The 144,179-nt window shown below is 35.5% G+C and overlaps 3 protein-coding genes across 8 annotated transcripts; 1 reads left to right on the forward strand and 2 right to left on the reverse strand.

Moving 5' to 3' along the window:
- Positions 1-16,981: 16,981 nt before the first annotated feature.
- On the reverse strand, positions 16,982-93,524 carry LOC134852808 (frizzled-9-like). Of its 6 annotated transcripts, none has more exons than XM_063868604.1 (4): positions 93,505-93,524; positions 23,326-24,603; positions 19,773-19,899; positions 16,982-19,081 (listed from the first exon to the last, which is right to left on the reverse strand). In XM_063868604.1, the coding sequence occupies exons 2-4, from the start codon at positions 23,511-23,513 to the stop codon at positions 17,408-17,410; spliced, it is 1,989 nt and encodes a 662-aa protein (XP_063724674.1). In that variant the 5' UTR covers positions 23,514-24,603; positions 93,505-93,524; the 3' UTR covers positions 16,982-17,407. The 6 variants fall into 6 exon arrangements, with proteins under 6 accessions (XP_063724674.1, XP_063724672.1, XP_063724673.1 ...); XM_063868602.1 differs by lacking the exon at positions 93,505-93,524 and adding an exon at positions 60,241-60,590; XM_063868603.1 differs by lacking the exon at positions 93,505-93,524 and adding an exon at positions 58,338-58,407.
- LOC134852809 (acid phosphatase type 7-like) lies at positions 91,717-116,467 on the forward strand. The gene is made up of 8 exons (XM_063868605.1): positions 91,717-91,938; positions 92,519-92,737; positions 94,117-94,314; positions 95,088-95,213; positions 102,815-102,945; positions 103,824-103,991; positions 104,426-104,591; positions 116,215-116,467. Exons 1-8 carry the CDS (start codon positions 91,809-91,811, stop codon positions 116,427-116,429), a joined length of 1,353 nt encoding a protein of 450 aa, XP_063724675.1. The 5' UTR covers positions 91,717-91,808; the 3' UTR covers positions 116,430-116,467.
- On the reverse strand, positions 96,518-99,310 carry LOC134852810 (uncharacterized). The gene is made up of 3 exons (XM_063868606.1): positions 98,881-99,310; positions 97,321-97,427; positions 96,518-96,759 (listed from the first exon to the last, which is right to left on the reverse strand). Exons 1-3 carry the CDS (start codon positions 99,081-99,083, stop codon positions 96,674-96,676), a joined length of 396 nt encoding a protein of 131 aa, XP_063724676.1. The 5' UTR covers positions 99,084-99,310; the 3' UTR covers positions 96,518-96,673.
- Positions 116,468-144,179: the final 27,712 nt, after the last annotated feature.

The following is a 144,179-nucleotide window of genomic DNA, read 5'->3' on the forward strand; positions in this document are numbered from 1 at the left end:
TTAATGATAATTAATGATAATGTTAATTAATATACGTTTTTTAGGCTTTTTCGGACACTTAGGTCTCATTTTAAGGATAAGAACATATGTAAAACATTAACACAAGGCATTCCACATTTATGAGAAGCTTTTTCGATTTTTAAGGCTTTTCTGGATGCCTACTTTGGACTAACTTTAACTACAGGTTCCTCTCGCCAGCAAATTCTAGCAAGCTCCATAATACAAAACGTCCCGTCTATTGGGGCTACATGTTTTTGTTATACAGTTGGAGAGTCTGCAATGCATAAAAGTTTTTTCTGGCCTAAAACAAAATTGTTACATGGCAAAAATTTATGCATGACATCGAGTCTGCATATAGTGTACACATCTCTCCGCTTAACGTTTCTCCTGTTAATTGATTTTTTTTCTTCGGAAAATACATTCCCAATTTCAAGTACCTGTATATATATATCCTAAGAGTTCCCACAATTTATTGAAAAATTGGCTCGCTTGAATCTAATACGGACTAAATGGATTTAGTTTGCGGCATTTGGAAGTGAAAACTTGAAAACTGAAGTTTTGAGCGTTTTTTAATCAGAAATGGGCTAAACTATTCTTTTAGCGCACTACGCTACTATTCTTTTTACCGCGCAATAGTCTTTTATTAAACTTTCCACCTCAATAAAACAATTGACCACTCCATTGGCCTTTTTTTTCAAGAACGCCTAAGTAGCGCTCATTTTAATTGCTGTTTATTGGGTTTCAATGCAGGCTGTTAATTTTTGTAAACATAAGAGTTAGATAGATATATCCCCATAAAAACAAGCATGAAAGTTTATTCCTTAAGACTACAAACAAAATGATGCTATTCCCCGTCCAAAAACTTCAAGGTCCTGCTACTTTTTGGGATCCATCTGAAGTTTGGGAACACATCCAGGGGCAGATCTCGGTTTTTCTCGAGGGGAGAGAAGAATTCCTTTTTGGGCACTTTTTGGATCGTTTGGACCAAAAAAAATTTTTATCGGCGCGCATTGCCACTCAAAATACTTATATATTGGCGCCAAAGGCGCTTTTTAGAAACAAGTTTCAGGGTCGGAAGGCTGCAAAATATGTTGTTAAATTATTATTTTTTCAGTATCACGCAACCAGTGTTGATTTCTTGAATATAGTTTAAAAAAGCGTGCAGAAAATTCTGAATTTATACAGATCTGAATTGAAAGTCTACAAAAATTTGCGAAAGTGCCCCTAGATGGAACTTATCTATTAGGGTGCAGCTTTCATACAATTATCCACTATAGATCGAATAGATATTTTATAAAACTTCTTCTTGGGTTATTTGATTGACATTTTGAAAGGTAGATTGTAAGCATGAATTAAGAGTAAAATTGAAACCTATCTTTTCGCTCAAACAAAGCTTAGGCTTAGATAGAGCGACTTATTGCGCATAAAATTCAATATGAATAGTTATCTCTTGGTTAAATCATTTAATTTTTGCCATTCTGTATTTTAATATACCTTTTTCATTTTTGCTAACCAACTAGCTGGTTTAACTCGTTCAACAAGCAAGTTCATCCTAATTAGTGCGATAAAGCAGTTTTGAAAGATGTTTTTTTTGCTCAATTTACAAATGCAATTTTTCGCGCAAAATTTGACATTGAGAACATTTTTTGCTACAATTTGTTTGGTTGTTGCCGTCACATGTTTTGAGACATTTTTTATTCTTACTTCTCTTAATATTTTTACACGTTGAGTTTTTTGAAGTTTTACTTATTTTACCTAAGGACAAAACAAAAACGAATCATCAAATTTTCTACAAAAAAAAACTTAAATTTCAGGGGTGTTTTGGACCACATGAGGGAAAAAAAGTGTAAGGCGAGACTGTTCGGCATTTTTGTTGCCAAACTGACTGTGGGTGCAGTTTTTATTGCGGGGTCAATTTTTAGCCAATTTTGAGTGCACGTACATAGCTAATTCTCTTTTCCAGAAGAGCCCAAATTCTAACAATTTTTTAATCTGAATTTCATCATTAATGGTTCAGTTACAGCTTGATTTTTATAAAGATTTTTTTTGCAATCTGATGTCTAGTCAGAAAATTTCTAAGGATAGGCTAAATCTTGCCAAGACTAAATCTCCAACTGAAATTATCAATCTCGTTTATCTTCATAAGTAAGTTTGCTAGCTAGCCGCTAAGCCACAAAACCCCGTAATGCGACAACTCGCAACAAAAAAACAACTTTGACATTAATTGACAACTTAGTTACGAGTTTGATTAGTTAAATAACGAGTTTGCCAACAGAGGGTAGGTTTTTATACGAAATCTAGGACCGGTTATTTCCACGAAGCGACTTTAAACTGAAAATTTCAGAGTAAAACAGTTGACGCAATGTAATTTTAATTAAAAACAAGTTAGATTCAAAAGTAAACTAGAATAGATCAAATAAAATAGTTGAGTGGGGAAATGAAAAACAGTTTTTGATGTTTATCTACCCCAGCTCATTTGAGTATTAACTTTATAATGCAAAGAGTGGTTTTACCAGGTTATTTTTGCAGAAAAAAAGGTTTTTTGTTGGCTATTAAGATAGCCTGCCAATTTGTAAAACAATCGCACTGAGTGAACAAAAAATTTAGTTTAAAGTGTGAAAGAAATTGAACGAGGGAAAAATTGCCAGTTTAATTAAATTTTTTTTTTAGTGTTAGATATAAAAATACAGGAGAAAAAAATAACGCAACGAAACACGTCTATATTCAAGTGATTTTTTTTCCAATACAGTTTTCCAACGTAGTGAAATGTTTTCCCACAGCTTATGAAATTTCGACACATTTACAAAAAATTATATTGAGCAGTTGCAAAATGAAACGAAATTGTATCTCAAATTGCAACCAAGCAATTGATATGATAGGTTGTGACGTTTAAATGAGAATAATTTTTAAGTTAATTCTGCCTTATCTAATTCAAGACATTCGAAGAGATATCTAGCTACGGTACAAGCTGAGGATTCAAATCGATCATACAGACGACGGGCATTGAACTTGAGATCGGTTCAGAGAATTAGACAACACAATGCCGAACTTTTTCAGAATGTTGTTACAACAGTAAGGTAGTTTGCTCCTAGATATAGAGTTACATCTCCTACTTTTAGATAAATTTTTTTTTGGGTGGGTCCTCGATGTACACGACCTGTTCGAGGCCCAATTCTCCTGCATAGACTTCGTCAAAGACTTCTTGCTTGGGCATTGTCCTGTGCAAATTGGAGATATCGAGATTCGGAAAAGTCTTTTTCAATAAAAAAGTTCGTTTCTCAAATCTCAGACAAAAAGTATTATATCATTTACAAACTGAAAAATTGTCAAATTGCGAATGAAAAATATCGACAATTCGACAAAACAACCAGTGAAAGTTTGATAATATGGCGATCACTTTTTGAGTGCAGAACTACCACCTTTTTTGCTTTACACGCCAAGATTTATGTCATTTTAGCAAGATAATGCCCCATGCCACTCAGCCCGATATACATCGCAATTTCTAGCGACTATGGCTGTTCCGGTGTTGCCTGGGCTCTCTTGTAGTACTGACTTAAACCCAATTGAACATGGCCAAAAAAATCCGCAATGCTTGGTATCTTTGGCTCAGGGAATTTTTGCGGTATGGAGCACTTTCAACCCCGAAGTAAAAAAAACTTTTTGAAAAATTTGCAGCGAAAGTTGATTTTATGCGTCCAAATAGGGAAGACCTTACTGGCTAATAAATGGCAAGTTTTTTCGAATTCTCATTTTAACAAACTTTTAATATCTCTAGTTGCGTTACTTTTTTCTGCAGTATACATTCTGTACAGTGTTTAGAAAAACTGGTCTGAAAAACTTTTTGTTAAACTAAATTAATGAAAATTGTTAAGACGTTGACCTTGCAAGTTAAAAGCTGCTACATCTGTAAAGTGTTTTCAAATACACTAACGGATAAATTTAAGCGCACACTGACGATTCTAAATGTCTGTTTTCAATGCCATTTTGGACAACATTTCCTTCCATCTTCAGTAAAACTCTTACATAGACAAATAATTAGAGCTACCCTCCATGAAACTATCACTGTATGCTTTCAAGAACCTACCAATGTAAACCGGCTCTGAAAACGCCAGGTTTCCTCATCTGCACTAAGTGTTTCACTTTGCGTGAAAAACTAAGAAACAGCCGATTTAGTAAAATTTTCACAATGATTGTTTTAATTTTCTCGCTGACAAAGTTTCACGTCGCATGAAAAGTTTTTTTTACTCTGCTTACTCAAGAAAAAATTCAATACGATACAAAATTTAGTACAGAAGAAAAAATCTGGCAATTTTAGACCCAGGTTGCATCGGTAACTTATTGAAACCAAGCACTGATAGTTTCATAGAAGGTAGCTCTGATCATTTGCACTTTGTCTAATCTTGGCACTAACTGAAGTTTGAAGTAAATTTGGTTCAAAATGGACATTAAAAAAGGCATTTTAGAGAGTAAAATTCTGAACTTGGGCTTAATTTTTTCCACCAGTGTATAATCATTTTTAACCTACTCTGTTTTGTATTTTTAACCTAGATCAATCGCCCTGTCTAGAAATTAAATTTTTTTTTGATTTTTGAAGATTTGTTTTTAGTCGCAACTTTCTGGGCTACTTGTACAGCAACTGGCCATACCTGTTTTGATTTACTTTGTTTCAGTTTTAACTCTCCAATTGAAATAGATTTTGTTTGGGTAGAATTACATCATAAAAGACCATTCATTACCTTTACCATTTCTTTAACCATTGGTGTACAAGAAAAATGAATCAGTATCAAAAGATTTCAACTGCTATTGGGTCAACGTTTGTGGCTAGTATACTCAGTTCAATTTCTGGCGCTGTGAGTAAATACAGCAAATTAACTGGCCGGGAAATTGGCTTATGTTTGGGATCAGTAACCCTTCTATATTCCATTTGTCTTGTTTTGCTTCAATGCAAAAAAGGAAGCACGGACCAATTTCAGATACGAAAGTTTGAGTTCTCGGCGTTGAATGGGTTCGTTTTTATTGGATGCTCAAACTTCTTTTTCTACCGAGCCTTTGATCTTCTAACTTATGGTGATCTAATTGCAGTTACCTACAGCACAATTTTTGTTACGACCATAACTGCAGAAAAAGTGAAACTGCGCCAAAAACCAAATTTTATAACTTGTCTGGCTGCTTTTATTAGCTTTTTTGGCCTCGTAGTTTTCTCACAACCAGTTAACTTATTTCATTCTCTTGCAGCTGGTAAATTAGAAACATTGGAAGGAGTTATATCTGCAGTTATTTCAGGAATAACAACAGGTTTCTATTTTTTTAATCTGCAGTTCATGAAGAATTATCCCACCTCTTTTCATTGGTTTGCTTACGGCCTCGGAGTGTTTAGTGGAGCTATACCGAGCATAGTAATCAAAGCTGGCAGTGTTTCGCGATGTCTAGTCACAGCCCGACTAACGGCTATCATTGCATGCGCTCTATGGTCGTTTCAATCTGTGACGTCAATTATTGGCTCTCAGCTTTCTCTGCCATCTATAATGTTACTCTTGCGGTTGGTGACGATAGTTTTGAGTTATGTTTTGCAGATTTCACTTTTGGGGGAAGCTATAACAGTTTCATCGGCAATTGGAGCTTCTGCTATCGGATGCGGCGTTGTGATTCAAGTGTTTTCAATGTACTGTCGTAAATGAAAACCACTTTTCTAAAATTGTTGTTCAGTTTTTTCACCTAGAATAATATTTTCGCCAGTTATAATATCAGCACTATTATATCAGGGGCGGATTTAGAGGGAGGGGGCGGACGCCTTTTCCTCCTCAGATATTTGACCCCTTCGCCAACCAAAGAATCACCTTTTGATATTTTTTGACATCCATTTATGGCCAACAAACCCTAAAATTTCTCTAAAGGCGACTTTTGCGCCAATTTATACTAGTTTTTAAGGGTTGCGCATGCCAAAACAAAAATCATTTTTTTGTCAAATTTCCCAAAAAATGCCCAAAAGCGGCATTTTTGATCTGTTTTTTTTTGTTCTTTTTAAATTCGCATGCCGTTAAAAAAATCAGAGTATTTATAGTGCTCTGAGAGCGCTTGGTAAATCAATTTGGTCAAACGACGAAAAGTCGACAAAGTTTTCGAATCTCGAGAGAATCCTAGATCCGCCCCTGCTCAGTAAAAGGAAAAAGTAATTTAGATTCTTATTTTAATCCATTGTTTTTATAGTGAGATTTGATTTAAGGGTATTTTAAAAATTTTTGACAACCAGGGTCGGCCTCAAATGTATAATAGCATATCTTCTGTCCTAAAATGAAGCCGAAAAAGATTAATTGTTTCGTAATAGTTATGTTAGAATTTTGTAACAGTTACGCAAATTTCAATCAAATGAACTTTTGGCTGGCTTATTTACTCTGCGCATTCAGGACTGGTTTATTCACGGGTGGACCGGTATTCAAACCGATGAGACTTCAAGTCGAATCGTAAAACTAGGGACATCAAGCCGAATATTTTGTCAAAAAATCACGCAATATGAGCAATTTGTAAACTGTTTTGAAGAATCGGATCAACCGTGTAATCTCCCCCTCCCCTCAGCGATCTAATGTAGAATGCCCTCCCCAAGTATTTCCCCTCCCTAGAATGCCCTCCCCAAAATTCTGTAAAAAATATGCATTTTTATACAAACGCGCTTGTGTAATTGATTTTTAAGTATTTTATTCGTGATTGCATTTGTGTGCTGTTAATCAGACAAACTTATGTTTCAGTTAAATTGTCTTAAATAATACGGTTGATGTTGAACAAACCTTGGCTATATTCAAAGTTATCTTTATTAAAAATCATTTCCGCGGAAATCACTTTGGGGGGAATTGTAAAGTTGATCTGAAGAATTTCTCAATTTCATGAGCTTCTTTTACAAGTTATTGGCTTTTTCATAAGTTTTGAGCCTCCAAATGATGTTAACGTATATTAAAAATTAAAACGATTAGAAGGGTTTTTTCATGTGTACAAATTATGCATTTCAAAACCCAGCTAATCTTACTGCCTGAATACGAAGAACGCTTATTATGAACTAAACTTGCATAAATTTTGAATATAAACACTTCATTGATAAAATTTAGCGTTTTGAGGTGGCGGTAAAGTTCCAACTTTGGCTTGAGGTCATTTCGGCTAGAAGTCCCGTCGGTTCGTTTTCCTAGGCCTTTTTCACGCTCTTAACAATAGGTAGTATCGCTATAGCAATTTTCAGTTCTAACTTAGCGATGTATTATCGTTCTAATATTGACATTTAACTAAGCAAAAATATCACAAATTTAGCCAACGAACATTTCTATGAAAAATACCTGTGAAATTAATCGAAAGTAGCAGTCACTGAGATAAGTAAGTCACTGAATAACTCCAATGATGACAAAAATACCCGCAATTAAGTTTCATGGAAAATAATTGATTATAGTGGATTTTTATGGTCTGTCTCCATAAAATACTAAAAAAAAATCGATTATAATGGATTAATAATTGATTATACAACAGATAAAGTAGAAATCAATTCAATCCATTATGATTGACTATATCGGATTATAATGGATCATATTGGATTATAAGGGATTATAAAAAATTACAATGAATTATAAAAGGTTTTTATGACTAAGCGATTGGATTTTATAAATGTGTGAACGCCTGCATCCTACCTTCTAAAACGCACCCATACACACATATTTAACACCCCACTACCCAACCTACATTATTTAGGCCCCTCCCCCCCCCCCCCCCCCCAAAAAAAAAGTACGGGAGGGGAAAATGTGTGTGCGTGTGTGTGTGTGTGTGTGTGTGGGGGGGGGGGGGGTAGTGTAGGCGAGCGGTAGCTGGGGGTAGGGTAAGTGGGGTTAGGATAGGTATGGGTGGGTAGGTGGGGTGAAGGTAGGTGGGATGGCGTACGTGGCGGTTGGAGTAGGTGGGCGGATAAATGTGGGGTGATGGTTAAAATAGAGAAGACCTGGGTTTAAAAGAATATGGTTTTGCAAAAGTTTATCAAAAACGAATAAGTTTATAAATTGAGTAGGCTGCGAGTAATGCAGAAGAAGCTGCAATTTCTGCCGAGCTTTTGGAAAAAAAATATAGAGTTTATAGTCCAATACATTTCATTATAAAGTACTTTAAATGGGTTATAAACGATAAATTTTCGCTAAAAATTATAGATTATAAAGGATTAAAATGGATTGCATGTTCCAAAAGTATAATTAGAATCAATTACAATGGTCACATTTGTGACCACAAATCTCGATTATAATACAAAACATGCTGAAAATAAAACAATAATTGTCAGAATATACTCTAAATGAATTTTATTTTTCAACTGGCACGAGATTAATTAATTTTTTAAAATAAGTTTTGAAGCATGGAAAATAGCTGTGATTTGTTTGCTTACAAGACGCTGAAAAATGTTTCAAATCACTTCAGTTGTTTTGAAAGTTAGTCATAACCAGTTTGTGGCAAAAACACTTAATGCAAAAACAAAATGGTGTTTATGCGAAAACAAAAGCGAAATTTCCGGGTAGTAAAAATAAAAGTTTTGTCCTCGGGTAGCTAAAATTGTTTCTAAAACTAGGAACCACTGTTTCATGTGCATCATACTTCTTGTGACAGATTTAAGCGAAGCGGAGTACGAGGAGTAAGAGGCCACTACTTGTCAATGCCGTATACTTTAAGGTTTTTAACTTTTCCACCTTTTTAAGTCGTTCACAGCTATCAGGGACCATTTTTCTTCGGCTATTTGAGTAGTTGTCGTTGTGACACGTCACTAAAAAAAACAGGCGTGTTTTTATTTTATCCAGGTCGTTGGATTTTGAAAAATCGAACCAAAAAGGGATCTACGCAAGCTTGAAAAATCGAAACTAATTAAATTGAAGAGACTTAATTTGAAGAACTCTTTTGACTAGGAACTAGTGAGGCGATATGTCTTTAACACCTTTTGGGTGAATATTTAAAGACAACCATAAACTGGTATGGACTTATTTGAAAAAGTCAAGCTAGATGGTCCAATTTTTATGTTAATCGACGCAAAGCTTGTGAATTTTTGCTTGACTTAATGGGTAAGGAAACTAGTTTTTTTTCAGCCAATCAGTTGACTATAAAAATTATTAACATTTTGTCTATTAGCATGTATAGTTTGAAAGAAATTTGGCTCTTTCTCTTTTTTCTAAAATTTCATTAAAAAGTTAATTTATTAGTGTTATGCAATTTGGCATGATAAGTGATCAATCGTTATCAACAATCGTGTTTTCTATGGTACTAACTCGCAACTAGCCATGAAGCTGTAAGTTTCTCAAGCCATCACGCAACAGCGATTTTATAGAGATATCAGCTGACGACGTCGAAATCTCGAATCTTCGCGCTGCATTCTGCCGAATAGAAACATGCGCCATATCGCCTCAAAAAAACAAAGTCATCTTACAAAAGGTCATCGATTCAGTACGCCAACGACATGGAAACAGTAAAAGATCTCCGACATGTCCTACAACAAGAAGCTTCAATCTGACAAAATATTGATCAGAGAAGTTTGCAATCAGTACAAGATAAACACAGATGTACCACAGCTGACGAAATCAAGGAGCTCAAACTCTTCAAGCGAACTCTCGGAATACAATGGAGAGTAAATAACGATTCACTTACGTTCAACGCTGACAAACTACACGACTTCGCCCAGCAGAAACCGGCACAACGGAGCCTACTTTGGGCAGCCTCTTCAATCTGTGACCCAATTGGATTAGCAGCACCGATTAGTATCCGACTTTACTGCCTTTATAGCTCAAACTTGTATTAAATGAATTTATAGTTCTTAATTTTGGAGTTTTTAAAGCTGCATTGTTGGAACCAAAAATTTCAAATATTCAAAACGTTTCTGCAAAAAATGTTGAAAAAACTTTTCTTATTTTTTTTTAGTTTTTACAAAATTTTTGTTTAATTATCTTTTCTATAAAACTACACTTAATTGGAAAAAAAATTGCGGAACCGCAGTTTTCTAAAGACTATGATCGGAAGATTCTGTGCTACATGCACAGTAGCCGGCTATCCTTGTTTTTTTTTTAAATTAGTGTAGTTGTTTCTGCGTGAGAAAAATGTCTGATGTGAAACTCGAATCACAACTGAAAGAGCTTTAATATGATATATCACTCAACCCTGTCCGATGATTATTGTGGTACCTGATTTTGCATGGAAACAAGAAAAACTAAAACACCCGCATACAAAGTTCTTCTACATTTTAAATGGTCGGAAGAACTAGTACCAGGTAGCCCAGTACCCAGTAGAGCCTTGAACTCAAAAAAAAATTGAGGAGAAAGAAGCGAACCCAACGCTGCGTATTAATTTCTCTGTGAGCTACTGTATCTAACAAAAAAAATCAATCCAATATTTGTCTCAAAACAATTTAATGATTTTTGATTTTTTCATTGGTTTCATCAACTTTATCTTCCAGTTTTTTCTGTGTTTCGCTAATTTGTTTTGCCAATTTCTTTTTGTTTTCTTCAAAATTGTTCTGCAAGTTTTCTTTTGCAACTCCATATCCATCTTTCACTTTTTCTTGTGCAACTTCTAACTGATCTTCAACTTTTTCTTGAGTTTCTTCCAACTTGTCCTCAATTTTATCACGTGTTTCTTCCAACTGCTTTCCTAAATTCTCTCCACCTTTTTCAGCCTGTTCTTTTATTTGTTCACATGTATCTTCGACTTGATCCTGCAGTTTTTCCAAGTTTTCCTCGACCTTTTCCTCAGTCTTATCCCAAATTTCTTCCAGCCGTTTTTCTGCGTTTTTACGCGCTTCATCGTATTTTTCTTCCATTTTCTTTTTTGTTTCAGCTACTTTGTTTTCGAATTCTTCGCGTCGTTTTGCGAACTCATCTGCGGCATCATCGTACCGCTCACCTAAGTTGCTGCGAGCTTCTTTGAATTTTTCTTCCATGATATTCAGCTTCAGCTCGAAAAAGAGTACGTGTCATTAACAGTATTTTCCAAACGCTCAATTTAATCAAAAAATGTTTTCCTTACTAATTTTTAAAAAACTATTTCAAATTAAGGAACAATTATTTTGCTAAAATTAGTCCAGAAAAAGTAAAAATAAAATAGGATCGTTTCTGTGACTGCAGCAGGTAATGCTGACTTAAATTATCCATGAAACTTATAAAATTTTTAAAACGCATAAAATTGAAAATTGAAAAGCATTTCTCACAAAATGAGTTGACTCTAGATGAAAAATGATGAAAATTTGCTTAAAGATTTAATTAATAAATAGCGTTTTTAACGAAACTCGGCTCAAAAATTTTATTTCAAAAACGCATCGTTTTTGGCTTTTTGTAGATAACCAAAAATTACGCTAAAACTACGCAGTCAATCACTGACATAATTATATCAAAGGGAGCCTTATACGTAGCCCAACAAGTTTTGAGCATAATAATTCTTCAAAAAAAATGTTTAAATTAAATTTACTTTATTTGATAGACAAAAAAGTCGTTTTTACTCTATAAGTCACCCTTTTTTGCGCAAGATTTTTAGACAGTTGACACTTCTTAAAATTTAATGGGCTACGGAAGTGACTCACTTTGATATAGTTATGTCGGTGATTGAAAGCCAAAAAAAATCATTTTTTGCGTTCAATTTTGAGCCCGAACTACGCATTAAAAATTCACCATAATAGTTTTGCTGAATTTTTAAGCATGTTTTGTTTGTAATGATTGTCACATAAAGTCAAACCAAGTTGAAAACAAGCGTTTGGAACTTCAGGTTAAATTTGTCTGGCTATCTTAAATCAGCACTCTACACTAGTGGAGCACTCTACACTCTGCACTCTACACTCCGTAAAATGCATTTTTTCAAGGATCTTTTAAAGTAAAATTAACGTCGAATCTTAACAATAGTTGTACATCGACCGACAGCAAATTATCTAAACTACCATTCCAGTTTTTTAAATCCCAGTCTCTGCAAAATCAAGATTTATCCGTTTGTAATAAATTATTTAAACGATGAAAGTTAAACGAAACAATAAAAGTGAGAAAAAACCAAACAATGTTTTCTTCACGTTTTGAGTATTTCATATCGCATGTTCCAGTTTTTTGAACCCGCTCATTCGGAAACAATTTCACTTCCCAATAAAACTAATTATGATTGGTCAAAACTTGCATAATCAGACCCAGAAAAATTTGGTAGGCGCATAATTCCAAAAACTGAGGCTTTCAGAGAGGGTAGATCAAATCTCTTGCTGTCGGTCGATGTAAAAGTTTCCTCAAACCTAACTTATTATTTCAAAAGGTTGAAAACTGACTTTTTAGAGAGAAATTACGTTAATTTGCGCTCAATTTAGTCAACAAATATACGAATACGTCGAATTTTCTTGTCTTGAAGATTAGTTTCTAAGTCTTGGCTAACTGATGAGGAAGTTAACTGATGATAAAAAACATATGTTCAACATCTTTCCGTGCTTTATGTACCACATATTGCATCGATCATGTTTTTGAAAAAATTGAGACTCCCAGTGTCGAGAAGTGAAAACGGCTGTTGCTTATCTGGTATAAAACACATGAGAACAGTTTGAACAAAAAACCCACGTGATTTTTACTTTTTAAATTGTTGTGGTTCTTTGTTCTAGGAAAAATATTGCACTAGTTTTTCTTTCACGCTCTCGCGTGATTTTTACTTTTTAATTTGTTTTGGTTCCTTGTTCTCGGAAAGATATTGCACTAGTTTTTCAGATATTGCATTACTGATTCAAATATTGTATTAGTTTTTCAATTATGGCACGGAAACATACTGAACACGTTTTGTTTTGTTTAAAACACAAGTGCTCAGTATATTTTAGTGCTAAAATCTATTACATTATTTGAAACAGTAGTGCAGAATTTGGAAAACAAATAGTGCGATATTTGAAACACTAGTGCAGTTATTGAATCAATTGTGCAATATCGTTTCTAGTGCAATCAACCAAAACAAACTAGAGTAAAAAATAGCGTGTCTGCGTGATAATTTTTCCAAATGAGTGTGTTTTGCTCATCTTTTTCTCATGTGTTTTATACCAGATTAGCAACAGCGGGTCTTTTCCATTCTTTCCCCCTTATTTAAATTAGTTTTTAAATCTACTTTAGCCTTGTTATATTGCAATAAAATTCAGCATAGTGAACAGAATTGGTCTTTATACTTTACATCGTAAAATCTTGCATTTAGCCGGCATAACACAAAAAAATACTATGAAAATGGAAAACTTGAAGTGTGAGGGAGAAGAAAAAAAGCCGCAACAGCTCATATTGGATCTTGCAATTTTTTCACATCTCGACATTGCGTGTTTTGATTTATTCACAAAGTTTCTCGATGCAAAACATAGCTCTCACCTAACTTCTACATAAAACCGTATTATTCAATATGTTTCCGTCTTTTTTGGTCAATCAAACAAACAAAATAAGAAAATTGTACCTATCTGCGTGAAAGCTTTTTCAATTTTGTGTGTTGTGTTCGTGTTTTTCACAATTATTTCAAATCAGATAAGCAACAGCTTATTTTGCATCTCGAAATTTATCCACATCTCGACACTTTTCAATTTATCGATGCAAAATATAGCTGGTGTAAATTTACTGCAAATCTGACTCAAAGCAGTGCAACACAATTTAAAAAAGAGCTCTGATTTCTTTGTATTATCTAGTCAATAGTTGTTTTTAGTTGCACAGAGCTACTAGTGCCTTCTTACAGGCGAGCTAGACAAGATCTATCAGTATCTGCGATAGCAACTTTGATTATTTCGCAGGATGTGACACAAGTGGACAAAATCAACCGCAAATTCAAGTTTTCACTCCTTAATTACTTATTTTCAATGTCCTTTTTGGACAACATTTCCTTCAAAATTCTGTAAAATTGTTAAGTATACCAAGAGCAAATCATTAGATACCATCTAAGGAAATATCAATTTTTGATTTCAAAGACTTGCCAATGTTAGCCGGGTCTGAAAATGCCAGATTTCGTCATCTGCACAAAGTTTTTCAATAACACTGAATACCTCCATTTGCTCTCTACGTTCTTCATGATTTGCTCTTGATTTATGTCCTATGTAATAGTTTTACTGAATTCTAAAGAAATGTTGTCCAAAATGTCATTGAAAAGAAGCATTTTAGAGAAAAAAAAACAAGATTTTGCGTTTAATTTTGTCTGCTACCATGCATAATAGCCTGATTATCAACCAGGAATTTCAAAATGAGATACATCTATTGGTTTTGCAGTAAATGACCAAATGATAGTTTAGATAAGAACTATTACATTTGCTTGCTGTTATCGTCGTTCAACTAGTGGTTAGTTAAAATTTGAACGTATGTAACTTTTAATTAACCTTCGTTTTCGCAATACACATAAAGCAAAAGTTGAAAAAATTTCTGCAAAAAAATGAAATAATTATACAAATAATTTTAGATTTTTATTCGTTTTTCTAGTAAGTTTATGTCAAACATGATTGTTCTTTGAACATGCTAAAATTGTAGGCTTTGTTTTAAATTGAAATAATTATTAAGTTATTTTTAAAATTTTTTTTGTTGTCGGAATTTTCTGTTCTGATCTTGCAGCAATCGGCTATTCTTGTTATGATTATGCTCCCCACCAATTTCAAATTGTCTTTGTTGTTAGAAAAAGCTTGGAAAAAACTAGGTTTTTCAATTCCCAAAAATGTTAATTTGACAGATTCAGTTCAGAAGCAAATGGTATACATTTCAGTCGAGTAGCCCAAAAAAGTTTACGGCAAAAATTTATCATTTTTCTTTGAGATAACATTGATTTAATGAATCTCTGTTTCTAAATGCAAATTTAAAGTTTTATAAATAATGTTTGTGAGCATTTTTTCAAAAAAACTCGTCTGTCTATTTGCACTATCAGTCTTTGCACTAGAGTGATCGGAAATTTAATTTGGTCGTTCAACAAAAAGTCCCCCACAACAGGGACTTAACTCAACTAGGTTGAAACAATTTTTGAAACTGCTTCGACTAAAAAAACTGTCGTCGCGACTGGCGCGACCAAAGGAAATAGCGCAAGCGAAGCGAAAATTCAACTTTTCGCAGCTGAAAAAAATCGTCGCCACTCACATTAATTACAAACCGGTACAATTAACCAGTCGAGACAAGCGCGACCTAAAGAAATGTTTAGAGCAATTTCTGATCCTGGAAGAATCGCCACTCTTTTCAACTGAACTAACTTTTTTGGGCGTTAATTGTAACAGAATTAGACAAATTATTCAAGTTTCAAAGGACCATTTTCGCATAGGTTATTTCTCATTTCAAATTTGAGCGCCTGATTAGTATCTTTAAGTTGGTTTAAAGGACTCCATTCAAACAGATTGTCAAAAAACCGATGTTTGCTTGAAGAAAAAAAGATAAAATATTCCATCTTTCCTTGGATAATCGGAGCAGAAAAAAGCTTTAAAAACTCTGAAAGCTGAGGATAAATTAATGGCAAAAACTTGAGCTACTATTGTTGAGGTCCAACTGATGGTTGGGGTTTGAGCCAAAAATTTTACATTTCTACGAATTTTAAAAATTGCTAAGGGTTCCAAAAATTTTTGTAAAAACATTCCTTTCACATTCCATTTAGAGTAAGAATTGAAGTTATTAGCGTCTATCAACTAGTCAAAATAGTTTGAATAGTTTGCTTTTAACTTTTTAACGTTTTCGCAATAGAGAATAACATCATTATCAAGTTGTTTAAATCAGAATTGTTTGTTTTTCGTTTTTATAATTCGGCACTCGTCTTCTTGTTTATAGTTAGTATAAAATTTTAGTTTTTTTTTGGAAAAATGACGCCTTCAGCATCACAATATATTATTTATGATAGAGCGCGCGCTGAATTTCTCCAAAAAAAAAACAAAAAATGATCTTTCCGTCCTGTTTTTTTTTTAAATCAAATATATATTTTTTGAAAAACTGCTGTTGAGAATCCTTTGACCAAAATTGTTTTTGCGAGTTTGTATTTTTAAATTTTTGTCTGCCACAGTTGTTATTGTTTCCCAACATATCAAATGCTAGGAATATTCATTGCTGTGTAAAGAAAAACCAAAGAATCTGGGAGCCAACATCCCGCCTATTTAAATAAGCTCAAACATCATTTTAATTTTATCAACGCCTTCTAAGATATGCAAGTCTAACCATGTTTGTCGAAAGGCTAAATTTCCATTCAGACAAAGGCTAGCCGCATTATGGTTTATCTCATTGCAAATAATTTTGACGCCAATTTTGCGGCCGATTGCTCATTTACAGTTGATCTAGCGTCTTTTGATCCTTAGAAATAAGTTTAACGTTATTAACGTTTTACCCGAAGTCGATGTTTGACTAGCAGATTTAACTCTTCTTTGAAGTGATATGAGACGATATAAGTCAATAGTATAATGTAAAGCTATGTTTGAGTTTATACCCTGAAGCGCTGGTTTGGGTTTTTGCTGTTTATTTGTGACTCAGAAATCGAGTTGGAAAGATAGACCAATTAGCTTGCCCGTGTTAAGTTGTTTGATGATTTAGAAAATGCGCCGCTCGCTAGAAATGGTTCCAGAAAGTATGGACGAAATCGCCCGTCGAACTGAGTTAAGTGGTTTGGATTTCAATATAATGGATCGACTTTTTGTTCAAGTTTAACTCAAGGTCATGACGAGAATATTAAACAGGTCAGCTGCCAGAGTATAGCACTGATTGTTGCGACAACACAATTTTTAAAAGTTTCTGCTAGGTAAGCTTTAGAGCTTGAAGTCACTCAAATTACTGGAAAAAAAACCATAAAAAACTAAATTGGAAAAAAAATTATTCATGGAATCTGTTTCTTTTTCTGTCCAAATCACCAACACTCAGGTAATTATTGAAAATTCAGACGCAAAAATCCAGTTTTTATATTTTATTTAGCTCTATTATTTTAAACAAGGATCTAGAATTTCAACTCATTCATTTTGAAAAAAAAAGAGATGAAGGATTAAGTAAAAGAAAAGAAGTATCAAAATGTATTCACTTAAACTAGTTGAAATCATTTGCTATCAAAACAAGAAGAAACCTCTTAAACCAATTTTAACAGTCAAATCGGCAGTTCGTTTAAAGCTATCACACCAATTTATTAAATTATCATCATAGTCGTAAATAACAAATAAACAATAAGCGCATCAAAATCTGATGAAGTTAAAGTTACGCTGCACCTTTGTCATTTAATAAACAGCGATTTCGTTTAAAATTATTTTTTAATTTTTCAGACGAAAAATAAAGCTATTAAAACTAATGAAGTTGCAAAGTTTTCCGCAGTTTTTTTTCGCCAAACAAGTTACTTTTCCAATCCAAAACATATCTTGGCGTTCTAACTCTTTTCAACATTTCGATCAATTGGAGTAAAATTGAAATGTAAAATATACATTTTAAGTTTATTTAACCCAAATTTTCGATCTGTTCAATTACACTTTGCCCATGTCGTAACGTGTAGGCGACGCTGGGGTTTGATTAATTCCACTGTTGTACCCTTGCATGTTTTGCTGTCCGTTGGGAGATTTTTTCCCATTTTTATTTTGGGGTGTGGGGCTCGAATTATTGTTGTTGTTGTTGTTTCCGGGCGGTACTCTGTACTGATTTGCGGGAACAATAAGGTTATTGTTCGACTGTGTATAATGCACGACACTGACAGGTGTTTTGTTGTAATCATAGGGGGTGTGGCAACACCTGAAAATAACACGTGACCACAATTTGAGGGTTTTGCAGTTCAGAATCCAGAAGCAAGTTCCAATGCACAGAACGAAAGGGTTGAAAATTTTAATCAGAGTTAGGTAAATTTTGGGTACATTCGCTTTGGTCTCTTCTGGGGCTAATCCGAACGGCGTTTGATTCGAATTTAGACTCTCATACCAGCTCGGAATTTGAAGGAACTCGTAAGTTGTCAAAGCCAAGTAAGCCGCGGTCGGAACTATATACGAAATTGTGAAAACTGTCATCCGAATCATCAGCTTGTCGAATCGTTTCGTATCCACGCCCGACAAATTAGCGTCAATCTTAGTCGTTCTAAGTCGCTTTCGAACTTGGAACACGGAAACGAATCCGTAAGTTATGAGTAATAACCCAAGTACAGCGCAGATAGTTATGGGGACTATAATAAAAATTAACAAGTTGACTGCGGTTTGAGAGCCTATGACACAAAGACCAGTTAAAGGGTCGCCTTCGAATCTTTTTGTCGCCAGGGTTATCACAGTTTGCACGGTGGGGATGGCCCACGCCGAGACATGGAACCAAATACTAATCGCTTCCAGAGCTTCCTGGCTCCATCCTTTAACAGCTGTTAAGAACCAGGAAATAGCCAGAACAACCCACCAAACGTGCAAAGCCATTTGAGAGTAGTAGATGATAAGAAAGGAAACGGTACACATGAATTCGCCGTTCAAACCCTCTTGCAAGTACACCCGTCCTTCGCGTATTGTAGTACAAGCTACGCCCTCGACGCCTGTGAATATTCGGAAAAAATGGCCACAGGCGTAGAAAAAACAACACACAGAGTGACATATTATGGGTTTTTCAGGGTAGGCAAATCTTGAAACATCGGCAAAGTAAGTTAAAACTGTAATGGCTGATGACACCGCGCAAACAGTTGCGCAGATTATAATCCAGTTGAAAGCTAGAAGCTTTTCGGTTTCGGTGTAAAGATTGTTATTTGGGCATTTTAAGACGCAGTTTTTTGCTTCTGAAACTTCGTAGAAATTCTCTTCGTTGCAGCAAAATTCTCCCGAAGAGTCGGGAGCCCAGGCACAACATTCTTGGACTCCCCATTGTTTATAAAGAGCTTTCGGGTTTAATACCTGCAGTATGTGTTCGTTCAAATCATTTGCATCGTACTCGTGTTCGTTAAAGCGGCAGTAATGTAATTCGTCATCGATAGCACATCGTGTCGGGATCAGTTCGTCAATATATTTGTAGCCCAGAGTCGTAGACGATACTATTAGTTTAATTTCAGGGTATTTCTCAATACAAGTCTTGGCAGAGTAGCAAAACTCCTGGCATAGTTTACTCGGAGATTGTCTCTCTGGATGACTAGAGTCTCTAGCAAGACAAATCTCATATTGTAAACCACATCCAACGTGCAGCATCTGAAAAAAAATACAAATTTATAATCAGGGATCTCTTTAACTATTTCCCCCTTTTGCAAAAAGGAGGTGGGAGATTCGTCACTAGGTACATTAGGGGGAGGGGTAGTTAAATACATCCATAATCAGTTGGTGATTCGATTTGAGAGAGATAGAATTGACTAGTATATCATTCAAACCACTTTTGACGTCAGTCGAACTACAATGAAAAACAATCAAAAAAATTCTGTCTCGAAAAAAGCGGTTTGAAAACTTAGGTTAGTTTACACCGAAGTCACAAAAATAGTGGCGTCACAAGTCCCACCTCATAAGGGCTCTCCCCCTCCCCCAATTGGACAATGCGAACAGGCAAATTACTAGTGAAAATTCGCAGGTGGGGGGAAGGAAAAAGAGCCGTCACAAGTAATGCAGATTAAAAAATCTAGGAGTTTTTTGAGTTATTCAACTACTTTCGAACTAACTAAGCTAATTAGTTTTTGATAGAATACTACTTATCACTATTTAAAAGACAATAAAAAATGAGAAAAAAGTCTTTTTTTTTGAGAAATGACGGTGATCGAAACCTTTAGAGCCACTTGCAGAAGAGTCGCTATTTTTGTTGAAGGATTTTCTGATTGAAAATTAAATTTCTTTTATATAAAAGGATATTACTGTTTACGGATATTCTGATTGAAAATTAAACTAATTATCTGACCTTTGTAACACACATCTCCAATTCCGGATTGCACGAATGAGCTGCCAGTTCGACCAGCTGATCAGCTATGGTACCGAACTCCGCAACGAGAGGATATGGTCGATTCTCACCGTTTCTTTGAATGATACTAAAATAACCAGACACTAATTTAGAATAACCAGTTTGAAAGCCAAAAAAACTGTAACTATTAAATCGATTGAGGTATGACCAGGGGCGGATTTGAGGGGGTGGGGCGGACGCCCTCTCTCTCAGGGATTTGACACCCTGCCAACCAAAAGAATCCCCCCTTTGTACTGTTTTGAGATATCCATGTTTGGTGACAGACCCTAAAAATTTTCTAAAGACGCCTTTGGCGCCAATATATAATAATTTTGAGGGGGAAGCGAGCGCTGAAAAACGAAATTTTTTGGTCAACAATTTTCAAAAAGTGCCTAAAAACACCCTTTTTGGCTTGTTTTTCAAAGTTTTGCCTGCGGTGCAAAAATTTCGCCCAAAACGCTCTTTTTAGTGCTTTGGGAGAGCTTGAAAGCTTGGAAACTCAATTTGGTCGACCTAAAAAAAGTGGACAAAATTTTTTGAAAATTTTTGATAATTCGACCCCCCCCCCCCCCCCTCGAGAAAATCCTAGATCCGCCCCTGGGTGTGACTTCGAATCGCAAAGGGTACGTAAAAAAAACTGTTATGCGTGTGTAAAAATAGCCCGTTTTTATTATTTAGCCACATTCCAAACTGAGTCATTTGCTGGGCCAAATCTCTTTTAAGCTTCTGAACACCGTTATTTTGCGGATAGAACTTTCACGTGCTACCAAACTTGAAACCGAAATCGGCCAAATCTGTGGTAGATCTGAAGCTGGAGGTTGTTGTTGCTGTTGTAGTAGTAACTACGTTGTAGTAAATGACAGGGGATCGAATACGGGATCTGACGATCTCAGGACAAATGCGCTACCACTATTTTAAGTTCCTATATAAAGAAACTGTATACGAAACTTTTTTTTGACAAATTTGTTAGATAAGGAATTTTTTGTTGTAACCAATCTGGAAACAATGACGAGCTATCGCATATTATGTTTTTTTTCCGCACGATTTTAGCGACCTCAAATGAAAGCCGTAGGGTGTCGTCATACCTGGGCTCATATTAAAGTAGCAAATTCGATTCCAAAAACATGATTCAAAATTATTACATAACAATTCCTTCAGAAAAGAGAAAAACTGGTCTTAACATTTTGACTGCGAGTACTTCAACTTAAAACTTTTTTTACTGCAAGTACTCAATTTTAAACTTGGATGGAAACCAGTTATCGAAAAGAAGGAGTGATTTCTCAATTCGTTTTATATTAATTTTATATGTAATTTAGGTTTTTTGTCTATTTCTGAAGCTGTAGTGAAGAAAAATAAAACAGGGTAATTCTGTAAAAGACTTAAACTTTCAAAATGTTGGAAAAAAATTTTAACAGAAGATTAAGTAATTTTTAATTTTTTTAAAATTTTAATATTAGACAAAAACTTCTCAAAGTTCAAGGCAAAAGTTTTACGATAACTTTTTTTTTCGTTAACGGATTGTGAAAACAATTTTCTTGCATGGATTTTCTGCAAAATGGATTTTTTTCTGCAAAAATGAATTGATATTAACTTTGTTAATAATTATTTTAGTTCCAATCACGAAATGCAAAAGAGTCTTTTGTTCGGGCTTGTGGTTTTTGAACTTGTTAAACATTTTTTTTTACAAATCATCAGCTAAAAAAACAGCGCATAGGGAATGATTTCTGAGAAAATTCGAGCTCCAAAAATTAGTAACGAGGATATATCAGTAACGATAAATAAATCAGTAACGAGGAAAAATGGTCAGGACATTTTGTTAACTATTTTTCGAGAGAGCCAGAGCAGAATGAGAAACAGTGAAATTTCCATTTTGGTACATTCTTTTTGCTATGCTTGCTTGATTCTTTAAAAAAAATTAAATTAGCTCAAGTTTTCCCCTTTATCTGATTACGCCAGAAGATACAGAAAAAATTGAAACATTTAAAAATAACGATCAAATATTTTTCTCGCTCTCTGTTAGTGGCTTTGCACTCTTCTAACCGTGGAAACCGCAGCATCCCCCCAAAAAAGAAAATCATTACGAGGCTAAACTGTGCACTGGATAGGCGCACAATTTTGTTTCTGTATGTTCCTGGATTCCAGAGAAAAGTCTTTAAACATGTTAAAATTTTGTCGGAACGATCAAAGGAAATGAAAAAACAAAAGAAGAACAAAGAGAGCGTCCTTGTTGCGGAATATCGTGCTTACAATTCACAAAATGCACAGTTTGGCCTCGTAAGGAAAAAATTCTTCAAAATTAATAAAGCCAGAATATTTAACCACCTTCGCTATCAAGGTTGGCAGGAAAAAATAAGTGCTGTTTAAAACATTGTTTTAAACACTTGTTTTTTTCACATTTTTTTTCTACTGTTTTATTTCAGAAAAAATTTTTAATCAGCTGATTCTGCAAATCATTCAGAAATAATTTCAGGCTCGTGATGCGTCAATTATTATAGATAGATGCAAGTGCGTTATAATGCGTAAAAATCATCCACTCAGACTTGAGAAACAAATTAGGATCTGAAAAAGTTGGGAAACTTTCTTTTTTGCATGAGATTGCTCGAAGGTTGTTGAATAAAATTTGTGCACATGTTTTTTAAACTAGAATCTAGAAAAACATCTGATGTAGAAAAAAAAACAATGTTTTAAGTCTTTTATTTGTTTAAAACGTAACGTTTTTTTTCTAAAAAAAAAACAAAAATTTGCCAACCCTGTTCGCTATGCGTTAATAGAAAACTGTTTTCTTTTGTAAGAACAATTTGCCAGAAAATGGTAGTTAAAGGTAGCAAAAGGTATCCGAGAAAAACGTATCGGCAATTTTATTGGGAATTGGAACAATGTCATAGATTAACAGTTTATACAAACGAGAGTATCTAGTCGCATTGCCCGTATCACAAGTGATTCTGGCCATTCTCATGTTCTTTTCAAAACTGCTCGTAATATTATTGTTCCGAGCTTCGAATTATTTTAGAGCGACGAATTATTTTTTGGGGTGTTTTTTTCTCCGAACAAATATCGCGAACTTTATGCTAGCTACCAATTTGAGATAATTTTTGAATACAAAAGTATTCTATTCACGCGTAGTGAAGACGGTTAACTAGTCTGGCTCAGGTATGATCTCAAATTTAATTGAGGAAGGAGATTGCTGAAAATATTGCGTTAATTCTGTTCTCAATACTGCGCGTGAGGGGAGATTAAAAAATCAAAATTGTGAAATCAAAATAAAAAAAATCAGAATTGTGAATTCTTTTATGAAAATTTCGTCATTTTCTTTCATCGAAATTCGAAAGCTAACCGAAATTTACACGACAGTTTTGAGGAGCCCAAAAACAGGCTCTTGAAGCCTAATGGCGTCCACGCTATCCATGCAATTGTAAGCTAGTTTATAAAAACCCTGACAAAATTATGCCAACCCGAGATTGGAAACAATTTATAATTTTTACAACTATTTGTAATTTTAATTGATTTTCCTCACCTATTGTTAAACAAAGGTCCCATCACCCTGCGACAAGCCGTGTCCTCCGATTCTCCTCCGCTGTATTGCAGTTTTCTATTGTTGGTAATTTCACACCGTTCTTCTCCCTCGCCCAGCGCATTGTTAGTGTTACTTATAACCAAAAATATAACCAGAAAATAAGAAATCACAATCCGTTTGGAAAACATTTCTATTATATAAGTTCGCAAGTTTTATGCGGAAATTGATTTAATTTTACCAGAAAAAATGTCTCCAACTTTTTCGAAGTAAATAAGGTACTTTTTGAAGCAAACAAGTGTATAAATTTTACTGTAACTATAGAAATGATTGGGAATTTTCGTCTCGTCTCTAAAGCAGAAGTAATTTTTAGAGGTATTTAGCAAAATAAAAGGGTTTGAAAATAACAGTTTTGTCTTTTTGATAAAAGGGTTAAAAGTTTTCCCGGGGGTAAGAATGTAAGAAAGGGTAAAATTCTGATGAAGGAGCGAACGGGAAAGAAAAGTATATTAATCTGTGGAATAATTCAGAATAATGCTGGGTAATAGCAGAAGAAAAGAAACACTGGATTTGAGAAGACCGGTAAAAAATCAGTAAAAAGCCGGCTCAATTTTTCTGTTTTCCTTATTTCTGAGCTCCCTTCAAAAAGCGAATGAAAATTCTATGAACTGCTCTTTGATTCAGTTAGCTGCAATTCAATTTTGGTCAAAATAGCTGACAAAATAGTTGGCAAAATAGCTGCGCAATACTAACTAAATCTGGGATTTTTTTTGTCAAATAAGCAGGTTGAATTTTGTTGCACCGGTAATGTTGTAAGATAAGATTACAGAGAGCAAGAGGTAACTTTTTTGCGTAACTAAATACTTTTTCAAGAGCAATCAATCAAGTTTTATGGAACTTATTTCTTTGGTCTCGGAAATAAGACCTGCTTAGGAATTAGGTCTGCTTTTGTAATTTTTTTCCAACTTTTTTGCTATCGAATTACAGGTAACCAAGCGAAAATAATGAACCAAAAAATAATACAATTTAATATTATTAAACAAGAGTAATAAAAACTGGCGACCAGAAAACTGAAAACAAATTTTCTTGCCTATTGAATCTTCAGTTAAATCAGCAAAAATTTAACAATTAATTAAATTTTATCGACGCGCCAAAAGTTATAAAACTGACAAGTAGCTATAAATTCGAAAGCTATTTCTTTGAACTTTGTCGGTAAATTTGTACTTCGTTTTTTTTGCAGTCTTTGAAGATATTCTTTTTTTCCTCTGTCGTGTTTGTGTTCTGAAACAGACAAAATTCAAATATTACACTCAAAATGAAAGGAAAAGAGCAAATATTCAAATATTGACGTTTGCAAACATAATACTGGAATTAAAAGAAAAAATGTTCCGATTTTCGTTGCACGGTGTTGACATGATAATGAAAACGAAACATGTTTTTGACACAGATTCTGCAGGTTTCAATAGACAATTCTACGCCGAAACTGGTAATATTTTTCAGTTAAGTTAAGTGTTTGTGGACAATAAATTACCACAGACAATTTTTATTGCATCAAAATCAGAATTCATATTTTCTCTTACTTCAGTTGAAAGGGAACAAAACAACTAGAAGCTTAAGCTAGAAAAAAAATATATATATATATATATAAAAGAGTAGATAAAATAGAGTATACATTTTTAACAATGATAGTCGAGAATACCAGATAGAATAACAAAGTAAAGGTGAATTCGGAACATCCAGAGTTTCGCTTTGATTCAATCAGTTCTTTTTTGTTCCGACAAAATCTTATAGGTCGTGATTTGAATTGCACAAAATATCTCTAAGTGCCGAGAAAGCAGATCTTTATTTTTCAGTTCGCCAAAAAAATAGATGACAAAAAATTTACGAATGACATGCAATGAGAGACTGAACACACAATTTAATTCTACTGTTTTCGATTTGATTATTTTCTTTAATTATAGTTTTTAATTATGTTTTCGATTTTTTGTTCCGACCGAGTATGTTTCAGTTTTTCATGCAAATCAGCTACCACAAGTATTCATCAGACTGGGTTGAGTGATATATCATATTAAAGTAATTTCAATCAAGATTCGAACGTCATTTTAAAAACTTACCCAGTTTCGAGACAAACCAAATTTTAGATTTTTCGTCTAATTTTGGGCACGTTAATTGAGCATGCAGTCGTATCATAGAAGGATAATCGTAGATTAGTTGTAAATAAGAAAAATCTAGTTTTTAGCGCCTTCTTTTTTTTGATTTTTTATTAGTTATTTTTCCAATATGCCTAATTTACTATGAGTATCGGAAATACCCAAAATTTAGTCTTTTCTTCAGCTCACCACGCACAAAATTTGAAAATTAATTTTAAAAAAACTTTGTAGTTTTCTAAGAATATGGTCGGAACATTCTATGCTACTTGCACAGCAACCGGCTATCCTTGTTTTATTTATGACTTTGTTTTTTAAGTCGATACGCCTAGAAAATTCTGTTACCTGCAGAGCATTCGGATATCAATTTTTTGACGTTTCAAAATACAAATGAAACATTCATAATTTTTGTCCCTGAAGTTACCTACGTTGATCTCGCATATGAAATTAGCGTTAAAAACGCCTAAAAAGGCTCTTTGCCAAAAAAATTATTGTGGCCACAGTAGCAAAATCTAATCCTGCATTAAGACAACTTGCGCTGTGATAAAACACCATTTTTTGTTAGCAATGAATTGGCGCAGACTACTTAGAGCCAAAAGTAAAGATCCTACCCTGGGTCAATACTGTCGCCTACCAGTTGAAATTTCAACCGATTAAGCAACGAGAAAATACCGAGTTAACTAATATTCAGCGACGATAAAAGTAAACAAGACTGCTCGTATCAGGGCGAAGTCCTGAATGTTCCGACAGCCTTTTAAGGTTTTATGGAGCAGAAGTAATATTAAAAAATTAGAAATAATAAAATAAAATGAAATTTTTTTTTAGTTTGAATATTTTTTTTGAAAATGATCCCCCCACACGCCATATAAAGTACAAAAAGATAGATTTAGCTCCTTGTAACAAATCAGTTATGGCAAATAAGCTTCTTTCAACCAATTTGGAACGACTTTAAGACGGACTAACTCTCCGCTTACGCGTTAATAGCGCGAAATATATCGCGCGTTAATTGTCCCAAATTGGTCAAAATGGCAATCTTTAAACCCTCATAACTTTACGAAAAATAATCACAGGTGAACTATCTTTTCAAATTTAAGCTCAGGACAACAATAGCTTTCGATTGATATAAAAAAAATCCGTCAAAAATGGCTAGTTAAAAAGTCGAAATTTGTCTGAAGAAAAAAAAACCCACCCCGAGCACAAATATTCCGTTACTTTCGTATCGAAGTTCGGAACAATAAAATCAATTTTAGGAAAAAATGTTTGAAAGAGATTCAGAAATATGCTCAATTACAAGTTTTTTATTAAGTAAAACAGTAAAAGTAAAAGCAATATCATTATCATTGCCTGCCATTTAGCATTTGGCTATTAGCGCAATTAGAATTGAATATGTTTTCTACAATCGGCAGCGAAAAAAACGCAGTCGAAATATTTTTTTCGGCCGAAAAAACTCCTCAGTCGAAACGTTTTTCCTCGTTCAAACACATTCGAAATGTTTTTTTTCTCAGTCGAAATTCATCTCGGTCGAAAAAAACTCCTCGGTTGAACTCGGTCAAAACATTTTCCTCGGTAGAACACAGTCGAACTGATTTTTCTCGTTCTAAATTCTTCTCGGTCAAAAAAACTCTTCGGTCGAACTCGGTCGAAATGTTTTTCCTCGGTCGAACTTGGTCGAAATGTTCTCCCTCGGTCGAACATAGTCGAAATAAAGACAGCTTGGGTCGAGTCAGTCGAAACATACCGAGCCTGGCTCGAGACGGTCGAAACATACAATTTTTTGGCCGAGTCGGTCGAAACATAAATCGCAAACCTCGACCCGCGTATCAAACTGAGTAAGCAATCTAATTGCTCATGACAAGCGAAATACATGCAAGACGCTACGCTCCCTTATAATTTGAGAGTTCACAACAGATAGACGAAACCATTAATTTTTTTCAGATTTTTGAGGAACCAATTAGCTGTGGACAAACTAACTTTTTTTATTAAGAAAAATAATTTGAATTACTGTCATAAGGGTCAGCAATTGAAAGCATTTTCATGAAGTAGTAATTTGTTTGCCAATTTGCTCACAATCTACTTGAAATTTGAAATTTTTGTCTTAAAATTAAGTAAGCACACTGGACAAAACATAAGCGCATGCCACTAGCTGACTAAATAATTTAGTGAGAAGAGGCTTCGGGTTTCAAATTCGAATTTTTGTAGTGGAGGGAAACTTAAATAATTTTGTCAATATAATGTTGAACGCTTTAAACTTTTCAGATCTGTTTAACTATTCCCCCACCCCTTATATCACCTAGTAACGATCCCCCCTCCTTATGAAGAAATAAATCAATGTTTAGGCATATGGGAATTTTGCACCTAGTAACGAACCTCCCCTATTTCCAAAGAGGGGGGAATAATTTAAAAGCTCCAACTTTTCTTCAAATGGTTCAAAACTTCATTATTTCAGTCAGCGGTTGCCAATTTGCTAGTAATTTTTAACACGAGATCTAAGTCAAGTTTCGATAAAAATGCAAGAGAAATCATGTGTCGGCAGATCTCGGTTTCACGTCGACTTTGTCTCGTTCCGTGTTTTTATATCGACTCTTAAATGAACGTACTGTGAACAGAGTAGAATTTCAGAATCAATTCAGCGGTTTCTTTCTTTCTCAAAGCGCGATCTGATATTTTTATTGTTCTAAATTTCCGACCGAGTGAGCAACTTTGCACCAACTATGCATTTGCTTTGAAACATTTTTTGAAAGTAATCGAACCGTCAGTGATGTCCATTTAAAAAAATTTAAGTTTATTAAAATTTTCATTTAAATTTCAATTTATGTAAACGTGAAATTATGAGCCCACTCAATTTAAATGAAAAAATTTAATTCAAATCGAGCAATTTGAATTGAAAAAAAAATTAAATTGCTCCGGCGGTATTCGATCCGACCTAAAGTTCAGAGTTTTTGATTTCACATTGCACAAATCCGCCGAAAAAGCAAACAATCTAAATGTTCACGGCGAATTTGATGAATTTTTGCAGCAAATAGATATGCCAAAAAATTGTTTTGGAATTCTTTCCGCAATATTGCAAAAAGTCCCCAAAATTGGCAGAAAAACTGCAAAAAAAACAGACTGAAAAAAAATTTAATTGATGCCACTAATTTTTACAATTTTCTTAAACAATTTTAATTTAAATTTCAATTTTTATTTTTTTAAATGGACATCACTGCGAACCGGTTTTGATTGAGTTTTGGAACTCAATTAAGAAATCAATTAAATGAGCTCAACTTTGAAATTATTTTAGTCTCCAATAATTGTGCCCAGTTGCGACCATTTGAAAGTTCCCAAAAAAAGCGCGCTAAATGTCCGTTCCTGCATGCTATTCGCGTACACAATGAACTAATTCGATTCAGAAATCAAAAAGCACTAATATTCAACAAGACTGCTCATATATCAGGGCAAAACCCTGAATGATCCGACTGTCCCTTATTTCATATCGAATAATTTTAGGGAAAAGAAAATACTGAAAAGCTATACATTTTGGACAATATCAAAGTATAAAATTTTGAGTCGTACGAAACTAATACGACCAATTACCTAGACTCAATTCAATGTGAAACGATTTTGTTGTGCGGGATAATTCGCCACGCATAAATAATTAGCGTTATGCTCTCAGCTTTGTGAACAAACTCTTCAAAGCGGGCATAATTTAGTCCAGAAAATGGCAAATTTGGCAACTTTCAAATCCCAGAACTTTACAAAAAATGATCGATCGGAGGTGAAATATCTTTTTACATGTGAGCTCATGAAGTCGATATCTTCAATGGGGTATAAAAATTTTTGCTGAAAATTATCATTTCGATCGGTGAAAACTGACAGAATAAAAAAAACCCCACCCCTTAAAAAAACCCACACATAAACATTATCTTTTCTTCGAAAGTCGGAACAAAAATTAGATTAAATAGTTTTACACAGAGGTTAGGCTAAGCCGTGAATGTTCCGACTGGCCATCAATTGGTCTCGAATAGTAATTGGTTAAGATATATTGACAAACTACGAATTTTAGTCTGATAACATCAAAATTTAAGTGTTGAAATTTGAGTCGCGTATGGAAACAACAAAACTATTCAAATCAGGGCGGCGAAGCCATGAATGTTCCGACTGCCTTTCACGGTCTATGGAGCAGTAATAACATGGAAAAATTAAAGGTTATAAAATAAAATTAAAAGATCATTATTTTTTTAATTTGAGATTTTTTGAGAAAATCATCCACCCACACGCCATGTACAGTACAAAGTGATAGATTTCGCTCCCATTTACAAATCAATTATGGCAAATAAGCTACCTTCAACCAATTTGGAACAATTTCTAAGAATGATTAAATCTCGATTTCGCGTTATTAGCGCGAAATATATCGCGCGTTAATTGACCCAAATTGACCAAACTAGCTATCTTTAAACCACCATAACATTACAAAAAATGATCACAAGTGAAATATCTTATTAAATTTAGCATCAAGACAATGATATGTTTTCAATGATATAAAAAAACGTCAAAAATGACTAGCTAAAATTCGAAAATTATCTGAAGAAAAAACCGCCCCGAGTACAAACATTCCGTTATTTTCGTTAGGAAAGTCGGAATAATAAGACCAATTAGCTTGCCTCAATTCAATTTGGAACAATTATGAGTGCGAATAATTTGCCATGCAGAAATAATTCGCGTATTAAAACAATTAAAGTATTACTCGAGCAGCACAACCATCCTCATTGTTCCGACTTTCGATACGAAAGTAACGGAATATTTGTGCTCGGGGTGGGTTTTTTTTCTTCAGACAAATTTCGACTTTTTAACTAGCCATTTTTGACGGAATTTTTTAATATCATTCGAAAGCCATTGTTGTCTTGAGCTTATATTTGAAAAGATATTTTACCTGTGATCATTTTTCGTAGAGTTATGAGGGTTTAAAGATTGGCTTTTTGGCCATTTTGACCAATTTGGGACAATTAACGCGCGATATAATTCGCGCTATTAACGCGTAAGCGGAGATTTAATCCGTCTTATAAATCGTTCCAAATTGGTTGAACGAAGCTTATTTGCCATAATTGATTTGTTACAAAGAGCGAAATCTATTCTTTTTTACTTTATATGGCGCGTGGGGGGATGATTTCATAAAAAAAACTTTCAAATTTTAGAATTTTTTTTTTCATTTTATTTTATTGCATTTAAATTTTATGTGTTACTACAGCTCTATAAACCTTAAAAGGCAGTCGGAACATTCAGGGCTTCGCCCTGATACGAGCAGTCTTGTTTTAGTATAGTGCAAGCATACGCGCTTGGCAATCCAAAAATTTCCGGTTCGATACGCATACGCGGCCAACTTTTGTAAAATGGGTCTAAAAACAACCCAGGGCCCAGGCATGTATGTTCCTCACTTTCTTCGAAAGTCGGAACAAACAAAATGGAATTTAAATTTACCTAAATAACCTGAAAATTTAGACCATAGATATATATATTTACAGAAGCTCATATATATAGTTTTACCGAAGCTCAATTTGGATGCTTGGAAATTCAATTTAAATTTTGATTTAGAAACACATCGTCTCGGCAAAGCTATCTCATCTGTACCGAATGCAGAAAAAGCGTTAAAAATTTTCTTCCCAAACTTACCATAGAAACCTTCAGTCGATCAATTCCAAGAGTCAGTGTATGTAATGATCTCAAACTAAAATTTGGACCTTTCTAGCTTTAACAAAAAGAAATGTAGCGGATACAAACAAAATCAAGGAAAACAATAACAAAAAGGCTAATTTAAAGACATTTATCTTCAAGGTCCCGGAAATGATCAATGGTTTTAGCGACAAAATTGAACGTTTTATTGATAATGAGATGAGATAAAGCAAGAAATCGATTATAAATCAGAGTTAGATGTTCAGCCTCGCCTTTATAATGTTGAGAATGATTTATAATATGTTAAGCGCGACCATTAAGGTTTTATAATGATCGAGGACCGATTAAATCAAAAGATAAAAGTTGAATTTGAACCCGAGTTTGAGTAAATCTCTTAGTCTGAATAAAATTATAGACAAGCGGTTTATAACTCTTTGATGCTGTGAAGTGACATTGCAAATACCTTTTTGGGCTAATTTCGGGTGAAATTTCAACTCTTTTTGGGTTATATTTGGCTTTAATTTGGGTTCTTTTGATTTCTTGGTTCCGATTATTTCGCTATCTAATGCCTTGCATCTGGCATTAGTCGGTGTTATTTACGGTTTAACAGTGCCAGTTTTGTAATTGAGATTTGGTATGTTGGTAAGCAATGCAATTCCGAAATAAAACAAGTATTATGGCGGCACTGGCATAAAAGATAAAAGAGTTAAGAGTGTAGTAGTGTTCTGGCTGCGGAAAGAAGAGAGTCTCCATTCATTCAGTTCAATTCAACTTCCCCAAAGTATACGTTTATTCCCTCATTTTTTCCCCCCCCCTTTAAATTTCATTTCACGGGCGCGGTCGATACTCCCATTAAACGCTCACTTTTAATTGACGTTCCAAAGGTGCCAAAATGTCGAAATTTTCCCAAAAAAAAATATTTCGAAAATTTTCCAAAAATTTTGCAGTCTAAAGCAATGTTTGAATTTTTTTAAACATTTGAAAATAGTTCATTTTTTTTCTATTAAAATATTTGTCGGCCAGGAAGGCGGTAGCGGTGTTTTAATGCCGGTTCCCTTTTATATTGGGGCCGCTTTTATTGTGTTTTATTTTATTTTGCTTTATTCCTTTATCTCCATATTCCAATCTGGATTTCTCTCCCTTTTTACAACCTCGTACAGATCCGGCTCACATTCCGACTGCCTTTGATGTTGCGGCGCTCTAATAGGCGTCTGTGTTCTTCCTATAAGCACTATTAGAACAACAAAACGCCAACGTATACTATCAATGAGAAAACTATTTTTTTCTCACTATTTTTTATAAGACCGAAATCAGAACTTGTTATGGCTCTCTTTAATGATACGGCTCTCCTCACCCCCTTCCTCTTCCTGACCTTACAAAGGGGGGGATTCGTTGAAGAGAAAACAACAAACGTTCGTAGATATTCAACCGTTAAAGTTAGCCATTTGTAGCGGTGGATATTCTTTGATACTATAGGGGGGATAGTAAAAGGCATCCCACGGATCCTTTTCTATGCGAGGAAAAGTAAGTGAAGCCTATCCAAAATCTCAAATGAGCAGCTTTTCAATAATTTACAGCAAATGTTACAGGACAGTTATACACCATATTTATAAAAACTTGAAGAAAAGCCTGATTCATGAGAAATCACTAGCTATATTGAGATAGCTCCCCTTAACTTCAGCCTTTCACCCAAAAATAACCACCGATCAAGCCTACATTTTTTCTCGCTTTTGTGGTTGATCGTAGATGCTGACTCATGCTTCGGTTTATTGGCTATTCGTCTTTTTGGTCTATAGACCACCCAAATAAATTGACACTGCGAACCGACTCAGCGACTGAAAAACTTAATCGGTGCTTTAGCCCAGAAGCGTCTGGACCATTCTATTATAAGGATTTTAAAAAGTCAACTATCTTCGAAAATTTTTGAAGAACAGCTAATGTCAACATATGCAACTGAATGACAATCTAGTAGAGAAACTTTTTGCATTGCACTTTATTCTCATACTGATTTTTCATTTTGGATACACAACGCCAATATCTAAGTCAATTACAACTGCAGTTTTAAAAATCTAGCTAAGAATCGAGGCGGCGACTTGAATTATTATCTGATTTTAAAAAGATAGCTCGCACTCAGAAATTCAACTTCAGGAGGAAAGTATTACCAGAATTTTAACAATGTATAAAAATGAAGTTTCTGAAGTCTGGAATGGAAATTAAAGAAGGTCCCCATAGATCAGACCTGTCTAATTATCTCACCACGCAGAGCCGTCTCAGATGTTACATTTCCATATTATGCAAATTAGGGAAGGGGTTACGCAATGCCAATATGGTATCACGTATTACATAATTAAATGATGAATGTGATATTATACGGTGTCTGGTTACATACGACGAATACATGTACAAAAAAGCAGGGTTTTCATAAAAAGTTTTCCTAGATGAATTCGGGACATTTTTTGGACCCAACAGTTATATAGCTTTTATGAATGACTAAAAACGACCGATGAAAATATGATATTACATTTTGCTGCAAAAAAATTTGGCATGAAATTTGCGCAGGGAAGATAGAAACTTGAAAATTTTCAAAACTAGCAAGGTCACAAACTTGAAATAAGCAAAAACGATAGATGTATTCGAGGAAAAACAGAAAGAAAACCAGTTCTAGAAACAGGAACAAACTTCACGGCTGATAGAAAAGGTAGGAAAGAACATTTGGAAATTTACCCAATTTACAGGATGTTCATTGAATCGAAACTTTCGGCCGTACAGTTCCTCTGCCACGTGAACAAGCAACCGCCTTAAATGAACAAAGATCAAAGCAATCAACCAGACTAGAAGTCGCTTTGAAAAGGTGTAACTCAGTTCTCTTTGGACCACTTAGCAAAACAATCCCAATTGAAAAGAACAATAATTTTTGATAAACAGAGAAGTGAATAGCATCTTTGGACTTTCATTTTATTAATAAAAAGATGCCTCTGGCGGCATTATTGAATCTATTTTGTAACTTGTGTCTTTGTGTCTTCTGAAAAAATATTTTTGTCCTATCTTAAAAGCGATTTCGAACGCAATCAAAAACAGGGATTTGAAATAATTAAATGTTTTTAAAATAACTTGAAATAATACAGTAACATAACTTATATTGAGCTTTCCCAAGTTCCAATAACACATTCGATAGATGTTGTATAGGTTTTGTCTTATGAAAAATCGTACAAATGATCCAGCCTTGAGCTTCAAAAATTTACTCCATTCACATAATGTTAGGTAAAACATAAATCCTCGCATTATAAAACGATTGCTGTGCTAGCAGTTCAAATTTTGTGGTAAAATGAAAAAAATGTATTTGAACTCAATAAAATGTTTCTGCTTGTTATTTTTTCTTTCAGCAAAAAACGATAATTCAGGCTTCATCGTAACTTTAAAATAAAAATTAAGCGTGCATTTGTCTATATTTAGTTGAAGATCATATACAGTGCTGATTTAAATTAACCGAACAAAACGAACAAAATTAAAATTCAAACGCGTTTTTCTCAAACTGAGACAAAAAGTGACACACAAAAATTGCTTCGAATTTCACCAAAATTAATATGGTGAACTTTTTCAACATGGTAAGCAACTTTTCAACATTTGTTTGTTTTGTACGGATAATTTAAATCAGCACTGTATTACAATTGTTTAATAAGTGCTAATCAAAAAATCTATGAAATTTTTAACAAAAATAATTTTGTACATTTGGTCAAAGTGTACTCAGTTTCAACAGGAGTATCCATTTGCTGTGCAAACATCACAAATTTTTGCAACCAAAATTTTTTTTGCTTAAGATAAATTTCGAAAAAAAAATTTTCATCGTCTTTACTAAGCTTAACATTACTAAGAAAAGAGTAATTTAAATCATCCAAAAAACTAAAGATTCCAAATAGATTTTTCTCTGGACCAAAAATAGATTTTATAACATGGGTCGAATCAAAACGGAAAAAGCTTCGATATGAAATATCACTTAAGCCATCTAACGATTTGTGCTACATAGTTTTGCCTGGAAAGAAAGAAAAAACTAAAACACGCCCCAGCTTAAAAAACTTTCCATACAAAAAATGCATGAAAAATGATAAACTACCATATCATACATAAACTGACATGGACATTAGATTTATGATTCTTTTTATGCTGAAACACTGGAAGTTAATGAACCCAAACTCCAATTGTACCAGTAGGGTGAAAAAAAACGGATTAGGCTTCTAATAAAATCTTCTTACAATTTTTTTTGACGAACAATGAAAAAACTCTCGTAGCTTTCGCGAGCATACAATAACTTTTCACTCTTCGCATCGAAGCAAAAATTTCACAATGAGATTTTTAATCTGCGAAAACATATGTGACACTGCGAAATAGTGAAATTCCGATTTAATCAATACTCTATAAAGGCTTTGATTTAGTAACTCAAATTTTAAAAACCAAAACTTCTAGCCTAAATTGCTAATTTTCATATCTAATGGCCAGGAAATAATCGCTGTACTCGCTTGAAATTTACTAAGACTAAAAAATTTTGATTTAGTTTTTCTCGACGCTGGGACATACTTTTGAAATTTTTTAAATGTCGTTCGAATCTCGACTGAAAGGGCTTCACTAAGATATATCACTCGACCCATTCCGATGAATACTTGTGGCACCTCATTTTGCGTGGAAATCGAAAAATAGTTTAAAAAATTAGAAAAAAAATAAAACATACCCAAATATGAAGTCCTCCTCACTTTCAGTGGTTGGAACAAAAAATTTCTTCCTTCGCGGTATGAAGAAGATTCACACAGACTAATTCAATCAGATTATTTATGAATAGAGGCAATTGAGGTCAAACTGCCTTGAAACAAATACAAAAAGACAAAAATGTAAGACTTGTTCCATGGATGAAATTGGTTTAAGAAGAAAACTTTATGAAATTTTTGAGAGCTCATTTCCACTGATTCGTTAAAAAATACGCAACCAAATCTTAAGAAATGCGTCAGTCAAACTTTATTTTAGGTTGACTTGATCATTGCAAAAAATTTACACGGATAACCTCAACAAGCTTTTGATTTTTGGTTCATGTTGTAGTTACAAATAAGCTTCTGTAATATGTAAGCTTTTCAAAACATTTGCGTTAGAATTACATCAGTTTCGCACAACATTAAAATATACGTCTAAGCTAAGATTTTATCATGTTCACCAAAACTTGAGAGACTTCTTTATCAAACAGCTTTCAAAAGTTCAAACTGAGCGTGGTTTTCAACAAACTTTGCGTTTTCTTTTAAGCAAAGTAAGGAAAAAGCTTGTGTAATAAAGCTGGAAATTTTTGGCAAATTTTTTGAGTAACTTGAAGATTATAATTTAAAAAGTTTGAACTGTTCGTTATTACATAAGCCCCCAAATTGTTTTAATTTTTTGAACAAAAATTTTTGATGCTACAGAACAAAAAGAACAAAAAATGATTGCTGATGAATAATTATATCGGCAAATTTAGAAAAAAAATAATTTAGTTTAAGAGCAATAGAAACTATTCAAGCTGATTTTGCGAATCAAGAACGGCCATAAGTGCAATGGAAGGGTCCCAAGAAAATTACAGGAACCCTTATGTAAACGCAGTGCCTAGGAATTTTCCATTACGAGGCCAAACTCTGAAATTTGTAAATTGTAAGCGGATTCCGCTACCGGCCAAAAACAGATTTGTCGCGGAATCCAGAACATTGCTAGTTTTCTTTGATACTCTGTTCTGTTTTGGATTTCACGAAAAAAAAACAGCTAAAACACTGTATCGCTCAAAATAGCTCCAAAAGCTGCTTATTTTGCTGAAATCCACAAACAAAACACAATATATGTATTGTAAAACTGCGCTGTCGCTAAGCCCGCAAGTGTAAGCTGAATCCACAAACTGTGAGCAGAATCTCCAAAATGTAAGGGGAAACTGAATTTTGATTGCGGATTCAAGTAACATATATAATTAAATTTTTATAATTTAGTTACGTCTTTGTTATAAACAAAAATGCCGAACCCACTTATATTTGAGGAATCCTGAACAACTAGTTATTTTCGCTAGTTGTGAAACCTGCAACACAACTAATGCGCCGACAAACGTTACCGTACAACTATTTGTATGCGAAAACCTCGAAAACTTTGTAAATGGAATCCACTTACATTTTGGAACATGTTTAAGAGCTTGACTCTGGATTCCAGTGACCTACAGACACCAAACTGTGCGCCTATCCAGTGCACATTTTGGCCTCGTAATGTCTCAATTTATTGCTTCAATGATGTCAAGTGAGGCATGTTAATTACGTCTGAGAAAACGTTTTAATAGCTGTATTTGGTTAGACAGTTGAAAATAGTGTGTTATGTGATCCCTCTATCACGCTCGGTTTTTATAAAAAACGCTTTATCACACTTGAGCCAAAGAGCAGAGCAAAGTTTGAAATATATTGCAGTAAAAAAATTTTAAAGTCTCCCTTTATTTAAACAGACTGCTGCTCATGGATAGCAGTTTCTCGTTAAATTTATAGGTTTTTAATTTAAAACTGCCCAAAGCAGTCCCATTTATACCAAAGTTAACTTGTAAAAAAAAACGAAAAAATCGGTTCCATTTGTACCAAAATCATTCAACTCGATTTCTGATTAGTTGAATTCTAATAGGACGAATTAACAAATTAATTAACTACTGATCAAAATGTTGCGAGCTTGCCAATAGACGGTAGAACTCAATATGTGATCCCTCTATCACGCTCAATCGAAAATTCAAGCTGATTATCCTTGCGAAGCGGCGACGCGCGCATAGCGCGCCCGCATGTGACTTTAACACAAAAGCCTAAAATATTCGGTTTTGTAGTCTTTATCAATTGAGTTTTTTTGGTACTAACTCGATTGAATGTTTATTTTGGTACAAATGGGACTGTTTTGTTAGGTTGGTAATTGTGAATACCCACCGATAGGACAAAATGAATTGTCTCGTACTGAAGGGAACCGGCCTACTTGCATGCGCGACGCTTAACATGCGGCTATTAGCGCAATTGCAATTGAGTTTGTTTTGTCAAATTTGCAACTAAAACTGATGCGTGCCGCAACATAGTCAGTAGCTATTTTGATTGCGCATACTAAGCAGCACGCATGCAAGTCGCTACACCCTGTACTAACATACATTGATTGTTCAAGCTGAGAGCAATTCGCCGTGTGTACGGCTTACATTACAGATACCAAACACGCATGAACTCGTGCAGTAAAATTCCCAATTTATGGACCGGCTTAAAAGCAAGTGTATCGATTAGCATCCCCAAATCAAATAGTGCAAATACTCGTACGTTTTTCAAAATTTTTTTACGCAATGTTGGGATTTTGGAAGCGTGCAATTCATCAAATATTTATATTATACGACAAAACTTTTTTAAATTACTTTAACAAATCAAGTGATTTTTATAAGCAAATGAAAGCTTAAGCTAAATTATTTTTGTCCGATATAATGCTTATTTAAAGCAACTATTGCATATTAACATTATCACATATTTATTGCTGCGCCCCGGTTTAATTTGGCGTTTAAAAGCCCCGTAGCTTTACAAAAAAGAGTGATCCGGTTTTTTATTTTGTACCCAGGGTATCGATATCTCTCAAGTGGTACAAAATTTTGGTCTAAAACTGTAGCTTCATCAGTCATTTTTTTTTGTTGTCAGTTAGCTGAGAACTTAGGTTCTATCTGACATAAAGTTGCCAAATAATGATACAAGAGCACTATACTATTAGATTCAGGTGCCGAATCTAAGCGCAGCTGAGCAAGCAATCGATGTATGCCAAGCCCGGGTCGAGGTTTTTGCTACTTATATTTCGACTGACTCGACCAAAAAGCAGCATGTTTTTTATTTTTATGAATCACCTTGAAACTACGCTCGATGAGTTTCGACAGTCTCGAACCAAATGAACAATTTACGACTGTATTCGACGTTTCAACCAAATTCAACCAAAGAATATTTTCCACCAAAGTTCTACGTGGAACCCCTCTTTCATAATTGCTCTTTTCAGGACCCAACGATCGTACTTGTACCCTTTTTTTGGCTCTTTTCCATCCCGTTTTCGTGCCCAACTTTAGAGCTTTGCTTTATATGTTATTTTTGTTCCGAGTTGCGAAGAAAACAGAATATTTATGTTCGGTGTGGTTTTTCTATTCAGTCAGTTTTCACTGCTCGAAATTATAGTTTTCAACAAAATTGCTTTATACCCAATTGAAGATATCGATTTCTTGAGTTCAAATTTAAAAAGATAATTCACCTCCGATTATTTTTTGTAAAATTCTAGGGAATTGAAACTTGCCAAATTTGCCATTTTCTGGACCAAATTATGCCCGCTTTGAAGAGTTTGTTCGTAAAGCTGAGAGCATAACGCGAATTATCCCGCACAACAAAATCGTTTCACATTGAATTGAGTCTAGGTAATTGGTCGTATTAATTTCGTACGACTCAAAATTTCACACTTTGATATTGTCCAAAATTTATAGGTTTTCGATATTTTCTTTTCCCAAAAATTATTCGATGTGAATTAACCCGGGTCGAGGTTTGCGATTTATGTTTCGACCGACTCGACCAAAAAATAGTATGTTTCGACCGTCTCGAACCAGGCTTGGTATGTTTCGACCGACTCGACCCACGCTGTCTATGTTTCGAATTTGTTCGACCGAGAAAGAACATTTCGACCAAGTTCGACCGTGGAAAAACATTTAGGCCAAGTTCGACCGAGGAAAAAGTTTCGACCGAGTTCCACTTCGAAAATTTTTCGACCGAGAAGAATTTTGACCTAGAAAAAACATTTCGACTGTGTCTGACCGAGGAAAAACGTTTCTCGTGGCGGTCCTGTATATGACCAGCAAATATGCTGTTCAAGCTAACTGCACTTTAAAATTACATTTATACTGAATTATTTTGCTAAGTGCTACTGTTTTACAGTTTTGCATGCAAAAAATCTGATAAAATCAAATTCTTGGTAAAATTTTGCTTGTGTTCGACTTTGCTTCGACCGACTTGACTTTGTTTCGAATTTGAGTTCGACTTTATGTTTCTATCTGAGTTCGCTTTTATGCTTCGACCAACTCGACTTTATGTTTCGACTTTGTGTTCGACTTTATGTTTCGACTTTGTGTTCGACTTTATGTTTCGACCGACTGGACTTTATGTTTCGACTTTGTGTTCGACTTTATGTTTCGACTTTGTGTTCGACTTTATGTTTCGACCGACTGGACTTTATGTTTCGACTTTGTGTTCGACTTTATGTTTCGACCGACTGGACTTTATGTTTCGACTCTGAGCTCGACTATAGCGCCCTCTCCTTTATGGATTTTCCGTCGAACTCTGACTTGACTGCTTTGCCCTGATATACGAGCAGTCTTGTTGCTAAATACGTGATGTTACTATGTAAGTTATTAATAAACCTATGTGTAAAGTGTTCACAGCAGTTCACCATGCAAAGCTTCGATGCATTATCAAAGTGCTTAAAAATAGTTTGAAGGATCAACTGTAATGTCTTTCCTTTTTTTATTTAAGGGGGATGAAGGCTGGATTTTTTAGTAACTAACTGCGTGAATAAACCCTTGATTCAATTAACAGTTTTACAAAAATGAAAGGAAAAGAAAAACCTCGTGATTTCATTTTCGTAATTAGAAAAAAATTATTTGAGTCATTTTCATTTATTGATTTGATTTTAGAACTTTTGAATAACAAAACTTCAATGGTGTGTACCTAGAGCAGCCTTTTTGGATTCTCGAAAAGTTTTTACGTTCCTGGATAGCCGAAAACTAAGCATCAAATGAAAAGTCATAAGCAATGATCTCTTATCAAGTATTGACCAGGCCCAGCCAAGCTGTAAATTTCGATCAACTTCGGCTACCGGGGAGCAAATTTCTTCTTTAGCTATCTGGGAATGCAGCTTCGTGTTTCACCACCACCTGAATAAGCGTATGGAAACATAGCGCGGAATTAAAGACCATAGTTACGGTAAGAACATCTATAAGATTATGTAGTTCATCATTCGGTGGCATGTCCCAAATCCGAATACTCGGATAGACGAAAAAAACTAGTGCTGTTAGACGAAAATTTGTTGAAAAGTGGCTAAAAAACTTTTAAAGTAATATCGGGAACGCGGCATTGGCAAGTAGCGACAGACTGTATTGCGACAAGATAGCCATTGTAGTATTAGAAAATCAAAACTTTTGGCTATCCCATAAAAAAAATGATCAAGCATGCATCAGAAAATTCAAAAATTGATAATTCTCAGCAAAGGCAGGCTTCCATCTTCCATCAGTCAGTGCAGCAAAGCGAGCCTCTTCTTTTAATCAAAACAAAGTTTCAGAAGATTTCAAACTCACCAAGTCTTTTCGTCAAACATCTGAAGTACTACAAAAAATGTCGAAATTAGTTCTGTTTTTGTCTATTTTCAATTCTATTTCAACTGACACAAAATATTGAAATAAAACGGAGTTTATAAGTTCGATTTGGCAAACTAATTCAGCTAAACTGTAGTTAAGTAATGTTAATGTTTTAGTTTCATACAAGAAAAGCAACGAATAAAAGATTGGAATACTGAGCAAACAAAATAACAATCTGAGCAGAAAGAAATGTAGTCTTTGATGTAATTCGTATAAGAGAACATGTTTTTATCAATTGAGCTGGCGGCATAGGAGCACTTTGAAGTTTACGCGCACCAATAAAAGACTAAATTCAAAATACCAAATCAAAGCGACTCAGGTAATAAATGGGTGATAAATGAAACCAGGTCGTAAAACATTTGCCGCCAACACAAGCCTGCTCAGATTAAGAGGGGGTGCAGCCGGCCAAATTATCCGAAAAACAAGAGACAGTAAATTGAGTTTTCTTCTATTTTCTCCAAAAGCATGCAAAAAGCTATTAACTTTTGAAACAGTAATTTTGAACAAAAAAAGCTGCTTGTTCAATAGAATTTCTTAAAAGTAATCTTTAATTTCAGATTTTTGAAGTCTGAACTAATTTTTTCAAGTAGAAGAAGATATGGTGACCAATGTCTACGAGTGACCTTAAATCGCAAGTTTAACCTTATCCCATTTGCAACAAAAATTATCATCAAAAAAGACAACATTTGCTGAATCTTGTTAACTACCCCCTCCCCTTAAAAAGAAAGAATTGAACAGTTAAGCATATACGAATTTTGTACTTTTGTACCTTGTTAACTATTGCCCCCACCCCCCCCCCCCCCCCCCATTGCAATAGAGGGGGGGGGATAGTTAACAAGATCTCATTTGCTAAAGCATGTTAGAGCAGTTTCTGGCCTTCAACACAATCGCTGCTCAAGTTTTATCATTTTCTGCTGAATTGTATTTATTGTATGTACATTTTGTGAAATATTTGCCTAGATTAAAGAACGCAAAAATTAACAAGACTGCTCGTATCAGGGCGAAGCCCTGAATGTTCCGACTGCCTTTTAAAGTCTATGGAGCAGTAAAAACATTAACAAATTCAATGAAAAAAAATAATCAATTTTTTTTTCTAAAATTTGAAATTTTTTATGAAAATCATACCCCCACACGCCATACAAAAGTACAAAAGGACAGATTTCGCTCCTTGTAACAAACCAATTATGGCACATAAGCTTCTTTTAACCAATTTGGAACGATTTCTAAGACGGATTAACTCTCCGCTTACGTGTTAATAGCGCGAAATATATCGCGCGTTAATTGTCCCAAATTGGCAAAATGGCAATCTTTAAACCCCTGTAACTTTAACAAAAATGATCACAGGTAAAATATCTTTTCAAATTTAAGCTCAGGACAACAATACCTCTTTTGAATGATATAAAAAAAACCGTCAAAAATGGCTAGTTAAAAAGTCGAAATTTGTCTGAAGAAAAAAAAACCCACCTCGAGCACAAATTTTCCGTTACTTTCGTACCGAAAGTCGGAACAAAAAGATAGCCGGTTATTGTGCAAGTTGCACAGAATGTGGCGACCGCAGTCTAAGAAAAATTTTTAAAAAAGTATTTTTCAATTGAGGGTCGTTTTTTCCGCATAGTGCGATAAAAAAATCCGAACGAAAAAAGAACTTAAGCGTACTTGACAGTCATAGTAAAAAATGCCATTCAAAAAACATAGTAAAAATGCCATTCGGAAAAGTTTTTGACGAAAATTGACTAGAAAAACGAAAAAAAAATGTTAAAAAAAATTAAAATAATTAAAATCAAAATTTATTAAAATAAATTCAAAATTTATTGCACAAATTCTTGGAGTTTTATATCTTTGCTTACATAATGAAAAACTCCAAAAACTGCTTTAATTTGAGTACAACTAAGTTTTCACGGCTTAAAGTAAGCTTAAATAAGCTATGTAAGCCTACACGCTCACCGTATTAGTTCGAAATTAGGCCGAAAATCAAAAATTTCAAGCCTGCTTTTCTCGACACTGTGAAAAAAAAATTAAAAGTTTTAAATGTCGTTCGAATCACAAAAACAAAAACAAACAAAAAATAAAACACCTGAATACAAAAATCCGCTCGAATACAAAGTTTCAAATGGTCGGAACAATTAAACTTTCTGCTAATTCTGGATTTCGGTTTTTGTTCTAATTCTCGATATCGGTGCTCGAAGGGGCTGTCGCTGTGTTTGCGTGTTTGGCCGATTGCTTTGCTGACCTAATTAGCCGACCTTTGAATGGTAATCGGGTAAACTTAAATTAGCATTTGCTTAATGGGGCCTGAAATAGTTTGAAGCTGACGGCGTGTAAACATGCGATTGTGAACCATTGTCATTGTTAACTGATTTTGTCGGTTAAGATAAGATTAGATGACTTCACAAGAAATGAGAAAGGAAATGTGATCACGTGAGCAATTCACCAACCAACAACAACCCCCCCCCCCCCCCGCCCCTCGCAACCCCCATTACCCCAACCCCCTCCTAGCCACCAACATGACTATTCTCCCCGGTTCAAGTATAATACAAGGAACGTACAATCTCCCCTCCCCCTTAACCGACCACTCTCTCCCCCAGCAGACCCTCTCCCCCCGCCATCAACAGTTTTTTAAATCTTCCTTATATAAACAACCGGGCTATGGTGGAATTCAAAACTTGAGAGAATCTTAACATTCTAATTGGATATCTGATAAAAGATACCCAAATTCTGATAAAAGATAAGCAAGAAATCGAAGTCTAAGATATTTCTGATATTTCTTTGAAAAAACGAAAACGTTCGCATATTTTGAAAAATTTTTCAAAAACTAAAAATTAATTCAAGATAAAATATTTGAGATACATACTTCTGCATAAATCTCCGGTGCGAGATTATATGAATTATATGCTAGACTAAAAACACTTAGGAAGCGATATAATAGCAGAGCAGCAAAATTGAAGTCAGAATTTAATTTTTTAAGATATATAAAACCCTTTAGAAGAATCTACTCAGAAACTATATAAAACCCGTTACTAAAATAAGATGTTTTAATCATTTCAAATTTTTATAACAGCTGTCTTTGTAGTGTCGAGATTTTTGTGCTATCTTGCCTACATAAAATCCGGTGTCCCACTCTTTAAGTTTGCAATCAAACCATAAAAGAGTCGGAAAAATAGCAAAAAATGACGAGCTTTGCCTTTATTTTGGATCTAACTACATGAAAAGTCTCGTCCCGAATCGAGAAGTCCTATTCCCCCTTCATTATGGAATCAAAGGGATGCGGCATCATCGGGTTTGGCCAGAACAACAAATGGTGTAGAGGGCTGGCATTATGACAAAAAGTAATACTTCAGTGGATCGCATCCCAGCATATGGAAAACGATTGCAAATTTGCAAAAAGACGCATCCGTCCAAAAATTTAATTTCGATAACGCCTCGAGTGGGCACCAATTTACAAAAAAGAAAAAATACCGCGTGCTCAACAAAAAAGTGCAGAATATTATTCATGTTTACGAAGAAGAAACGGATTTGCGTTTCTTTCGCGCTATGGCGAACTTGATTTAAACGTTTGCTCTTTTGTTCTTTGTATATATTTTCATTTTAAAACTTTGTTTGTCAATTTTTTTGAGAAAAGACGTCTCCTTGCAGCCTCCCGGAGACGTAAAAAAACGCATTGACTTGACTCAAATTTGAAAAACGCTGTCTCTAGCTATTTAATCCCGGAACAATCGCTCTTTTGGATGGGACGCTAGGTTGGGACTAGGGGTTGGCATACTTTTTAGACTTTGTGTTGTATGCCAACAATTCAAAAAAAGTTGACAAAGCTTAGATGATTCGAAAAAATAGATAAGTTTTACTTATGATCGGTATTTCAATTTAAAATAATCCGCTTGGATCAACTTTTGGGTCACAACCAGTTCTCATTCCTCATTTCATTTAATTTCAACCAATTAACCTTTTATTAGCGGGAATTGTTTCAAGATTGTTCCCCCCTTTTTAACTCTAAACAACTTAACACCCTACAATTTCACTCCCTACTTTTTGTTGCCTTAGCAATATGACATCGCCTACATTTTGAAACAATTTCTATGACTTAACACCGTTTTAATCCAAAATGAAAAGAAAACTTACTTCAAAGGGGATTTCGGTAACCATCAAAGAATTAAACGAGAGAAATTTTTGCCATTTAAAGCCAGACAAATTTGCGCTACTTAATTCGCGTAAGTTTTGAATAGAAATGACCTTGCAAATGATTTCAATGAAACGTTTCAAACCAAAATGAAATGGCCTTGCCAATATTTTCAATGAATCATTCCAAAATGAACCAAAAACAAGCAATAGATCAATGAACTTCAAAAGCCCGCAAATAAATAGACGTCCTTTAACTAATATGGCCTGATTTTCTAGACATTTTCAGCCAGTATAGAAATTAAAAAAAGGTTTAACCAATGCCAAAAGCCTTAAAAACATTATTTTTAGAATCAGTTTCGAACTTAAACTTATGACCTGATCGATTGGTCAGCGTTTTTTGAACTGTTGGCAGATAAAAGCAAAACTAAAGGGTTTGCCTGCCTGTAGTCCTAACCTAGCATCCCAAAAATAAGGGCGATTGTCCTGGGAGTAAATTGCTAAGGCACGAGTCATGTTCTTGCGTTTAGTTACGTTTCCAGGAGTCTGCAAGGAAACGTCTTTTCAAAAAAAGCTGACATAAATTTCAGTAGGATTAAAATTTGAAATTTAATAATACGAAAGATAAATAAAAAAGAAATAAAATTTACAATGGTTTAGCACAAACTAGATAACGCTCTGAAAAAGTACAGATCAGTTTTATCTTCGTATACGGACATTATGTTTTGTACTCTTTCATTTAATACTCGATATTTTTTCTTTTTTGTGAATTTATGGCCACTCGATGCATCAAAAAAATTGAGTTTTTGTACGGAAGCGTCTTTTTGCAGGCCAACCACTACTTTCCACGTGTTTGGGTGGGCTCCGCTGAAATATGATTGAATCCTGAAATGCCATCCCTCGACAGCATTTGTTGTTCGAGCAATCCCCATCACGGCCGCATCTAGCTGGTTCCAAAGGGAGGGTGGGAATGAAACTTCACGGTTTGGCACCAAACTTTTTATAAAAGAAGAGCCAAAGTACAGACACAACTCGTCAATTTTCTCTATTTTCTCGGGTTCTAAGCAATTTCTGTCGCATACATTTTGAATTTCTTGAACAACCATGTCACAGGAATCGCTGATCTTTCCTTTTTTTTCAAATGCAAGGGATGGCAGCATTTTTAAAGCCAGGGCTAAATCGCGATTTGTTTCGTAGGTCACTTTCAGGCCCAATTCATTAATTTTTCTCATGTAACTCTGGGAGAGATGAAAAAAACAACCCGATAAATGTGCTTCGGAGAATGTTTTTTGGAAGGACTGAAGAGCAGCTCGCTCAAAATCTAACAAAATTTTTTCAGGCCGGCAGTTGGGTGCTAAATCAATTAACGCCTGCAGGAAGCGATTGTAGGTTTTTTCGGTTTTGTTAGGGAGGAAGGCGTAAATGCAAGCTGGCGCAATGCCAGATACACTAACATGAATTGAATAAAGCTGATAGAACATTTTTGGGGTAATTTTGAAAGTTCCATCGGCTAACCAGAAAGATGACTTCTCAAGAACTCTCAGCATTTCGGGGTCGCCGCACAGAATGATTCGCTCATGATCATTTGATCCACTGTCATACCGGATAAAATTTTCAAAAATTTCAGGGATCTCGAAATTTTGCGCAACGGGGATGGGCGGCATATTTACATCTAGCTGCTCACGAGTGCGAGCAGCCGTTCGTATCAGTTTGTCTTTACTTGGGAGAGCAAACTGAGTAGCCAAATCGTTGGTAATTGGCAAAACCGCACTGGCAACTGCAACAGTTGGGGTAAATCTCTCGCTGAGATCTTTTATATGCTTTATGACATTTCGGGCCTCCAATTTTCCCGCTGAAATGTCGTGGTTATGCTCTCCACGCGTCTCGATTAATTCGTTATTTTCAGTAATGGCAGTTGCTCGACATTTATGTGTTTGATATTTTGAGCAAATCCAGTTTTCTGTAAACTTATTTATCGCTTGAAATAAAATTCATGGCCGGATGCTATAAGAATTGGCGTGTTTTTAGATGAAACTGTGAACTCGAAAGAAGACTCAATCATAATGTATTTATTGTGTTTGCGTTTGTTTATCACTTGAGTAAAGTATAAAGTGACTGTCAAAATTTAATTTTTTTCAGAATTTTTACGGCAAATTGTTTTGACTTAGCACAAGCAGCTTTTTTAGTAATCAAAAAAGTTTAGCGAAAAGTCTAATTGAAAATAAATTACAAACCTGTAGATAAGAGTCTTAAGTAAATTGGGAAGCCTCCTTTTAGCATGTATAACTAAGATAAACCAAGTTTTTCATTATGGTGCGTGTGTTAATTGCAGGATTAACTTTGGTGTGATAAGAGTTAAAATAAGGAATTCATAAAGCATTAGTTTTAATAGTGAAATGACTAGGTGTTAAAATGTACTGTGTTAAACTGGAAAATAGGAGTTATATTGTTGTCCATTTAAATTGTTTAGTAGTGAAATGACTAAGTTTTAAAATGTACGGTGTTAAATTGTATGTCATTAAATTGTAGGACACCATATAAAACCCTTTAGAAGAATCTACTCAGAAACTATATAAAACCCGTTACTAAAATAAGATGTTTTAATCATTTCAAATTTTTATAACAGCTGTCTTTGTAGTGTCGAGATTTTTGTGCTATCTTGCCTACATAAAATCCGGTGTCCCACTCTTTAAGTTTGCAATCAAACCATAAAAAAGTCGGAAAAATAGCAAAAAATGACGAGCTTTGCCTTTATTTTGGATCTAACTACATGAAAAGTCTCGTCCCGAATCGAGAAGTCCTATTCCCCCTTCATTATGGAATCAAAGGGATGCGGCATCATCGGGTTTGGCCAGAACAACAAATGGTGTAGAGGGCTGGCATTATGACAAAAAGTAATACTTCAGTGGATCGCATCCCAGCATATGGAAAACGATTGCAAATTTGCAAAAAGACGCATCCGTCCAAAAATTTAATTTCGATAACGCCTCGAGTGGGCACCAATTTACAAAAAAGAAAAAATACCGCGTGCTCAACAAAAAAGTGCAGAATATTATTCATGTTTACGAAGAAGAAACGGATTTGCGTTTCTTTCGCGCTATGGCGAACTTGATTTAATTGTTTGCTCTTTTGTTCTTTGTATATATTTTCATTTTAAAACTTTGTTTGTCAACTTTTTTGAGAAAAGACGTCTCCTTGCAGCCTCCCGGAGGCGTAAAAAAAACGCATTGACTTGACTCAAATTTGAAAAACGCTGTCTCTAGCTATTTAATCCCGGAACAATCGCTCTTTTGGATGGGACGCTAGTTTGGGTCTAGGGGCTGGCAAACTTTTTAGACCTTGCATTGTATGCCAACAATTCAAAAAAAGTTGACAAAGCTTAGATGATTCGAAAAAATAGAAAAGTTTTACTTAAAATGATCGGTATTTCAATTTAAAATAATCCGCTTGGATCAATTTTTGGGTCACAACCGGTTCTCATTCCACATTTCATTTAATTTCAGCCAATTAACCTTTTATTAGCGAGAATTGTTTCAAGATCAAGTTCAGTTTTCGAAAAATCTAATCAGTTTTGGTAACTGATTTCAATCATGTCGGTCGGATTCGTTTTCAAGTTCATATCAAAGTCTAGACTATCGGCAAGGTCATTTCTGTTCAAGTCTAAAACGCATTTAGTAGCTTGCATGTTAATTCATTTTGGTTTGCGAAATTTTTAGCAATTAAAGCTTTGATGTTTACCGACGATATGGTTCCGAATCCCTAATCCCTTTCAAGTAAGTTTCACTTCGGTATTAAAAGGGTATTAAAAAGGGTTAAATTGTAGTGGGGTTATCTAATTTCGGGATTATATGAGAGGGGATTAAAAAAAAGGGGTTACAAAACATGGGGTGATAAGCTTGGGAACCGTTAAATCCGCTATGGCTTAGTTGTTTGGAAACCACCGACATAGCTTAAGTCGACAACCATGAAGTCGAAAAACCATCAGTAGAAAAGTCTATATTCCAATTTGATAAAGCTTGCAAATCGCAAGCGTTTTTATTTTAAGAGTGAGAAAGTTCCTTAAAAATTTTTCGACTGATTAAATGAAAACCTAGTTGGAAAACAGAAAAGTGACAACCGTTTTCATTTAAGAGTGATTTTTTCTTTTCTGTACAAAACAGTCCCATACAAAACAGTCCAATACAAAACAGTCCGGAAAAATATGAAAATGAACGAAAAAAAAACAGTCCGATACAAAACAGTTCGAAAAACAGTCCCAATTAATAATTGTTTTAACAAGCCGGCAGGCCGAAAATTGCCCTTTGCTCAACAAGCGTAATGAACAAAATAGTGACCGCGGCAGTCGCGCCAACGTGTTGCGAGCTTGCCAACAGAGGGTAGGACTTAATACGAAATTTAGAGCGGGTTATCGCCGCAAAGCGCGCACACCTGCGACCTTAAACCGGACAGTTTTGTATTGGACTGTTTTTTCCTCTATTACATGATTTTTGGGACTGTTTTGTATGGGATTGTTTTGTGTATGCACCGATTTTTTTTGTAGAACTCTCTATGTATTTGAAGTTGGCAAAATTTACTCATTGATCATTTTTACTGGACCGATTTGAAAGAAAAATGCAAAAACGCTTTTGGAGCATCCTCGATTGTAAATCAACAATGAAATTATAAAAACTTAGACTCAAAACATGTTTGTTAATAAAAGTAGTTAAATCAGCTACAGTTTCACTTTGATTGCTTTAGTCCAAACAAATTACAGAAAAAAAATACAATACTTTATTCACAAAAAATAGCTCGCAGTTAGTTTCCGAACTTAAAAAATAGTTTTTTTGCAAAAAAAACAATCTGAACGAGATTTTTCTGAACTCCTAGTGGTTAAATTTTCAGCCAGTTTCATAAAAAATATACTTTCCAGAATATCCTTCCAGTTTTTCCAGAATGCTTTTGAGGTTCATTTAAAATTTTGGAATGAGGTTGGCTCAAAAAAACTAGTGGCCAAATTTCCATCCCGTGCGTTAGTGTCAACTATGTATCTGCTGCCAAATTCACAGGCAAAAATTCCCTTTTGAGCTTGATGTATTGAATGAAAAACGGTTTGGTATTAACGCAATCGATAAAAATCGATAAAAAAACATTTCTGAGCTCAAGCACATGCATGATAAAAGGCACGCTATTATATTGTTTTTTTTTCGAACTCAGTGAAGTTGACCGCAAAATGGAAGCTTGAACCCTGGATAACTGTTTTTTAGGTACTTGAAAATTTCAATTTTCCCATTTCCTTTTAACTTGCTTCAGAAAAAAAATAAAAAACAAAGGTAGATGATGACAGTTATAAATTATAAAATTTGTTAAAGTTTACTAAGATTAACTTTTTCTTCATATTTCGCCATCATCAAGTGATGTAGTTCCCTTCTAACTGGGAATAAGTGGGATACAGATTGCCTCAATCAATTTCTGTTTATAAATGGTCAATTAAAATTACTGAACATTATAATAGAAGTGGCTATCCATGTTTTTCAATTCGTTAAGGAAAAACTAATTTCCGCTGAAAATAAAACTTAAATCTAAAATTTAAATCAAACCCAGCAAATTTGCCACATTTACTATTTATAAACTTGACGAATGGCAACCGCTGATAATTTTTTTTTCGTGAGTTTCACTCACGACATAGTAATTTAATAGACTTTTATAAAATCAGCCAAAAATACCCAATTTTTCTTAAAAAACAGCAAGTGATCAGACAGAAATTAATGCAAGCATATAGCACAAATATTCAACTAGTTTCTTGGGAAGTCGGGAAAAGTAGACGATGACTAAGAAACAAGTGTTTATAGGGGTCGAAGTTTTGCACCATTTGGCGAGACTAGGTGTTAAAATGTACTGTGTTAAACTGGAAAATAGGAAAATATTGTTGTCCATTTAAATTGTTTAGTAGTGAAATGACTAAGTTTTAAAATGTACGGTGTTAAATTGTATGTCATTAAATTGTAGGACACCATATAAAATCCTTTAGAAGAATCTACTCAGAAACTATATAAAACCCGTTACTAAAATAAGATGTTTTAATCATTTCAAAGTTTTATAACAGCTGTCTTTGTAGTGTCGAGATTTTTGTGCTATCTTGCCTACATAAAATCCGGTGTCCCACTCTTTAAGTTTGCAATCGAACCATAAAAGAGTCAGAAAAATAGCAAAAAATGACGAGCTTTGCCTTTATTTTGGATCTAACTACATGAAAAGTCTCGTCCCGAATCGAGAAGTCCTATTCCCCCTTCATTATGGAATCAAAGGGATGCGGCATCATCGGGTTTGGCCAGAACAACAAATGGTGTAGAGGGCTGGCATTATGACAAAAAGTAATACTTCAGTGGATCGCATCCCAGCATATGGAAAACGATTGCAAATTTGCAAAAAGACGCATCCGTCCAAAAATTTAATTTCGATAACGCCTCGAGTGGGCACCAATTTACAAAAAAGAAAAAATACCGCGTGCTCAACAAAAAAGTGCAGAATATTATTCATGTTTACGAAGAAGAAACGGATTTGCGTTTCTTTCGCGCTATGGCGAACTTGATTTAAACGTTTGCTCTTTTGTTCTTTGTATATATTTTCATTTTAAAACTTTGTTTGTCAACTTTTTTGAGAAAAGACGTCTCCTTGCAGCCTCCCGGAGGCGTAAAAAAAACGCATTGACTTGACTCAAATTTGAAAAACGCTGTCTCTAGCTATTTAATCCCGGAACAATCGCTCTTTTGGATGGGACGCTAGTTTGGGTCTAGGGGCTGGCAAACTTTTTAGACCTTGCATTGTATGGCAACAATTCAAAAAAAGTTGACAAAGTTTAGATGATTCGAAAAAATAGAAAAGTTTTACTTAAAACGATCGGTATTTCAATTTAAAATAATCCGCTTGGATCAATTTTTGGGTCACAACCGGTTCTCATTCCACATTTCATTTAATTTCAGCCAATTAACCTTTTATTAGCGAGAATTGTTTCAAGATCAAGTTCAGTTTTCGAAAAATCTAATCAATTTTGGTAACTGATTTGAATCATGTCGGTCGGATTCGTTTTCAAGTTCATATCAAAGTCTAGACTATCGGCAAGGTCATTTCTGTTCAAGTCTAAAACGCATTTAGTAGCTTGCATGTTAATTCATTTTGGTTTGCGAAATTTTTAGCAATTAAAGCTTTGATGTTTACCGACGATATGGTTCCGAATCCCTAATCCCTTTCAAGTAAGTTTCACTTCGGTATTAAAAGGGTATTAAAAAGGGTTAAATTGTAGTGGGGTTATCTAATTTCGGGATTATATGAGAGGGGATTAAAAAAAAGGGGTTACAAAACATGGGGTGATAAGCTTGGGAACCGTTAAATCCACTATGGCTTAGTTGTTTGGAAACCACCGACATAGCTTAAGTCGACAACCATGAAGTCGAAAAACCATCAGTAGAAAAGTCTATATTCCAATTTGATAAAGCTTGCAAATCGCAAGCGTTTTTATTTTAAGAGTGGGAAAGTTCCGTAAAAATTTTTCGACTGATTAAATGAAAACCTAGTTGGAAAACAGAAAAGTGACAACCGTTTTCATTTAAGAATGATTTTTTCGTGTCTGTACAAAACAGTCCAATACAAAACAGTCCAATACAAAACAGTCCGGAAAAATATGAAAATGAACGAAAAAAAAACAGTCCGATACAAAACAGTTCGAAAAACAGTCCCAATTAATAATTGTTTTAACAAGCCGGCAGGCCGAAAATTGCCCTTTGCTCAACAAGCGTAATGAACAAAATAGTGACCGCGGCAGTCGCGCCAACGTGTTGCGAGCTTGCCAACAGAGGGTAGGACTTAATACGAAATTTAGAGCGGGTTATCGCCGCAAAGCGCGCACACCTGCGACCTTAAACCGGACAGTTTCGTATTGGACTGTTTTTTCCTCTATTACATGATTTTTGGGACTGTTTTGTATGGGACTGTTTTGTGTATGCACCGATTTTTTTTGTAGAACTCTCTATGTATTTGAAGTTGGCAAAATTTACTCATTGATCATTTTTACTGGACCGATTTGAAAGAAAAATGCAAAAACGCTTTTGGAGCATCCTCGATTGTAAATCAACAATGAAATTATAAAAACTTAGACTCAAAACATGTTTGTTAATAAAACTAGTTAAATCAGCTACAGTTTCACTTTGATTGCTTTAGTCCAAACAAATTACAGAAAAAAAATACAATACTTTATTCACAAAAAATAGCTCGCAGTTAGTTTCCGAACTTAAAAAATAGTTTTTTCGCAAAAAAAACAATCTGAACGAGATTTTTCTGAACTCCTAGTGGTTAAATTTTCAGCCAGTTTCATAAAAAATATACTTTCCAGAATATCCTTCCAGTTTTTCCAGAATGCTTTTGAGGTTCATTTAAAATTTTGGAATGAGGTTGGCTCAAAAAAACTAGTGGCCAAATTTCCATCCCGTGCGTTAGTGTCAACTATGTATCTGCTGCCAAATTCACAGGCAAAAATTCCCTTTTGAGCTTGATGTATTGAATGAAAAACGGTTTGGTATTAACGCAATCGATAAAAATCGATAAAAAAAAACATTTCTGAGCTCAAGCACATGCATGATAAAAGGCACGCTATTATATTGTTTTTTTTTCGAACTCAGTGAAGTTGACCGCAAAATGGAAGCTTGAACCCTGGATAACTGTTTTTTAGGTACTTGAAAATTTCAATTTTCCCATTTCCTTTTAACTTGCTTCAGAAAAAAAAACAAAGGTAGATGATGACAGTTATAAATTATAAAATTTGTTAAAGTTTACTAAGATTAACTTTTTCTTCATATTTCGCCATCATCAAGTGATATAGTTCCCTTCTAACTGGGAATCAGTGGGATACAGATTGCCTCAACCAATTTCTGTTTATAAATGGTCAATTAAAAATTACTGAACATGATAATAGAAGTTTTAAATCCATGTTTTTAATTTCGTTAAGGAAAAACTGATTTCCGCTGAAAGCAAAACTTAAATCTAAAATTTAAATCAAACCCAGCAAATTTGCCACCTTGACTATTTATAAACTTGACGAAAGGCAAACGCTGATAATTTTTTTTCGTGAGTTTCACTCACGACATAGTAATTTAATAGACTTTTATAAAATCAGCCAAAAATACCCAATTTTTCTTAAAAAACAGCAAGTGATCAGACAGAAATTAATGCAAGCATATAGCACAAATATTCAACTAGTTTCTTGGGAAGTCGGGAAAAGTAGACGATGACTAAGAAACACGTGTTTATAGGGGTCGATGTTTTGCACCATTTGGCGAGACAAAATGACCTCAAATGACTGATTGCACAACATTCGCCCTCATTTTACTCCTCCTCTTGGCTGAAATTGGGTGTGTTCACGGTTAATTTGTAAAAAAAATAATTGTAACAGCTGCACAGACGAATTTTTGTTTTAAAGAAAGGCCAAAAACGGCGTTGTACCATTTAGTCTTTAGAAAAATTTCAGGGTCGGTCAGTTCAAAACGGATGTCGTAAATTAGTTCCAAAAGGAGACGCTTTGGATGGCTAGTTGGTCTAATGTCTGAAAAGGGTTTCCCATTAAAGGCGTCCCCCTTAAATCCGCTACTGATGGCAGGCATGGAAATGAAAGCCAGCTAAATGGGTTTAATCGTGGCCACAAAACTAGAGAATGACCAACATTAAGTTCTCTCATATAAACACATGAACATGACTTCTCGGTGAACATGGACTGTCCAGTATTTAGAAACAAAATATATTTTTTATTTAACTTTGCCAAATATTGAGAATTCTTTGCTGCATTCTGATTGGTCGAAAACTTGAAAGGGGTGGAGATTGTTAAGTAGACCCTAAAATTTTTACGCTTGGGTTGATTGTTTTATTCAGTCAAAATTCGATATCTAAACTAACCGTTTTTGAGGAAAATTTTCTCATGCCATCTAAAATAAATTGATATTCGGATCTCAAAATTTAGGAACATCTTATCTCTGATTATTTTTGTATTGTCATGTTTATAACACGCCTATGCAGCAAACTAAACCGTTCCAATTTAGTCTCATTATTGGGATACGAGACGCTAAATACATCATTTCCATATTACTTTACATAGCGTTATTTTTTCTACTATTTGTTTCGTAGATTTTACCTTATATTTTTGGATCTACTCAACAATCCCCCCCCCCTATGGTACCTACTTAAGAATCTCCACCCCTGTAAATAAATATAGTAAATTAGCACTGAGCTTTCTATTGAGAATTATAATTTTGCTGCATTCTGATTGGTTGAAAAATCGACCATTTTGACCTACTTAAGAATCTCCCCCCTTTCTTGAAGAGTAGACTTTCAAAAATTTTCTAAACTCTAATTAGGTTGGCCCTATTAATTTTTGGCGCTCTGCCTGAACAATATGAAAAACTCTTTTTGTCGGAATTTTCTGCACCGTGCGCAATTTTTACAAATAAACAAGTCAACAATGATGTTTTTGCTTTTTTGTAGGTTTTTTCAAGAAACTCACATTTTTTTCAGCACGTACTCCTGCCTCGAATTTTTTGTATATAAGCGTTGTTTGGCTAAAACTGCAACAGCTCCAAATGGGGACCCTTCAGTGGAAAGGAGGTCTGAATAATAACGTGTTTAAATTTTTCAAAATTTTGAAAACTTTGATAAAAAAATTGATACATTTTCTCATATGATGCACGTTTTTTTTGTTTCATTTGTCAAATTGAGGGTCCAAAAACTTGTTTTTTATTAGCCCAAATAACTCAAAATTTTTTGTGCTTTGGCCATTTTGCTCAGTGCTCTCCAAATAACCCAGGCTGACCAAAATTTCTAGTCGAAAGATATGCAAAGAAAAGAAAGTTTTGGCCAGGCATTTCCATATGATTCCATTAGCTACAGAAAGTTAAGCTATATCTATGATGACTATTTTACAAAACATGACTCTGTTTTGTTATGGTATGATTTGTTTGAGTTAAATTTCATGTTTCATTTTGTTTTGTTTCAAAAACTTTCTCAAAAAGGAAACCCTGTGATAAAGTGGAACATTCTCGCAGAGGAATTGCAGTAGGAGCATTGCCATCTGAGACAGTATTGAATTTCACGCAGAACTAAAGGTAAATCCGAACTTACATTTTTTTTGAAATAGCTAGAAAGCAGTTCTCTTTATAGTTCCAGTGGCTAAGCATTGTGACCTCAGCAAAAAAAAGAATTCGAGTAAAAAACTAAGATTTATCCCTGTTTCACAGTTATTTCTTCAGAGCTTTTGACTAAGCCATGCAAAAATTACTTATTATATAGATTTCATAAACGGAAACTGTATAATAAGCAATTTTTGATTTTTTTCAATGAACTCCATTTTTGAATTCTATGATAAATGTTGTTTTAGCAAAAAAATATATAAAATAAACAGTTTTAGTTTATGTTGGTCAACCTGGGAGTAGAGTTCAAACAAGACTGCTCGTCTCAAGCAAAGTCCAAAATGTTCCGCCTGCCTTTTAAGGTTTTTGGAACAGTAATAACATTAAAAAATTAAATGTAATAAAATAAAATGAAAATTTTTTGTTTTCAAAATTTGAAATTTTTTATGAAAATCATCCCCCACACGTCTTATAAAGTACAAAAGGATAGTTTTAGCTCACTGCAACAAATCACTTATGGCAAATAAGCTTCTTTCAATGACCAACTTGGAACGATTTCTAAGACGGATCAAATATCGGCTTACGCGTTAATAGCGCGAAATATATCGCGCGTTAGTTGTCCCAAAATGGCAATCTTTAAACACTCACAACTTATTGAAAAATAATCACAAGTGGAATATCTTTTCAAATTTGAGCTTAGGACAACAACAGTGTTCGGCTGATGTAAGAAAATTCTGTCAAAAATGCTTAGTTAAAAAGTCGAAATTTGTCTGAAGAAACAAACCCACCCCGAGCACAAATATTCCGTTACTTTCGTATCGGAAATCGGAACAATTAGCAAATTTAGAGAGCAAAAATTAAAATAGGATCCCGATTGTTAGTATTAGGCCTATCAATGCAATAATTTGATAATTGATTGGCCTTAACTTAGTTCAGATGCATTTTTGAACCAACTTAAATCGTGTCAAAAGTAAACTGGAAGCTTTCGCTACAGAAATTATTCCAAATTAGTTGAAACTGTAGTTTTCAAGAACCTTTTTATAAACTAAAATGATAAGAATGTCAACTAAAAACTGTATTTTGAAAGTCAAAATTTTTCTGAAAAAAAAACACCTCGGGCAGAACCACGCGGTTATTTTCATCGAAAGTTGGAACAAAACTTGAATTGCGGCAGACTGAAAAAAATGTTGGTTGATATCTCGAAGATCATAATTAAGTTCATCCCCAAAAAAGTTACTAGAAGCCATGTTAAATCATTAATAAAAACTTACGTTTAACCAGACAGCAGATTGTCTTCAACTCTTTTAGTCGCAGAACACTTTTCAGAATTTTTCGAAAAAATCTTTAAGAACTGGTATTTTCCATTTTTCCAGAAGAAATGCGTCGGCAAGTTTGATTGTCAATATTGTTTTCTTTGCTGTCGCGTCGAAGTTAATTTTTTAAAACCACGGTTTATGATGGTAATAAATGGCAGCATAAACATACCTCTTTAACTATTACAAAACTCTTTGAAGGCGGTAAAACTGGTGAAACCACTGCACTTACGTTTTACGGCCCATAAAATTTGGAACAGCCACCAAAAGTAATAAAAATGAATGAAACTTGAGAAAACGAAAACTAAACAATCTTGACTTACAATAGTTTTGTCAAACAATATGTTTTTTACTTAAGAGCAGGCTATAATTTGGGTAAATGCTCTTCTAGTTTTGTGTAATAAAGTCTTTGTACTCACTTAAATTAAAGTTCTTTTATTATCGGTACAACCTTTTCAACAATAACATCATAAAATAAACGTAGTAAAAAGTTCAATTTAACGACTTTCTTTCCATGATATATGTCAGTAATATTGGGGGCAAAAACAAAATTAGTACAGAAATTTTATGGTTTGTTTTTCAGTTTAGACTACAGCCTCGGATATGTTGTAAACATGTTTTTATTTCATCGTCAGCCTAGTTCCGAAATTGGACTCATTTGCTATTGTGTGGTAACTTCTGGGTTTTCAATAAATAGGGGAAAACAAGTGGGTTAAGGCTATAATGTCTCCATCAGAGATAGGGGAACATAATTTCATAAAACTTAGCATAAAAATGGACAGCTTATGAGCAACAAAAACAGCAACAAAAAACTGAGAACAAAAGGCTATTTTTGAGCAAATTCAAAGTTTTTGAAATTCAAAATTTATAAGATTCTTTACGTTGATTTCCTGGCTTTTTATCGAATTTTTTGTCCTTTTTTTTACAAACTTTTCCTCAAAAATCATATAAGCAGTTTCGCGAAAAAAAGTGAAACCGTTAAAATTATGTTTTCCGTCATTTAGTTTTCTTGCACGCTTTGCACGAAACCAGGTTATAACAAATAGACTTAGAAAAGGCAAAATAGCAGCCATAAAAATCCCTTTGAACTTCCATTTTGACCCGTTTAAATTGGGATTAACTGGCTGGTAATAAATGAATTTATGCTCCCACGTTCCCCCTCTCATTAACACGTATGGCCACCTGTGTCATTTTCATTCTCGTCCGTCTCACTTTTTCAATTTTATGACATTTATCAAAAATAATGTAAGAATGTTTTTCAGTTTTCAAATTTTTTCATTTTTTGGTGTTGTTTTTCTTTTTCTCATTTTGGCAGGTTCGTCAACAAGGATTTTGTCTAAAGAGCCGACTAGCTCACATGATTACGTTTCCATCATTCATAAATATGGTCTTAAATTAACCAAAAAAAAGTTTATTTTTCTGAAAATAGTGGTAAAAAGATGTCATTTTGTTTTAACTTTGCTTAAATTGGGTCTTTATAGATTTCTGGGAGAGCTCGGAAAGTCAATTTGGTCAACTTATAAAAAGGTGTTCTTACTTTAAGTGTTTTTCTGATATCTGAACTAAGGTTTCAGCGTTATTTCAGCGTTATGGCATTGATTGAAATCAGAAAACTTGTCGTCAGAAAAAATCCCAAAAATCTCTCCTAAAAAGTGAGCGGGCCTAAAATTTTTATAATAATAGTAATGATAATAGCGAATTGTTTTCAGTATAGGTTCATTTTAATCAATTTATTTTTAAAATAAATAATTATCTTGAAAAGCCTAACTGTGCAGAAAATATGTCACCAATATCAAAACTTCGAAGTTTTGCAAAACGAACTTTCGAAGACGCTGAGAAAAAACATATGGTGTTTCCCCTAGAAAGGGCAAGCCTACAATAAATTTTAACTTCATGAATTAAGGAAGATCAAAAATAAAAACTTAGATGAGGCGAGTAATTAAATGTCAAGGAGGTCAATTACACAGTTAATCAACCAGGCCAATATGATCATAATTTTTTGAGACTACAAGAGGCAGAGAAAGTACCTAAAAAAAGTGCTAAAAAATTTTAACTCACCCGCTAAGAAACCCATAAAGAAATTAAAAGTTCACCTGAAATATCTATACGACAAAAACAGATTTTCATTTTTTTACCTTCAAAGGGACAATAAAACAGCAGTGGGTTTTATAGATCAACAAAGAATGAAAAATCGGGCGAACATCAAAAATACTGTCATCGAGTGATTGATAATTTTTTCCGCCAGGAGGATAATTTTAGTCTTTTTTGTATATCTTCACATCAATCTCAGTTGCTACTTTAAAACATGTCCCAGAAATCCTTGAGGCAATAATACAAATAAAGAAAAGACTTCAAAAGGCGCCCAAAATTATCCAGAGAGGGAAAAAAGAGGAAATTAATGAAAATGTTGGAAAAATAGAGATTAGATGGACGATAATTCCTTCTGAATAGATTTTAAAGCCAGAATTTATTGCAGTGTTTGTTTGAACTTGAACTTCAAACGAACTATGTGTCACATTGTACTGTGACAAATCGGATTAAGTTTGGCTAGATCTGGAAATGATACCCCAAAATAAAGGGATAATTTTCTTGCCTAACCTTTCATGTTATTCTTTTGGGATTAAATGCACGTGCGGTTAAATAGATATTTTCCTGTCAACCTTAAGCGAAGAAAAATGAAGCATATTATGGATACCCTAATCTTAAATGTAACAAATTTATTTTTTGTTAAAACCTGACCTGTTTTCGTTCAAGTTCAAGCTAAAATGTATTGTAGAAAGATTGAACCCTTTTTTGAAAATTCAAATCACTCAGAAATTTCCGAAAAATAATTATGATAGTTAATTTCACTGGAAATGAAACTTTGTATCAATCATATGCAATTCAAATAACACATCTCTTTCCAATTAAATGTTTTTGTTCCGATTTTTAAAGAAAAAGAAAAAAATCTGCTCTAGTAGACAGAAATAAGTTTTAATATTTTTAATAATTTTTTTGAAAGGCAATTATTAAGAAGACTGCTAGTATCAGAGCAAAACACTGATTATTCTGTCTGCCTTTAAGGCATTTATGGAGTAGTGTTCGCTCTAAAAAACCAGTGAAATTTTCAAAAAATAAGGAAAATTTTTTCTAGAGAATTTACTTATTATAAACTCCCCACAAACTAAATAAAGTAGAATGTGATACTTCTCGCATAAACCTAAGTATTGAATACACCAAATAGCATGCCTCATTTTACTTTGGAATTATTTTTAATTGTACGAAAGAACCGTTTAGTCTTTAATAGCACCAGATATCTTGCGCTTTAATGGTCCTAATTTTACCGAATAAATATATAGAATAAGTATATTTTTTTAATTTGAGATCAGAAAAACTATAACCTTTGAAAGATAATGCAATAAGCTGAAAAACTATTAAAATGTTTCAACTGTTATCATCAAAACAAAAATATGTGGGTATGAATTTTGCTCTTGGACATTAAAAGACAGCAATGTGAAAAAAATATAGCAGATTACTGGTTACTTAATTAACTAAATTAGAAAAACAAATAACAAGAAAAACAAAAACCAAAAATGTCTAATTTTTAAATTTTTTATGCAAATTTTTGAAGCTTTTGATTCCTAAGATGAAGCTAAAAACTCCAAAAACTATCTTCATTTGAGTTAAATTAAAACTTCTAGGCCTAAATTAAGCATAAAAAAGCTAATATCAGCCTGTCCACTTGCTCGAAATTAGACGAAAAGTCAGAAATTTTGAACACGTTTTTCTCGACACTTGGAAAGTTTTTTTTTGAAATTTTTGAAAGTCGTTCGAATCACGACTAAAAGGGTTTTAATAGGATATATCACTCAAACCATTGCGCTGGTTATTTGTGGTAACTGATTTTGCGAGGAAAATAAAAAGAAAAAATAAAATACAAACTTCCTCCCCATTTTCAATAGTCGTAACAAAACATAACTTTTTGTTCTAAGGTTGTCTAGAGAAGGCAACATATCAATAGTTCGAGATTGCTCAAAATTAATTTATTAAAAATTGAATCATTTTTTATTTAGAATCTGAAGTTTTCATTGCCAAATCAATCGAGCGATAGAAACCACTAAAACTTTCAAATTATACAACATCTGTTTTCAATCTTTTTTTTGATGTCAAATTGACTATTCTCGGTAACTTTTACAATTTTGGGTTTTAGCTTTTCGAATGCAGTGGAAAGACTGTTATTCCGTTGGCACAATGACTTTTTGTTAAGTAAAAGCTGTAATGGGGAGCTTAGGAGAGGTAGATTTGGAGGGAATTTAATATATTGGTTAATCGAACCGAAGAATGAACGAAATTCGGAAATATTTTTTTAAGATTGGGAGGTTTTTATAGCATCGGCTTTTTTCCTACCAATGGTCTTACTCCGCTTCAAAAATTTTTAACCCGAGCCATTCTATCATCTCCTGGGAAAAATGCGCAATTCTCCTTTTTACTGCCATATTATTTTTGTCTAAAGATTACTGATTTCTTTGTAAGAAAGCTTTAAGTTCTACAATAGTTCCCTTAAAAGCAATTAGTATATAATCTATGTACCATTTTGTGAATCCGGTTAAAAATCTGTAAGCACCAGTAGTATCTCCTCATACTTAACTAAAACTGCATTGCTTACTTGTCCTTTCCCACAACTGAAGTTGACTATACCCATTCTTTAGATCGCGATCACCAAACCAGATCTGCCCGTCGGTCTTCTCTAAGAATTATAAGGCTTCATTATCAATCACTGATTTTGTTCAAAACTTTTGGCATCAATTCGTGCTTATCAGCTTTTAAGCTCCACAAAAAAGGTTAGTAGCTTACATAACGGCCTATACGATGAAACAACATAGCCTATATGATGTTTCAATTATGAAGAATTCTGATGTAAAAATTTGATAAAGAATTTAAAAGATTTGAACTTTTGGACCAATACTTTTTGTCGTAAAAAGAATCGGCTGAAGCCAGGAGAAAAAGAAATTGGGCAGCCGTTTAAAAGAAAAGGGACAGTAGTCACCTACCGCGTTTTGTAAGAAGGGTTAGGTCTTAATTATACTTTAATTAAAATTTTAATTAAATATTACAGTCAAGTATAGATCTTATGATATCAACAGTTTTTGAAAAATTGAAAAAAATTGCTTATATTAATTTTAATTGCTTATATTAATGTTTTTGGATTTCACTTGTTTGAAAAAGGTAGATATTATAGTCGATTCCAAACAGAACATCTCAATTTGGCTGATAAAATTAATCATACCAATATGTTATTTTATACTAATAGTTTTTGTCGTAAAATGGTCTCAAAGAAAGTGGGCAGCATTCACCTACCGCGTTTTGTAAAAAAAGTTATCCCTCAGTTTTACTTTAATTAAAATTATAAATAATTATAACAGCCAAGTATAGATCTTCCGCGTATGATATCAACATTTTTGGAAAATTAAAAAATAATATAATTTATTATAAATAACTTGAGGAACTTGCTTACAGAAGTTATAATCGATTTTAAAAACTATACTGTTGATAAACATGAATGTGTACAAATATGAACACTAACTGAGGAATTAAGAGAAAAAAATGAATAAGAATGAATTAAGAAGTCTATTCTAAAAACAACCTTAAACAGTGAATGATCGACCGATGGTCGATATGAAGCATAGTTGGCAGGTATCTAATTAATGCCAAGGTCAATTGAATAAACAAAATAAACAACTCACAACAGTTCCCAACGGGAAAAAATTGAAAATTTACAAATTGCTAATACTAAGTCTATATACACCCATTTCTCCCTTCAAAGTAGAGATGAACAAAAATTACAAACTGAACAAAACAAAAAGAAATAAACAGAGCAGAACGAAAGTTTGCTATCTTCAATTTAGGTTAATGATTACAATTATGCACATAATAGGCACATGAAAATAGTTCTAAGCAACCAACTGTACACCAAAAGGTTCACATAACGTTCAATTGTCGACGAAATTTCGCTCACAGATTTTTGTTTTGAGAAGAAGCTGGGGAATTTTCCGGTGGGAGATTTCCACGAAGTGGGGTCGGAGGAGCTGTCTGAGCGTTCCCGTTGAGGCAGAATTGGACGACCCTGTAAGTGTTGTTTCGGCGACCAGCATCTGTCTATGAGGAGGGTTAGTGAGAGGTGTAAGGAACTCAGATGGAGACCAGCACACGAAAGTAGGGGTCGTCACGGGACTTTTTTCCGAGCCTTCTACGATATCCACATATCGGCTTTCTCCGTAAAATTGTGTTTGTCCCACATTTCTTCTAAGTCGGGTTGCAGAACTCGTCTGAGTGGCAATAGGAGGCGTCTCCTCTGGTGTGCTGTCCAGCACAATTGGATCTGATGCGGAACCAGCTGATGATAGTCCTGGAAGGCTGCTGGAATGGATCGCGACCCACGGTCCGTTGGGTACTTCTTCACCTGTAAAACTCAAATCGACGTTATTGTAAAGTTCCTGCTTAATTAGGGCATTGTTATTTGAAATATCCTCAAATATCTTGTCGATTAAACCATCCCACGAGTTAAGATTTAGTGAAGTAGGCGAGGAAGATGAACCTGACGATTTCTGCGGAGATTCCGGAATAACAATGACTTCTGTCGAAGGAATCGTGATAGTCTGCGTGGATGTCGGGCTTCCACAAGTCGAGTCCACACATTTCTTCTTCTTCTGGGGAATCCCCACGAATCGAGTCCCCGTAGGGGGAGATGATGTCCTCTTTCCGGCTAAACTTGGAAAGCATCAACTATCGGTACCCTTTGGTTGAGTATTAACAAGGATCATCAAAGGGCTCGGAAGTATTTACCTTTGATTGCTAGACCAGATTTGCGTAAAATGTGTCCTTTTTCCAAACTGATAGTGTGGTCCGAGGAATTAAAAATTGCCTCTTCGACGGGATTAAAATACGGGTCTCCATTTTTCCAGTTGGTCTTTTTCCTAAAAAAGATTACCTCCGGTGGTCAATTTTGCGAGAGTAGCCTGTTTGCGACGGGAGGTCGGGATTGGGGTTGTCCGGCTTCCGTGGGAGATCTTGGCCAGCGGGATGTCCGAGTCTGAAGAGAAGTCCATGACTGCATCCTCGTATCCGTGCTCTGCTCCATCGTGTAACTCCCAATTCTTTGCCCGACGGTCTGACTTGATTGATTTTCCTTGATCTAAACGATTATCAATGGAGATCAAGTTTTTCAATCTGGTGCTAGCAGTGCGATTGACGTGTTTTTTGAATGGGGGTACATCCGATGGACGGTTGTAGAGTAATCCGTTGGTTCCAAAGAATTTTTTGGAATGAAGAAACTAAAGTCAACTTAGGTAATTCGTATGACATGGCGAGAAATTTGGATTATACAGTATATACAAGAGTTTCAACGGGTCCATATGATCTATGATTACTACTGTACAATAAATAATCTCTATGTTATACTTTTCGCAAAAGTTTTTAAAATCGATCGTTCAGAAATAATCGTTCAGAAAGGAAATAAGTGAAATTGCAGACGTGTTGTTAATTACCTTCGCCGACGGAAATTTGGTAAAGTGATCTATGCACAGAAGGATATGTTTCTTCGGTCCCCAAAAAGCGTTCGAAATACCAGCGAAAATAGCAGATCTAAATGATCTAAATTTATCTCTTCGTTAGCGAAAGACAAGTCCGGTAGGTTGCTCACATGATCCGATCCCAACAAAATCTTAAGTTCTAACCGGCTTCAGAACATTGCTTACTTAATTTGCCGTGGTGGTATACTTCCCTGTAAATATGCGGCCACCAGATAAATTCTGCCATGAACTTCATGCCAAACTGGCCTGGATGGGACTCATGCGACATCGTTCTGAATGCGCTTAGGGTCCCAGCTGGCACTACTATTTTGTTGTGGGTGTCCTGTCTTAAATGTTGTTAATAAGTCCCATAAAATTTTGTCGTCCTTGGTCATAATTTGAAGTAACTTTTTGGAGCAATGATTTTCCGGTATAATTGGAGAGGAAAGTAAAGATAAGTTTGCTATGTAATGTTTCACTAAGGTCGAGTGGTCGTTATTCAGTAGATTGTGTTTTAATTTCAATGCAATATTGTTTTCTTCTGGGGCAATTACTAGAGGATTTGAAAACTTCGGATATGTCGTACTCGATTTCAATCTCGCATTTCAATCTTTTTGGTAAAAAATTTTCGTTAAGCATTATGAAATGTAAAAGTGATTTATCCAAAAATGAAATGCTTTTGTAGTTAAAATTTGAATTATCTAACGGGCGAAAGTTTGATATACAATTTTCCGACCTGATGTGCGAATAATTTCAAACTTTGATCAACTTGGCAATAAAAGAGATAATAGCAGCAACAACTCCAACCTTAAATGAAGCTAAAGAACTGTCGGAGCGGTTGCGACCAATCATATCTCGAATTACTCGTTTCCGACGGCAGATAAGATTTTACAATTGAATTTACAGCGACAGACGTCGTTTTACGTTCACTCTTTTTACAAGCGTAAAATCTGGCGAATTCGTTGAAATGTTGTAAGCTTTGTCAATAGAAGCAACGACAAATTCTAATCGTAGTGAGAAGGTGGTAAGGCTTTGCCAGAGGGTAATCTAGATAGCAGTCTCGTAAAACCCATATCTTTACCCGGAAATTGAGAAATTTTAAATTTGAAGAGTAACAGTCTTTTTACCCAACGGGTTAATGGGCTAAGAATTGGTTTGTTGCTGTGGTGTGCCAAAAGTGTAGAAAAGAGTGCCTTGTGGTCTGTACTAGTGGTAGGCCTAGCAGTTTGAGTTGCTTAAAAATGTTTTATTTCGTGGTTGCTTAAAAATCTCGAGGCAAACGCTATCGTTTTTGCTCTTTCCCTTGGAACGGTTCAACTGTAACCCCTAGGCCGTTATGTGAGCATCTGTTTTCAATCTTTTTTTTGATGTCAAATTGACTATTCTCGGTAACTTTTACAATTTTGGGTTTTAGCTTTTCGAATGCAGTGGAAAGACTGTTATTCCGTTGGCACAATGACTTTTTGTTATGTAAAGCTGTAATGGGGAGCTTAGGAGAGGTAGATTTGGAGGGAATTTAACATATTGGTTAATCGAACCGAAGAATGAACGAAATTCGGAAATATTTTTTGAGATTGGGATGTTTTTATAGCATCGGCTTTTTTCCTACCAATGGTCTTACTCCGCTTCAAAAATTTTTAACCCGAGCCATTCTATCATCTCCTGGGAAAAATGCGCAATTCTCCTTTTTACTGCCATATTATTTTTGTCTAAAGATTACTGATTTCTTTGTAAGAAAGCTTTAAGTTCTACAATAGTTCCCTTAAAAGCAATTAGTATATAATCTATGTACCATTTTGTGAATCCGGTTAAAAATCTGTAAGCACCAGTAGTATCTCCTCATACTTAACTAAAACTGCATTGCTTACTTGTCCTTTCCCACAACTGAAGTTGACTATACCCATTCTTTAGATCGCGATCACTAAACCAGATCTGCCCGTCGGTCTTCTCTAAGAATTATAAGGCTTCATTATCAATCACTGATTTTGTTCAAAACTTTTGGCATCAATTCGTGCTTATCAGCTTTTAAGCTCCACAAAAAAGGTTAGTAGCTTACATAACGGCCTATACGATGAAACAACATAGCCTATATGATGTTTCAATTATGAAGAATTCTGATGTAAAAATTTGATAAAGAATTTAATAGATTTGAACTTTTGGACCAATACTTTTTGTCGTAAAAAGAATCGGCTGAAGCCAGGAGAAAAAGAAATTGGGCAGCCGTTTAAAAGAAAAGGGACAGTAGTCACCTACCGCGTTTTGTAAGAAGGGTTAGGTCTTAATTATACTTTAATTAAAATTTTAATTAAATATTACAGTCAAGTATAGATCTTATGATATCAACAGTTTTTGAAAAATTGAAAAAAATTGCTTATATTAATTTTAATTGCTTATATTAATGTTTTTGGATTTCACTTGTTTGAAAAAGGTAGATATTATAGTCGATTCCAAACAGAACATCTCAATTTGGCTGATAAAATTAATCATACCAATATGTTATTTTATACTAATAGTTTTTGTCGTAAAATGGTCTCAAAGAAAGTGGGCAGCATTCACCTACCGCGTTTTGTAAAAAAAGTTATCCCTCAGTTTTACTTTAATTAAAATTATAAATAATTATAACAGCCAAGTATAGATCTTCCGCGTATGATATCAACATTTTTGGAAAATAAAAATGTAATATAATTTATTATAAATATTTTGAGGAACTTGCTTACAGAAGTTATAATCGATTTTAAAAACTATACTGTTGATAAACATGAATGTGTACAAATATGAACACTAACTGAGGAATTAAGAGAAAAAAATGAATAAGAATGAATTAAGAAGTCTATTCTAAAAATAACCTTAAACAGTGAATGATCGACCAATGGTCGATATGAAGCATAGTTGGCAGGTATCTAATTAATGCCAAGGTCAATTGAATAAACAAAATAAACAACTCACAACAGTTCCCAACGGGAAAAAATTGAAAATTTACAAATTGCTAATACTAAGTCTATATACACCCATTTCTCCCTTCAAAGTAGAGATGAACAAAAATTACAAACTGAACAAAACAAAAAGAAATAAACAGAGCAGAACGAAAGTTTGCTATCTTCAATTTAGGTTAATGATTACAATTATGCACATAATAGGCACATGAAAATAGTTCTAAGCAACCAACTGTACACCAAAAGGTTCACATAACGTTCAATTGTCGACGAAATTTCGCTCACAGATTTTTGTTTTGAGAAGAAGCTGGGGAATTTTCCGGTGGGAGATTTCCACGAAGTGGGGTCGGAGGAGCTGTCTGAGCGTTCCCGTTGAGGCAGAATTGGACGACCCTGTAAGTGTTGTTTCGGCGACCAGCATCTGTCTATGAGGAGGGTTAGTGAGAGGTGTAAGGAACTCAGATGGAGACCAGCACACGAAAGTAGGGGTCGTCACGGGACTTTTTTCCGAGCCCTCTACGATATCCACATATCAGCTTTCTCCGTAAAATTGTGTTGGTCCCACATTTCTTCTAAGTCGGGTTGCAGAACTCGTCTGAGTGGCAATAGGAGGCGTCTCCTCTGGTGTGCTGTCCAGCACAATTGGATCTGATGCGGAACCGGCTGATGATAGTCCTGGAAGGCTGCTGGAATGGATCGCGACCCACGGTCCGTTGGGTACTTCTTCACCTGTAAAACTCAAATCGACGTTATTGTAAAGTTCCTGCTTAATTAGGGCATTGTTATTTGAAATATCCTCAAATATCTTGTCGATTAAACCGTCCCACGAGTTAAGATTTAGTGAAGTAGGCGAGGAAGATGAACCTGACGATTTCTGCGGAGATTCCGGAATAACAATGACTTCTGTCGAAGGAATCGTGATAGTCTGCGTGGATGTCGGGCTTCCACAAGTCGAGTCCACACATGTCTTCTTCTTCTGGGGAATCCCCACGAATCGAGTCCCCATAGGGGGAGATGATGTCCTCTTTCCGGCTAAACTTGGAAAGCATCAACTATCGGTACCCTTTGGTTGAGTATTAACAAGGATCATCAAAGGGCTCGGAAGTATTTACCTTTGATTGCTAGACCAGATTTGCGTAAAATGTGTCCTTTTTCCAAACTGATAGTGTGGTCCGAGGAATTAAAAATTGCCTCTTCGACGGGATTAAAATACGGGTCTCCATTTTTCCAGTTGGTCTTTTTCCTAAAAAAGATTACCTCCGGTGGTCAATTTTGCGAGAGTAGCCTGTTTGCGACGGGAGGTCGGGATTGGGGTTGTCCGGCTTCCGTGGGAGATCTTGGCCAGCGGGATGTCCGAGTCTGAAGAGAAGTCCATGACTGCATCCTCGTATCCGTGCTCTGCTCCATCGTGTAACTCCCAATTCTTTGCCCGACGGTCTGACTTGATTGATTTTCCTTGATCTAAACGATTATCAATGGAGATCAAGTTTTTCAATCTGGTGCTAGCAGTGCGATTGACGTGTTTTTTGAATGGGGGTACATCCGATGGACGGTTGTAGAGTAATCCGTTGGTTCCAAAGAATTTTTTGGAATGAAGAAACTAAAGTCAACTTAGGTAATTCGTATGACATGGCGAGAAATTTGGATTATACAGTATATACAAGAGTTTCAACGGGTCCATATGATCTATGATTACTACTGTACAATAAATAATCTCTATGTTATACTTTTCGCAAAAGTTTTTAAAATCGATCGTTCAGAAATAATCGTTCAGAAAGGAAATAAGTGAAATTGCAGACGTGTTGTTAATTACCTTCGCCGACGGAAATTTGGTAAAGTGATCTATGCACAGAAGGATATGTTTCTTCGGTCCCCAAAAAGCGTTCGAAATACCAGCGAAAATAGCAGATCTAAATGATCTAAATTTATCTCTTCGTTAGCGAAAGACAAGTCCGGTAGGTTGCTCACATGATCCGATCCCAACAAAATCTTAAGTTCTAACCGGCTTCAGAACATTGCTTACTTAATTTGCCGTGGTGGTATACTTCCCTGTAAATATGCGGCCACCAGATAAATTCTGCCATGAACTTCATGCCAAACTGGCCTGGATGGGACTCATGCGACATCGTTCTGAATGCGCTTAGGGTCCCAGCTGGCACTACTATTTTGTTGTGGGTGTCCTGTCTTAAATGTTGTTAATAAGTCCCATAAAATTTTGTCGTCCTTGGTCATAATTTGAAGTAACTTTTTGGAGCAATGATTTTCCGGTATAATTGGAGAGGAAAGTAAAGATAAGTTTGCTATGTAATGTTTCACTAAGGTCGAGTGGTCGTTATTCAGTAGATTGTGTTTTAATTTCAATGCAATATTGTTTTCTTCTGGGGCAATTACTAGAGGATTTGAAAACTTCGGATATGTCGTACTCGATTTCAATCTCGCATTTCAATCTTTTTGGTAAAAAATTTTCGTTAAGCATTATGAAATGTAAAAGTGATTTATCCAAAAATGAAATGCTTTTGTAGTTAAAATTTGAATTATCTAACGGGCGAAAGTTTGATATACAATTTTCCGACCTGATGTGCGAATAATTTCAAACTTTGATCGAATTGGCAATAAAAGAGATAATAGCAGCAACAACTCCAACCTTAAATGAAGCTAAAGAACTGTCGGAGCGGTTGCGACCAATCATATCTCGAATTACTCGTTTCCGACGGCAGATAAGATTTTACAATTGAATTTACAGCGACAGACGTCGTTTTACGTTCACTCTTTTTACAAGCGTAAAATCTGGCGAATTCGTTGAAATGTTGTAAGCTTTGTCAATAGAAGCAACGACAAATTCTAATCGTAGTGAGAAAGTGGTAAGGCTTTGCCAGAGGGTAATCTAGATAGCAGTCTCGTAAAACCCATATCTTTACCCGGAAATTGAGAAACGGGTTAATGGGCTAAGAATTGGTTTGTTGCTGTGGTGTGCCAAAAGTGTAGAAAAGAGTGCCTTGTGGTCTGTACTAGTGGTAGGCCTAGCAGTTTGAGTTGCTTAAAAATGTTTTATTTCGTGGTTGCTTAAAAATCTCGAGGCAAACGCTATCGTTTTTGCTCTTTCCCTTGGAACGGTTCAACTGTAACCCCTAGGCCGTTATGTGAGCATCTGTTTTCAATCTTTTTTTTGATGTCAAATTGACTATTCTCGGTAACTTTTACAATTTTGGGTTTTAGCTTTTCGAATGCAGTGGAAAGACTGTTATTCCGTTGGCACAATGACTTTTTGTTAAGTAAAAGCTGTAATGGGGAGCTTAGGAGAGGTAGATTTGGAGGGAATTTAATATATTGGTTAATCGAACCGAAGAATGAACGAAATTCGGAAATATTTTTTGAGATTGGGAGGTTTTTATAGCATCGGTTTTTTTCCTACCAATGGTCTTACTCCGCTTCAAAAATTTTTAACCCGAGCCATTCTATCATCTCCTGGAAAAATGCGCAATTCTCCTTTTTACTGCCATATTTTTTTTGTCTAAAGATTACTGATTTCTTTGTAAGCAATTAGTATATAATCTATGTAACATTTTGTAAATCCGGTTAAAAACCTGTAAGCACCAGTAGTATCTCCTCATACTAAACTAAAACTGCATTGCTTACTTGTCCTTTCCCACAACTGAAGTTGACTATACCCATTCTTTAGATCGCGATCACTAAACCAAATCTGCCCGTCGGTCTTCTCTAAGAATTATAAGGCTTCATTATCAATCACTGATTTTGTTCAAAACTTTTGGCATCAATTCGTGCTTATCAGCTTTTCAGCTCCACAAAAAAGGTTAGTAGCTTACATAACGGCCTATACGATGAAACAACATAGCCTATATGATGTTTCAATTATGAAGAATTCTGATGTAAAAATTTCATAAAAATTTAAAAGATTTGAACTTTTGGACCAATACTTTTTGTCGTAAAAAGAATCGGCTGAAGCCAGGAGAAAAAGAAATTGGGCAGCCGTTTAAAAGAAAAGGGACAGTAGTCACCTACCGCGTTTTGTAAGAAGGGTTAGGTCTTAATTATACTTTAATTAAAATTTTAATTAAATATTACAGTCAAGTATAGATCTTATGATATCAACAGTTTTTGAAAAATTGAAAAAAATTGCTTATATTAATTTTAATTGCTCATATTAATGTTTTTGGATTTCACTTGTTTGAAAAAGGTAGATATTATAGTCGATTCCAAACAGAACATCTCAATTTGGCTGATAAAATTAATCATACCAATATGTTATTTTATACTAATAGTTTTTGTCGTAAAATGGTCTCAAAGAAAGTGGGCAGCATTCACCTACCGCGTTTTGTAAAAAAAGTTATCCCTCAGTTTTACTTTAATTAAAATTATAAATAATTATAACAGCCAAGTATAGATCTTTCGCGTATGATATCAACATTTTTGGAAAATAAAAATGAAATATAATTTATTATAAATATTTTGAGGAACTTGCTTACAGAAGTTATAATCGATTTTAAAAACTATACTGTTGATAAACATGAATGTGTACAAATATGAACACTAACTGAGGAATTAAGAGAAAAAAAAGAATAAGAATGAATTAAGAAGTCTATTCTAAAAACAACCTTAAACAGTGAATGATCGACCAATGGTCGATATGAAGCATAGTTGGCAGGTATCTAATTAATGCCAAGGTCAATTGAATAAACAAAATAAACAACTCACAACAGTTCCCAACGGGAAAAAAATGAAAATTTACAAATTGCTAATACTAAGTCTATGTACACCCATTTCTCCCTTCAAAGTAGAGATGAACAAAAATTACAAACTGAACAAAACAAAAAGAAATAAACAGAGCAGAACGAAAGTTTGCTATCTTCAATTTAGGTTAATGATTACAATTATGCACATAATAGACACATGAAAATAGTTCTAAGCAACCAACTGTACACCAAAAGGTTCACATAACGTTCAATTGTCGACGAAATTTCGCTCACAGATTTTTGTTTTGAGAAGAAGCTGGGGAATTTTCCGGTGGGAGATTTCCACGAAGTGGGGTCGGAGGAGCTGTCTGAGCGTTCCCGTTGAGGCAGAATTGGACGACCCTGTAAGTGTTGTTTCGGCGACCAGCATCTGTCTATGAGGAGGGTTAGTGAGAGGTGTAAGGAACTCAGATGGAGACCAGCACACGAAAGTAGGGGTCGTCACGGGACTTTTTTCCGAGCCCTCTACGATATCCACATATCAGCTTTCTCCGTAAAATTGTGTTGGTCCCACATTTCTTCTAAGTCGGGTTGCAGAACTCGTCTGAGTGGCAATAGGAGGCGTCTCCTCTGGTGTGCTGTCCAGCACAATTGGATCTGATGCGGAACCGGCTGATGATAGTCCTGGAAGGCTGCTGGAATGGATCGCGACCCACGGTCCGTTGGGTACTTCTTCACCTGTAAAACTCAAATCGACGTTATTGTAAAGTTCCTGCTTAATTAGGGCATTGTTATTTGAAATATCCTCAAATATCTTGTCGATTAAACCGTCCCACGAGTTAAGATTTAGTGAAGTAGGCGAGGAAGATGAACCTGACGATTTCTGCGGAGATTCCGGAATAACAATGACTTCTGTCGAAGGAATCGTGATAGTCTGCGTGGATGTCGGGCTTCCACAAGTCGAGTCCACACATGTCTTCTTCTTCTGGGGAATCCCCACGAATCGAGTCCCCATAGGGGGAGATGATGTCCTCTTTCCGGCTAAACTTGGAAAGCATCAACTATCGGTACCCTTTGGTTGAGTATTAACAAGGATCATCAAAGGGCTCGGAAGTATTTACCTTTGATTGCTAGACCAGATTTGCGTAAAATGTGTCCTTTTTCCAAACTGATAGTGTGGTCCGAGGAATTAAAAATTGCCTCTTCGACGGGATTAAAATACGGGTCTCCATTTTTCCAGTTGGTCTTTTTCCTAAAAAAGATTACCTCCGGTGGTCAATTTTGCGAGAGTAGCCTGTTTGCGACGGGAGGTCGGGATTGGGGTTGTCCGGCTTCCGTGGGAGATCTTGGCCAGCGGGATGTCCGAGTCTGAAGAGAAGTCCATGACTGCATCCTCGTATCCGTGCTCTGCTCCATCGTGTAACTCCCAATTCTTTGCCCGACGGTCTGACTTGATTGATTTTCCTTGATCTAAACGATTATCAATGGAGATCAAGTTTTTCAATCTGGTGCTAGCAGTGCGATTGACGTGTGTTTTGAATGGGGGTACATCCGATGGACGGTTGTAGAGTAATCCGTTGGTTCCAAATAATTTTTTGGAATGAAGAAACTAAAGTCAACTTAGGTAATTCGTATGACATGGCGAGAAATTTGGATTATACAGTATATACAAGAGTTTCAACGGGTCCATATGATCTATGATTACTACTGTACAATAAATAATCTCTATGTTATACTTTTCGCAAAAGTTTTTAAAATCGATCGTTCAGAAATAATCGTTCAGAAAGGAAATAAGTGAAATTGCAGACGTGTTGTTAATTACCTTCGCCGACGGAAATTTGGTAAAGTGATCTATGCACAGAAGGATATGTTTCTTCGGTCCCCAAAAAGCGTTCGAAATACCAGCGAAAATAGCAGATCTAAATGATCTAAATTTATCTCTTCGTTAGCGAAAGACAAGTCCGGTAGGTTGCTCACATGATCCGATCCCAACAAAATCTTAAGTTCTAACCGGCTTCAGAACATTGCTTACTTAATTTGCCGTGGTGGTATACTTCCCTGTAAATATGCGGCCACCAGATAAATTCTGCCATGAACTTCATGCCAAACTGGCCTGGATGGGACTCATGCGACATCGTTCTGAATGCGCTTAGGGTCCCAGCTGGCACTACTATTTTGTTGTGGGTGTCCTGTCTTAAATGTTGTTAATAAGTCCCATAAAATTTTGTCGTCCTTGGTCATAATTTGAAGTAACTTTTTGGAGCAATGATTTTCCGGTATAATTGGAGAGGAAAGTAAAGATAAGTTTGCTATGTAATGTTTCACTAAGGTCGAGTGGTCGTTATTCAGTAGATTGTGTTTTAATTTCAATGCAATATTGTTTTCTTCTGGGGCAATTACTAGAGGATTTGAAAACTTCGGATATGTCGTACTCGATTTCAATCTCGCATTTCAATCTTTTTGGTAAAAAATTTTCGTTAAGCATTATGAAATGTAAAAGTGATTTATCCAAAAATGAAATGCTTTTGTAGTTAAAATTTGAATTATCTAACGGGCGAAAGTTTGATATACAATTTTCCGACCTGATGTGCGAATAATTTCAAACTTTGATCGACTTGGCAATAAAAGAGATAATAGCAGCAACAACTCCAACCTTAAATGAAGCTAAAGAACTGTCGGAGCGGTTGCGACCAATCATATCTCGAATTACTCGTTTCCGACGGCAGATAAGATTTTACAATTGAATTTACAGCGACAGACGTCGTTTTACGTTCACTCTTTTTACAAGCGTAAAATCTGGCGAATTCGTTGAAATGTTGTAAGCTTTGTCAATAGAAGCAACGACAAATTCTAATCGTAGTGAGAAAGTGGTAAGGCTTTGCCAGAGGGTAATCTAGATAGCAGTCTCGTAAAACCCATATCTTTACCCGGAAATTGAGATATTTTAAATTTGAAGAGTAACAGTCTTTTTACCCAACGGGTTAATGGGCTAAGAATTGGTTTGTTGCTGTGGTGTGCCAAAAGTGTAGAAAAGAGTGCCTTGTGGTCTGTACTAACTTCGAATTCAGAGCCATATATAAAATTTCTGAACTTTTCGCATGCCCAAACTAGGCCTAGCAGTTTGAGTTGCTTAAAAATGTTTTATTTCGTGGTTGCTTAAAAATCTCGAGGCAAACGCTATCGGTTTTGCTCTTTCCCTTGGAACGGTTCAACTGTAACCCCTAGGCCGTTATGTGAGCATCTGTTTTCAATCTTTTTTTTGATGTCAAATTGACTATTCTCGGTAACTTTTACAATTTTGGGTTTTAGCTTTTCGAATGCAGTGGAAAGACTGTTATTCCGTTGGCACAATGACTTTTTGTCAAGTAAAAGCTGTAATGGGGAGCTTAGGATAGGTAGATTTGGAGGGAATTTAATATATTGGTTAATCGAACCGAAGAATGAACGAAATTCGGAAATATTTTTTGAGTTTGGGAGGTTTTTATAGCATCGGCTTTTTTCCTACCAATGGTCTTACTCCGCTTCAAAAATTTTTAACCCGAGCCATTCTATCATCTCCTGGAAAAATGCGCAATTCTCCTTTTTACTGCCATATTATTTTTGTCTAAAGATTACTGATTTCTTTGTAAGAAAGCTTTAAGTTCTACAATAGTTCCCTTAAAAGCAATTAGTATATAATCTATGTAACATTTTGTGAATCCGGTTAAAAATCTGTAAGCACCAGTAGAATCTCCTCATACTAAACTAAAACTGCATTGCTTACTTGTCCTTTCCCACAACTGAAGTTGACTATACCCATTCTTTAGATCGCGATCACTAAACCAGATCTGCCCGTCGGTCTTCTCTAAGAATTATAAGGCTTCATTATCAATCAGTTCGTGGATACTGAGCATCTGGTTTTTATTTTAAAAAATCTGATCGTTCACTAGTTTTGAATCGTGGATACTGAGCATCTGGTATTTATTTTAAAAAATCTGATCGGTCACTAGTTTTGAGTTTCATTGAGCCATCTTTATTTCTAGATATAACTATTGGACTTATGAAGCAGTCTCCGTCGCATTTCACCAGTTTTTCAATGTGGCCTTCTTTTTCCATCCTTTTTAGTTACTCGTTTACTCGTTTACTCGTTTGAAAAACTCACTAGGCTGGCCGAAACTAAAAGTATATTCATATTTACAAAATTTTCCCACCCGAATCCTATGCTCAATAATTTATTCGCTTCCATTCCGTTTTGGTCGTAAATCGTCTTCACGCTCAAAACTGATCAGTCGTCGTCGTCGCTTTGACCGTTTTCGTTTCAGGCGTTAATCACTCCACATGTTTCTTGGTTTTCGCTCCAGGAATCTTCCGAAGAGACCTATTTACAATTTTTGGTATTGACAGAGTCATTTACAATATTTACAGATAGTCTTTTGTTCTTCGACGTGCATAATTTTGCAAAATGGCTTTTATTATACAATTTTTACAAATGTAACCTCTGTCAGGACAGACCTTTAGATGTGCATTAGTAAAAGGATTTCCGCATTTCATGCATTTTTTCGATATTCAAGCTTGGTTCTTTTTTGACATGGTTGTTTCCGTTGATTGATTCGAAGCTTGGTTCGTTGGTCGCTTTCGCCATATTCGTTAAATTCTGGTGGTTGAAGTAGCCCTTTTCATCTACTAGGGCCGGGCTCGAAGCTTCCGTTGGGCTGATGGTTGACCACACTAGTTTTTTTTTGGGTCTCGCTATTCTTCATATTGCAAATAAATACGTCTCTAATCCACTCTGCTTCATCAGATTCTCCGAAGTTGCACGTGCTAGCTAGATCCGTCAATGCTCCCCAGAACTGTTCAAAAAATTCTCTTTCTCTTTGTTTTCGACTTAAAAGTTTGTTTCGCTCAAATGCGACGTTTGGGGGTTTATTAAAATCAATACCCTTTTCCCACTCGAGTCGAGATTTTTCACCTAATTTGAAGCAAGATTAGAGCGGTTTGAGCGGTTTTTTTTAGACAATTACGCTCAAAATCTTTCTTCAAAATGAGCGGTTTTAGCGGTTTTTGAACGGTTTATCTAAAAAAACCGCTCAAAAACCGCGCAAGATTTGAACGGTTTTGAGCGGTTTAACTAAAAAAACCGCTCAAAAACCGCGCAAGATTTAATAATAAAAAGTCGACCACAGAGGGATTTGAACCCCCAATCTTCTGATTCGAAGTCAGACGCCTTATCCGTTGTGTCGCGGCGCTGAAAGTAGTGTCGCGCAGCGAAGCCAATATATATTACCCACCACAATGAATACTGAATACTCTGCATTCTAATTCATGCTTTTGAAATTCCTGTGACAGTGATACGTACCTCAGACCACAGGTATCCATAGTACTGTGCATCGTATCCGTCTATATAATCTTGGTCGCACCGTCTCCGCTTCGGTCTGCAAAGACGCGCCGTCTCCACCTCGGTCGCGAAAGTCTTGAAAGTGCACATTTTGGTCGCGCTGACCAAACGGTCGCGCCGTTGTCTTTGGAGTCGCGCGGTTTCAGACTTGGTCGCGAAAGTCGCGCCTTAGTTTTTCGGTCGCGAAAGTATGGACATGAGTCTGGGACCTCGACCCGGGAAGACCGCTCAAAAACCGCTCAAATCTTGCTTGAAAAACCGTTCAAAAATCACCGCAAGAAATGAGCGGTTTTTGAGAGGTTTTTGAGAGGTTTTTTAAGCAAGATTTGAGCGGTTTGAGCGGTGTTTCCAAAAAAACGCCCAAACCGCTCAAATCTTACTGGAAAACCGCTCAAACCGCTCAAATCTTGAGCGGTTTTTGAGTGGGATCTCGACCCGGGCATCAAACATCTCTGATAAAGACTAAACACATCGATTTAGAGATGTAAAAAGGCACTGAAACCATCAAAGACACATTAAAACACATATATGATTTCTTCGAATACAGACCACTTTTATCTTTTTTGTTAATATGAGATTCATCCAAGTTACAACTCTTAATTGAATTTTTAAAAATCAACTATACGAACTGATTACAAAAATAACTGTGTACCTAATCTAGTGAAATTAAACAGAAAAAATGTGATTCGAAAATTTTTGCTTTGCCCCTATCATCAACTTGCATTTACCTAATTATCTCATTATATTGAATTGCAGGTTTGACGTTGAGATTCATTCTCATGATTTCGTTTGTTTGTACATGAAGTCAATTACTACGTACATAACCGAAAATGAGAAGATGTGAAAGAGTATTCAATTACATGTCTTGATTCTGAGAAATTCTTACCTCTAAGAAACTGTGTAAACTGACTAAATTTAATGCAATTTTTAGCAACCATCGATCGTGATAAATCTATTCTAATTGAATCTATCGCTTCACATTTCATCCTCAACAGTGGTGTCCAGACCAACTCAAACCAATTCAACACCAATTCAAACAAGTGGTATTAGTTCATAGTAACTTTTGAAACCTGAGTCTGCCGCAGGACTACTTTTTTTTACTTTGCACAACTTTGTGGAGCAAAGTTTTTCCTGACTAAGCAAAGTTTTTCCTCGCTCATTCAGATGCAAAAATCATTTTTGACAGATACCCATTATCGGTTTTGCGTCAATTCTTAGATGGACAGGCAAAAAGTTCTGATTTGGCACAATTAGTCCTGTATCCTGTTAGCAATTCGATCTCAATCGTATAGGATCAGTAATTCGATATATTATGGTTGAACTGGCGCAAATTTACCGTGAGCAGTTGTACAATCGAGAACTCGTTTTGGACTACTCAAGTTTTTGCCACCCAATATTCTATGCCTGGGATATCAGAGAGGTTGCCGAACTTCGATAATTACTAAACCCTGGTGACTTTTGAACGAACCTAAGACCCAATCAGATTCTCTGCAAATATTCGAAATTTAATAAAAACAGGTAAGTTGAAAGATTTGGTCTGATAGGGGCCTGGAAAACCTACCAATGGAAGACGATTTGTGTGGCAGAAAAATGGAAAATGTGACTTTAGTTCTTCTGCGGACTGCAAATTTCATCAAAATTGCAAGAAAAAGAAGGAAGACAACCCTTTCTAGCGAGATAATGGAGAAAGACTCGAAAAAAGATTTCTGGAACCTGTGCGATTCAATTTTTTTGAAAATGAAACTTCAGACAAATACCAAATGATCAAGCTATGGATCATAACGCAAAAAAGTGTGTACAATTAAAACCCAACAAGTGTCTTTCAGAGTGGACCGTCTACATCACAGGTTGAAACACTTTAACTTGACTTGGCATCGAAACCCATGCAAATGTATCAAAGACATGATTATCATCTTCCAGACAAAACGGATTGTCTATGGGACACTAAGTGAGAAAAACAAAAACGTACACTGCCAATCAACTCTTTTGCTGCAGGCAAATGTTATTCGTCATAATAGTAAACTGAAGCTCGAAACGACAAATTTAAGGATTGGCCGGTTGAAAACTTTCGAAGAAACAAAAGATCGAAAAAAAAAACAAAAAAATTAATCATTTTATGATCCATTGGATTTCTACGGGCGTAAAATAGCAAGCTTTGAACATGTTTCTCATTCCATGACGTAAAGGATCAAGATTTTGAATATACTGATGAAAGTAATTAGTTATTTAAAGATATTGAAAAAGAGATCTGCTTAAAACGAGTTTACCATCTTACTCACTGACCACAGAAGTGGCAAGGACCATGAATGATTTCAAACATGCAATTTGTGGGTTTCTTTCAGAAAAAAAACCTTGTGATGTATGTTCCTGAAAATGTATCGCCAGCTGAGCGCAACTACTGCGAAATTAAATTAGACATACTAGCAGTCATGTTCTTGGTGACACGGTGAAAGCGTTTCGAGCGAAAATCCACCATGCAAACCGATCACAACCCCGTGATTTTTTCTTTACGGGAGACAGAGCGATACCAAGAAAAACATTTAATAGAACAACTGGATCTACTAATGTGCTGATGAGATTCAACTATATATGAGCTGTGTAAGAGGAGATGTTCCGAGCAAATGTTCTAAGCAAAGAGGAGATGTTCCAATCAATTGTTCTAAGCAAAGAAGAACTATTCTAAGGAAATGATCTAAGCAAAGAGAAGATGTTCTAAGCAAAGGTTTTACGCAAAGAGCAGATGTTCTAAGCAAATGTTCTAAGCAAAGAAGAACTATTCTAAGCAAATGATCTAAGCAAAGAGAAGATGTTCTAAGCAAATGTTCTAAGTAAAGAGGAGATGTTCTAAGAAAATGTTCTAAGTAAAAAAAAAGATGTTCTGAAGAAATGTTCTAAGCAAAGAGGAGATGTTCTAAGCAAATGTTCTAAGCAAAGAGAAGATGTTCTAAGCAAAGAGGAGACGTTCTAAGCAAATGCTCTAAGCAAAAAGGAGATGATCTAAGCAAATAATCTTAGCAAAGAGGAGATGTTCTAAGCAAAGATTCTAAGCAAAGAGAGGATATTCTAAGCAAATGTTCTACGCAAAGAGATGATGTTCCAAGCAAATGTTCAAAGCAAAGAGGAAACGTTCTAAGTAAATCTTCTAAACAAAGAGGAGATGTTCAAAGCAATTTTCTAAGCAAAGAGGAAATGTTCTAAGCAAATATTCTAAGCAAAGAGGAAATGTTCTAAACAAATGTTCTAAGCAAAAAGGAGATGTTCTAAGCGAATTTTCTAAGTAAAAAGAGATCTGCTTAGAACGAGTTGTACCATCTTACTCACTGACCACAGAAGTGGCAGTGACCATGGATGATTTCACACCTGCAATTTGTGGGTTTCTTTCAGAAAAAAACCCTTGTGATGTATGTTCCTGAAAATGTATCGCCAGCTGAGCGCAACAACTGCGAATTTAAATTAGACACACTAGCAGTCATGTTCTTGGTGACACTGTGAAAGCGTTTCGAGCGAAAATCCACCATGCAAACCGATCACAACCCCGTGATTTTTTCTTTACGGGAGACAGAGCGATACCAAGAAAAACATTTAATAGAACAACTGGATCTACTAATGTGCTGATGAGATTCAACTATATATGAGCTGTGTAAGAGGAGATGTTCCGAGCAAATGTTCTAAGCAAAGAGGAGATGTTCCAATCAATTGTTCTAAGCAAAGAAGAACTATTCTAAGGAAATGATCTAAGCAAAGAGAAGATGTTCTAAGCAAAGGTTTTACGCAAAGAGCAGATGTTCTAAGCAAATGTTCTAAGCAAAGAAGAACTATTCTAAGCAAATGATCTAAGTAAAGAGAAGATGTTCTAAGCAAATGTTCTAAGTAAAGAGGAGATGTTCTAAGAAAATGTTCTAAGCAAAGAAGAACTATTCTAAGCAAATGATCTAAGCAAAGAGAAGATGTTCTAAGCAAATGTTCTAAGTAAAGAGGAGATGTTCTAAGAAAATGTTCTAAGTAAAAAAAAGATGTTCTGAAGTAATGTTCTAAGCAAAGAGGAGATGTTCTAAGCAAATGTTCTAAGCAAAGAGGAGATGTTCTAAGCAAAGAGGAGACGTTCTAAGCAAATGCTCTAAGCAAAAAGGAGATGATCTAAGCAAATGTTCTTAGCAAAGAGGAGATGTTATAAGCAAAGATTCTAAGCAAAGAGAGGATGTTCTAAGCAAATGTTCTACGCAAAGAGATGATATTCCAAGCAAATGTTCAAAGCAAAGAGGAAACGTTCTAAGTAAATCTTCTAAACAAAGAGGAGATGTTCAAAGCAATTTTTCTAAGCAAAGAGGAAATGTTCTAAGCAAATATTCTAAGCAAAGAGGAAATGTTCTAAACAAATGTTCTAAGCAAAAAGGAGATGTTCTAAGCGAATTTTCTAAGTAAAAAGGAGATGTTCTGAGCAAATTTTCTAAGAAAAGAGGAGATGTTCTAAGCAAATGCTCTATGCAAAGAGAAGATGTTCTAAGCAATTGTTCTAAGCAAAGATGAGATGATCTTAGCAAATATTCTAAGCAAAGAGGAGATGTTCTAAGCAAATGTTCTAAGCAAAGAGGAAATGTTCTAAGCAAATGTTCTAAGCAAAGAGGAAATGATCTAAACAAATGTTCTAAGCAAAAAAGAGATTTTTAAAGCGAATTTTCTAATTAAAAAGGAGATGTTCTAAGCGAATTTTCTAAGTAAAAAGGAGGGAGATGTTCTGAGCAAATGCTCTATGCAAAGAGAAGATGTTCTAAGCAATTGTTCTAAGCAAAGAGGAGATGATCTTAGCAAATATTCTAAGCAAAGAGGAGATGTTCTGAGCAAATGTTCTAAGCAAAGAGGAAATGTTCTAAGTAAATGTTCTAAGCAAAGAGGAAATGTTCTAAACAAATGTTCTAAGCAAAAAGGAGATGTTATGAGCGAATTTTCTAAGTAAAAAGGAGATGTTCTGAGCAAATTTTTTAAGCAAAGAGAAGATGTTCTAAGCAAATTTTCTAAGCAAAGAAGAGTTGTTCTAAGCAAAGAGGAGATATTCAAAGCAAAAGTTCTAATCAAAAAGAAGATGTTTTAAGCGAATTTTCTAAGTAAAAAGGAGATGTTCTGAGCAAATTTTCTAAGAAAAGAGGAGATGCTCTAAGCAAATGCTCTATGCAAAGAGAAGATGTTCTAAGCAATTGTTCTAAGCAAAGAGGAGATGATCTTAGCAAATATTCCAAGCAAAGAGGAGATGTTCTGAGCAAATGTTCTAAGCAAAGAGGAAATGTTCTAAGTAAATGTTCTAAGCAAAGAGGAAATGTTCTAAACAAATGTTCTAAGCAAAAAGGAAATGTTCTGAGCGAATTTTCTAAGTAAAAAGGAGATGTTCTGAGCAAATTTTCTAAGCAAAGAGAAGATGTTCTAAGCAAATTTTCTAAGCAAAGAAGAGTTGTTCTAAGCAAAGAGGAGATATTCAAAGCAAACGTTCTAATCAAAAAGGAGATGTTCTAAGCGAATTTTCTAAGTAAAAAGAGATCTGCTTAGAACGAGTTGTACCATCTTACTCACTGACCACAGAAGTGGCAGTGACCATGGATGATTTCACACCTGCAATTTGTGGGTTTCTTTCAGAAAAAAACCCTTGTGATGTATGTTCCTGAAAATGTATCGCCAGCTGAGCGCAACAACTGCGAATTTAAATTAGACACACTAGCAGTCATGTTCTTGGTGACACTGTGAAAGCGTTTCGAGCGAAAATCCACCATGCAAACCGATCACAACCCCGTGATTTTTTCTTTACGGGAGACAGAGCGATACCAAGAAAAACATTTAATAGAACAACTGGATCTACTAATGTGCTGATGAGATTCAACTATATATGAGCTGTGTAAGAGGAGATGTTCCGAGCAAATGTTCTAAGCAAAGAGGAGATGTTCCAATCAATTGTTCTAAGCAAAGAAGAACTATTCTAAGGAAATGATCTAAGCAAAGAGAAGATGTTCTAAGCAAAGGTTTTACGCAAAGAGCAGATGTTCTAAGCAAATGTTCTAAGCAAAGAAGAACTATTCTAAGCAAATGATCTAAGTAAAGAGAAGATGTTCTAAGCAAATGTTCTAAGTAAAGAGGAGATGTTCTAAGAAAATGTTCTAAGCAAAGAAGAACTATTCTAAGCAAATGATCTAAGCAAAGAGAAGATGTTCTAAGCAAATGTTCTAAGTAAAGAGGAGATGTTCTAAGAAAATGTTCTAAGTAAAAAAAAGATGTTCTGAAGTAATGTTCTAAGCAAAGAGGAGATGTTCTAAGCAAATGTTCTAAGCAAAGAGGAGATGTTCTAAGCAAAGAGGAGACGTTCTAAGCAAATGCTCTAAGCAAAAAGGAGATGATCTAAGCAAATGTTCTTAGCAAAGAGGAGATGTTATAAGCAAAGATTCTAAGCAAAGAGAGGATGTTCTAAGCAAATGTTCTACGCAAAGAGATGATATTCCAAGCAAATGTTCAAAGCAAAGAGGAAACGTTCTAAGTAAATCTTCTAAACAAAGAGGAGATGTTCAAAGCAATTTTTCTAAGCAAAGAGGAAATGTTCTAAGCAAATATTCTAAGCAAAGAGGAAATGTTCTAAACAAATGTTCTAAGCAAAAAGGAGATGTTCTAAGCGAATTTTCTAAGTAAAAAGGAGATGTTCTGAGCAAATTTTCTAAGAAAAGAGGAGATGTTCTAAGCAAATGCTCTATGCAAAGAGAAGATGTTCTAAGCAATTGTTCTAAGCAAAGATGAGATGATCTTAGCAAATATTCTAAGCAAAGAGGAGATGTTCTAAGCAAATGTTCTAAGCAAAGAGGAAATGTTCTAAGCAAATGTTCTAAGCAAAGAGGAAATGATCTAAACAAATGTTCTAAGCAAAAAAGAGATTTTTAAAGCGAATTTTCTAATTAAAAAGGAGATGTTCTAAGCGAATTTTCTAAGTAAAAAGGAGGGAGATGTTCTGAGCAAATGCTCTATGCAAAGAGAAGATGCTCTAAGCAATTGTTCTAAGCAAAGAGGAGATGATCTTAGCAAATATTCTAAGCAAAGAGGAGATGTTCTGAGCAAATGTTCTGAGCAAAGAGGAAATGTTCTAAGTAAATGTTCTAAGCAAAGAGGAAATGTTCTAAACAAATGTTCTAAGCAAAAAGGAGATGTTATGAGCGAATTTTCTAAGTAAAAAGGAGATGTTCTGAGCAAATTTTTTAAGCAAAGAGAAGATGTTCTAAGCAAATTTTCTAAGCAAAGAAGAGTTGTTCTAAGCAAAGAGGAGATATTCAAAGCAAAAGTTCTAATCAAAAAGAAGATGTTTTAAGCGAATTTTCTAAGTAAAAAGGAGATGTTCTGAGCAAATTTTCTAAGAAAAGAGGAGATGCTCTAAGCAAATGCTCTATGCAAAGAGAAGATGTTCTAAGCAATTGTTCTAAGCAAAGAGGAGATGATCTTAGCAAATATTCCAAGCAAAGAGGAGATGTTCTGAGCAAATGTTCTAAGCAAAGAGGAAATGTTCTAAGTAAATGTTCTAAGCAAAGAGGAAATGTTCTAAACAAATGTTCTAAGCAAAAAGGAGATGTTCTGAGCGAATTTTCTAAGTAAAAAGGAGATGTTCTGAGCAAATTTTCTAAGCAAAGAGAAGATGTTCTAAGCAAATTTTCTAAGCAAAGAAGAGTTGTTCTAAGCAAAGAGGAGATATTCAAAGCAAACGTTCTAATCAAAAAGGAGATGTTCTAAGCGAATTTTCTAAGTAAAAAGAGATCTGCTTAGAACGAGTTGTACCATCTTACTCACTGACCACAGAAGTGGCAGTGACCATGGATGATTTCACACCTGCAATTTGTGGGTTTCTTTCAGAAAAAAACCCTTGTGATGTATGTTCCTGAAAATGTATCGCCAGCTGAGCGCAACAACTGCGAATTTAAATTAGACACACTAGCAGTCATGTTCTTGGTGACACTGTGAAAGCGTTTCGAGCGAAAATCCACCATGCAAACCGATCACAACCCCGTGATTTTTTCTTTACGGGAGACAGAGCGATACCAAGAAAAACATTTAATAGAACAACTGGATCTACTAATGTGCTGATGAGATTCAACTATATATGAGCTGTGTAAGAGGAGATGTTCCGAGCAAATGTTCTAAGCAAAGAGGAGATGTTCCAATCAATTGTTCTAAGCAAAGAAGAACTATTCTAAGGAAATGATCTAAGCAAAGAGAAGATGTTCTAAGCAAAGGTTTTACGCAAAGAGCAGATGTTCTAAGCAAATGTTCTAAGCAAAGAAGAACTATTCTAAGCAAATGATCTAAGTAAAGAGAAGATGTTCTAAGCAAATGTTCTAAGTAAAGAGGAGATGTTCTAAGAAAATGTTCTAAGCAAAGAAGAACTATTCTAAGCAAATGATCTAAGCAAAGAGAAGATGTTCTAAGCAAATGTTCTAAGTAAAGAGGAGATGTTCTAAGAAAATGTTCTAAGTAAAAAAAAGATGTTCTGAAGTAATGTTCTAAGCAAAGAGGAGATGTTCTAAGCAAATGTTCTAAGCAAAGAGGAGATGTTCTAAGCAAAGAGGAGACGTTCTAAGCAAATGCTCTAAGCAAAAAGGAGATGATCTAAGCAAATGTTCTTAGCAAAGAGGAGATGTTATAAGCAAAGATTCTAAGCAAAGAGAGGATGTTCTAAGCAAATGTTCTACGCAAAGAGATGATATTCCAAGCAAATGTTCAAAGCAAAGAGGAAACGTTCTAAGTAAATCTTCTAAACAAAGAGGAGATGTTCAAAGCAAATTTTCTAAGAAAAGAGGAGATGTTCTAAGCAAATGCTCTATGCAAAGAGAAGATGTTCTAAGCAATTGTTCTAAGCAAAGATGAGATGATCTTAGCAAATATTCTAAGCAAAGAGGAGATGTTCTAAGCAAATGTTCTAAGCAAAGAGGAAATGTTCTAAGCAAATGTTCTAAGCAAAGAGGAAATGATCTAAACAAATGTTCTAAGCAAAAAAGAGATTTTTTAAGCGAATTTTCTAATTAAAAAGGAGATGTTCTAAGCGAATTTTCTAAGTAAAAAGGAGGGAGATGTTCTGAGCAAATGCTCTATGCAAAGAGAAGATGTTCTAAGCAATTGTTCTAAGCAAAGAGGAGATGATCTTAGCAAATATTCTAAGCAAAGAAGAGATGTTCTGAGCAAATGTTCTAAGCAAAGAGGAAATGTTCTAAGTAAATGTTCTAAGCAAAGAGGAAATGTTCTAAACAATTGTTCTAAGCAAAAAGGAGATGTTCTGAGCGAATTTTCTAAGTAAAAAGGAGATGTTCTGAGCAAATTTTCTAAGAAAAGAGGAGATGCTCTAAGCAAATGCTCTATGCAAAGAGAAGATGTTCTAAGCAATTGTTCTAAGCAAAGAGGAGATGATCTTAGCAAATATTCCAAGCAAAGAGGAGATGTTCTGAGCAAATGTTCTAAGCAAAGAGGAAATGTTCTAAGTAAATGTTCTAAGCAAAGAGGAAATGTTCTAAACAAATGTTCTAAGCAAAAAGGAGATGTTCTGAGCGAATTTTCTAAGTAAAAAGGAGATGTTCTGAGCAAATTTTCTAAGCAAAGAAAAGATGTTCTAAGCAAATTTTCTAAGCAAAGAAGAGTTGTTCTAAGCAAAGAGGAGATATTCAAAGCAAACGTTCTAATCAAAAAGGAGATGTTCTAAGCGAATTTTCTAAGTAAAAAGGAGATGTTCTGAGCAAATTTTCTAAGAAAAGAGGAGATGCTCTAAGCAAATGCTCTATGCAAAGAGAAGATGTTCTAAGCAATTGTTCTAAGCAAAGAGGAGATGATCTTAGCAAATATTCTAAGCAAAGAGGAGATGTTCTGAGCAAATGTTCTAAGTAAAAAGGAGATGTTCTGAGCAAATTTTCTAAGAAAAGAGGAGATGCTCTAAGCAAATGCTCTATGCAAAGAGAAGATGTTCTAAGCAATTGTTCTAAGCAAAGAGGAGATGATCTTAGCAAATATTCTAAGCAAAGAGGAGATGCTCTAAGCAAATGCTCTATGCAAAGAGAAGATGTTCTAAGCAATTGTTCTAAGCAAAGAGGAGATGATCTTAGCAAATAATCTAAGCAAAAAGGAGATGTTCTGAGCGAATTTTCTAAGTATAAAGGAGATGTTCTGAGCAAATTTTCTAAGAAAAGAGGAGATGTTCTAAGCAAATGCTCTATGCAAAGAGAAGATGTCGTGAGCAATTGTTCTAAGCAAAGAGGAGATGATCTTTGCAAATATTCTAAGCAAAGAGAAGATGTTCTAAGCAAATTTTCTAAGCAAAGAAGAGTTGTTCTAAGCAAAGAGGAGATATTCAAAGCAAACGTTCTAATCAAAAAGAAGATGTTTTAAGCAAATGTACTAAGCAAAGAGGAGATGTTCTAAGCAATTGTTTTGAGCAAAGAAGAAACGTTCTAAGCAAATATTCTAAGCAAAGAGGAGATGTTCTAAGCAAATGTTCTAAGCAAAGAGCAGATGTTCTAAGCAAATGTTCTAAGCAAAGAGGAGATGTTCTAAGCAAAGAGGAGATGTTCTAAGCAAATGTTCTAAGCAAAAAGAAGATGTTTTAAGCAAATGTACTAAGCAAAGAGGAGATGTTCTAAGCAATTGTTTTGAGCAAAGAGGAAACGTTCTAAGCAAATGTTTGAAGCAAAGAGGAGATGCTCTAATTAGACTGCAGTTCGAAGAAAAAATTGTTTTCATTCAAAACATAATCTTGTTTGGGACTGGAAAAAAAACAAATCACGACTTTTTGTACAACTATCGAGACTGAATCCCTTTAGGGCGAATTTTATCTTCGTTGATCTCAAAAACAATAGAAAATATTAGAACACAGTAATATTCAGGTAGTCCCGTAAAAACTCTCAAGTGGCCTGAATTAGGAGTAAGGAAGCAAACCAATAGGAATTTCCGAGCTCTCCAAAAGCACTAAAAAAACTCAGTTTTGACCAAAATTTCTGCGCCGCAGGCAAAATAAGAAAAAACAGGCCGAAAAACAGGCCAAGTTTTTAGGCAGTTTTTGAAAAATTTTTACCAAAAAATTGTTTTTTTTTTCGGCCGGCGCTCCCCCCTCAAAATTATTAAAATTTTGATTACAGAAACCAGATACGAAAGTTGTTCTTATTGAAAAGGAACGATGTGTTGACTTGAAAATTTATCCTTGTTAAAGTTCTTGGTTAAAACTAAGAGAAAGCAAAAAACGAACTTCACTGATCTAATGAGGCCGACACAAATACGATTTGAATATATGATAATTGCTGTTCGACGACATCAGTTTAGCGTTAACCAACTCTCGACTTAGGTCAGTATTGATTGAGGTAGAAATTGCAGAACTGAGGTAGAAATTCGTGAAACTGCAGAAGGATCTGAGGTAGTTGTATTTGCTGATGATACTACTATATGCAAGGCAGAAAAAAATCATTGCGATAACTTTGATAGCTCGTTAAATAAAATGGATAGATGGTTCGAAACGAATGGTCTTGGTGCAAATCTTGGTAAGAATCACATTAAAAAATTTGGTTGTAATTTTTCAAAAGATTACTTTGCTTTTGGTACTTCAGTTCAAATTAATAATGTGTGTAAAAATTTACGCTTTCTTCTTGATAATAAACTTACTTTCAAATTTCAAAATGAACATATATGCAAACAATTATCTAAATTTTGTGGCATTGTCTGGAAATTTAGGTACCTTTTTTCTAAACAGCAGATGCCTAGCTTTTACAAAGCATATGTAATTCCTACAATCACCTAACTTATGGATTTTTAATTTACGGAAATACATTCCAATCTCACCTTGCCGGGATAAAGAAATTACAAATTACAAAAAAGAAGCTTGAGAGCAACTAATTTTAAATGTAGATCTGAATCAATCAAGGAAATTATGGACGAAAACAAATTGCTTACTGCTTTTGATTTATACTTTTTTGAGATGTTTAACTACTTGTTTATGGAATTTCGATCGGACAAAAAAGTGGTTTTATTTCTGAGATTTACTCCAAAAAAGTATATTAAGTACCAGGAGCAAAACGCGAAAAGCGTAATTAAAGTGATGAAACTTTCTACTACCGCTAAACAGAACTCGCTTACAGTTAGAATTGTGCAGGCTTTTAACTATTTAAAACAAACTGACTTGATACCTGTTAACATACATGAAATGTCACAAGTTAGCTGTTTGAGCTTCTATAGACATTTTTTTCAAATTTACCTAAAGAACAATTAGAACCTCTAAAAACTGTTTTTTAACTTCAGCCCTTGAATTAATTTGTTTGCTGAATTGATGCTGGCTGTCTTCTCTTTGCTGTTCAAGATATTCTACTCGATGAGCAGTACTTCTTGTTGGGATCTCCCTTCAGGCATAATATACTGCTTTTGGCGTTGTATATGTAGCTGGTAAAGTAGTTCAAACTGAAAATCCAAAACTGTAAAATTGTATTTTAACTGTGATGCTGACAAGTGGTGGTGCTAGGGTTTTCTCGAGGGGGGATTTTCAATATTTTTTTGAATTTAATTTTGTCGACCTTTTATGATTTCGATCAAAGTGATTTTTTGCCTCTAAATCAAGAAGACCCTATTTTGACCAATTTTTTTTTGCGCCGAAGGCAGTTTTTTGAAAATAACGGTTGAAATTTAGTCCATTTTTGGAAAGTTTTCACCAGGAAATTGCGCTTTTTGGAGTCCCCCTAAAAATTAGTACCTCTAGAAGCATTGTTCAGGGCCAGTCAGAAATGAAAAAAATGTTTTAAAAAGTACCAAATGGGGGACCCTTTGGATGATTTTGTGGTCGAATACCTGAGGGGGAGAGGGCGACCGCTGGAATGTTTAAACTGCATGAACAAAAATATTTGCACAGTTATATTGGTTAGTTATGTTATATCATGAATACTACCTTAACAAATAAGCTGAAATTAGTTTGAATTCGGAGAGACTCCAAAATAGATCATCTGAGATATTTCACTTTTGTCATCTATCCAGCAAAAGTGGCGAGATGGTAAGTTTTTGCGTAACTATAATTGCATAAGTTATAGTTGTTCACTCATGTCACCCTGTTATTTACAATAGGGCTAATAAATAGAACAAACATATTTTCACATTCGAATTATAGTGTTAGCAAGATCAACTTGGTCAAAAATGAAACTGAGTTCAAATTTTGTGATTTTCGATTTCTTTTTGATCTCGGTTCTTTCTACTTCTGTTGTGAGTTTTTCTGTTACGAAATACGAGTATGTCCAGACTGAACAAATTCACCTTTCATATACTGGTGCGTAGAAACCTTTTTTTTTTGTATTCCATCGGTAATTTATTAAAAACCTTGTCCTCTTTATCTTTTATCTAAAAATAACAACTGAAAATGATGGCTCAATTCTATTGGCTCAAAACTATTTTTTAACAAATCGAAATCGGTTAAAGTAATCACTCATCAGAATTTTTTGATTATTTGAATGGCTGCTTAGTTGAATTTTTCTCGATAGAAGTTATTCTTGAAAAAACGTCGTTTCATACGAAGGATGTCTTTCTTTCAAACTCCATCTATTCGATACATGGTTATGCAATTACCCACACTTTCATTTAATTTTTTGACGTTTAAGTTAAGTTAAGACCATTTATCTACGGGGGAAAGGACCATCACGGCGAACCGCTGTTGTGCCCTTGTTTAAGAGCTACATGCAATTTTTTTGGTTATTTTTCTGGGCTGGGTAATGCTGCTTCACCCTCAAGCAGCGAGCACGAATCATGGTGGGCCTCGAACATCCGACCTTTCGATTGAGAGGCGGAGACGTAACCACTTCACCACCGTTAAGTACAATATTCTTTAAAATAATGACAATGAACTCATATAGGCGACCCATCCAGTATGTTTGTTACTTGGACCACATCAGTGTATGTCGGAGAAGGCTCAGTGTCCTACACTGCTGTCAACTCAAATGACACTTCAACTCATGTGGTGAATGCGACTATGACTTCAATGCGACACTACAGTGATGATGACAATACGACATTCAGAACAACTTATACTTTCCGGGCTACTATGACGGATTTGATACCGGATACTTTTTATGGTAACTAATAGCAAAACCTTATTCTGAACCATTCATGTTTTGAGTTTTTTCCACATCTTATTCTGAATTATCCACATTTCATTCACATCCATCCGCTTTTACTTCTACTTTTTATCAATGATATGCCGAGTTGCTTGAAAAATTCAAAATTTACCCTGTTTGCTGATGACACGACGGTATATACAGAAACTAAGTTAACATGCCAACAATTTACTGAGGATTTGATTGCCAAAAAAAGTTGGTTTTTAGAAAGTGGTTTGACGGTGATTACTAAGAAATGTAGCCTTTTAAATTTTGGTCAAAAAATAATTGTCGAATAATTATGTCTGGGTTGGGCAATTGAAAAACTGAGCTCTTGTAAATATTTAGGTATAATTATTGACTCCAAATAAGTTTTTATTGAGCACATTTCAACAATTACCAAAAAAATGGCTAGATTTTCGGGAATAGTTTATAAGGCTCGGTTGTATTTCTCGAAACCACAATTGCTTCAATTTTATACATCATATGTTAAATCAGTAATTCCCCACGGGATTTTGGTTTATGGTAACACATATAAAACTCATCTGAAGGAAATACACAAGTTTCAGAAAAGTATTATGAGAACCATCTATTTTAAGAAAAAGTCGGAACCTGTCAGGGAAATAATGAAACAAAAAAATCTAAACGTGTATGAAATTTTTCTGTATGAACTGTTTAAGGAGCTTTTTCAAATTTTAGGACGCCAAAAAAGGGATGAGTTATTGAAAACAGAAAAAATAACAAACCGTCGTGTCACTCGTAGTTCCAGCAAAGATGTGCAGCCAACTGTGCCCTTTTACAGCAAGTCATGAAAAAGTTTCTAAAAAGACACCTATCTAGCATATAGTTTAATGATAGAGTCTCATCTAATTCTCAATGATATTAAAAGCCTAAAAACAAGCGAAATTAAAATTTTTCTGCAAACTTTTTGCAATTATTACATTAAAGATAATGAGTTTTTATGAAACTTTTTTTGTATAGGAGCCCACTTTTCCACTTGTCTTCTCTTTTATTTTTCCTAAGCGGTTAGCGATGAGCTGGAATGCTTTTTCAATAGCCGTTCCAGAGAACATATTGCGTTTTTTTCATTAATAATGTAATGTTTCTGGATAAATGAATTCAAGTTTAAGCCCTTATCATGATATTTTGAGAATCATTCACTTCAAATCAGTTTTTCATCAGTTTTCTTAACTTTCCGAGTTTTCAGTACTTCGATGAAGTTTTCGTCAGCTTTTAATTTCAGTTTTCGGAAACAATTTCTACTAGATTTCACAATAAACTGAGTTTCTCTCTACGCGGTTCCTAAAACCCTTAGTTCTACTCACCCACTTTTAATACATTGTAGAGAATGATTTCAGAATACAGTGTACAGAATATTCTGATCACGAGTGATCAATTCCAGTTCCGAACATTCCCCCCTCAAAATAGCTCCGACTTCAAACCGACTATTGCTGTGTTCGGCGACATGGGAGTGGAGAATCATGTGGCACTGGATAAATTGAAGCAGGACGGCCAGAAGAGGGTGTATGACATCATCTGGCATTTGGGGGATATTGGTAAGTTGTCGAGGAATTTCGAGCTTCCCGGGTGAAAATTGGTCCACATTTGCTGCGATTGCTTTATTGTTTTATTTGATTACTTATCTTAACAGCTCCTATATGGCCTTGACTATAATTCATAGTGATCTCCTTCGGAGTGAGCGACTTCAGTGTTATTGCGTTTTAGTTAGAAATAACACATATTTTAATTGAACTCAATTCTTTACTTCTTATTTACTTCCTGATAATTTTAGTTAGAGCATTTAGCATATTTTATTACCATTTTGATCTCTTTTTTATAGATTCGCTTTTGGGGTCCTCCATGAAGAGAACTGAATTTGCTCTATTTTCAAAAAGTTGGGCCCAGTTTTCGGTCCCCAATTGCTCAATATGCAGCTGAGTTTCCATTTTTATTTCTATTGCAGTTTTCGTAATGGAACGAAAATTTAAATTTTTGCCGCCATCTAAGAAAAGAAGACAAAGATCTGAAAGACTGATGAAAAACTATCAGTGACGCATGATTTGAGCCATGTACCAAAAAGTAGAAAACTGAAATATCATTTTATCAGTCCCAGATGAAAAAGAAAACTTGACAAGATTAGTTTATGCATTTGCATTTCTTATGAAAACTCTTTTATGCAAATAACTCAATGCATTGACAACTAAAGAAGAAGTTTTTTGGTTGTCATGGAAAAAAATCGAGATGAGCTACAATAGTTCGTTTGCGATTCGTTAAATTCAACCTTTTCATTAAAAATTGAAAAGGAGACTTTAAACTTGTGTTTCTGTAGCGTATAACATGCATGAATTGATGGGCGCTCGAGGGGATGCATTCATGCGGCTGATCCAACCAATAGCAGCTCACTATCCTTACAGTGTGATTCCTGGAAACCACGAGAGAACCAACAACTTCTCAGGTAACTAGGAGTTCAATCAGCTTATGTGAACAATCTCCCCCCTTAATAGACCAAAGTGGACAACCGCCACCCTAAAACTAAAAATCAAATTGAAACTGTTAGGCCTGCATATACTATGCTCAAATCTGATTGGCTGAAAAAAATTAGATTTCAAGAGTCAGTAGCGGAATTAAGGGGGCGGGGGCGGGGGCGGACCAAACTGATACTTTGTGCTATTTTGAGATATCCATTTTTAAAATTGTTCTTAAGGCGCCTTCGGAGCCAATCTATGCTAAATTTGAAAGGGAAGCGCGCGCCGAAAAAACGCGAGTTTTTGGTCGACGTTTCCCAAAAAGTGCCTAAAAACGCCTTTTTTTTGGCTTTTTCCTTTTTTCGAAAATTTCGAAAATTTGGTCAAACTAGGGTCTTTATAGTGATTTGGGAGGGCTCAGAAAATCAGTTTGGTCGACCTAATTTTTTTTGTAAATCTGCCCCCCCCCCTTTCCACCACTCGAGCGTGAAATTCCTAGATCCTCGCCTGACAACAGTAATAGTTGCGCAGACAAGACACTAAGTCAGTGTTTTTAGTTCTCGCTGAGCCCAAAGAAATCAAAATATATATGGGTATTTTCCATTTTTTTCTAATTGGTGCTATTTTTTTCCAAATTTTTTGAAGCTCGGCTATGTTTTGTCATATTTTATCTGAAGAATTTATGGGCAATTTAAGCCATTTTCACCAATTTTTCTCAATTTCTTGCGCATCATTCGATGTTCGATAGGGCTTAAGATTATGAGAAAACAAGCAGTTTCAATTGCTCAATATCAGAAAACACTTTTTGTTTTATAAAATAAAAAGGAAACCCAATTAGATTTTTCGTTGAAAAATTTATTGAATTTTTAAGTTTTTGCTTCCCAAAAAGGCGCTTAAAATTCTAAAAACCAATTTACTTGCTTAAACCTGAGTTTTACATTTTAATTCAAGCATAATCCATTTAATTTCTTAATCCATTTTTGTCAAAGCGGGCAGTTCGAATCAATCAATTGGTTAAATAATAGATTTGTTATTAGTTGATACATTTGATATTGGTAATCAAAATTTGCCCATCGTATTTGAAAAACTTAAGACTCATCTGCTTAGTAGCATCTGACCAATCATTAATTTTCATTCACCTAAGTACGAAGTACATTTCAGTAGACTCGAGATCTTGTTTTTTTTTGAAGAAAAAAATCCTCTTCTCACAGTTCGATATTAAGTAACCGATCCCATCGCCTTCCGTACTGTTAGTTACAAACAGTTTAATCTTTAAGTGGTCAATAAAAAGAGATTGCCAGAAAAAAATTTTCTAAAAAGAAATGATACAAAATACATAATTTACATTCTAATTTGTCATAAAAATTCAAACGGGGATGAACTGAAAAAAATCTAAAAATTTAACAGTTGATTGTCTTAAAACATGAGTGGTATAGCTGGGTAAAAATGACTAGCTGGAGTATGGTGGAGGCTCCATCGGGACTCCATAATTAGCAGAGACGTCGCTTCTCCAAGCTTGTGTCGACTCGTGGGTTTCTAAAAACAATTTAAACGTATTTTCTAAAAGAATCTAAAAATAATTTAAAAACTTCTTACCCAAAAAATGGAACTATTCAAGTTTAATATAGGTAGTTTGAATCAATTAAAATCAGTTAGTGTAACCGGATAATCTTTTACTGTGTATTAAAAAAATTGTTACAAATTGAAGACTATAATGAAGAGCTATGAAGTATCAATTGACAAATTTTACTCCAAAAAAGTGAAATTTGAAAGAAAGAATTTTAATCTATCCATTAAAATAAGTACCAGGATATTGACCAACATTTTGGTACATTTGTTTGCTCAATTGACCTTGCGATGAGGGGTGGGCAGGGCGGTGGAGGAAAAATAATTTCTTCTGATGTAAAAAAAAACTTATCTGAAAATCTTGCAAAAAAAATTTAAAAACGCAATTCAACTCCAAAAAGTTTTGCGAGCAAAACCAGCTCTCCTTCTGCCAGAATAGTTTTATGTAATCAGAAAATTTGAACAAATAAACGTCTATCAATTAAGTTAAACGAGAAAATTTTTTGAAAAAGTTAACTGAAGAAAACCAACTCTGTGCATTGATAATACAGCATGACACACATGTAATAACTCCAAGTAGGCAGCCACAAAACACAATCGGCAGAGCAATCACCAGTATGTAGAACCCAACCAGCTCACTAAAAAAGAATAAGCATAGTCGATAAACTCCATTATCGAAGCAGATGAAAAACTTTAAGTTTTCAGTTTTTGTTGGACGCTTTTTTTCGAAAAAATGATGCATTATTTTCATAAACCACCAAACAAGATCGCTCAAATGAACGCTAAGCTTCATGTTACATGTTGCCAGAAATTCAGTATATATTTTAAGAAATTGATTTCGGGTCATCATTTTTTAAGATAACATTTGGCGTCATGTGCTTTGCACTTCAAAGAAGTGATATTAAGAAGGAGCCCGCACCGGAGTTCCATGGATAATAATCGATTATATTGAATTTTCGTGGTCTGTCTCAATAAATTTTGATAATAATCGATTATAATCGATAAAAAATGGATTATAATGAAACTATTTTTCTTATCAATAAAACCCGAATATAATCGATCATAATCGATTATAATCGATTATTTTTGAAAGAAAATGAAACTTGTTTTCGAGGCAAAATAATCCATTTTTAATCGATTATAATCGAATATAATGGATTTTTTCGAGGGGTTACTCTTGAAATTTACAATTTTGTTCAAAATTATCTCATTTCCTGTTTAGTGCAGTTGCTACGAATTACATTTCATAAAATTTTACATTTCAGAATAAAATTTATATATTTTTTGCCTCTACTTTTTTTAATTCATCGCAGTTTAACTAACACTTCATTTCACTGTTTTTTTTTAACCAAAACCCTAATTAAACCAAATTTTCAGGGGTTTCAATTAGAGTTTCATAGCTTTCCCCACCGGAGTTCCATGGATAATAATTATAAAGTTTTTTTAACCCAGTTTTTTTACTCCCCCACACCCACCCCCCCCCCCCCCGTTTACCGCCAACAACCCCCCCCCCCCCCCAGTTACCCTATCACTTTAGCTGAGGGGGAGGGGGAAGCTTGAGGATACGAGGGGATGACGGGGATGACCAATTCAAAGTTATGAGCTTTTGAAATCTCGGTGATGCCAAAAAGTTAAGCCTAATCGAGCGTGGTGCAAAAAACGAACTTTTCAAAATTTTTGTTTTTTTTGTCTAAATTTTATTCGAGGGGATGCCATAATCGAATTTAGTTCTAAAAATGAAATGGATTATAATGGATTTTTATTTCAAAATAATCGATTATAATGGATTATTTTGGCAAAAATAATCGATTTCAGTGACAAAAATAATGGATTATAATCGATTATAATGGATTATAATGGATTTTTATTTTTCAAAAAAATCGATTTTAATGACCACATAATCGATTACGTGGTCTAAATTTGCCACAATAATGGATTATAATGGATTATAATGGATTATAATGACAACATTTTAGACAACATTTTTCCATTATAATCGATTATTATCCATGGAACTCCGGTGCGGGAGGAAAATGGTTTATATTCTGGTCTAAAATATTTTGAAGAAAAAAAGTGTAATTTTTGACTCACAGACTGCAGTCATGACTGCATGTGTTGTCATGATCACAACACTCAACTCCAATATCGTCATCCCATACATTGGCCCACTCGCACATGGAATCATCCGAACAAGCCACAGTTCCCCCGCGGCACTCGAGGGCCGAGAACAACACGACTAGCAAAACCGAAGAGATCCAATTGAATCGGTTGAATCGAACACTCACATTAGTCATGACAGAAAATCGGTCTGGAGTTTCTTAAATGGCCAGTTTTTCGTAACTATTTTGCTCTACTATAACGTTGAAAGCCTCCGTAATTATTGTTTTTTCTTGGTGCAAATGAAAGTGATTTTGACGTCACACAGTTTTCGTTCAATCTTCAATGATCTAAAATGGTAAAACTATATACATATTCTAAGTTTATATGTTCTGTTTTGCTTATTTATGGTTTGAGTTGTGTGTGTGTGACTCAACATCTTGTGCGTGTGTTCTATTTTAGTCATGAGTTAAAAACATTGTGACTTTTTACGATACGGCGTATATATAGCATGCGAAAATAGGTCGATAAAATTTTTATCAATGCTTAAGAAAAACGAGACAGATATTTTTTATCTCCTCGATACTCAGTTTTGCCTGATAGTTTTGCTTGATCAGAAGTTCTTTGAAAAAATAGGAAACCTTTAATATACACAATTTTTCTTAGGAAGCTTGTACTTTCCGGGTCAACTAGTAACAAAGACGAGTCAGTTTTGAGTTTTCCTACCAATATCTGGTATACGCTTTTTTAAATCCGACTCTAGTTGATCTCGAATTTTGTCAGTTATTGCGAGTTTTCTAGTAGGAACTTGTAAGTGTATGCGTAAAACTGCCACAATCAAACAAGATAAACTTTACTAGCTTAAGATCAACTTATTTGAACAAAATAAAGAATTTTATAAAATTTTCCATATTATAAAAATTTTTTCCAGGCATTAAGCAAAACAAAAATTTCTTAGAAGAAATCGAAAGATATTAAGAATTATCACAACGTTTTGTAAGATCCAATATAGTCTCACAAGATTAAGTCTCACAAGATCTTAATAGATAATCATTCGCTGAAAAAAAAACAATTTGCCGGTGCTAATCTTATAAAATCTTGTAAGTTTTTTTTATAAATAGCATTCGTTGTAAGACCGGTTTGACCTCAATAGACCAAAAATGCTTATCATACATTTGCATTAACTAAGTCTATAAAAAATACTAGTCATACAAATTTCATACGTTTTGCTAAAACAAACTCAACGAATTTTCAAAAAAGTTATCTTGTTTTAGCATAATATTCGGTTTATCGTCACAAACAAAAAACAAAAATTTTTTGTCAACAAAAAAGCTAATTATATATTTTCCATTATTACAATCTCGTTTTCGTTGTTTGAAATTAGTTTTTTTGGCATAATATAGTCCTGGATGCACAAAAGTTAATTTTTTTCCATTTCTCAGGACAATTTTATCAAAAATGCTCAAAACTCAAATTTATTTTGTGTAGCATGTTTTTGTATGCCTTAATTGAATTCCAGTTTTGAAAAAATCACTTTTGAAAATGTTTGCCAAAACTTTAAAGCCTGATACTTTCAGTTTCAGTATATCATTTGCTCAAGACAAAACTAAGACAATTCAGGCAGTTTCCGAATAATTGTTAATGAACATGGTCAATTATTTGGCGACTTTACTTTTGGGTAACCATGGTTTTTGCCACTTGTGTTCGGTTACGAACGCAACCCAAAAGTTTCGAGAATAAATTTTTAGAAAAACTTTTTAATGGAAAAATTCTAATGATACAGTTTCCATATATGACAGATCACTAATCATAGGCCTTTCTTGCCATTTTTTGCATGAAAAGTGTATGACTATCTTTTTGGTCAACCCGGGCAGTCTTAAAACTAAATGTTTTTTTTGTAGAAGTTTCGCAAAAACTTACAAGGTAATCAACCATTTAAGCTTGACTAGGGAAGATAAATGGGAGTAAAAAATCTTAGAGTGTGCTTATGACCAACTGAAAAACGTAAACGCTCTGCTGAATTGCTTTGGAAGTGAAACATTTTCCAAAAACAATGTCACTGGTTTTGGTGCATTTTTTCAACCTAATTCCGCTTAAGTTTGAAACTGCTAAAAAGTAAATAATTTGTTAATATCATAAAACATATTATTATTAATAGTATTAGTATTATTAAATTTGGTGTAAATTTACCCATCATTCATATGGAATCGACGGACTATAAAAATTTTGATTACAAATACTTATCTTTGCATTTTTGTATTCCCCATGTTACGCCACACTATACAAATTTTTTTGAGTTTGTTTTTTGCTTCCTCCTTTTTCGCTTTGTCATTGGAATTCAAAGCTTGTCTAAGGATTACGAGTTTTGACCGGAAGCACGATTTGATTACAGAAACGGTCCTTTGACGTTAGTCAAATTTTTTTGCTTTAAAAATAATTTAAATATTTTCTTTTAAGTTTTGATTTTTTAATTTTTCGACCACAGGCTATGTTAGTACAAAAATATTATTTGCGCTTGATAACGCATTAAAAAAACAATTTTTGGTTCGGCTTGAAATGATCTAAATTCCCGCTTAAGCTTCAATGCATCGGACAAATTGTATCACACGTCAATGCAAACTGCAATCAACAAAAAATTACCAAATTCAAACCAACATAAAAAGATCACAGGTTAAGGATCTTGATAATTTCAAGCCTTGGGTCTCAATGTCTTTCAAAGTTTATGAAAAAATGCGTCGAAAATTGCTATTTAAAAAATTGAAAAACACCAGCAAATAATCCGTCACTTATTTTGAGCGCCATAAAAAGAAAAACACCAGCAAATAATCCGTCACTTATTTTGAGCGCCAAAAATTTGGGTTAAGATGGTTAAAAGTTTGTTTTAAACAGAAACTTTTTTTATTCCAACTTTTGATGAAAGTCACGGAAGCTTTGTACTTGTGTGTTTTTTTCTCAAGACAATTTTCGACTTTTCAACTAGCTATTTTTTTTTTGGATTTTTTCTATATCATTGAAAAGAAAAAACAATGTTGATCTTAGCTCAAATTAAAAAAAAATTGCTTTTATCAAGGCGACGCCCTAGAAAATTTTGACTGCCTTTAAAGGTCTATGGAGCAGAAATAACATGAAAAATTAAAATGTAATAAATGGAAAGAAAAGAAATTATTTTTTAATTTTTCAGAACTTTTTAATGGAAATCATGACCCATAAGCCATATAAAGTAAAAAGTGATATACTTCGCTCCTACCAGCAAATCAATATTGACAAATAAGCCTCTTTCAAACAATTTGGAACGATTTCTAAGACGGATTAATTCTCAGCGTTAATAGCGCGAAGTATATCGCGCTTAATTGTCCCATATTGATTGAAGTGGCAATTATAAACCTCCATAATTTTATGCAAATGGGGCAAAAATGAATGATTTTTTTCAAATTCAAGCTCAGGACAAAATTACTTTTTGAATGATAAAATTTTTTTTCGAAATTTGCCTGAAGAAAAAAAATCATCCGGGCATAAATATTCCGTTACTTTTGTTACGAAGGTCGAAACAAAAAAATATTTTTTATCGATGTTCGTAAAGTAATGATTTTTTAAAGAGTGGGGGATGATTTTCAAAAAAACGCGAGAAAAAATTTTTATTTATTTTTTTTTCGTTTTTTGAAAAACGTCTCAATTTTCCTGATTTAAACTATTCCGTAGACATTGGAATGCAAACAGAACATTCAAGGTTTGGCCCTGACACGAGCATTTTTGTTAAATTAGACAAAAGAAGTTCCATTTTTAAATTCACAAGCAAATTCTCTGCCATTATAAAATAATCATTTGATTACTAATGGACGAATTTTAGACATTTTGAAATTTCGGATTGTTTTCAATAGACTTTTTTCAGAATAGACTGTTTTCAAGTTTCGGAAATAATTTGTTTCAGAGTACAGGAATAAATTCACCTCTCCCCCACCCAGTGTGTTCTATCACAGTTACAACATAGGTCCCATCCACCTCATCATGTTCACAACTGAGTTCTACATCTACGACGAGTATGGAACTGGACAACTTCAGGCAAGGAAAAAAATGAGTTTAATTTTCAAATTTTACGCGTTTAGTTTAATTTTGTTTTGATAACTACTGTCGTTGATCTTCTAGAAGAATCTAAGCAAGTCAGCTGAATTACATGTGTACATAAGATTTTGATTAAATCTTCACTCGAGTGTCTTAAATGATTTATCAATCAACCATATCAGGCGCGGATCTAGGAATTTTTCGAGGGGGAAGGGGCGGAGGCTCTTTTTCCTTTCTCCCCACCTCACTCAAACATGAATTTTATGGTATACCGAGTGGTTTTACAAGGTTAGTTATGAAGAACAAATATGTTTGTCATGGCCTAATTAGTCTGCATGTCAATTTTCATGACAATCGGACTAAGTGGACACTAACTTCAAACATAAAAATTTGCAGGTGGGGGGAAAAGGAAGAAGAGCCGGGGCGGATTTTTTTTAGGTCGACTAAATAAATTGATTTTTTGAGCTCTCCCAAATCACTATAAAGACTCTATTTTGACAAACTTTCTGCGTGGCAAGCAATTTTTTCAAAAAATAAGCTAAAAAAATTTTGGGCACTTTTTGGAAAATTTCGACCAAAAAATTGGAAAATTTCGACCCCCCCCCCTCAAAATTAGCCCAATTCGCCTTTATAAAAATTTTAAGATCAGTCATCCAAAAGTGAAAATCTCAGAAAATAACAAAGATGGGACCCTTTGGGGGGTCGGCAGCGGGTCAAACCCCCCCCCCCCCCCCCCCCCCAAATCCGCTACTGAACCCTGAACCATATCAAACATGGATTTCTTTTCGTTCCAATCATAAAGAACAGAGTGTAAAAATTCTAAAATGAAACAAAAAATAACCTCAAAAACATTTGAAGTAGCTGGTTAAATTACTCAGGCTCAATACAACTGGCTCGTGGAGGACCTGGAGAAAGCGAACACCCCCGAAGCCAGACAGAACCAGCCTTGGATTATCACTACCGGACACAGACCCATGTACTGCAGTGCCAAAGACAACGAAGACTGCGACGCCGACAACCCCATCCGAACTGGATACAAAAACGAGGCACCAATTTAGCTGTTAAGCTTTTTCGAAACAATTTTTCATTGTCACTCAGGAAAATGACAAAAAATATGGGTAATTTTTTGAAACAAAAGACATGCAAATAGATTTCGACATTACTGAACTCTTCGCCTAGCGGTTTTTTCATCCGATATAAATTAGGTTGATGGTGGATTGCAGTTTTTGAAGTGTTGTTTTTCCAGCTATTCTTTAAGAGATCAAGATATATTTTTTTTTGGGGACGAACGCTTAGAACTAAAAAAAGGACGATAATGCTCATGTGACTTTTTATAGGTTGCAAAAGTATTTTTGTCTTTTTCAAAGCTTCTCTTACATTTTTCAAAAAAGACTTATCAGTTAAAAAAACCTTTAAATTGGGCCGATCATATCAATACAATTTTGGTGATCAAAAAAGCTAAATTGACGCCACATATCAGTATTACAAATTGGAAGATCTATTCTACCAAAACGGAGTCGATATCCAGCTATACGGACACAAGCACAACTACGAAAGAATGTATCCAATGTACAATTACGACTGGGAGCGAGTTCAAAACTCATCACTTTATCTGGACCCTAAGTACCCTGTTCACGTGATCACAGGTAACCTCCGCAAAAATAACATTACCTTTGTTTGACTTCCCTAGTCAAACTAAATATCCATAAATGTCAAAAAAGAAACGTTGTGAAAAAGGACAGGTTGCCCGGGTTGAGTTTTCGACTTTATGTTTCGAGCAAAATGGTCGAGCCAGATGCCATTGTGTGACCAAAAAACCATAGTCACGCAGGGCCTATAGACAAATTGATTCGAAGCATAAAGTTAAGTTAGTTTAAACATAATGTCGAACTGGGTCAAAACATAATGTCGATTTGGGTCGAAACATAAAAATCGAATTAGGTCGAAACATAAAGTCGAATTGGGTCGAAACATAAAGTCGAACTGGGCCGTACCAGTTATCATAATTCGACCAAAAATCTGCTTGGCACGGGCCTATAGTCGAATTGAAAGTCGACACAAAGTCGAACTGAAATTTCAGATATTCTTTTTGCTTGCAAACTGTTAACAGAAGCTTATTGCAAAAAAAAATAATTCATTGTGTGTCCTATGCGCAGTTAGCCAGAGCAACATATTTCGTGATCATATACAGGACGGCCACGAGAAGACCTACACATGGTCCCAAAGTACAAAACTAAGCAACGTTTTTAGAGCAACGACAAAAAAATTGTTACCAGGAAAAGTGAAACTAGGAAAAACTCAAGTTGACCATTAGTCAACTACAAAAATAACAAAACAACAGTCCTCATTTCATAAACTTATCATCAGTTATGATACCACAACACAGTTTCTCAGTTGAAGCTAAAGCTAAAAATATTTTTTTTTGAAATTTTTTGGTACAATTTGCACGAAGCTACTGTCATCATCAATTAAATTACCATCAAGTTTACTCATTTTGAAGCTCGTCAAGTTATCATCATCATCAATAAGTTACCAACGGATTACTCACCTTGAAGCTAAAGCTAAAAAAAAAATTTTTTGTTTAAACTTTTGGTACAACTTGCACAAAGCGACTGTCATCATCAATCAAATTACCAACTCAGTTAATCACTCTAATTACTCTAAAAAGCCATGTTTGATCACGCACAATAAGCAATGAAATCAAACCTCGCTATAACGGTGTACAGCCTGACTAACACTACAGTTTCAAAAACAGAGTACACGGAACTGAAGTTTTACCTTCAGTCGAGTCGGTCGGAACATAGATATTCTTCTTCGAGGCAGTCGAAACATAAGTTGAAAAACTCGACCCGGTAGTCGTACCGTCTCAGCCCTGGTCGCAAAAGTCGCGGCTGAGTTTTTTGGTCGCGAAAATCTGGAAATGTCAAATCTTGTTCGTGAAAGTCTAGACATACCAAATATAGGTTACACTGGATCATTGTGGTGGCAAAAATCTGCACATGCCAAAAAATTGTCGCAAAAGTCTGGAAATATGGAGGGGACCTCAACGCTGGTTGCACTCGGTTGAAACGTTTTTGTTTGGTCGAACTCGGTCAAAATGCTTTTTCTGGGTCGAACTTGGTCGGAACAGATATGGTTCAGTCGAACTTGGTTGCAACATAAGAACCTTATGTTGCGCCGATGAAAGCTTATGTCGCTTAGTCAAACTTGATCAAAATGTAAACGTTTTCAGTCGCGTTAGTAAAAAATTACGCGTTTTTGGTCGCGCCGATCAAAATATAGGCGTTTTTCGTCGCGCTGATCGAAACAAAAAGTCGAAATCTCGCCATGAATGACAAAAGGTGGTTGTCATAGAATTCCATTGATTTCAAAACAATACATGAAGACCGCATGGCTTTTTCCAATAGATTAAATTTTGAATCGATAACAATTGATAATAATTGTTACCATTAAGCAAAAATGAGATTCTTTAAACAAAATTAGATTATTTAAATGGTACTTATTCAATGGTATTCGGCTTCGTGATTTTATAATTGTCCTTGACTAGCTATCCTCAAATGGCTGTCAAATGGCAAAAGACATTTTTGAGTAAAAGTTTGAATAACAAAAAGTTAAAGGTAATAAAATATAATTAAAAAATAATCGCCAATTGTGTTTTTAAGGAAGCTAATAATTAACATTTTCTTTGATTTGCATATTGTTTCACAGTATTTTGATTCAAAAAGTACCTAAACACCATACAAATGTTGATTTCCTTGTATTATCGTTCAGCGATTTCATAACCAACAACGGACTGCTAATCTTTTCAATTAAAATTTTCCAAATAAAAACATTCAAGGTTCCAAACTTTAGAAAAAAACTTTTTAGGACAGTTAATCAAGGTCAATTACAAATTTGAGAACAACTGTATTCGTCACGCAGTGTTACCACAGTTATTGAAAAATGCTAATTTAAACCTGCTTTTAATATTGGTAAAACCGCTCAAAAGCATCAAACATTACTCATACATCGGTTAACTCCAATTTTTTCAACAGTTTTTGAGCGATTGCTAGAAAAACAGAAGGTTGATATGAAGAAAAGTGATTGTATTTCTAAAAATGAATTTGGGTCTCGTAAGCACTTATTCAAACCTGGAGCTTTTTGTTCCGACTTTCGATACGAAAGTAATTGTTCCGACTTTCGATACGAAAGTAACGGAATATTTGTGCTCGGGGTGGGTTTTTTTTTCTTCAGACAAATTTCGACTTTTTAACTAGCCATTTTCGACAGAATTTTTTTATATCATTCAAAAAGTATTGTTTTGCTGAGCTTAAATTTGAAAAGATATTTCACCTTTGATCATTTTTCGTAATGTTATGAGGGTTTAAAGTTTGCCATTTTGGCCATTTTGACCAATTTGGGACAATTAACACGCGATATAATTCGCGCTAATAACGCGTAAGCGGAGATTTAATCCGTACTAGAAATCTTTCCAAATTGGCTTATTTGCCATAATTGATTTGTTACAAGGAACGAAATCTATCCTTTTGTACTTTATATGGCGTGTGGGGGATGATTTTCATTACAAAAAAATTCAAATTTTAGAAAAAAAATTTTCATTTTATTTTATTTCGTTTAATTTTTTCATGTTAATACTGCTCCATAAACCTTAAAAGGCAGTCGGAACAATCAGGGCTTCGCCCTGATACGAGCAGTCTTGTTTACAATTCGCTTCTGATATAGGTAGTAACAACAATTACTTCTACAGATCTTTTGTCTTTCGGTCGTCAATACTGTGTGATTTGACCCCAATTTGAGTTGAAGTTGACAATTTTAGAAAAATTACATTTCGAAAAGAAAATTTTTATATAGGTCAAGTCGAAAATTTTGAAAACTTAAAGTCGGAAAAATTCATTAAAGATTGCTTCTCGATTGTATTCAAACGCCGGCAAGAGTACCACAAAGCAATTTTTTGACCCCTTTGCTAATTAGCAGTTATGTCAAATCGCTAGACAAAAAATTGATAAAAACGGAGAACTGATAGGAAAACGCAGATAACAATTTCAATTCTTGCTTGTATTTCAGCCTCAAGTGCTGTAAAAACAATTCTAGTAGACAGTCTAGCTGGATTTATCTGTCTTTCATTATTTTCAAGACCACTTTAAACCGCAGTAATACAAAGTGTGCCATTTTTGCCAAAGCTTACAAATATATTATAGAAAAATAGCGGCCACTCTGAAACTATAAAAAAATGAGATTATACTCACACTGAAGCCGAGAATTAGAAATGTTCTGATGAAAACTGATACTGAAAAAAAAAGTTTAGCTTACTAAAAAAGCTCTCAGATGATTAATTCATTTTTTTCGAGTTACTTAAAAAACTAAGATAAAAATTGCCTAGAGTTGTTTGTAGATTCTAAGGGGCTGCAAATAATCGAAAACACAAAAAATTGTAAGATCAAGTGTTATATGGTGCTAATTCAGTTCATGAGAGTTCTCTACTTCTAGCCATCAATCAGCTGTAATTTGTGGTGCTAATTAATTCTTGGCAGGTCCCGGCCTTCGGTGTTGTCTGTCATCGTCGGTTGGCCTCTGTAATTACTCTTGGATTTAACTTTGTAGGATTAAGTTAGATTACTGTCGGAATTTACCATATTGTACAATCACCATTTTCAACATGGCGCAGCCAGCAGTTACAAGTGGGGGGAGGAGAAACCCACTTGGCATCACCGGATTCTGTCCTCTGAAATGCAACGAACCGCCAATGCTTTGGGAGTTTTGGCTGAATAGATTCCAGTGGGGAATGGTTGCGAAACACTCGATAAACCCGAAAAGTTTCTATTTTGCGGCCACGTTGCCGATGCCCAGGTTAGAGCTTTGCCACCGGATGTGGACGGGGAAAACTGGTTGGAAAGCGTGCAAACTTTGATATCAAACTTGGACTTGTGTCTGGACCAGAAGAGGCAGGACGAGCTGCATAAGAGACGACCGCATTTGGTCCTTTCAACAACTCGTTACCCGAGGCTTTCAGACGCAATAGAATCGGAGTTCAAGAAGGAAAGAATTGAGATCTAAGAAACATTTCAACTTCTCGCTAGGACAATTTCATTCAAATTTGAGCGGGCTCGCAGCCAGATGCAAGTTTGAGGCATAGAAGATCGAATTCTAGGGGACGTGTTCGTTGTAAACATGAAAAATCGCGAAGCGCAAAATGAATTGTGTCAATCCACCAAAACACCGGAGGGCTCCATCCAGGTAAATCCAAGTGAACCAGTAGTACACTCGTGGGATCCCGATAGCTCAGAAGACTACATGGTGATGACTGTACGACACAAAAATTTCACCGAACTCAAGATCGCCGGGGCACAACTGCCAATTTGCATAAATGGGAAAGCTAGTCGGGTGTGGCTGAATGGTGGGTCTCCGATTTCTCTTTTCATTATCGGAGAACTGAAACGAACCCTCGGAGCATTGAGTCTGAAAACGGATGCACTCTCGGTGGAAGATCATGCGTTTCGAGACAACGGAATTAATCCTCAAAAACTGATCGGAACAATGATTGTAATTCTGGAATCTAACGGATGAAAAGGGGACGTGAAGATAAAAGTCATAGGGGGAGTCGGCCGTCCATCATCGGAAGAGATTTGATGACACAGTTCGGCCTGCAGTTGATTCAACATACGCCAGGGGATCAGATCAGGTCTATCAAGGAGGAGCCGAAGGGGGTATCGAGACAAAGAGCTGCATTGGACTCGTGGCAGGACTACTTTAGTGAGCAGTTTTCAAAACTTTTTCGTAAGGTAGGAAAAATAAGAAATTAAAAAGAGCCGTCGAAATTTTTGAAAAAATGACACTAATACAATAGAAGGGCCGGCAAGTTCCAATTACATTGCTGGATACGTGGATAGCAAAATTCAAAAATTACTGTAGCAAGGGCATTTTGAAAAATTAGAAGATTCTTCATATAAAAACTTCGTATTGCCAATTGTTATAACAGCGAAAAAAGACGAATTAGTAAAACTAGCGCTCTAATTGAGAGAACCTAAAAAACAGGCGCACAAAAAAAATATCAGATGCCGAATATAAAACAGATGATGGACACCGTCGGGCAAACTATCAGTGAGAAGAAACCGGGTGATATATTTTTTCTCGACGATGGACCTGACGTACGCCTATGGTCAACTACCGTTAAGTGCGGAAAAAAATTTATAATGCAATTTTTACTCCTTGAGAGGTCGATAGACTAGTACGTATCGGTTCAAAACAGGGTTTTATGGGCTAACCATAATGCCGGCCACAATGCCGAGTTTCAGCGCGAATTGGATTGCATCTTTTCGGAATTTCCACAGCCGTACGCGTTCATAGACACCAAGGGAACGGAAATAGTTCATATCGTGACAGCCGGGAAAATTCTCAAAAAATTGGATAAAGAAAATATGACCTTAAAGCTCACAAAACGTAAATTTCGCAGAGGTGCGGAAAACGTATCCCATCGAATCATTGAAACCGCCTCGTACACTATCGCATTTGAACTCGTTTATGGGGTCGATTCATGGCCTTCGTAAGTATTTGACGGAGTAGACCAAATCTTCCTCATCACTACGCTCCCTCATGAGCAAAATCAACGACGGTATCTAAACGACCGAATGCCAACGCGGTTTTGAAAACTTCGAGAAAACAGTTGCAAACATCGTTGAATTTCGCCATTTCGATATTCATAAGGATATAACAAATGTGTGCGACGCAAGCCATAAGGATTTAGGTGCCGTCCTCAACCAGTTGAGAGTGGAAGAGTGGAGACCCATTTCATTTGCCTCCATGTACTTAGACGATGCTGAGAAAAAAACTCAACGAACGAATTAAAATGCCGGCAGTAGTGTGGGGGGCTGAACAATTTCTGAATTAAATATTGGGCAGGAAGTTTCAAGTAGTAACGGATGACAAAGCGTTAGTTTCACTCTTAAATGGCAACTACAATAAAACCAGAACCATGTTCAGTCGCCAAAAGCGGTAGTTGGATCGATTAACTCCTTTCGATTTCCAAGTTGAACATTAGCCGGGAGCGAAATATGGGTTGATGGAATACCTATCGCAAAACCCGAGCCATGAGGCAACGCCGATTAGTAAATGCGATAATTTTTTTACTGTCGCAAAGATCAATTTGATACTCACTGCTCTCGGTTTAGTCAAAAATAATGCTTCCAGGGGACCTAACGTTCGTAATAACCCATCCAGGGGACCTAATGTAACTAATAATAGCCGATCATCTATTAATAGAAATGAAACATGCAAAAGTTCTTCGCGCGATGCGCCAAGTTCTGCGTCAAGTTCTGCGAGCGGATATGGACCAATCAGAAGCAAGAAATATGCAGAAACGAACGAGAATTTATTCGGTGGCATTACTCATTCAGAAAAAAGTTACAGGAAATTTTGAATTCGAACAATTAGATTAAACTGGACCGCAGCTTTAGAAAAATTGGAGAGATATTGAAAAAAAACTTTCAAGTTTAAATATCAGTAGTGATGAAATAGAAAAATTACCAACACTTTTGAATTTAGAGGCGATTACTAAAGAAACTAGATCGATCAAAAGCAATACCACATTATCGTTACCTTCGGCTTTCAAAGGCGAAACAATTCCGCCAGTGGACCCTACTAATCTTGGTATGTCAATTGTTCCCCGCGCATATAAAATCGTGAGCAAAATCACCTCCTTACATGAGTTATTTAATTTACAGTTTATCGAATCACAATACGCTTCCGACCCACAACTCAATGCCATCAGAGATTCCATTAAAACAAAAGATCTACACATTCAAGAAAAAGTTTATGCTATGAATCGGTCGTATTCCCAATTTGTAAATGATTTTTATGTAAGAGAAAACGTTGTCTGGATGGATGAAAAACTTTCTGTCCCTATGAACCTTACTACTGCAATTAACATCCGGATCCACGCAATTCACCGCAAATCGGAGTACCCAGAAAAATCCACGTGGATCAGGGAACGAGTTCTATGTCATGCGATGTAATAGCTTTCTGTAGCGGGGAGGGCATCGAGATCATAAAATTGCCTGGTAATGATCACCGTGCAACCGAATGTCTAGAGCGTATCATTAAAAGTCAAAAAAATTCGATATTAACATTCGCGTAGGAAAACATCGGAACCGTCGGAGAAAATGGTCGAAATGGCCCTTGGCGCTCTCAGGTTTTCAAAGAATGCAACATTGAATATCTAGCCGTTCGAGGCGCATCACGGTCGGGAAGCGAATACGATGCTAAGAAATCTAACGAAAAAATCCTCCTGCAAAATCTAAATTCGTCTCGCGTTGTTAAAACGAAGAATGCTTGTTTAGATGAAGCTGACCTAAAAGTGAAAGATATGCCACATCCGGCCGACTGTTTTGAAGCCAAGAGTGCAGGCTCAACCAGGGGCGCAAATTGAGCAACCAGGGCCCTCCGGCTCTCTCTATCAGCGGACAGAGGATCGGAACCTAAAATGGTATGAAATAATTTATTCAAACGTGAAAACAGAAAGTTCCCATACGTTGACGCTTTACCATGAAGTTGTGCTGAGGAAATTGGGTGTGGCAGTGAAACCACAAGCTAAGAGGACTATGAAAAACTACCGGGAACCGCAATCACCACAGGAAGTGAAACAACGAAATAAGGAAAAAACCGAAGCAGAACCCAAAGAGCTAAAACAGTCGGGATGATGATTCGATCCAAACAATTGCTCGGAAACTGACGAAAATGACAACTGCCAATAATCTCGACGAAACGGGCTTCGGGAACCGCAACACGAAGAAGAAGCAGCGGCGACTCTTCTCCATTACCAGAGGGACAAACACCGGCTACGGAACAAGGCATCCAAAACAATCTAAATGATAAACAAGGCGACGAGGGAAGCCACACGACAATGGAAGTGACAATAATACCATTCCAGTATGCGACCCAGGAAACTCGTCTGCTCCACGGGAGCTTCAGAGAAAGCGCGACAAAGTCGATTAGTTTCATACAGCAGCCAAGAGGCCAGCCAGGATGAGACGGCGTCTCGACTTAGTGAACGCAAACGTTAGACAACATAGCCAAGAAAGAAGATACAGCGGGAAAAATGAGTAAAACTGAAAAACATTAATACTGTTGTGAGCCGCCCAGGGAGAGGGATGACCAGCGTTCGGTCAAAAACTCAAAACCTTATTACTAAAATGAGAGATTTCTTTAGTTGTTCAAAAACTCGTAAATACAAAACTTTTTCAGTTTTTAAACCTAACAATCAGAAATTTTCAACAATTAATTTGTACACTTTTGCCAAACAACTTGTCGCAGTTTATCAGTCATAAGTCCCAGGATTTCAGTCATCAAGTTTTCTTCTATTCCATTCATTTAAAGTTTTTCATCTATCGAAGGAGGAGTGTCATATGGTGCTAATTCATTTCATGAGAGTTCTCTATTTTCAGCCATCAATCAGCTGTCATTTATGGTGCTAATTAGTTCTTGGCAAGTCCCGGCCTTTGGTGCTGTCTGTCATCTTCGGTTGATCTCTGTAATCACTCTTGCTTTGCTGTAATTTGGTTACTCATGCTTTATTGTTTTGAAAAAAGCATTTGATACAGTTGATCGGAAAATTTTGCTTGACAAACTTTATCAATATGGGTTCAAAGAGAAAATTCACAAGTTAATGAAAGACTATCTTACAGGGAGAAAACAATATGTTTATTTGAATCAATCCGTCTCAAATATGCTAGAATGCACAAAAGTTGTTCCTCAAGGTTCAGTTTTGGGGCCATTTCTGTTCCTTTTATACATAAATTTTACAATTTGCTTTGGATTTAAGTAGTAACAACAATTACTTCTACAGATCTTTTGTCTTTCGGTCTGTCAACATTGTGTGATTTGACCCCAATTTGAGTTGAAGTTGACAATTTTAGAAAAATTACATTTCGAAAAGAAAATTTTTATATAGGTCAAGTCGAAAATTTTGAAAACTTAAAGTCGGAAAAATTCATTAAAGATTGCTTCTCGATTGTATTCAAACGCCGGCAAGAGTACCACAAAGCAATTTTTTGACGCCTTTGATAATTAGCAGTTATGTCAAATCGCAAGACAAAAAATTGATAAAAACGGAGAACTGATAGGAAAACGCGGATAACAATTTCAATTCTTGCTTGTATTTCAGCCTCAAGTGCTGTAAAAACAATTCTAGTAGACAGTCTAGCTGGATTTATCTGTCTTTCATTATTTTCAAGACCACTTTAAACCGCAGTAATACAAAGTGTGCCATTTTTGCCAAAGCTTACAAATAGATTAAAGAAAATAGCGGCCACTCTGAAACTATAAAAAAAATGAGATTATACTCACACTGAAGCTGGGAATTAGAAATGTTCTGATGAAAACTGATACTGAAAAAAAAGTTTAGCTTACTAAAAAAGCTCTCAGATGATTAATTCTTTTTTTTTTCGAGTTACTTAAAAAACTAAGATAAAAATTGCCTAGAGTTGTTTGTAGATTCTAAGGGGCTGCAAATAATCGAAAACACAAAAAATTGTAAGAGCATGTGTCATATGGTGCTAATTCAGTTCATGAGAGTTCTCTATTTCCAGCCATCAATCAGCTGTAATTTGTGGTGCTAGTTAGTTCTTGGAAGGTCCCGGCCTTCGGTGCTGTCTGTCATCTTCGGTTGACCTCTGTAATCACTCTTGCTTTGCTGTAATTTGGTTACTCCTACTTTATTGATTTGAAAAAAGCATTTGATACAGTTGATCGGAAAGTTTTGCTTGACAAACTTTATCAATATGGGTTCAAAGGGAAAATTCACACGTTAATGACAAACTATCTCACAGGGAGAAAACAATATGTTTATTTGAATCAATCCGTCTCAAATATGCTAGAATGTACAAAAATTGTTCCTCAAGGTTCAGTTTTGGGGCCATTTCTGTTCCTTTTATACATAAATGATATGCCGTCGGCCAGCAACGTTTAGCTAACATTATTTGCAGATGATACAACGGTAGTCGATGCTCAAAAATGGGCATCCAAAACGAAGTTCCAGACAGAACTAATTAAAATATGTAATTGGTGCAATAATAACAAACTGCTCATAAATCGAAAGAAGTGCAAAATAATGAAGTTTGGACGGGATAACTTGAAAGAAAAATTTTCTCTTGGTAATAATGTACTCACCGAGGTTTCTGATTTTAGGTAGGTATTTAGGAATTCAAATGGACAACAGACTCAAATTTGAATGTCATATTAATAATGTTTAATAATATTCAAAGAAACTTTTAATCAACTTCGTGGTAAAACTCCCCTTGAAACTTTTAATTTGGAATCTCTGAATAATCGTCGGGTTACTCGGGCCTCTGTGGCAAAAACTTTACCAAGCATGAAAACTAGAACACAAATAATGCAACGTTCATGGAAAAATGTGTCTCTTAAATGTTATAATTTTTTGAAATCAAACGAGCTGATACCAGATAATCTAAACCAATTAACTGAGCATCAACTAAATGGGTATTTCAAAAAATTGTTTTCATAGTTTCTTAAAGATAATGGAAATCTTTTAGATTTATTTTTTTGAATCATCAAGTCGGATACTATCTCGCAACTTCTGTCATAGGTTTTTTCAGGGTCATGCCTCGATAAGCTGCATAGCTTTTTGCATGATCCTTGGTGGGTTTGATTTTTACATGCGCTTGATTGTTTACCTGTCTGTATAATATTACTCTCCTAAATAAACTATACTCTTGGATTTAGCTCTGTAAGATTAAGTTACATTACTGTCGGAAATTACCATTTTCAACAATCATCATTCTCACCACAAGGCTACGACCAATTCATGTACTACAACTTGTTATTAACTTGATATCATGAAAAAATGAAAAACTAACCTAGAACTTATCTTTATAAGCCATTTATTTAAGAACTGACAACTCTGTGTAGACTGTTTTTACCCTAGATAGATAAAGTGCGTTCTGCTGTACTGAGACGCATGTGTACTGTTTTGCAATATGTTTTGTGCATAAGAACCGAATTGGGTCTATCTAAAAACTGCTGGTTGATAGAAAATTTATCAAATCAAGGATAAAACATAGGAATTGATATCGGGAGTTGGCTTTTACCAAAATGGAGTCAATATCCAGGGTTAAAAACATATCAAAATTAAATATCACAATTTTTATTATATTTCATTAAGTATCATTAATGATTAGCGTGTCCATAACCAGACGCAGAAAAACTATCTCGACTACTGCCGTAACTATGGCTCATTATCACGCAAAATCCTAATTATAGGTGCTGCCGGTAACCGGGAAATTCACCCTCAATTAAAGTACCCCGAACCGGAGTGGTCCTTCATGAGGAAAAGCGAATACGGACTAGCATACTTGAAGGTGCTGGATCGACTGACTCTGGAAATCAGCCAGTACTCAATTGATGCGGGAAAAAACATTGACCAGTTCATAGTTAAGAAGAGCCAAAATTACCCGAATTTTGGACCAGCTGTCTGAAGAAAAACGTCATGATGGGTGCATACACTTTTATAGGCAGCTTTGATATATAAGTTATAGAAACATTAAATTCATTTTTTTCTGAATTTACTATCAAACGGATAAATATTGCAATTGTTTTTCAAATGCTTGGTAGGCAATTGATAGGGTTGGAGTCGAAAGAGGACAATAGCCTGAAAAAACTTAAGTCGTGAGTTCAGAAGTGTCCCAAGGGCAAATCAATTCTGGTGGCCAAATGTTTTCAAACTGTCGCCCCAATGTCACTTTTACCAGATCAGTTTTGACCGATCAAGCCTGAATTTTTTCCTAATCCGCCTTCGCCAAAAAAAAATACACCAATGTGCACATTAAAAAGCTCTAATAAGATTTAAAAATTAAATCTGTGCACGCGACTGCGCTAGATATATTTGAAGTTATAGAGAGCAAAAAGAGCAGATGAACTGTTTCAAAAACCTTTGTATGCAAAAGCTAACTTTTCAGACAGAGATAATGATTCAAGGTCACCTAAATTTTCAGTTTTTTTGCAAAATTGCTCAAGTTTTGCATGCAAAAAGTGCCCAAAATTAGTAGATTGCTCTTTTTAATCATTTCTGCCTGTTCCAATTTTCTTCTACCAATTATAACTCATCGCGGTAACGTGATCTGAACCCTTACTCAAATTCACTCCACTTCACTTTACTGTCTATGAAGTAGTTTTTTGTTCCGATCTTCTAATAACTTAGTGAGGAAATGATCTGATCGGGGAAGTTGTTTTTCGTTGAGACCAAAATCTTAAGGAAAGTTGCCCAGTTGTGATCGTCATGTTCCCATGCGGTGTGCTTGCACTATCTTAAATTCACTTTGCGTCTGCATAAATTGTTCAACCTTCAAAGACTACACGATGGTTTTTGGTTCTTCTGTGTAAAATTTTGTGTCAAAACCACAGTCGTGCTCTAAATTATCTTGACAAAGCGAATAAATATTGAAACTTTAAGCGGTGCTGTCTCGAATTGCGTTGGCTTCAAAAACAGGTTGTCACCAAAACCTTACGAGAATGTGTACTGCGTAATTTGTTATGTAAATTTGGAGCCCAAAATCTTACTTTTTTAACATATCTTCTATGTTTCTTAGACAATCAAAAAATGAGCCAAAATTGCCAATTCGATTGCTAACAAAAATATCTCAAAGTGAGATATCTAGGTAAACTCTCCAAATATGTGTGCTAAACATTCAAAAAATATGATTTGAAAGAATGGTGTTTTTTTACTAATGACAATTGTTGACTACAGAACTACGAACATAATTCTTTTCGTTCAAGTTTTAACTACATAAAGATCGTTTTTTTTTGCTCAAAGCAAGCATTTTCAATTCAACACAAACGGCTTGAGGGCGTAGTTTAGCTAGATAGTTCTTAGTTTGTTCCAAAACTCTTTTGATCAAAAAAGGACTTGTGATTTGTTTCTTTTGTTCTCTTTCTAATGTTTCACTACAAAAACCCTTGGTCATTTTTTGTTTTGAAAAAATTAAATTGAAAAAAATGCTGAAACCAATGCTTTACTGTCCTCTACACTGCGATTAATTTTATTTTTTCTTAATTTTATAAGGCTTTTATGTCTAATCGCACCGTTTATTTCTTATATATATACAAAATATTCGCTCAAAAAATGTAATTTGCACACCGGGACAAGTTTAAGTTATCATGTAGAGGTTTAAAAAAAAATTCAAAATTGCCATTTAATTGGAAGGAATGTAAAACAATCATTTATGTAGCAATAAAATCAGGGCTTTTATTCCGTTATCTTTGACATCAGATTAACAGAATCAAAAACAGCATTCATATTCATGAACAATAAAGAACTTCAATTAGATATTAAAAAAGTCGCATAAAACATTGCAAAATTCACAAGCAAAAGCAGTGCAAGTATCCTTTTCATTCAATGAATCGGTTTGTCTCACCAGTTGATATCATGAAGTGGTTCTTAGTAGTGTATACGTAACATTCGACATTTCGTAACAGGCGACACTTCGTAACAGGCGACACTTCGTAAAATGCGACCATTCGTAACATGCGACATTTCGTAACATGCGACATTTCGTAACAGGCGACACTTCGTAAAATGCGACCATTCGTAACATGCGACATTTCGTAACATGCGACATTTCGTAACATGCGACATTTCGTAACATGCGACATTTCGTAACATGCGACATTTCGTAACAGGCGACACTTCGTAAAATGCGACCATTCGTGACAGGCGACACTTCGTAACATTCGACATTTCGTAACAGGCGACACTTCGTAACAGGCGACACTTCGTAAAATGCGACCATTCGTAACATGCGACATTTCGTAACATGCGACATTTCGTAACAGGCGACACTTCGTAAATTGCGACCATTCGTAACATGCGACATTTCGTAACATGCGACATTTCGTAACATGCGACATTTCGTAACATGCGACATTTCGTAACATGCGACATTTCGTAACATGCGACATTTCGTAACAGGCGACACTTCGTAAAATGCGACCATTCGTAACAGGCGACACTTCGTAACATTCGACATTTCGTAACAGGCGACACTTCGTAAAATGCGACCATTTGTAACATGCGACATTTCGTAACATGCGACATTTCGTAACATGTGACATTTCGTAACATGCGACATTTCGTAACAGGCGACACTTCGTAAAATGCGACCATTCGTAACATGCGACATTTCGTAACATTCGACATTTCGTAACAGGCGACACTTCGTAACAGGCGACACTTCGTAAAATGCGACCATTCGTAACAGGCGACACTTCGTAACATGCGACATTTCGTAACAGGCGACACTTCGTAAAATGCGACCATTCGTAACAGGCGACACTTCGTAACATTCGACATTTCGTAACAGGCGACACTTCGTAACAGGCGACACTTCGTAAAATGCGACCATTTGTAACATGCGACATTTCGTAACATGCGACATTTCGTAACATGCGACATTTCGTAACATGCGACATTTCGTAACAGGCGACACTTCGTAAAATGCGACCATTCGTAACATGCGACATTTCGTAACATTCGACATTTCGTAACAGGCGACACTTCGTAACAGGCGACACTTCGTAAAATGCGACCATTCGTAACATGCGACATTTCGTAACATGCGACATTTCGTAACAGGCGACACTTCGTAAAATGCGACCATTCGTAACAGGCGACACTTCGTAACATGCGACATTTCGTAACATGCGACATTTCGTAACAGGCGACACTTCGTAAAATGCGACCATTCGTAACAGGCGACACTTCGTAACATTCGACATTTCGTAACAGGCGACACTTCGTAACAGGCGACACTTCGTAAAATGCGACCATTCGTAACATGCGACATTTCGTAACATGCGACATTTCGTAACAGGCGACACTTCGTAAAATGCGACCATTCGTAACATGCGACATTTTGTAACATTCGACATTTCGTAACAGGCGACACTTCGTAACAGGCGACACTTCGTAAAATGCGACCATTCGTAACATGCGACATTTCGTAACATGCGACATTTCGTAACAGGCGACACTTTGTAAAATGCGACCATTCGTAACAGGCGACACTTCGTAAAATGCGACCATTCGTAACAGGCGACACTTCGTAACATGCGACATTTCGTAACATGCGACATTTCGTAACAGGCGACACTTCGTAAAATGCGACCATTCGTAACAAGCGACACTTCGTAACATTCGACATTTCGTAACAGGCGACACTTCGTAACAGGCGACACTTCGTAAAATGCGACCATTCGTAACATGCGACACTTCGTAACATTCGACATTTCGTAACAGGCGACATTTCGTAACATGCGACATTTCGTAACAGGCGACACTTCGTAAAATGCGACCATTCGTAACAGGCGACACTTCGTAACATTCGACATTTCGTAACAGGCGACACTTCGTAACAGGCGACACTTCGTAAAATGCGACCATTCGTAACATGCGACACTTCGTAACATTCGACATTTCGTAACAGGCGACATTTCGTAACATGCGACATTTCGTAATAGGCGACACTTCGTAAAATGCGACCATTCGTAACAAGGCAATGCCAACTAAAATAATCTTGCTCCGCTTCGCTCCGCTGCGCTTACATCCGGCACGATAGGAATACTGCGCGTGAATCAGTGTTCCCCGCTTAATCTACTGTTACCAATTGACGCCTGTTACAAATTGCCATCTATTACGAATTGTCCCTTTATGGTTTTTACGAATTGTTTAGGATTGAAGAGATAACATTTGATTAATTTTAATTTACGCTCAAGTAAAAATTGCAGCAGATGTAGATAAAATAGAACGACAAAAATTAAATATTAATTGCTATTTTTTGGCGTTATGAAAAAGTTGATTTTAACTTTGAAAGCTACTTCTTCAGAAAATGTAACTATAAAATTTTCGGAGCTGAAATAATAGCTATCACTTTAAGGAGGCTACAATTGTGCTCGCATTACTCACAAGTCCAACCCCATGAGAAAGTCGAATATCAAATGATATCAAAACCCGCTCAGCTGTCACTTGACGGACAATCGTAATCCGTCGCATAACAACCAATTGGATTTTTGATATGACACATGATTAAGTATTCTGAAAAGGTGAGTTAGTAGCCTATGATTATTTCTGGTAAAATTACTGGCAGAGTTTTTATTCCAGTTTGACGAAGATAATGAAATAATTTAAGCGCGCGCATTTGTGAAATTTTTGTTGATGCTGACAGCGTAAGGCTGAATAACTAACCCGCTCATTAACCATAGTTGACTTTAGTATCATTTTAAAGTCAGTATGTATAAAGTTACAAATTAATCGATACTAATTAATTAAAAAAGGGACTGTCAGTATAATCCATTATAATCCATTGTAATCAATTACAATGAAGGAATTTTAAACAAATGATTGACGAAATTTACGAATCTTTAAATTTAAGAGTGCTTCTAAATTTCAAAGTTATATCAATTTTTGTTTAATGCAGTTGCTGCATATTGCATTTCATAAACGTTTATATTTAACCTTTATATATCTATTTACTCTACTGTTTCAATTAATGGCAGTTTAACTTAACTTAATTGTCTTCAGCACAACTGCCTTTTGTCCACCCAAAAACCCCTTCCCCTCACGTTCGCGGGGAGGGGGGTTGCGTTTGTGGTTAATGGTTGAATGAGGAGCTTATTTAAGGCTTGACAGGAACATTAACCTCTCTTCTACTAACATACCCTCTAGTCCCCCCAACCCGCTTACTGAACTTGAGTTGGGAGGAGGGGCGTATGTTAGAAATTAAAAACATGACTTGTGGAGTGGGGGGTAACAATTGGGGGAGGGTAGAGGGGTAAATTGAAATGGGGGTTGATAAAAGATTTGGAGTTCCCGTTGAGTGGGGGAAGGGGGGTGGGTAATGATTTGGCATACATCAGCAAAAACGGGGATGAGGTCGGTTGAACGTATTTGTTGGATTTTCCACCGTTCCTAGTGGCTATAATTTTAAACAAGACTGCTTGTATCAGGGCGAAGCCCTGAATGTTCCGACTGCGTTTTAAGGTTTATGGAGCAGTAATAACATTTAAAAATTTAATGAAATAAAACAAAATAAAATAAAAATTTTTTCTAAATTTTGAAATTTTTAAATGAAAACCATCCCCCCACACGCCATACAAAGTACAAAAGGATAGATTTCACTCCTTGCAACAAACCAATTATGGCACGTAAGCTTCTTTTAACCAATTTGGAACAATTTCTAAGACGGATTAACTCTCCGCTTACGCGTTAATAGCGCGAATTATATCGCGCGTTAATTGTCCCAAATTGGCCAAAATGGCAATCTTTAAACACCCGTAACTTTACGAAAAATGATCAAAGGTAAAATATCTTTTCAAATTTGAGCTCAGGACAACAATACCTTTCGAATGATGTAAAAACAATCCGTCAAAAATGGCTAGTTAAAAAGTCGAAATTTGTCTGAAGAAAAAAAAACCCACCCCGAGCACAAATATTCCGTTACTTTCGTATCGAAAGTCGGAACAAAAACATGGCATAGATTTTCTGGCAACTTTTGTAAAATTTCGGCGAAAATATTCCAGTTTAGATCTAAACAGTGAAATTGATTATTTTGAAATATAAAGAACTTTCCTTGCAAAAACAATCGATCATTTATAATCGAGTATCTTGACAACAGTAATAAACTTCAGTGCCAAAACTAATGGTCGATAATTAATTATAATGGATTATAATGAATTTTTTCTAAAATAATTGGTTATAACAACAATACAATCGGATTCAAGGTTTGAATTTTTCATCTGTAATGTATTCCAATGCATTATTTTTGTATTCCACTTATAATCGATTAAATTCGATGGGCAAATTCGTTCAGGAAGCATGTCAAATTATCCCGTTTTATTGTTGCGACTTTTGTAACAAAAATGATGGAATATTTGTGCTCGGTTGATTTTTTTTTCCGACAAATTTCGACTTTTTAACTAGACATTTTTGACGGAATCTTTTTATATCATTCAAAAGGTATTGTTGTCCTGAGCTTAATTTTGAAAAATTATTTCACCTATGATTGTTTTTCCTAAGGTTATGGGTGTTTATTTTCTTTTTGTTCCGACTTTCGTGGCGAAAGTAACGGAATATTTGTGCTCGGGTGGTTTTTTTTTCTTCAGACGAGCTTCGACATTTTAACTAGACATTTTTGACGAAATATTTTTTATCATTCACAAACTATGGTTTTACCGAGCTTAAATTTGAAAAAATTTAAGCTCTCCTGTGATCTTTTTTGTACAGTTATGGGGTTTAAAGACTACCATTTTGGTCAACGTGGGACAATTAACGCGCGTTATATTTCGCGCTATTAACGCGTAAGGAGGAGATTTAAACGGTCTTAGAAATTGTTCCAAATTGGTTAAAAGAAACTTATTTGCCAAATTGATTTGTTAATGGGATCGAAATCTATCACTTTGTCCTTTAAATGGTGTCCTTTAAATTAACCTTTCATTTTTTCACTTATTACTGCTCCATAGACCTTAAAAGGCAGTCGAAAATTTCAGAATTTCGTCCTGATACGATCAGTCTTGTCTATATTTTCTGATGTCATGTTTTCTCTTTCCAAGCAAAGGGTAGAGCTTGCAAGTTGAAAGAAACTCCATACGTTTTAAAAAAATTTGAACCACTCACACTTTGAACCACTCAAAAAAAGATGCCATGCCATTTCCGAGATTTTAGCAAAACTGAAATTTATGGTAGGCAACTCAATCCCAGACATTTTAGTTAACACTCAGCCAAATTGCCAGGAACAAACTACTTGCTCCGCTTCGATCCAACCCACTCATCTTAGGCATTGGAATCAGTTTTTGGTGGTAAATTAGGTTTTTGAATTTCTCTTTAGAAAACTTTGCTGGTTTCTTTCTTTTTCCTGATCTGTTTTTCCTGATGTTTTCTCATTTTTATTCTCAAGTCCCGACTGAAAATTAGCCGACTTATCTTAATTTGACTTGAATCTAAACGCACCTTGATGTTTTCTCATTTTTTCTCAAGTCCCGACTGAAAATTAGCCGACTTATCTTAATTTGACTTGAATCTAAACGCACATTGATGTTTTCTCATTTTTTCTCAAGTCCCGACTGAAAATTAGCCGAATTATCTTAAGTCGACTTGAATTTAAACGCAATTCAAAAAGCACCACCATTTGTTAAATGAGTTTTTGCTTTGAAGAGAAGCTATTTTACTCAATTTAGGATTAAAAACAATCTGCAAAAACACCTGCTTTTGTCTAAACATAATTAAACATCTGACTAAGTTAGATGAATCACACCAAATTGGATAATAATTCACATTTCAATTAACTTGAATAAATAAACAGTCCTTAAAACTCGAAAAAGATTAAGAAACTTTTGTTTATATATGGCCACCTCTTTCAGAATTTTGGGTAAGTTTCGACCTAAATTTTTTTTAAATTACGCTCATGCTTTATGTTTCAAAACATTAATGTATCAACTCGGCCGGTGCCAATAAGATCAAGGTCAAAAGTTCAAATGGTTAAGGACTGTTTTGTATGGGACTGTTTTTTAGGAAGTTTTTATGTCTCAGACTGTTTTGTATGGGATTGTTTTGTATGGGACTATTTTGTGCATGCACTGTCGAGAATGCCGAGACATAAATCGAACACCTCGACCCGGGATGATGAGTTTGGCTCATCAATTTTTTATGGATTAACTGTTGGAAACTGTAACTGCTCTAGAAATTGTAGATCCCCTGTGAAGAAGTAGATTCGCAAGAGAGGAGCTTTTCTTAGGGTTATGTTGCCCAGCTATCAGAGCTTTCAGATAATCGTTAAGGATATTTTTTTTACAAGTTAGTTCCGAGCTAGCATTGATAGCTTGTTTTTTATTCTAGGTTTTGATATCAGAATTTTGTAATAATCATCATTTGCATTCTTTTTTTTATGGAGTGGAAAAAAAGAAGCATTAAAAGTACTCATCAGCACATGGGCTAAGTTAGCGCTAATTCGGCGATGGTTTAGCCCTGCCCTGATCATAGACTGAAGCATAGATGGTAATCGCTGCGATATTTCTGAATTAGCGATATATTTTTCTTTTAAACTCAATCCGGGCTTTATACTGGAGATTTCGTACGCGTCAGCCTTAGTTCTGTATCAATACGTAAGATTAGACTAACATTCCTGCCTAATTTTTAGTGGAACTCAGAAACTTGTAAGAATCTTGTAAGAATTCTTCTAAAGGGTTTTATATATCTTAAAAAATTAAGCTGCTCTGGTATTACATCACCTCCCAAAAAAATTTTTCTAGCATACTATTCCTAAAATCTCACATCGGAGGTTTCTGCAGAAATATTTGTCTCAATATTTGATCTTTAATTTATTTTTAATTTCTGAAAATTCTTTCAAATTTAGCGAACGTTTTTTTATTCAAATAAACAGGTCAGAGATATCTTAGACTTCGATTTATTGCTTGATTTTATCAGAATTTTGTAAGATATCCAATTGGAATATTAAGATTCTTGTTGAATTTGATGACGACTCCCATGTTGGAGCTATGCGCCGGCGCGTAGCTCTAATATGGGAGTCGTCAACAATTTCAACATGCAGCTGGTTTTTTGGACGAAAAATAATCTCCAAAGTTTTTAATTAAGTTGCTGGTGCAACAGGCTTAGAAGATTTCACAAAAAACAAATAGCTCAAACTTATGTTCCAGTATGTTTCTTGCTATTCAAATTACTACGTAATACTATGAGTTTTTTTTCTCTAACTCGGAGAAGTTGATTCCAGCTTACGAGGAAGTGACATTAAAATTATCCACTTCAAATACTTGCAGATCTAGAAAATATCTGAGGGTAACGTTTTTGAGCTCATTCTTGAGATCATCGCCTGCTTATAGTCTAAATTGTCTGGTTAATCAAATCTTTTCTAATGATCATGTTTCATTTCGCTCAGCTGTCTTGGCAACATTTCCATATCTTCTGCTGAGTTGCTTAAAAATACCCGAAAAGGGAACTGTTTTTTAGACAATTGAAGGTTCAAATGTTTGATCATATGAAGCATACCCAGTCAAGCACTCACCAATTTTGAAGTCTCGTTTGATTATTTTTTCTTCGATTCAAGAGCTTCTCTGAGAATTTGTTTTGGTTGATAGCAGCTGAAATGACGCTCATGCCTTCGTGTACGTCTCATTGGGTTGAGTAAGATCATGTCTCTACTGAATTCGATGGAAGTCTGTAGCGTATTTATTAGGTGCGTTCCCGGGTCGAGGTCCCAGACTCATGTCCAGACTTTGAGGGTCGCGCCGCATCCGGGTTCAATCCCAAATTGCATAGTCGCGCTGAGAGTTTGAGTCTGGAAAGTCTGGAAATGAGTCTCGCCGTGGGTCGCGAAAGTCTGGAAATTCAAAAATTTGGTCGCGAAATTCTGGACTTGGGTCGCGAAAGTCTGGACATACCAAAATTTGGTCGCGAAAGTCTGGAAATGGGTCACAAAAGTCTGTGTCCAAACGCGACCCATGTCTAGACTTTCGCGACCGAGTTTTGGTATGTCCAGACTTTCGCGACCCACGGCGCGACTCATGTCCAGACTTTGTAGACCTTATTTCCAGACTTTCGAGACTCAAACTCTCGGCGCGACTATGCAATTTGGATCTGAATCCGGATGTGGCGTGACCCATGGCGCGATTCATGTCTAGAATTTCCAGACCGTATGTACAGACCGCATGTCCAGATTTTCCAGTCTCAAACTCTCGGCGCGACATATGGCGGTAGTCGTCACTCCATTTGAATAGCCTTAGAATATATGATCAAACAACTCATTTTGACGTTTTGGGTTCAGAGTTAATGCTTCATTTAGCGAAAACTGGTGGCGTCCCTCATGCTTGAAGGACCGAATGCTTGAAATTTATTTTAGCTTACTTTCAGCCAATCAGAATTGAGTATTCAAAATCTAAAAGTAAATCGTGAAAATCTCGAAGTAGGAAAATAAATCCAGGCCAATAGTGTTAATACTGACCGATTAGATAATAAGCAGATGAGTTTTCAAGAATGAAAAATTCCTATGATTTTGAACTCATTAAACTTGATGTTTATCTGAATAGTTTTGCGGTTGTAACCCGCATTTTGTAATATATTTGATTATTTTCTACTGATTTAGAACATTTTCGGTTAATATTGACTTCGATTTTGTGAGAAAGGCATTTAGCCAATAGAAATGCTTAGCGATTTTGATTGGCTGAAATTTTTCAAGCATTCGGTCCTTCAAGCATGAGAACCCTTCCCGTGAAAACTGGCTGCTTGTGAGAGTACTAGCGTCGCACTCAACTCTCAGTTACTGTGCTGAACTAATTTTCCGTTCATGTCAGCTTCTTTTCTCGGACAGGTTCTCAGATGTACCATTATTTTCAATGAAACCTCAGTAGTGAGTGTACAAACCATCAAACTGTTTGTGTTTTGTTCCAGACTGAAAAGTTACTTGATTGTATAACTTTACAATCTCAATTCTTCCAGTGGGTTTCCTAGACTGCGAGGTGACAGAGTATCCACCGTCGTTTTTTTATGGTTTAATCATCAAAGAGTGTTACTTGACAAAATTCCTTTTTGTTTGATAAGAAGCTTCGAGTTAAAAGCAGATTTTAAATTTGCAAGAAGCAAACAGATATCTAAGGCTTGGATCCTGAGAGGCAAATAAATTTTTTGCTGAGTCCCTGCTGAGCATCGGTGCTCTTCTAGTCTGAGCCCAACCAAAAATTGAGTATTCTAGTTGAGCGTTGTTTCCGTAAAGTTCTTTAATTTTTGGTTATGGTCAGCTCATTTGACAACTCACCCCGACAGAGAAGGTCAATTTGTACGGCCATGTAGCAATCCGTTCGAGTTCATGACCTTGTAGCGTACATCTTCACAAGGAAGATCAGATGTAACAAGAAGATTTTTTTTCATATGACCAAAAAGTTATTTTTTCCAGTGCGCATTATCCTCACAATGTTTGTTCCAATAAAATTGGTGCCCGAGACGTCTTTACCAATTGTTTATGGGTAAGTTGTTGAAACTAAAATGTCATGAACTAGTATCAAAAATAGAATGTCTTTTCAGGGTGTTTTCAAGGATTCAAATCCGTGAGGAGGGGCGGGCGTCTAGTTTCGAACCGGCTAGTGTTTTTCATTTGTTTTAGCTATTTATTTAGTACATTGTGTGTCAACCTTTGTTATCCCAGAAGAACAAGGGCAGAGAAGAGCAATTGTCAACGGATACGATGCTCCTCAGCGACATTTTTACGTCCGCGTTTTCACGGCAGTATGGGCGCTTAATGAAAACGTTACCGCGCCTCATTGGATCGTAGTACCCTGTAGTGGTGTGCTCGTTAGACAAGAGTGGGTCTTGACAAGTGCAATTTGCTTGAGTGGAGAAGGTATGTTGTTTTTCAAAAGCTTTGGATCAAAAAAATGGAAATTTTTGTATTAGATTTTGAAGCATCGGAACTTCAAACTTTTGGTCATGATCATTGGTTTATCGCTCATACGCGTTTCTATGATCTTGAAATGAAATTTCAATTGCAATAGTGATTGATGCTCACGAAACAAACAATTTTTTTTCTTCACTTTTCTCCGTGCAATGTAGTAGTTTCACAAAAATCAGAAATGTATCAGTCCACACACAAACAATTATATAATTGAAACTGATTAGTCTAATAACGTTTTAATAGGAATCGCGAACTAAGAAGTTTTCGAGCGACGTGGGGCTGCTAATCGAAAATTTTTCGAATACTCCGTCGACAATTTTTGCCATGTCGAGAAGGTAAAACTGTCGTCGAGCAATTGTTAATTCCGAGATAATTATACAGTAACTTAATCTTGCAAAGTTAGCATCAAGAGTGGTTAGAAACAATATCCAAGGGTGACAGACAGATCCAAGGACAAACACCTGCTAATCAATTAGTCTAGCACCAATAGTGAACATTTGATTGACAGCTTTGGAAATGAACTAAATTACTCAATACGACACTTCTCCTTCGATAATGAAAACTTTAGTTAAGTAGAATAATTTCGCAGGTTTACTTTAATGACTGAAATAGATGGTTAGAAAATAGATGGTTGATTGATTGCAGATAGTTGAAAAGAATTACTAGCTCCATGTTACAGTATACAACTCAGACTTTATAATAACGACTTTTTGTTAATAACTAAAGGATCACTGATAGTGATAACGATTGAGTTTTAAGCCAGTAGTGACTCACCCTCTCCCTGGGTTAGAACAGTTTAACAAAGTTTGAAGTTTAAAGGATTCGACGATCAATTTTTCCCTTCCTTGTTCTGATTGATAAAGTCGATCATTACGCCCCCCATTTTGGTGACCGCCGTTCTTTTCCGCCCACTTCTTCTAGACGTTGTGGATGATGTCTCGTCTTGGCTGTCCCCCTGGCTACTGTAAGAGACCAGCCGAGCTTTCCTGGATGAGGCTCCCTTTTTCTTGCCGGTGGTTTTCGGGTTTTCTGGGTCTTGCACCCCTGGATTCTCCGTTGCTTGCACCCCTGGATTTGGAGCATCCAACTCGCCGCCTAGTGCCGGAATGGTGTCCTGGTCGGTTTCAGCTTCAGCCTCTGGTATTGCTGTTGCTGAGCGTTCTACTTGTGCTTCCGGAGTGGTCGTTACTTGTTGTGGAGTACGTTTTACCGAGATAATCGGTAGATCCTCACTGTCCTCCGATTCAGAGTAATTTTCTTCGAATCGGCGCCCGGTCCTCTTTCGATTCTTTTCCGCAGTCCGCTTGGTCCATCGTTCCTTCACGTCGCGCGGGGTTGGCGGTGGTAGTGTTGTTTGAGTAGCCCGTTTGTTCGCTTCGATCACTGGTACCGGTAGTACGGATTTGGCTGCGGTTCTTGATTTTTTCTTCGGTATGGGTTTCGTGGCCACTCCCGATTTCCTAAGCACAACTCCATTATCTAACGTCAGTGTATGTGTACTCTCAGATCTAATTTTAGAATGAACTGGTCTATACCTTTTTAAGTTTTTGTTTCCAGTGCGCTGAAACAATGATCCGGATGGTCCCGGTTGTCCTGCGGGATTTGAGCTTTTTCGTATTGACGGTTCGTCGTCCTGATTCCCAGCTTGATCCACAGTAAGGCGTCGTGCATGAGTTCTGTTTTTAATGTCATAGTCGAGATCTGATCGTACACCCCAGTTTGTGTCGGCTGGATGGGGCATATCTTGCACACTAGGATCGTCGTTATCTAAACAAGCATTTTTCGTTTTTAGTACCCGTGACCAATCCAGATTCTGCAGCGATGGTTTTTTAGTAAGATTCCGTAAAACGGTGTTTGCTTCTCTACCATGATGAGCTTCAAAAGGCGAAATTCTAAGTGTTGAGTTTTTTGAGAATCTGAGAGCACCAAGGGCCCGTTCGACCATTTTCTCCAAGGGTTCAGGATTTTTTTCGTGAGCGAAAGTAAGGATTGAATTCTTAAGACTTCCAATAGTACGCTCGACACACCCGGTTGCCCGATGGTCGTTTACAGGTGATTTAATGATTTCAATGCCTTCCCCATTACAAAAAGCTTTGACCGCATTTGACATGAAATTAGTTCCCTGATCGATATGGATTTTTCGTGGCACCCCGTGGTTTGATATATAACTCTTCAAGAATTTCAATATTTTGTCCGAACGATTATTTCCACAGATCATTGCCGATGGCCAACGAGAGAACCGGTCGACCGCTACGAGCACATATTTAGAGGATTCATTTAAGTAATTAATGGGGCCCGAAAAATCTAATTGGACAGATTCATTCGGTTCTTTTGGTTCTGGTACAGAACCCAGTTGATTTTTACTTATTACCGTCTTTAAGTTCTTACCGGCTGCAGTACATTCAGGGCACCCCTCGGCAATGGAGGCTATTGAGCGGTAGATATAGGGATACCAGACTTCCTTTGCGGCATCGAACATATTTGACTTCCCGTGATGGTACGCGTGTATTCTGTTATTGATTGCTGACTGGAGGTTAATTGGGATTGCTAATTTATCGTCCATCCAAACTACATTTTCCTTCACTGAGAAATCATTGACAAATTGAGCGTGATAGCGGCTCATTCGAGTAACTTTTTCATGTATTTCCGGGTCTTGTGTAACAATGAGATCGCGAATAGCGCTCAGTTGGGGGTCCGATACATAATTTGATTCTATGAATTTTAAGTTAAACAGGTCAGGTAATGCAGTAGTTTTATTAACGATCTTACAGTTTCGCGGGATAATTGACATACATACAAGGTTTGGGTCCACTGGTGGTACTGTTTCTCCTTTGAATTCCGAGGGTAACGAGAGAGTTGTATTTGTGCGTATCGATCTTGTCTCTTTGGTAATGGCTTCTAGTGATACATTTGGGGGCAATTCTTCGATTTCGTCGCTACTACTATTTAGGCTTGGATGCTGTTTGAGAAATTTCTGCCATTTGCGCATGTTTTGGTCCATGTTGTTATTCGGTTTAAAATTCTGAGGGCTGGATGTAAGAATATTCTGATTTTGAAGATTGGAATTGGATAATTTTGAACAACTGTGTTCTGAATGAATAATAGCCCCAACTAATCCAGCGCGCATGTCGCTTGGCCGTCGGTTTAAACCACGTGGTTGCATCTGATTGGTTGATTTCCGCTTACATGTTTTTCCGCCCTCTACCGAATCGTTATATGACGAAACTTCCAGTCTATTTATAGAAGGCTTTCTATTCGCTGTACAACTTTGTCCCTTGGATGTATTAGGTCCCCTGGATGTATTAAAGCCAAGCGCGGTGCGAATTAGGTTGATCTTTGCCACCGTGAACATATTATCATACGTACTAATTGGCGTTGCTTCTTTACTTGGATGCCGTGATAAATAGTCCGCCAAACCAATTTTAGCCCCCGGTTTATGCTCAATTTGAAAATCAAAGGGAATTAGTCGATCTAACCAGCGGGTTAAACGACTAAACATCGTTTTATTTTTCTTGTTATTACCGTTCAAAAGGGATATCAGGGCTTTATGATCGGTAACGATCAAAAAACTTCGGCCCAGTATGTAATTTCGAAAGTATTCAGCCCCCCACACAACTGCCAACATTTCCAATTCGTTTGTTGAGTATTTCTTTTCCGCCTCGTTAAGATATCGCGACGCGAACGAAATTGGGCGCCATCCTTCAGTTCCCAACTGTTCCAACACCGCGCCGAGCCCATTATGGCTTGCATCGCACACTATGCGAATGTCCTTGTGGATATCAAAGTGCCGTAATTCAACAATGTTTGAAACTTGTTTTTTTAGATTTTCGAACGCGTTCTGACATTCAGGTGTCCAAATGTATTCGTTATTTTTGCTTAATAGGGGCCGCAGCGGTGCCGATGATTCGGCCAGCGCCGGCAGATACTTATGCAAACTATGTATCGACCCCATAAACGATTTTAATTGCGACAAAGTCCGTGGCGGCGTTAGTGCTTCTATTGGTTCTGTTTTTCTAACCAATGGAGTAATTCCAGTCGGAGTTATTTTATGTCCTAGCCATTCGCATTCTCGTTGGGCGAATTTGCATTTTGTCAATTTTAAAGACATATTTTCCCGATCCAGTTTCTTTAAAATTTTCTCCACCGTTGCTATGTGGTCTATTGCTGTTCCCTTGGTTACGACCAAAATATCATCGATAAACGCATGCGCTTGCGGGTATTCGGCGAGTATACAATCCATTGCGCGTTGGAATTCCGCGGGCATTGTAGTGAGGCCATAGAATCCGGTTTTGAACCGGTATGTACCCGTCGAACGACCTCCAATGAGCGAAAAATTGCACTGGACGCTCGTCTCCGCATTTAATGGCAATTGGCCATAGGCGTATGTTAAATCCATTGTTGTGAAATATACGTCTCCCTGTTTTTTTTCGCTAATCGTTTGCCCAACCGTGTCCATTAGTTCCTCGATATTCGGCATCTGGTATTTATTCTTATGCACTTGTTTATTGAGTTCCCTCGACTCTAGTGCCAGTTTTACCTATCCATCCTTCTTTACGGTTATTACTATTGAGGACACAAAATATTTGTCCGAGCATTCAGATAATTTTTCGATATGACCCTGTTTCAATAATTTGTCAATTTCCGCATCCACTTTTTCTTGCAACGAAATCGGGACTCGACGCCCTTTCTGCTGTACTGGGGTGAGGTTTTCAAAAAATTCAGCTGCTACTTTGTAGTTTCTTATTTTCCCTACCCTGCTAAAAAGATTTGAAAACTGCTTACTGAAGTACGTTTGCCACGAATCCAACTCCCCCTCTGGTTCCTCTAGTTCCAGTGCGTCTTGACTGCCCTCTCCAATGGACATGATTTGGTCCCCCGGTGTTTGCTGCACCAACTGGAGTCCTAGTTGGGGCATCAGATACCTTCCAATTATTGATGGTCGGTTCCCCCCGATCACTTTTATCCTTGCCTGGATCTTCCAACCGTTGGATTGGATTGTTACTGCCATTGTTCCAATCATCTGTAGGGGATTGTTTCCATAATCCCGAAAAGCATTATCCTCCTCCGTCAGATTGTCCAGTTTTACTCCTGATGTTCCCAATGTTTTCCGTAATTCCCCGATCGTAAAGATTGAGATTGGGGATCCGCTATCGATCCACACGCGAGTAGGTTTTCCATTGACTTTGATCGGCAATTGTGCCCCAGCAACTTTCAATTCTGTCACTCCTCTCCGTTTTATGGCCATAACCATATAGTCCCCGTCAGAACTGCTGGAGTCCCACGAGTGCACCACTGGATTAACACCATTTCCGATTCCCGCCGATTTTTTCCGTCTACTTCCGCGGGCAAGTCAGTAATTTGTGCGGCTGTGAGATTCGCGGCGAAGTAAAAATTCATTGGATTTAGCGAGTGTTTGGCGACCATTCCCCATTGGAATCTGTTGGCACAGCACAATATAAAGACTGGCAAAATCTGTGCGATCCTTAAAAATAAGTATTAATTGGCTCCAAAATTAAACTTGAAGAAAATTGTACGGTCGTTTGCGCAGAATTAGATAAAATGACAAATTCCAAAGGGGGAAGGGGACGCTTTGCAAGATCGGGAGATTGAATCCCTGAAAAGGGTAGGAGCCTCCGAGCCCCCTCCCTCAAACCCCTTTTGCCAACTAGCAACTTGCTTTTTAATTGGGATATTGTTTTTTAATCGATTAAAAATCTTTTCAATGAATTTTAAAAATAATTTCAACCGCGTTAATTTACTGCATGGCTAATTCCAAATCTCTATTCACTTGGTAAAGTTGCTGAATTGGGACCGATGGAGCAATCTCCTCCCGTTATGGACAATTGAGCTATCCCCCAAAAACAACATCGGTAAAACGACGAAGACGACATTAACAGAGGCAGCCAAATGGTTGACGCTGTCATAGCACGCAGTCAACTGACCTACTGAAATTTCTTTTATAAGAGTTTCGAGAAATATTTTTGAAAATTAAATCGTCGAAAATTAGTTTTTTTTGCGAACTTTTTTTTGAATTTTTCTTTGCAAAAGTTACCAGGGTTGGTGTGTTTTACCTGCGTACCCAATAGCGTTTTTTTTTTCATTTTAGACAAAAAAAAGTCGGCGTTAGGTGCATCAGCTTTAGTAACTGTTGTCACACCGAAAGTACTTTTTGAGTTTTGATGTACCTTTTGATGTTCCTCTTTCATCAGCGCATTTGGCTAATGGTTTCAAAGTTTCAACCTATAATCTATGTAGTGCTATTAATTGTTTAAAAAACGATCAATAGATAACAAGTTATGTTAATCTATTTCCAAAGACGCGTCCTGTCTCTCTAATCGGCGAAGTCTAATTTCAATTCTTTTTACGGTAATGATAATTCCGGACGGGACACCGTGCAAGTCGTGTGAACACTTTGAGGTTCTTACCGACTTTCAGACCTTGCTCACTCGACTTACCGTGATGGCTTACCTCTCTATAGATATGTGGTCGCCAGATATATTTGGCTGAAAACTTCATATCAATTAACCCTGTGTTGATTTCGTTGAGAATAGCAGAAAATCTCCCACCGATTGCTGCCGGAACCACAAGCTTGCTGAACAAAAATTTGAACTAGAAACCCTTTGCAAATATTTTTGATAAACGAACCCTGAATTTCCAAGTGCCTGCACGCCTGGCTGATGAAACTAGGTCCAATAAAACCTTCTTTGATCAGGATTCATAAAATTTTCATGGAGCAATGGTTTTCTGGGATGATCGAAGAGTTAGATAAATTGAATCTGTTTTTATTTTTTTCGAGAAAAAGTGTTGATCACACACATGATAGCAACTCACTTTCAAAGGTTAGAGTTATGCTGTGTTTTTTCGTAGCTACATGTAGGGACTCAGAATTTTTTGTTGAAATGATGACCGCGTGATTGTTGGCTTACTGTGATAACGTTTTGTTTTGTTTAGCAGAATAAATTGTAATAAAATTTTGGCTTAGAAATTAGGCTTTTTTAAATACAATTTCGAGTTACCTGAGGTTAAACATTTAGGGGAACAAGTTTCCGAGTTGATAGTTGCTCGAATGTTGAGCAACATGGGAAAACAATTGAAGAACTGAGGCTTGAATCAAGAATTTTGAGTCTTAATGAGACCAATGAAACAGCTTTTTGTTCTCGACCAATCAAATCGTTTTAAAGTTTTGTTTTAAATTTCGATTTAAAGTTGAATTTTGGGTCACAGACGGTCTAATTACAGAATCGTTACCACACTATTAACGTCATGACAGTTCAATCCAAACTGTGCTGTCTTAATTTTGATACATTTTTTCATCGTAATTTAAGGGGTATGGCTTTGCCAGAAGGAAGTTTTGTTAAAAGATCAAAGCAGCCCATAGTTTTCCTGAGTATTTTCGAATTTTTAAAACTGAAAGATAAAATTCAGCACACTCAACGGGTAATTCTACAGGCATTGTCTTATTGCCATGATTAGCTGACAAAACTGAAAGTAAGGCTTTGTGGTCAGTGAATTTTTTCAAAATTATATAAATATTTTCTAGAAATCCGATGCTCAAACTACGCCCAGGATTTCTAATCCGTTGTTGAATTTCCCTTTATGCGATTGCTCAAACATTGTGTCGCGAACAAAATTGTTGGCCACTCCATTTTGGATTTTAAAAAAAAACGCTCCAAATCCGCTCTACGATGCATTGGTTTTCAGTCTTGTTTTGTCTTTAATGACCAATGTCTATTGTCTGTTATAATTGCAAATATAAAATTTGGTTTCTCGAAGACGGAAGTTTGTTATTAGTTCCATTGATAAACTAAATTTTTTTGTTTAACACACGAATGAGGGTTGCGCTATGTGTTGGCAGGCAGGTTTGGCAAAATTTGGACTTAATGATTGATCTAGTCAAAACAAATATTGGTATGCGTAAAAACTCGTAGGGGTTGGGATAGTTTTGATTTCATCGGCTTCTGTCTCTGTCTCTCTCTCCCTCTCTCTCTCTCTCTCTCTCTCTCTCTCTCTCTAGGACCAATGGTCGTACCCGCGACCGATAACTTGAAATCAAGCTTTTTATATTTTTCTGAAAGGCGGTAAGTTTTTCTCATTTTGTGTTACTGACTGATTATTCTTGCCAAAGTATGAAAAGTTTTCAAATCAAATAGGGTTTTTATTCGAACGAGCCTTTCGAATGATCAAATTTTCATCAAATTAATAATTTGCGAAAAAAAAATCTCTTAAGGTTGAGTCCATGACTCTTTGAATATCAATCAGCATATCACCAATTCCGTAAATTCCTGTTTAAAATCTTTAGGTGCCAATTTTGTCCCCTTCACCTACTATGCCAAATTTGCATATTGTACGTCGAAATATCGTTTTTATAAATGGAGTGCAACGGTAGCGACTAATTTATGAGTATTTGGCATATAGAACATATTTTTGTGATTTGTTGCATCTATTTTTTTCTCATACTTAAAACTTGGAATTTGAAAATTACTGAAAATAAAGCCAAATTGATTGATCCGTCTTATTTTCCGTAAACACTTATAAGCTGATAAAACAGACTGTTTTTTGAATTCAACTGTGTTCTTTGGTCTCCGTTCTTTTTAATTTTAAAAAGCAACTGGTAAAAAATAAACAGTGAAACTTCGTAATGAAAAAAAAAAGGTTTTCTTTGCAAATCAACACGTTTTATTGAGTTGGTATCACTCTTTTTCCGGGAATATATATTAAATCTTTTCTGTATCGTCAGTAAACCGACAGTAAAGATCCTTCATCCGTTTTCAACCGAGACTATCGTCAGGATGAAGTATGTGGAATTTGATTCGAGCCATCTGAATTTCTTCAGTTTGGAATATCTGAGTTGTAACTGGTACTCAAAAGTTTTTTCATATCTATCTTATTCAAACTGACCTAAAAACCGATTATCTTTGCATGTTGCTCCTCTCTGGACGTATGTACAGTTCGTTATTTGAATAGGGTCATCCACAGTGTCTACAGCCAATCGTTTTCTTCTAGATCCACAAAGTTTGGCGAAATAAATTATAAAACTGCAGTTTTTACAGACTATCTCCTTAGTTGGGCAAACTTTCAAACAACCAAAATAAATAGATTTCCACATTTTTGAAAAAGTTGCTACTTTCGATGTTTAAGCTGAGCTCCTTCCCTATATGGTTATGAGCATTGAAGAAATCCAATTGGTTTTAAATCTGGTCGTCGATCTCGTCATATTGGTTAATTTCTGACAACTGAAATCACCTTTTTCGTCAATGAGGGCTTAATGAGCTTCTTATAGGCAACGAGTTTCCGATGGGCTGATAGTAGAGAAAAAGAGTTTTTGATGGGTTTCGCTGTTCTTCAGATTGCAAACAAAGACGTGACAAATCCATTCGGCTTTTTCTGGTTTTCTTTCATAGCAAGTGATATTTAAGCGTAAGTCTGTATGGGATCCCAGGAACCGATCAAAAAATTATCTGTCTCTCTAATTTCTGTTGAGAAATTGACATTTTTCTAAAGTTGTCTTTGGAGGTTTGTTTGAAAAAAAATGGCTTAAAAACCGAAATTTGAAATTCCGGAATTTAGTATCCTTTTAAAGGCTCAACATTCTAATTCTCCTTCGCAATGATTGCCCACTGAAAATAGTCATTCCCTTAGATTAAGGTCTTCGGCGGCTCGATAGTATTGTTAGACCGGATGGAAGTGATTCCACTTAAGTTCGATTCATTTGGCAGCGCCATTAACATGCTATGTCTAAGTACACTAACTAAAAGGAGTAAAACAAACAACAATTGGGTAGAAATAAAATGCCTATTTCCAGGCTGTTTTCGAACAGTAAATGATCGACCAACGATCGATGCAGAACGTGACTGGCAGGTATCTATTCAATACTGAGGTTAAATAAATAAGTATTTAAAACAAATCATAACCTAATTACCTCTCGTAGAGCCAGCAAGCCGTCGTTAAATGTATGAAAGACATTTTTTAACTAAATTATCTTGAAGTAGACAAATTGCTGTATCATGGTGAAAAACTGGCAAACTTCTGATTCTGTCTGTTAACCCAAACCTTTTTGGTGGCATTTTCGGATAATTCTCAGCCCACAAGAAAGCGCATCAAATGTCTACTTATTTGAACCGAGAAAGACTAGGCTGCCCTAAATCAATTTTGATACTTTTTCGAGTCGGATTGACTCACCACGCTACTTATTGATGGAAGATGAATTGATGAATAGCTCACATTGAAACCCAAACTTAATAACCTTACAATTAATGATCATAGATAACATATCAATCGAATTTGTCGCGCTATCCTTCAAATTTAGAATGTACTAATTTGGAACGCGACTTCGTTAAAGTTTTGTGTCGGTTTGCCGAATTCGAATGTCATCTTAAAATAGTACCAAAAGGGGACCATTTCGGCGGTGAGGGTGTCGAATCTTTTAGTGGAGGTGGGGGCTTCCGCCCAAACTCCTCAAACCATCCACGCTCAAAACATCTATGGTTTTAAAATGAAGTAAGCCGGAACATCCATTAAAATGAAAAAGGACTTTTGGGACATCTATTTTAAAAAACCAACTCAAAAATTTTTCTAAATGCGGCTTTCCCTGGATAAAATGCTGTTTTTGAGGAGAAAGCAAGTGCGAAAAAAAAACATTTTTGGGTCAAATGTGTTCTGGCTAGTTTTTAATGGTAGTTTTTAATGGATTCACGAGACAAAGATAGTCCATTATAATGCATCAAAGATGTACCCTTCAGACCACGAAATGGATTTTTTTGCCATAATAATCTATTGTTTTTGAAAAAAAAAGATTCCATTATAATTTCTTAAATTTGGTTATTATTCAATACTTTTGGCAAAAAATCGATTATTTTGCCGAGATAACCCATTATAATTGAATATTTTTGCAATAAAAATCCATTTTAATCCATTATAAATTTTTTCAAACTAAATTTGATACTTTTTGCAGAAACTTGCAAAATGTATGCCATGTCGTTTAGTAAATGCCATGTCTCAACGTCAACCCCCTAAGTTTTTTGCCTCCTCCTCAACTAAAGAGGGCGGGTTGGGTAAACTGGGGAAAATTGTCAATGGAAAATTGGCGAATGGCAGTTTTAGTAAACTGGCTGGGAGGGGAGGGGGTTAATTAAAATGGGGGTAAACTGAGATGAATTGAAAAGTAGAGACAAAAAATATTTAAATTTTATTGTGAGATGTAACTTTTTATGGAACATAATATGTAGGAACTGCACGAACTGCACTAAACAGGAAATGAGATTACTCTGAAAAAATTTGTCAATTTTATGATTAATCTCTCGAAAAAATCCAATGTATGGATTATATTCGCATACAAATTATTAGTCTTACAATCCATTTTTCATGGATTTTAATAAACTATTTTGTATTTTTATCGATACTGACCATATTATGACAGTATAACTGATTATGATCCCGGGGCGCTCGATGCGGTTAATCTTTGTAATTGAGTTTTTTCAACAAGACACTTACTGAAATTTTGTTTCATCTCATATCACAAATTTTTTGTTTTAGAAGTGTTCGAAGTTGAGTACAGGGATTACACAGACGCTTACTCCAACAGCACAAGAACAGCAGTGTCGGCAGTTTTTATCCACGAGGAGTTAGTTTACTATAATTATTCATTATAATAAAAACAGTTTCCCTAGTGGAAAAATTTATATGGCGCTGGAATTTTTTTGAAAAACGAAATTAACGAAGATTACATTTTAGTTTCAATTACGTCATTTCTTTTTGGAATCAATTCTTGTAGGCATTACGAAAAGTATTTTTTTTTGCTCAAATTGTCGAATTCCTTGAGTCAATAATCAAATTTTGCCAGATTTATGAGAAATTATGATCGCCATGAATGAGATACTCGTAGCTTTTTGATGTTAAAAAGTATTTTTTTAAGCATTGTGTCTCTGAAAATGAGAAAAACGTTTTTGTTATCTGTTGGCGGTAACTTCGATTTCGACCATCTTTAAATCCTATTCTTCTTAAATCAAGTTCCAAAAAAAGAAAAACTTGTCAAAATATTTCGAGCTAAAGTGGTCTGAAAGTTGGTTTTCAGATTAGTTTTGCCATTTGCTCCAATATGTAACAGTATTATTATTTTTTTGTATTTTAACTAGTTCCAGTTAACAGTTGAAAATTGCACAAAATTTAAAAAGGAAAATTCAACTAAAAACAATAAGAAAAGATATTTCTGGTTGGAATGCTCTCTGCTAAGTGCCCTTGATCCTTTTTGTTATACAACGGGTGTTCGGACATAAGTAATGAGATATTCAGTCGAACTATTTTTAATTACTATTTAAATCGGAGTTTGCTCATGGTAAACATCAAGATGTGCAACCCGAGTCGAGGTTTTTCACCTAATTTGAAGCAAGATTTGAGCAATTTGAGCGGTTTTTTTAGACAATTACGCTCAAAATCTTGCTTCAAAATGAGCGGTTTGAACGGTTTTGAGCGGTTTATCTTAAAAAACCGCTCAAAAACTGCTCAAATCTTGCGCGGTTTTTGAGCGTTTTTTTTTTAGACAAACCGTTCAAAAACCGCTCAAACCGCTCATTTTGAAGCAAGATTTTGAGCGTAATTGTCTAAAAAACTGTGCAAACCTCATGAACAATATAATAATTGGGTAATTTCATCAGAATATTTTCTGAGATTCAAAAATCGGCCAGAGATACACTTCAAATATAGGTGTGAATTTTAAAGATCACCCTTGAACTATGTTGACAAATCCTTTCATCAGATCCATCAAAAATAAAATCGAAGTGAGTGTCTTTCCAATCCTAGTGGAACCTGATCTAAACTACATTTTATGATTGGATAATTAGATATTTTACCAATGTAAAGTATTTAATATTAACCAATCATGATCCATCTAACTAACAATCCACTTATTTGAAAGTGCTGAAATTACTTGTAATTTCAGCACCAGAGAGATTTGAATTTAACTTAGAAATTAGTTGGACTCTCCCGAGTACTTCAGCAGCCGCTATAAACCAGTATACCCTAGATCTATTGAGCCTAGCAGAGACTAGTTAAACAACCTGAGACTAGATAGTATAAGAGTAAGATTAGGATCGGTATTAGACTAAGAAGTTGCACGAATCTATCCGGCCGAAAATAAGATAGCGTGACGAGCAGACGGTGTACCCTATCCGAAATTACTCTATGAGTTACACTTCGGTCCTAACTCATCTGGTGCGACCATAAGTCTCGAACAAGACCTTAATAGCTTAGAATTAACCAAAATAGATTAGAAATTAGACAAAAACATTTACAAAATGTTATACGACGATAATTTAATCGAAATGTCTCTACGACTCAATAGATCAGAGCCAATATTCCGAACCATAACAGAACTACCCGGAATTGGAAGAAGACCTCGAACCAGAGACGACATACGACAAAGTAGAAACTTGCCATATAGTTATATGATAGTTCGGCAAAAGCCAGAACAAACTTTTGTATTTAGAATACTACTCGCAATGAATTTAGATTTTCATTTGCAAACATAAAATCTTGAAGTCAACCTTCAAAATCATTTCAGGCGCTAAACAAAATTATTAATATACAATAACGATTGATAAAAAGATCTCAGATCGTTTTCTTAAATTCTGCAGTAATATATAAAACATGTTTGAAAAATATTTATTGGAAAATAAAAATAAAAATTAGTAGCATGACAATAAATGGTTAGTAATCACAAATCATCCTGTTGTTCCAGCTTCATCACCTAAACATAACAGCATTCATAAACTCACTAATATCATCAAAACACTAAATCTTTCCTTTACACACATTTAAATCTTTATTAAAACTTAAATTCACTTAATTTTAAAATCAGATCATCAAGGCTTATCCTTGGATCTTGAATCATTTTCTACTTAATTAAATTTCAAACCTGATCATCAAGGCCTATCCTTGGATCAAAAAGAACAACTTTGTTCTCCCCCATCCACTTAACTAGTGTCTAACGACCTCAAACATCGATTCACTATCCAACCCTTTCTAAAAGACCCAAGACTAATAGAAATTTTTAAAACAAAACTAATCATTCAAATTAGGATAAACAGTGAAGAACTTCGGTTATTCATCCTTCACTTGACCCCCCCTCTTACCAGACCCAGGATAAATCTTAGACTTAGTAAGTTTAAAATAGTATCTAACGAACTACTCGCGTTCTAATTATACCTGAACCTTGTGGATCGATTTACTATTCTCCAACCCTTGAACACAATCACTACCCCTAAGTAAGATTAAGTAAGTTAACACCTTAGCTTATATTAGTCACGAGAAAGTAAAAATCATTCTTCGGAATAGATATACTTTTCTCTCCAACCCTGAACAAATAGACCCAGGTTAAGCTAACCAAAAATTCGTAAGGACTAACAGTTTAAGCAAATAGAATTCACTTAACAACCTTTTGCACCCGTCATCCTAAACCTTATGTCATTTAAAAACCTAGGAAATAAACAAGCAATCGTTTTACACAATTGTGAAATAGATAACAAAAAATACGACCTTGTAATCACACCTCATACACAAACAGTTGGATACATTCGAACAAAACGACAAACACTAAAGAGAAAAATAATAACTAAACAAAGACAAATAACACGAAAAAGATTTTCAAAAAACCGAAACGCATTTTCAGAATCAGAAACCAACAGTTTAGACGAACTTTATAAACTAAAAGAATCAATAGATAAAAATTGCCCAATTCACGATCAATTATATTTCTCTGACTCAGAAACAACTTCAACTTCATCAAAAAGAGGAAAACGAAGAATAAAAAAGCAGTATAAACACAAACCAGTACATTTATACAATTGGAATCAGCCAATTAGACACATTAATAATTACATATTAACAGTCATCGAACGAAAAAATGAGCTCAACGCACACCCCAGGTGAAGAAAGTCCAGATGATGATGATATTTTCCCTTTTATAGTAGACGCAACCACTGATAGAGGACAACATATATTTTGCAAAAATTTACTATTAAATTTATTTGAACCCGGAATCAGTCCATGTAAAACAGAGTTCCCAGATGTCAGAATCAAAAGACAAATTATTGATCACTATATAAAAGATATATGTAACCTAACACAACACTACAGAATCTGCTCCATAGAATTCAGCTCACCAAACCAGAATCACAGTAAATATATAATTCAAACAGACGACCTTGATTTAGCATTTTCAAAAGTATTCTCAGAATATATAAAAAGCATCCAATACCATAACTCACAAAGAGCAAACTCCATATTCACTAATGAAGTTTTTGCAATAATATATAGTTATATCTCGATATTAGAAAACGAAATCCCACTCCCAAATGTCTCACCGACAGAAACATCTAAACATATAAGAGTACGACATGAAATCACACTACTCTCTAGTTTTCTAAATATCATTAAAGAAAATTTCACGAAAGATGAAGTTTCACAACATACAAAACACGACTTACAAAAAATTTTGGCATGGTTTATAATAGATTATTTCACACATAATATAGATTTAATTTCACATGCAAGAAAAAATTTTAGACCTCAAAATTCAAACGATGATACTGCCATCACAGAACAATCAGACTATGTTTGGGACCCCGAATGGTCTCATCATGCATTCATAAATATCCCACAATCAATCTCCAGTCAAGCAATAAGTACAATATCTTATGTAAGAGATTATGTAAAAGTAACACCATTAACCATTGATGCAACACCATTAAACTATAATACATTTTTACCCGATATGCAAAATAATAGTTT

The sequence above is a fragment of the Symsagittifera roscoffensis genome, chromosome 8, assembly GCF_963678635.1.
Source record: "Symsagittifera roscoffensis chromosome 8, txSymRosc1.1, whole genome shotgun sequence".
Lineage (NCBI taxonomy): Eukaryota > Metazoa > Xenacoelomorpha > Acoela > Convolutidae > Symsagittifera > Symsagittifera roscoffensis.

Coding starts and splice junctions, on each gene's coding strand:
- LOC134852808 (XM_063868604.1), bottom strand. CDS start 23,513: ATGTTTTCCAAACGGATTGTGATTTCTTATTTTCTGGTTATATTTTTG. Junction 19,900..23,325: donor GGACCTTTGTTTAACAATAG/GTGAGGAAAATC, acceptor TGGTTATTTTAG/TATCATTCAAAGAAACGGTG. Junction 19,082..19,772: donor TGGAGATGTGTGTTACAAAG/GTCAGATAATTA, acceptor ATTTTTTTTCAG/ATGCTGCACGTTGGATGTGG.
- LOC134852809 (XM_063868605.1), top strand. CDS start 91,809: ATGAAACTGAGTTCAAATTTTGTGATTTTCGATTTCTTTTTGATCTCG. Junction 92,738..94,116: donor GATACCGGATACTTTTTATG/GTAACTAATAGC, acceptor GAATGATTTCAG/AATACAGTGTACAGAATATT. Junction 103,992..104,425: donor GAACTGGATACAAAAACGAG/GCACCAATTTAG, acceptor GCCACATATCAG/TATTACAAATTGGAAGATCT.
- LOC134852810 (XM_063868606.1), bottom strand. CDS start 99,083: ATGACTAATGTGAGTGTTCGATTCAACCGATTCAATTGGATCTCTTCG. Junction 97,428..98,880: donor TGCAGTCATGACTGCAGTCT/GTGAGTCAAAAA, acceptor ATTCTTTTTTAG/TGAGCTGGTTGGGTTCTACA. Junction 96,760..97,320: donor CTGTATTATCAATGCACAGA/GTTGGTTTTCTT, acceptor AATTGTTTTTAG/AAACCCACGAGTCGACACAA.